Raw genomic sequence first — 136,577 nt, forward strand, 5'->3', positions numbered from 1 at the left:
CATCATCACTTTCAGCCCTCCCAACCATCCTATTAGGTGAATATATACTATGATTCTCCCTGTTCTGCAGATAAGGGAACTGAGTCCCAGAAAGATGAAGGGGTTTGTCCAACAAAAGTAGCAAAGCCAGGATTTTAATCCAGCTTTGACTGAGAAACTGAGTTCTTAAACCATTTTGTTATGACTGCTCTGTGCAACAGTTCAGAAGAATCTTAGGAAAGGGTGGGGGGAGGGGAGATCTGGAGCTCAGGGTGGAAATGAGAAGGAATAGTTCTCAAATACAGTGCAGTGAACTTAAACCTTGCTAGGGGACCAGAGGCCCAAGGCTCAGTGTAACCAGGAAAGGCTTCCTGTAGGAGGCGAAGGCTGAGGGGAGTATGCAGACAAAGATGGACAACAAGTCAGGAAGGGTTTTTCTAGCCAGGAGCGGCCAGCCTGTGCAAAGCCTCAGGTACAAAGTTGACTATCTCTCTCCTTGCTTAAAAGCAAGTCTTCTCAAGGAATTTCTCAGTGGTCCAGTGGTTAGCATTCTGTGCTGAGGTTGAGAGTTTAATCCCTGGTCAAGGAACTAAAATCACACAGGCTGTGTGGCTCCCCAAACCCAGAAAGTCTCTTCAGTACCTTTTGGATAAAATCCTAACTCAGCATAGCCTGCAGGACTCCTATGAGGGTGCTACTATTATTATCCCCATTTTACAGATGAGGAAATTGAGGCACAAAGAGAGGTGAGGCCAGACTTCTTGGATTTGAATGTTGGGTCAGTCACTTCAAGGGTTGTGAAACTTAGGCAGATGTTCACCTCCCATGATTTCATGCTAAGTAGCTGACCTGAGACTTGAACTTGTACCAAGGTTCATGCTGGACAGCCTCCCATTGAAGAAACCTATCACAGTGACGGTAGTAACTGCTTATTTGTCAGTCTCTCCCTCTAGACTAGGTGTTCCATAAGGTCACTGCTGTTGCCCCAATCCAAGGATGTAGTTGAGATTCCAAATTTAATGAATTAATGATGCTGAGAAGCTCAGACAAGTTATTCAGATGATGGAAGTGGTGGTCACTGCACCCCAACCTCCCCTGCAACATAGTTGGAAAAATACTTCATGCCTTCTGCATAGTCCAGGCCCCTCTGCTCTGATTCCATAGAACCTGTACCCTTAAGCATGATCATAGCAAAAATAATAGTGAACAGTAAGTGAACACTTAATTGAGACATAGCATTCGTCTCTTGGCAGAAAAATATTTATTGGTCCAGGAACTGGAGGAACACTTAGCTGGGAGAAACCACAAGAGAAGTAGCAGGCAGGATGCCCCAGATAAGCTTTCCCCTAAGCAATCTCTGTCCTTGGCTAGGCAGCCTCCCCAGCCTTCCTCCAATTACCCCACTAGCAGCTGGCTCAGGGATTGAGGTGCCTGCCTGCCAGCTCTCTATTTCAAGGAAATAGAGCGCCAGAGACCGTAGTGGCTTCAGCATGAGTGTAAACATCACCAGCTGCCAGAGAAGATGACGTCAAATCCAGGCCTGGCTGGCCATGGCCTTGGGGAGACTCCCTACACAGCGAGGCCAGATGCTGCCCTGGGGGTCACTGTGAGAGGCAGCACAAGGTGGGAACTTCCAGCTCAGCACCTAGAAAACACATCTGATGGTTCCATTCATTCTCAAGGACCGCATGATTTGAAATATTTTTCTTTCCAAACCTACTGAAATCAGAAATTAGGTAGCTTTTTTTTTTTCCTTGCTCATCCCTGTTCAGAGCATCAGACTAGCATGAGCTCAACAGGGTGACCTCTCAGAGTTGGTGTCGTTCTACCTACAGCAAAGTCTGCATGGCTTTGAAGTTAAAAAAACTGGCTTGACGGACTTTCCTGGTGGTCCAGTGGTTAAGAATCCGCCTGCCAATGCAGGGGGCATGGGTTCAGTTCCTGGTCGGGGAAGATTCCACATTCTGCAGAGCAACCAAACCTGTACACCACAACTACTGAGCCTGCATGCTCTAGAACCTGTGCTCTGCAACAAGAGAAGCAACTGCAGTGAAAAGCCCTCATTGAAACTAGAGAACTCTCACAGCAGCGAAGACCCAGCACAGCCAAAAATAAAATTAATTTTTTTAAAATTTTTTCGAAAAAGAAGAACTTGAGTCCCACACTGCCCAGGTCCACCAACTGCTTAAAGCTCGGAGATGTTGGGCAATATCCTCACAACTTCAAGTCTGTTTCCTTATCTGAAAAGTGGGGGAAGAATAGTATCTAGTTCACAGGTTCATAGCTCAGTCGGTAAAGACTCTGTCTGCAATGCAGGAGACCCGGGTTCAATACCTGGGTGGGGAAGATCCCCTGGAGAAGGAAATCGCAATTCACTTCAGTATTCTTGCCTGGAGAATCCCATGGACAGGGGAGCTTGGCAGGGCTATAGTTCATGGGGTTGCAAAGAGGTGGACATGACTGAGCAACTAAACCACCACAGGCTCATGGTTGGGATTAATGTACATTCACCGAGGTCCTATAATGGGCCAGTGGTCACAGTTCAGTTCAGTTCAGTCGCTCAGTTGTGTCCGACTCTTTGCGACCCCATGAACTGCAGCACGCCAGGCCTCCCTGTCTATCACCAACTCCCAGAGTTCACTCAAACTCACGTCCATCAAGTTGGTGATGCCATCCAGCCATCTCATCCCCTGTCATCCCCTTCTCCTCCTTTCCCCAATCTCTCCCAGCATCAGAGTCTTTTCCAATGAGTCAACTCTTCGTATGAGGTGGCCAAAGTACTGGAGTTTCAGCTTCAGCATCATTCCTTCCAAAGAACACCCAAGACTGATCTTCAGAATGGACTGGTTGGATCTCTTTGTAGTCCAAGGGACTCTCAAGAGTCTTCTGCAACACCACAGTTCAAAAGCAGCAATTCTTCGGCGCTCAGCTTTCTTCACAGTCCAACTCTCACATCCATACATGACCACTGGAAAAACTATAGCCTTGACTAGACGGACCTTAGTCAGCAAAGTAATGTCTTTGCTTTTGAATATGCTATCTAGGACGGTCATAACTTTTCTTCCAAGGAGTAAGCGTCTTTTAATTTCATGGCTGCAGTCACCATCTGCAGTGATTTTGGAGCCCCAAAAAATAAAATCTGACACTGTTCCTACTGTTTCCCCATCTATTTCCATGATCTTCTTTTTCTGAATGTTGAGCTTTAAGCCAACTTTTTCACTCTCCACTTTCACTTTCATCAAGAGGCTTTTTAGGTCCTCTTCACTTTCTGCCACAAGGGTGGTGTCATCTGCATATCTGAGGTTATTGATATTTCTCCCAGCAATCTTGATTCCAGCTTGTGCTTCTTTCAGCCCAGCGTTTCTCATGATGTACTCTACATATAAGTTAAATAAGCAGGGTGACAATACACAGCCTTGACGTACTCCTTTTCCTATTTGGAACCAGTCTGTTGTTCCATGTCCAGTTCTAACTGTTGCTTCCTGACCTGCATATAGGTTTCTCAAGAGGCAGGTCAGGTGGTCTGGTATTCCCATCTCTTTCAGAATTTTCCACAGTTTATTGTGATCCACACAGTCAAAGGCTTTGGCATAGTCAATAAAGAAGAAATAGATGTTTTTCTGGAACTCTCTTGCTTTTTCAATGATCCAGCGGATGTTGGCAATTTGATCTCTGGTTCCTCTGCCTTTTCTAAAACCAGCTTGAACATCTCAAGTTCACAGTTCACATACTGCTGAAGCCTGGCTTGGAGAATTTTGAGCATTACTTTACTAGCGTGTGAGATGAGTGTAATTGTGCGGTAGTTTGAGCATTCTTTGGCATTACCTTTCTTTGGGATTGGAATGAAAATTGACCTTTTCCAGTCCTGTGGCCACTGCTGAGTTTTCCAAATTTGTTGGCATATTAAGTGCAGCCCTTTCACAGCATCATCTTTCAGCATTTGAAATAGCTCAACTGGAATTCCATCACCTCTACTGGCTTTGTTTCGTAGTGATGCTTTCTAAGGCCCACTTAACTTCACATTCCAGGATGTCTGGCTCTAGGTGAGTGGTCACACTGTCGTGATTATCTTGGTCGTGAAGATCTTTTTTGTACAGTTCTTCTGTGTATTCTTGCCACCTCTTCTCAATATCTTCTGCTTCTGTTAGGTCCATACCATTTCTGTCCTTTATTGAGCCCATCTTTGCATAAATGTTCCCTTGGTATCTCTAATTTTCTTGAAGAGATCTCTAGTCTTTCCCATTCTGTTGTTTTCCTCTATTTCTTCGCATTGATCGCTGAGGAAGGCTTTCTTATCTCTTCTTGCTATTCTTTGGAACTCTGCATTCAGATGCTTATATCTTTCCTTTTCTCCTTTGTTTTTCACTTCTCTTCTTTTCACAAGTGGTCACACCAGTGAGCAAATCATAGTCTCTGCCCCAGGCAGACCATAAACCAATAAATATTTAATACAGCAGATGGTGGGAAGTGCCACAAAGATAGCTAAGGCACAGTAAGGAGGACAGAGTGTCAGGGTGGGGAGGAGCTATTTCACTTCAGGGTGGCCTGGAAAGGCCTTCCTGATAAGAGATGACTTCTGAGACAACCCCTGAGTGAAATAAGGAAACAATTCATGCGGCTACCTGGGGGGAAACTCTTCCAGGCAGAGAGATGAGTGTGTATAAAAGTCCTGAGTCAGAGGCATGCCTGGCACGTTCACAGAAAGGCAGGAGGGTCAGTGTCGCTGGCATGAAGTGGGCAAGGGGGCAGGTAGACTAGATGGTGTCAATGGGGCGGCTGGGGACAAGGTGTGTAGGATCTGGCAGCCCATTCTTGGGGCTTTGGCATTTACTCTGAGTGAGATGGGAACCACCGAGGATTTTGAGCAGAGGGGGAAGATGACCAGTGTTAGAGGATTCCCCTAGCTGCTCCCTAAGAATAGACTGTGAAAGGGCCAGGAAGCAGGGAGACCAGTCAGGAGGCTTTGCAATTGTCTAGGTGAGAGCTATACCTTTGATCAGATTGGGAGCAGTATGTGGTAAGAAATGGTCAGATTCTGAGTAGGAATTGTGTGTATAAAAAATAATAATAATAAAGTACAATAAAATAAAATGTGTGGGGGGACTTCCCTGGGGGTCCAGTGATGAAGACTCTGTGCTTCCACAGCAGGGGGCATGGATTTGATTTTGATGGTCAGGGAATTGGATCCCACATGAGAGACAGAGAGAGAAGAGAGTGATCAAAGATGATTCCAAGTGTTTCACCTGAGGAACCGAGTCACCATTTTCTGAGGTGGGAAGACAATTTATGCAAAGTGCTTGTCATAGATGTGAGCATGAAGTAAATGCTCAGTAAATATTAGCTATTTGTTGTATTGATGACTTTGGTTTCCTGGACTGTCTAAACTCAGTCACCCAAGGCTTTGCAAATGCTGAGCATACTTGGCAAGAATATCATAGGTATCATGCCTGAGGAGGTACTGTGTTCCAAACATATGACAATCCTTACTTAGCAGTACCACCCTGCAAGATGTATTAAAGTCCTATGGGAAAATAAACATTTGTTGAATTTTTAACATTTCCCAGGCATTGGGTATTTTTTGCTGAATCCTGTCTCTAACACTGAATTGTAAAGTGTATGAGAGAGCTCTTACAGCTCTTGCATACTACTGTATACACCTGGCACAAGGTAGCCACTGTAGTTAGTCTTTACTAAATTAACCATCATTACTATGAATGGAGGTTGAATAACTTCTCCAGGTGGAGCTGTGTCTTAAATTATTGTTTGTCAGATAAAGAAATGAATTAAGTGCATATTACATTCCCACTTTAGAGAAGAGGAACAGCTGAGGGCAGACCAGATTTGAACCCAGGATTTCCTGATGCTTGAGCTCAGATCCTTTCCACGGCTACACTGTAGGGCTTCACAGACCTTTTGACTCTTTTCGAGGATGCCTAGAGATTTGACTATTCTAATTTCACCATAACATGCAAAAACCCAGGCTAACTAAGAGAAAGAAAGATCAGGTTGTGAAGCTCTAGTAATATGATCCTGTTTTTGTTTTCATGAAACTGCAGGATGCATTTGTTTTATCTAACTTGCTCAAGGTCATACAGGCTGTGAGGGATGGGAACAAAATATGAATCCAGTCTACCCACACCAGAGTCTCTGTTTATTCCTCTAAGTAGGGGTTCTTAATTTGGAGCACAGGACTCTTAGGGGGTCTCTGGGTGCACTTTACAGTACCTTCTTCCCCTCTCATTGTGTGCTTAAACTGTGTGTGCTGAGGAGAAGCTGTATTAATATTTTATTTGAGGAAAGGATTCAGAGCTTTCATTATATTTTTAAAGGAACCTATGGTCAAGAAGTTTACTTTCATTTTTATGTATCTATTTTTTAAGATTTTGTTTATTTATTTTTATTTGGCTGCACTGGGTCTTAGTTGCCACATGCCAGATCTAGCTCCCTGGGGAGGGATGGAACCTGAGCCCCCTGTATTGGGAGGGTGGAATCTTAACCACTAGACCACCAAGGAAGTCTCTCTTACGCATCTGTTTTTTAACTTTTATTTTTAAAACTGTTTTTAGATGAGTAGAAGAAGAAGAAAAAAGAAGGGCAGGAAAGAATTGCAGACATAAAGTATAAGAAGCGTCAATGGTTTCCCGTTGCTATTCATTTACTCAACATATTTGTGTTGAGCACCTGTTACTTGCCAGGCACGATCCCAGAGTTTGAGGATGCTGCAGTGGCAAAATCTCTTGTTTCCCCTGACAGATTATAAGCTGTGTGATGCCTACAAAATAATAATGATGACAATTATTATGTCCTAGTGTCTTGAAAAAAAAGCGCAGAGTCAGAGGATGAGGAGGGAAAAAGCATTTTAGATAGGGGATTTGTGCTCGGAACCTGTTGATTCGCACGGACTCCAACGAAGGGAGCGACCCTGGATGCCAGGGTGTCCTTCCACAAATCTTTTTTTTTTATGCGCTTATCTTCACCGCGGTGATGACCTTAGGAACAAGGTATGCACACAGGAGTGCTGAGCGCATGCTCCCTCTGGCTCCCACGGCTCCGAGCTTTTAGGCTACAATGCGCAGCCTCCGCGGAAAAGGTACCGCCCACTAGGAACTTCCTTTTGAGGTTGTAGTCCCACCCCCACAGCCAACATTCTATTTCCGCTTCCGGCGCTGCGGCGGACCCAGGTCGAAGATGGCGGCGGCAGCTGGATCTCGGGTTTCTGGGCTGCTGGGTCGTTCCCGCCTGCAGCTGAGTCGGTGTATGTCCAGTGGCGCCCATGGCGAGGAGGGCTCAGGTACTGGGACCGGGGTCGCGGGGCGGGCCTCAGGTCTGCTGAAGAGAAGAGCGGCGGGATTTTGACCTTGGCTCGAGGACTTAGGGGAGGGAGGTGAGACGCGGGCGGCTCCTCGCCCGGCCTGAGCGGTCGTGCCCCCTCTGCAGCTCGCATGTGGAAGGCCCTCACCTACTTCGTGGCGCTCCCCGGGGTGGGAGTGAGCATGCTGAATGTCTTCCTGAAGTCGCACCATGGAGAGGAGGAGAGACCCGAGTTCGTGGCCTACCCCCATCTCCGCATTAGGTCCAAGGTACCCCCTTGCAGTCTCTTCAAGTGTCTGTTCGCCATTCCCCAAATGCCCTTGTCCAAGTTCTTAATTCTCTAAAACGGTGGGTGCCGGGCGTGTACAGTTTCTCATTTAATCCTTCCAAACACATTTTTATTTTCTCCGGCCAGGCCTGAGTTTTCTTTTTTAAGGTCATACAAGTGCCCTTCGGTTTTTTCTTTCTCTGAGTCATCCCACCGTTTACCTTCTGATACTGTTAACAGTTGTCGGTTGTACAAAACTTGGAGGTTTGTGAAATTACCTTAAGCTGGCAGAGTCGGAAGGCTCAGCCTTCAGGTTCACCTCTCTAAAACCTGGGCATCTGACAGCTACTAGCTGCATAACGAAGAGATTGACAGCTTCTGATCTTCACCTCTATGCTCGTTACCACCCTGACTGTGTCATTTTTTGACTCTTGATGTAGATATTTAACTACTGTCTCACTTAGCTCAAGTGGAAAATTAAGCTGGATTCTTAAATTTAGAAAGAATTGATGAGTCTCAGCGCCACTGCCACCCGTGTACAATAGAATTAGAAGGCATACATACAGTGAAATGTCTTAACCTCAGTACCATTGACATTTGGGGCTGGATAATTCTTGTTGGGGCAAAGGGCAGTCCTGTGAGTTACAGGATATTAGCAACATCCTTGACTTCTAACCACTAAGTGGTAGTGGTACCCCCTCTTCAAGATGTCTCCAGATACTGGCCTGTGTCTCCACAAGAGCAGAATCATCCTGGGTTGGAAATCACTGCCCTGGAGCAATGTTTTTCAAAAGTACCATGCAGAATAGTTGAGGGTATGTTGCAGTCTCCAATCCAGAGATTTGTTTCAGGTCCAGAAATCTGCATTGAAGTCAGCATCTCCTCCCCTGTACCCACCTCTAGCATTCTGATATAGGTGATGAGAGGACTGCACTTTCAGAAACACAGCACTGAGGTTTACAGGGAGAGGCTTGGGAGTACCGAACTTGAGTTTGCCTTTCCTACTGTCCTCTTTACGGGCTCCCCTGGAGTTTATAAGAGCTCTCTTGTGGGAGCACTGAAACATGGCAGTTATGTAAAGGACGAATTTCCATTTTGTTTTTATGTGTTACCTGTTACTTGCTCTGTTTTAAGCAGTTTGTGGCAGTGCTGAACTGTTTTCTGGAACTGCCTAATTGCCATCTTCACTCCACAGCCCTTTCCCTGGGGAGATGGTAACCATACCCTATTCCATAACCCTCATGTGAATCCGCTTCCAACCGGCTATGAAGACGAATAAAGAGAACCTGGACCACTACCCAGTGGGGACCACAGCACTGGTTTGGACCATTACTCTGCACGCATGGACCAGAAAAGTATATGGGACCTTAAGCTCACCACTTTGTATCCAGTGATGACCATTACACTTGAGGACCATTATACTGATCTTCCATCCCTTTGCTTATAGCAGGAGGAGATGGCTTAAATAAACAATTTAGTCATGACCTGAGAGTTGCATTCTTTGGTTGTGTTTTTCCCTCAGAAAGTAGCATTAATATTCTGTTTGTACAGTGACAGTCTGTGACTACTGTTGACAGTGTTTCAGTTCCAGTTCAGGCCTCCCGAAGAACAGTGTTTGTAACAGGCCTGGTCTTGGTTTCTTGTGCCTGGGGTGGGTAAAGCAAAGATCTAAATTGACCTAATTAACAGTCAAAATTGGGTCCTGGCAGACTTTGGATGGCAAAGACACTGGCATTTGCTGAAGGATACTCCCTAAAATCAGAGTTTTCTCCATAGGTGGCAAGTTCGCATCTTGGGTCGTCTCAGCTCCCTTCAGGCTGGAAGGGTTATAAACTTCTGGAGAAATAAAGGCAGTATGGCAGTATGACACTTCCTGCATATAGTACTGGCTTTGTTTGTTTCTGGAATTAAAAATTTCCTGTAGCCATAAGAATTAGAAGAAACAACAATCAATAATAGTTACAAAATCACCCTTGAAGAGCAATTAAAATTTCCTCTTCAAAATTTAAAACCTTTCAAGTACCTCAGATAGTTGGTCATTTTATGGGCAGGATAAAGTAAAAATAGCAGTAAAATGGAAGAGAGATACATAATCTAGGCTTTCTGTAAATCAAGTTTCATACTGTGTGGCACACACAATTTTCTGGGTTGGGTACCATTATATAAACATTGAAATCAGTGAGGTTTCCATTTGCTATACCATACTACCTTAGATAAATCTTCATTTTTAAATTATAAAGCATATAAAACTCTGCCCAGTGTACATGAGATGTGTGGGGTTCATAGGATGGAAGTCGTTCCATAAAATGCACTGAGTTCCAGGAACAAATAATGAATATAAAACTAAATGTTACAATTTATTTCGTCTTCATGATTTCAGGCATTACAGGGCAGGGTGAGTAAACAAGGCAAGTAAAGTGACCTCTTCAGCCCGCCTGCCACCCCCCCCATTTAATCATATGCAGCATTTTGTCATTTTTATGATATACAGGTTGACTTAATTCATTGACTTAAGTTGAAAGCTGGCAGCAGCAAATCTTGGTAATTTAGGATCTTCCTCCATAGCCACTCCAAGGATTTTAATTCCTGAACTACACGAAGTGCTCTGAAATGGTGTTCGCTGCAGCATTCATGAAGCTTTCACATCTTAGTATGAAATCTGACACCTCTTGTTTAGGTAGGAAACTGTTGAAAGCAGTCTTCCTCTTGGCTAACCCAGTCCACCAACAATCTTTAACAGTTAAATTACTATATAAAAATAAAACTGTGCTTCTAAGCATTGACCGAAACTGTTGTGCTGGGAACCGTTTCTAGAGTATTAGCTCCCTTAGAGAAATGAGATCTTAACCAGTTGCTTCCATGAAACCCCAGCAGAGTGTACATAATGTCCTTCAAAGAATGGCTCGAGGTGAGGCAACCTTATCCTGACAAGCTTACTAGAGTTTTTATACAAGATATATTTAAAACTGATCCCAGACCAAGTACTGCAATGATAATCCCAAATAATACCATTATTTAGAATACTGAGTTCCTGCTGTGATGCCAAAGCCAGAAATCTCAAAGAGTGATGGTTCATCATTTTTTACAAATAAGAGATATCAAGGAGGAAAGGAAATTCTTCCCTCCTAAATTCATCAAATCAGTGCTATCTTCAGTTTTAATTGACACGATCCAGGGTCCTCAATTTCCTGATTTGAGGAGTCCACTTTCAAGATGACTGTCAAGGTCAAGAAGAGCTTTCAGGCTTTTCTTTGCCATGGCCCATGAACTCCAGTCCTTCAATAGGAATCTCCTTCTCCTTTATCGCTTTCTGATGGAAGAAAACATATGATAAAGGGACTACATGAAGCCTGAAGTCAAAACTTTAGAAATACTTTGTAGAATATTTTGTACTTTAGGTACAAAAGTAAACCCAACTGTACCATAAGGACTACCAAACATGACAAACCCGAAGTATGATTATGAAGAATTTAAGTGTAAGACCAGAGAGAGAAGTTGGAGAGTTGTAACAAAATTCAGAAGTGCAATTTAAGCAGTATCACCACTCTGTTGTGATACTTGTTTAGTCACTAAATAGTGTCTGACTTTCGTGACCCTGTGTGACCCCTGCCAGGCTCCTCTGTCCACGTGATTTCCCAGGCAAGAGTACTGGAGTGGGTTGCCATTTCCTTCTCCAGGGGATCTTCCCAACCCAGGAATCGAACCAGCATCTCCTGCATTGCAGGTGAATTCTTTACCACTGAGCCACCTGGGAAACTCCCATTGTGACAGACATAAGTTCAAATCGGTCCCAGGACTTACTGGCTACGTAACTGAGCAAGTCTCTCTTTCCAATGTCTACAGGACAAAGACAAGTCCACCTGGACTTACTGAGGATGTTTTTTAAGTTAACTAATTGGGAATGCCCTTGCCCAGGGCTGTTCTTACAATCAGATCTGTTTCACATTCACTGTGCTGGAATAAACATGTTCTAACTGGCCAAGAGAGAAAAAATAGGCCAGTGAAGGCATTGTGACAACATAAGAGGACCCTCCATGAGGTCTAACAGGCCAGAGACTTAACACCCCGTCTCTCAGTGGAAAAGTGCACCACAGCAAAATCCAAGGACACTTGATTCTAGTGAACTTCGACTACTTTAACTATTTCTGGGCGTGAGTGTTCCACGCATAAAATACAAATAACTGGGCTCACTTTGCAAGTTCAGGTTCATCACCAAAGGAACCAAAGAATGTAATTGGGCTCCGCAGAAAGTAAGGTGCTGCAAAAAGATTTACCTTTGACATTCGGAGAGATACCACGCATCCCGGGTGGTGAATGGTAAGGGAGAGAACTCCTGCCACTGGTCTCATCGAGGCTTTTCTTCCACCCTGCCCGTCCCAACCCCCTCGAGCCGGGGCCTAGGGCAGAGGCGAGAGGGCCCGGGTAGGAGCTCACCTGAACACACTGCTGGTAGCGCTTGAAGAGGTCGGTGCATGGGTCCCCGGAGCCATCCCCCTTGAGGAACTTCTCGGCAAACCAGCGATTGAAGCACTGGTCGTACTCGCGCTTCATGTCGGTGCAAGCCTCCCCTACGCTGTTCATGGCGTCGGCGTCCGCGGCGGTGGCGGCGCTCTCGGATGTCATCACTTTTAAGCGCGTCGCGCGCTTAGGAGAGGATGCGCTACGGCGGCCGAGACGGAGCGAAATGTGGGCGCGGGCCGTGCACCTGGGTCTTCGGGCTGCGGCGCGCGGGCGCCGGGGCTTCACCTCCAAGGCGGATCCTCAGGTAGAGGTCGGGGAGTCCAGGCGGGTGTCGGAGCGGGGCGGAAGGCGGAGCACGCCCCACCCGTAACCCACACCCTCCGCCTCATTCGCCTCCCCACCCCCGCCCCCAGGGAAGTGGCCGGGTCACGGGCGAGCTGATCCAACACCTGGAGCGGCTATCGCTGGTGGACTTCGGCAGCCAGGAGGCCGTGGCCCGGCTGGAGAAAGCCATCGCCTTCGCCGATCGGCTCCGCACGGTGAACACCGACGGAGTGGAGCCCATGGAATCAGTCCTGGAGGACAGGTAAGCTCGCGGCCGCGCGGCCCTCGAAGGATTGCCCGCGGCGCCTTCGCTATCAGTAAAGGCTGGAGCTTAGTCTCTCATTCCACCGAGGGGAAAAGAACATTAGCGACACGCGAGAACTTGCCCACGGTCACCCTGCGAGTAAACGCTTTCGCTCTTTGCGTCGTTCGTTAAGGATCCTCTCCCTCCCTTTTAAAATCCTCGAGCCCTCCCAGTGTAACAAGGAACAAAATCCAAACGTCTAAGCTTTCACCTTCTAGGCCCAACTTTCTAGAGCGCCCCCTACCTCATCACTCCGACCACTTGACTTCCTGCCTGTTTCTGCTACACCTCAGATTCGTGGCTTCTCTAGGTCTTTGCCCTTGCTTTTCTTTTTGTTGGACAGTTCATCTCTTTGGCCTCTCCTTTGTTGGCAAAGTAATGTCTCTGCTTTGAATATGCTGTCTAGGTTGGTCATAACTTTTCTTCCAAGGAGTAAGCGTCTTTTAATTTTATGGCTGCAGTCACCATCTGCAGTGATTTTGGAGCCCCAAAAAATAAAGTCTGACATTGTTTCCACTGTTTCCCCATCTATTTCCCATGAACTGGATGGGACCAGATGTCATGATCTTATGTTGAGCTTTAAGCCAACTTTTTCACTCTCCTCTTTCACTTTTATCAAGAGGCTTTTTAGTTCCTCTTCACTTTCTGCCATAAGGGTGGTGTCATCTGCATATCTGAGGTTATTGATATTTCTTCTGGCAATCTTGATTCCAGCTTGTGCTTCTTCCAGCCCAGCGTTTCTCATGATGTACTCTGCATATAAGTTAAATAAGCAAGGTGACAATATACAGCCTTGACGTACTCCTTTTCCTATTTGGAACCAATCTGTTGTTCCCTGTCCAGCTCTAACTGTTGCTTCCTGACCTGCATATAGGTTTCTCGAGAGGCAGGTCAGGTGGTCTGGTATTCCCATCTCTTTCAGAATTTTCCACAGTTTGTTGTGATCCACACAGTCAAAGGCTTTGGCATAGTCAATAAAGGAGAAATAGATGTTTTTCTGAGCAGAGACATTACTTTGCCAACAAAGGTCCATCTAGTCAAGGCTATGGTTTTTCCAGTGGTCATGTATGGATGTGAGAGTTGGACTGTGAAGAAGGCTGAGCGCTGAAGAATTGATGCTTTTGAACTGTGGTGTTGGAGAAGGCTCTTGAGAGTCCTTTGGACTGCAAGGAGATCCAACGAGTCCATTCTGAAGGAGATCAGCCCTGGGATTTCTTTGGAAGGAATGATGCTAAAGCTGAAACTCCAGTACTTTGGCCACCTCATGCGAAGAGTTGACTCATTGGAAAAGACTCTGATGCTGGGAGGGATTGGGGGCAGGAGGAGAAGGGGACAACAGAGAATGAAATGGCTGGATGGCATCACTGACTTGATGGACGTGAGTGAGTGAACTTCGGGAGTTGGTGATGGACAGGGAGGCCTGGTGAGTTGCAATTCATGGGGTCACAAAGAGTCGAACACGACTGAGCAACTGAACTGAACCACTCTAAATTCTCCCTCCACTCCCTCTAGTCACTATCTCCTTATCCTGTCTGGTTTTCTTCCACTGTTTTTCTTGATTATCTTATTTTTGTTGACTTGTACTATTTCTTGTAATTAGAAAGTGAGCTCACATCTGACTTGCTTACTCCTGGATTCCTGTCTCAAAAATTTTTTAGATATACACATTTTCTGACCTAGGGGTTCCCTGTCTGTGACATATATCTGTGACAGTGCATCAAGATGTGTGCACGAGCATTCAGGGTATGCAAATCTGTTGATAATACAGAACAACAGAAAAGAAACTGGGAGGGATTGGGGGCAGGAGGAGAAGGGGACGACAGAAGATGAGATGGCTGGATGGCATCACTGACTCGATGGATGTGAGTTTGAGTGAACTCCAGGAGTTGGTGATGGACAGGGAGGCCTGGCGTGCTGCACTTCATGGGGTCGCAAAGAGTCAGACATGACTGAGTGACTGAACTGAACTGAAGCGTCCTTCATGGTTAAATTAATCTTCATACACTGAAATGGCAGTTAAAAATAATGAAATAACTATATATGCTGATATGGAAAGGTTTCCAGGGTATACTTATTAATAATAAAAAAGGCAAAGTTCAGAATATGGTGTGTGGTTTCATTGATACTTTATGTGTAATCTATTTTATATACTCTGGTGCATGCATTAAATTGTTTTGTTCCCTGAAAGGGCATGCAAGAAACTGTTAACCATGGTTAGTGTTAGAGAAGGTGGAAATGCAAAGGGAAATTTTACCTTTGAATGCCTAAGGGGGCAGAGTAATAATCCAAGTAGTGAAGTAGTGTAATGCAACCCGGAGGGCTGGGTCTTTGACAAAGCAGCTTGTGTATACTGTACTTAGAGTGTGCAGCCCCTAACCACCTCTACCAGTTATTGCCAAATCTTAATACATTTTTAAAGAAAACACTCTTTTTTGCAAAGCAGACTTGTTTGCCATTTAGGAGTGCAGCTTCTTGGGAAGGATAGGTATGCAACTTATAAAGATAAGGGCAATCTACAACCCTGTCCTAGCCTTTTCCTGATGGAATTTTTAAAAATAAATTCCTGGTAGAAGTGGGCAAAAGCTGCCATTAGTCAGTGCCAGTCAAGAGAGCCACACTTATCTGTAACTGTAACCTTCGTGTTGAGTGCTTGCTAGCCTCAGGACTTCCCCCGGGTTCCAGTGGTTAAGACGCTTCACTTCTACTGCCAGGGGTCAGGGGTTCGATCCCTGGCCCAGAACTAAGATCCCGCAAGGAGTGTGGGGTGGCCATAAAAGAAATAGTCGTCCCATAGAAACTGTTCTTTTTCACCTCAGAGCCAGAGACTGACTCACATGGCATCTCTGATTGCAGTCAAATAACTCAATACTTAAGATGTCCCTCAGGGCTTTATTTGCCCCATCAATTAGCTCTCATTTCAATCTGCATGAAACTAAATTAAAAGGCTCGTAGATGGAGGTAGACTGGTGGCCAGAGAAACAGCTCCTCGCAGCTGATAGCTGGGAAGAGGCAGAAAGAAGCTAAAACAACAGCACAACTGTCCCACTGGTCAGCCCCAGGGCCAGCTGAGGCACTTCTTCCATCATGCTGCCATAGTGCTTTCCGTGAAATTAAATGCATTGCCCACAGTTATTGGCTTAAGTGCATTGTCCATGAGCTTTAGAGGGCAGATTTTTTTTTTTTAGAGATTTCTAATTCACAGTTGAAACTGTCCTCAACCAGGGCTTTTCATCTGATTGAGAACACAGCAAGATCAATGGACTCTTTTTCAATTCTTCCAAGGATGGAACATAACTAACAACTAGACCAGATGCATAGAAGTTGGCCTACATTTCTGGACTGAACTCTCTTGTAGAATCCCGACTGAGAAAGATGAGGTGAGGTAGACCTTCATAATTGACAGGCATCTGAAGAGCTCATCTGGTCCTGTTTCGTGTTTTATGCATGATTCCAGGGTCAAGAAAAGTTAAGCAACTTGCCAAATGAGGGGCCTGCTTGGTGTGCCCTCACAGAGACTCTGGGTTCAGTAGCCTACGATTAAGAAAATAGGGAGGTGTGGAATACAAACAACTTCATCTTAAACAGTACTTGGATAGAAATGTGTGATAGTTAAAGAGGTGAATTTCCTCCTTCAGGAAACCTTACTAGGAAACCCAATTACCAAATGAGTGGACCTGGGAAATTTTTTATATTGGTTGCGCTGGGTGTTCATTGGTGTGTGAGCTTTGCTTGTTGAGAAGCACAGGTTCTAGAGCATGTGGGCTTAGTTGCCCCTTGGCTCGGACCATTTTAAACATCATCCCAGCAATTCTCTGAACCTTTTTATTTTTTATTTTATTTATTTATTTTTTCTGAACCTTTTTAGAAATAAGGTAACTGATACATGGAAAGGATAAGTAACTTGCATACAGGCCATGTGGAGCTCTGGGGTTTGAATTCCACAGTGATTCAGGGGCCCCAGCTCTTAAACATTTTGTCATATTGCCCAACAGAAATATAAACTCCAGAAAGTCCAATGGTCACCTTTACAGATGATTTTTACTGTTCTCCAAGTTTCCTTAAATGAGTATGAGTGTATATTCCTTATATGGTTTAAAAAGAAAAAAATCTAGTGCAACCTTCACTTTTTTGGCAAGAAACTTAAAGTCTAGAAAGATCATACTTGTCCAAGGTCACACAGTTAAAACAGTGCCAGTCCTAGAATAGAGTTCAGCTTTGAACTCTTTGTACCATTAATAAGTGTTTATCGTGTCTCATTCGGGGTTGGGTGCCCCAAAGAAACAGAACCAATCCTTTCCTTAAAGAAACTTATGATTACACCTTGGCCTTTCTGTACAGCCTCTACAGATGTTCATGTCCCATCCTTGCCCTACTGCGTGTGTCTGGTTCAAAGCAGAAAGCTTGGCTGCTATCCTGTTAGTGACTGAGTATACTGCTTACTTTTCAGCCCAAGTATCTGGAAGCCATCTCAAACCTCTTGTCATGCACTTTCAAACCTTAAAACAGTAGTAAAGCCCCACAGATGTGTTCAACTGTTTGGTTTCACTCGTCTCCCATCTGGATAGTTTAATGAAGCCACTAAGCCCCAACAACAGTACAAGATTCTTGGGCTATGTTTGTGGTACTTCTTGCAAGGGAAGGTACTTTTATATCCACAGGTGGCTGTGATGAAGAAAGCACTCATCTTAGGGGCACCAGAAGCAGGCTCGGATCCCAATCCTGTCCCTTAGCAGCTTAAGTCACTTATAACCACTGTTGAGAAAGTTTCTGTACCTTACTCATTTCCCATCCCCATCGTCCCCCACCCCCGAAATCCGGCTTTCTTGATCATGGTTAAGGGGTAACATCACCTGTTCTGAGGACCGCAGGCTGGGTGGGGTCCCCTTATCAATTTCCTTGGCAAGCATCGCTTACCTCTTGTTAGACTTAATACACTGTATTGTAATTGCCTTTTTACTATCTCCACCAAAAGCACCTTACCCATAGTAATCATCAAAAATATTTATTAAAACTTGTCAATACTAAGGAATAATTATTAATACCACTTATCTCACAGGGTTGTTGGAGAAATCAATAAATGGTAGGCTGTTATTTGGTCTTCCATCTTTGAGTAGTGACTCTAACTCGAGAATATGCTGCTGTCTTCTTCTCCTCCCACCCTTGACCCTTTCAACCCATGCCCGTGAAGCCACATTCTGAGAAGCTAACCTTAAGCTTCTGGTTTTGTAGATGTCTGTACTTGAGATCTGACAATGTGGTAGAAGGCAACTGTGCTGAAGAACTACTACAAAACTCCCACCGAGTTGTGGAAGAGTATTTTGTGGCTCCGCCAGGTATGTGCTACCCAAAATGGCTTAACAGACTGTGCCACAGTAAATGTGAGAATGCTGTAGGAACTGTGAGGCCCAGATCTGCTCTGTGAAAGCACTCTGACCAAGTATAAAGAGGCAATGGTGATTGTCCAAGGGTTCAGACTTCTAGTTATAAGTTAAATAAGTCCTGGGGATGTGTGATGTACAGCATTGTGACTAGTTAACAATACTGTATTGTATATTTGAAAGTTGCTGAAGAGTAGATCTTAAAAAAGTTCTCACCACAAGAGAAGAAACCGTAATTGAGACAATGGATATTAACTAATCGTGTTATGGGAATCAATTTGTGGTATATACATATATCAAATCATTGTGTTGCACATCTTAAACTTATACAACTGTATGTCAGTTATCGATAAAACTGGGAATAACAAAAACACAGTATGTATAGGTGGCAAGGTGGCAGTAGATTCTGGAAGTCACATTAACCTCTAGGGGTCAACTGGTAACAGGAATGAGGAAAACAAAAACAGGACTGGGGTGGGGAGGGCTGTGCCCAGTGGCAGATCTGGAGCTCTACCTTAAAGGGACAGCTGGCATGTGCTACTTCTCTTGTCCAGGGCCAGGCAGGGATGGGAGCCCAGAGAACCTGGACATCTGGCATTCTGTGTGCTGGTTCCCAAAATTTAATTGTTAATCAAAGACTTTAAAAAAGTAAAATACTGTGAAAATAAAAAACATACCTGCAAGCCAGATGCATCCTGTGTCATCAGTTTACAACCCCTAGTGTGGAAATTTGCATCTTTAAACCTCACTGTAACTATTTTAAAACTCTGGGCCAATAATAACACCCAGAACTTTGGGTGTTAACCTCTGATAGTTGTTACTGTTTAAGCAGACATAGCCATTGATCACATACGCTGTTTGTCACACAAGACCGTGTGTCAGGTTTTGCTTCTTGGGAAAAATTGAGTTCACAGTCTCTCCTTTCCTATATACATACAAATGTCTAATTAACCTGTCTCTGCTACTTACTGACAAGTGTGCATTAATTAGGCTTCACTTATAACTGCGGTTCTTTCAGATACTCAGAAAAACAGGGTAATAGCTATACTTACTTCCATTGCTTATTTTTCATGACAAATCAGTTAGCTCAGTGTAGAGCCAGCTGGGAAGCAGGCTTAACATTCCTTTTTGTTTTTCTTTTCAAACAGGTAATATCTCTTGGTCAAAGCTGGATGAAAAACAGCCCTTCTCACACCACTGAGTAGCTATTCTGGGAAGGGGCATTCTATGAACACATGGAAGTGCAGAAACTATTTTGCAACAAGTATTTTGTTATTATGAACACTAATGTACCACTTCCTTCAGTCATCTGAAAAAAGTGATGGCTAGGTATCTTTTACTAATTCTTCTGAAGATAGAACTGGGAAAGATCTAGCCAAAATAAGGCAGAGTGCCTGACACCAACAGGAAGTGGAAGGTATGGCTGATTTCCAAGGAAATGGATCAAGTATATTCATAGATACTCACAGACCATTCAGTGTGGAAGACTTTATCCCTCCCTAAAAGACTGTCTACCAAACTGCACTTAAGTGAATCTTTCTATTTATGTAATTGTTATAGACCTTGCATCCGATCACTTCGTGACCACCCTTTTAGCTGCTATTTCCGTCAACCTGAGCAGCCTTTTATCTTTACTAAACATACTTAAATTTGTTCTTGGGTACCCACTGTGTTTCAAGCAGAGTGCTGACTTTCTGCTATGGTTGAAGGTGCCCTGGGTAGGCAGTTTGGGGAGGTGATGGGTTGTTTATGACCTTCACGGTTGTCATTTCATGTGTGCGTAATTTCACCCCAAACTCATTGAGTTGTATAGTTCAATGTAAAAAGTACAGCTTTTACGGGTTGACTATATTTCAATAAAGTGGTTTAAAAAAATAGCCTGTAACAATGTAGTCCCCTTACCCCTACTCCCTGCCCCATGATTACTGAACTAAGCAGAATCCAAGACAGTGGGAGGTTTTGGTTTTGGGATCCAAGACAGTGGGAGGTTTTGGTTTTGGGGTTTGTCTTTTTTTATAGCTCAGATACCAAGGACAAATATGAGACAAATTTAGGAGCGAAAGTGACAGAATCAAAACTTAAATATTTGAGTTTTTTTCCCTGACCAACTTGCTCAAGTTGGTTTTGGTTAAGAATTTCCCAATGATCTTTATGCTGGCACCCACTTTTAAAAACGTGTTTTTAGCCTTCTCATTCCCTTCCCCTATCTGCAATGCTCCTCTTTTCATTAAAGCAGCTTAGTTTACATGGTTGGCTTTGAATTATAAGAAAACCCTGAAACTTCCCTTGGATGTGACGTTCTCAGACCATCGTCAGAGCAACTAACTTTATCCCCAAATAAGTAATCCACTCCTGCTCCTTATCAATTGGGCACAAGTTGCCACTGCAACTCAATGTTTTGTTTTGTTTTTAAACATATCAGTGTGCCTGTTGGTGAAATCTATGAACACAATCAAAGACAACTACACCTGTCAGTTATTAAACGTTTAAAATATATTTCTAAACAGAATGGGCCGACTCGGTCACAGTAACTGCTGATCTCCATAGAAGAGCAACCCACAAGGATACAGCACTGATTTTTTTCCCATCATCGGGGTGAAAAATATACAACTCGTTTCTGAACCAAAACCACAATTTATGCAGTTAAAAATGTTTCACTGCTAATATGGCCCTGGTAGAAATTATGTAGTTTTATTTCCTTAAAAAAAAAAAAAATTAAAAAAATCTCCTAAGACACTAAATCATCAATCTGGAATGTAGATTCTGAGCACAAAGCAGCTCAGTTCACCTAAAAAATAAAGAAAAAATTCCCACCACCTGTCTCAGTAGGGTCTGAAAGGAGAGAAGTAGTGTGGGGAACCCCTGCTTTGGTATGGAGAGTCACGGCCCCTCGACCCAGACCGAGACCGTGAATAGCCATAGCTGGTGCTTCTCTCTGGATAAACTCGGATGTAGGATGTTTCACCCTGAAAATCAAACAAAAAAGTCAAGGAAAAAATAAGACCTAGAAGAATAAAGCACACCAATACTTAATATGGCTGCCTAACAATAATGTCGTGTTGAGCACCGTTTGGCACAATAGTGCCACAGGTAGGTATTCTTGCTCAAGGTAACACAAATAAATAGCAACTCGATTATGTGATAAATAACTCAAATACCGGCGACTACTCTTAACAAACCTAAATTACTACCACTGACCCCCACAATCTAAGAACTGGAAAGGCTCTCAGAGGTCAGATATATGGTTCAATCCCCTGCCACCTTTTCTGGTGGGTACTTACGGAAGAAGCTGACCAGTATTCAGCACCTCCCAGGTGTCAGGACCTGGGCAAGATGCTTCATAATTTAGCTTCCTCACAAGTCTTATAAGATAATGCTATTATTGCATATACAGGAACCAGGGTTCAAAGTTGCTCAGCTAAGATTTTAATAAGCAGCAGAGGAGTTGTGTCCAGGCAGGCTTTTCACCCTCAGCTAGCATTCTCAGATTTAAAGATGCTAAGATGAAAGAAGCCAGATGCTTATTCCCTTCAGTGAACTCAATAATTTGATTTACCCTAACCAAGGCTCCGCTCTGTGTAACTGAGGACCAGGTGCTGTTTTGTTTCTGCTCCAAATTCAAGTCCTAGAGGATAGTCTGAGCAATAGCACTGCTAAGGCGTGCAGCCTCCGAGACATAGTTAGCAAACTGAATCCTTAGAGAAAGAAATGGGCCTTGAAATTGATGTTTTCAGACATCCCTAAACCCCATAGCAAGCCAGGACAGTGTAACCAGGACAAAAACGTCCAATGGGTGGTCTGGTCTCCGTGGTATCAAAGGAATAGCTACCATGAAAATCAGACTGAAGTCCAAAACAGCAGCCACCTACTTGAAGGGAAGAACATGGAAAGCTAAGTCCCAGGGTGAGATGATGAACAAGAAAACCTGAGCCAAGGGCTCAGGTTTCAAAGAGGCTTCTGCACCACTTTGGGAAAGGCAAAGTGAAGTGACAGCCAGCCCCAACAGCAGTACCTAAGAGGGTAAGGTGACATGGTTGGCTTGCAGAGCCCAGACCAGAGCCAGAGGAGGGAGAGCCATAATATTAGGTTCATGGAGGGACACTGTGGTTTAAGTCAGTCACCACATGACAGACTGGGTATTCTCTCTGGGTTAAAAATACTATGGCTGCAGACTTCTCTCTGCTATGACCCTGCATTGCTGGGACATAAGGAATTCCCTGGCTTTGTCCACTTAAGATAGATCTTAAATGGTATTATAAGGTCACTATATGGCAAACACATGGCCTGTTGCTACTTCTGCTAGGTCAGCTTCAGGTGGAGTGGTCTGGCAACGAGCTCCTCAACAGCAGGTGGGGACTCACCTCATGAGAGCGGAATTTGGTTTCATCCAGTTTACGCAGGGCATATTCCATGTCTTCTTTTCTGAGATACTCAACCATCCCCATTCCATCTTTCTGCACATCTGCGTAACAGACATCCCCAGCTTCTCGCATGTGATCTTTCAGGTCCTGCCAGCTGCCTGATGGAGGAAGTCCTAGGCGCACAGAACACAAGAGAAGAGGCCACATCCTTCATCCATGTTAAGAGCCCCAAGACCTAGGGTCCTTTCCCCATCAGTCACTACTTTTAAATCCTGATGGTCCCCAAATCACAGATTTTGACAAGGGACACAAAACCAAAGAACACTAAAGTATGGGTGATAAACCACCATAAGCAGCTGGTCCTAGGCGACTCTCCCAGAGACTAAGCCTTTCTTGACATAGCAAGAAGTCCATCCCATTACAGATTTAGCATCTCTAAGAATTCAAAGCATCTCTTTCTCTGTCCTTCACAATTAATAACAAAATCCCAAGACTTTGAGTTCTAAATTTTTCCATTATGAAATTTTATCGGTACCAATTATTTCTTGTCTGACGCAGGACATGGGAATTTTGAAACCATCTAGTAAAATAACCAAGGCGTAGATGAAGTAACACAAGAAAAACCTAAAGTTTGTTTTCTTGTAGGTGGGAATGACTGACAAACTAGACAAAATACCTCTTAAAAGATCACCAACACTCTTCAATACAGTAGGGGAAAAGGTAAGACTCAGACGCTAAAACTAGTCGGGAGTCATACAACCCTACCTGATGTCATGAAAGGGAAATGTGCTCCTGCTCTCAAAGGCTGTGTTTACCGCTCATAGCTCAGGACTGCAGCCATTTCCTAATAGTTTTCTAAGCAGGATTTCAGAGCAGCATGGAGAGAAAAAAAGATATGTATGACATCCTGAAGGAGGGAATAGAGTTCTGGGGTTAAACACTTACAAAGGGACACAGGCAGATTCTGACAGTATCCCTCTTCAGCACCACGGGAGTCTGCTGCAACTGTGTGACATTCGCATCTAAGGTGCCAGGTTCCTCAAGATACCTCACTCTGCCAGGGGCGTAAAACACCCTAACAACATGCAGAAGGCCCCAGTTTTCTACCAGTGTGTTAATATTTCCAAAAAAATACATAAACCTCTGAGCTTAGCATCTCATCACTTGTCAACACTAGACATTTTGTTCTGTCCTTCGCAATACGATCCCTAAGACTACAATTTGTTTGGTTTCTTTTTTACATAATTCCAAAACCATCACAAAATCTGGCCTATTTTAGGATCCAAGGCTAGGTATAATTTGTTCAAATCTGGCTTCCAGAATGTCTTTCTAGCAAGTCAGATGCCAAGGTACATTTCCAGAAGAAAATGTCTTTAGAATCCTGGCTGAAGAGGTTTGGGCATCATCTCTTTCAACGCTAGGAAAGTCCTTTTTTACAAGAAGCAAGTTTCTGTTCCGTCAAGGCTGCACGATCAGTGCAATTTCATTGGCAAGGTACCTGCCTCACTGGCAAGGCTTCAGACTGTCACTGTGCATGAGAAGGAAACCCCACACATCCTAAGCACTGAGAAACAACAGCTAATATTTCTTAGAGGCCAGACTCTGTGCTAAGTATTTCACATGCATCATCTCATTGAGTTTGAAAGGAACATACCTGAAACAAGAACTCGGAAATCAGATCTTCTTGTAGGAGGCCCACTCCTCCCACCGCGGGGCCACCCACCCCGACCTCCGTAAGTCCTGGGGAACTCCACACGAAGCCGACACTGGCCATAATCGTAACCATTCCTTCCATAAATTGCATCCTCAGCATCTCTGCAGAGAAAAGTCTGGAGTTAGTGTTGCTCAGGTGGACCGACTAATTTCCCTGTGAGGGGCATGAGTAACAAGTATGAAAAAAAAAAACCTGAAGTGAGAAAAAAGCAAAAGAACAAAACCCAGGAATTTGATGTACTACTGCTTTGAAGACCTTTCATGACACGAATTAAACTTTGCAGCTGTCACACACAGGGTTTTCTAGGTATGAAATGATAATGAATAAACAGGTAAGAGAATTCAGAAAAAATAAACTGTTGGCAGATGATTGATTTTGCCATAGAAAAGTGTTTCTTTGACCTTGGGAAGCTGTTTCTCAAAATGCACACCACACACTAGTCCTTTAATATTCTTCCTCAAGGCCTAGTACATTCAGGTCTACAGAAGGAAAAACTCATTTAAAAATAGGGAAGGCTCAAATGACAAATGAATATTGGTGTTTTGTTTAAGAAATACGGAATTCTCTCAAGTGCACCTTTTCAGCATGGCTTCGAGGACTAAGTTGTCAAAACCACTCTCTGGGTACAGTTTTGCCAAAAGAGATAAATATTCAATACAGTAATACTTTAAAAGTCTTTCTTAGGGTTCTAGGGGAGTGAGGAACACCAAGATGGCTCTCCAGGATTTGACAGGAAAGAGAATGCCCTGAGGCTGGGGGGATAAACAGCTGAAGAAATACTAATGAAAGAATCATTCAGATGCCAGAGGCACATAATCGCTTATGAAGATTCTAGTCCCAGGATCAAAAGCAAGGAGGACCACATCCAGTTCAACCCTGGCTATATGCAGAATACAGTGGGAGAGAGGCAGTACTGCTAGGGTTTAAAGTTGTGAATGAAAACTGACCTCAGTTCAAATCATTCTGCTACTTACTAGTCGTTGCCTCTGGGTAAGTATGCGATCAGGACTTTACATCTAAGTGTAAAATGCCAGTTTTGAAAGGATTAAATAAGATAACTATGTGTGCAGAGCTTTGCTTGAAACTTGGCACTAGTATATCAAAAAGATAGCTTTTCCATTATGAAAGGAAGGAGGAGAAAAAGGCAAAGTAGCACATCACACAGTAAGTTTGTGTTCGAAGGAACAGGGGATTCAAATCCTACCTTCCCTGGTAGCCCTCCCTTTTATCAACTCTAACCTCAGTTTACTCAGGATGTCAAGTATGTCAAAAGTAACGAGCCTACCTTGTAGCCTGTTGAAAATGCTTAGTAATATATAGTACAGTACATGACAAATAGCAACTGTTAAAAAAAACCCCAAAACACCAGTACTGTTAATAATTCTTTTCCAGTTTAGGTGTGGAAATGCCTAGTTCCATTTTTGAGGCAAATGGCAAAGATACTAGGAACGATTTCCGTCAGAATCTTCAGCCATCAAAGCCTCAGGGTGCGTCCTGCCTCCCCATCCTCAGACGCTCCCCATGCTTCGCATCACCCGCCCCCATCCCCCAAGATGGGCAAGACATCCCACCGGCAGTCCTCGTAGCGAAGCCCGCAGGGAGCAGACTAGGCAAAGCGCTCCCCGAGCCAATGCTGGAAACCAGAGAGCAAGCTCCGATTCACCCCAAGCATAGTAGCCAGCACAGTGCGGTGGCTTCTAAGAACCAACAATCGCAGTTTTGAAAGTTCCCAGGCCTTTTCTGGGAGACAAGGGCCGACACTCTGCAAAATCACAGACTCCTTCGAGCTCGTTTCGGATTGAGCGCGTCCAAACCCTCGGGAGACCTTTATCATCTAGCGGTGGGAAGGAAGAGTGAAATCCGAGACCCCATCAGACTATTTTATTAGTTTCCCCAAATCCCTGATGCCTTTATCAGAGCGAGGCTCTGGCCCCTGCGGGGCGGGGCGCGCGTGGATGGAAATCTGGTCCATCCAGGAGCCAGCCCGCTTTCGGCCCGGCAAAGGCATCCATATCGCCCCGCACTGTGCGCCCCCACAACGGCGAGTTCCAGCGGAAGGGAGGGGAGAGGGTAGAGAGGACAACCAGTGTCCTCACTCCTCACCGAGTCCTTTCCGGGCCGCCTCACGGGCCAAGCTTCCCAAGCTCTGGGCCGCTTCCCCCGAAGGGTGCCTGGGTACCAGCCCCCGAGGCTGATCTGGGCGGGCTTGAGCCGTCCTCAGACCCGGCTTTTGTGTTTTCAAGTCAAAAAAATAATAATAGAGGAAGTGACGGAGCAAAGGACTGCCTGGAGCCCCGCGGTGAGAGGAGGCCTCAGCCTCCACCCGGGGGCGCCCTGAGGGGGTCTGCGGCGAGAGGGGGAGGGGAGGCCCTGGAAGCGAAGGGAGAGAAAGGGAAGGCGGGGGCCCGTGGCCTCAGGCTGACTGACGGGCGGGCGGGTGGTGGGTGGGCAGCGCGGGGCCCTCACCGGGGGTCCTCGAAGCGCACGAAGGCGAAGGGCACGAGGCCGTGCCGATTCTTGAGCTCGATCTCGCTGATGCGGCCGTACTTGTAGAACAGGTCCTCCAGATCCTTCTCGCGCACGTCGCTCGGAAGGTTCCCCACGTAGATGCGCCCGTCGCCCTCGCCGCCGCGCTCGTCCGCCCAGCCCGACATCCGCACCGCCCGACGCCGCGGGCCCGCCGCAGCCCACGTCGCCGCCGCCGCCGCCTCAGCCGGTGATCCCCCCACAGCGTCCCCGCGGGCTCGGAGGCGCTCAGCCGCACAGCATTGTGGGAACGAGAGCGGAAGCGGAGGGGTCGGGAGGAGGCAAAAAGGAATCCTCTTAAAGGGGACGCGGCTGCGACGACTGCGCGTGCGCTTGCGCCCCCTGTAGGCGCCCAGGGGACCCGGGGAGCGACGACGGAGGGAGGTTCTAGAGTCCGGCGATTTGGAGTCGATTCCTGAGGGCAGGTCGCACTCCCCAGCTGTGTCGACTTAGGCAAGTGACTCAGGCTCCCTGGGCCTCGATTTTCTCCCTCTGTAGCGCTGCCTATCTCACAGGCTTTTGTGAGCATTTGCTGAGGTGGACGTGGGTGTAGCGCTCGGGGTGGGTCCCCCGGGGCCGTCACTCCGTGTGCTGGGCGCCGGAGGGAAGGAGTCGGCTAGGGCCTCAGGCTGATCCCACAGCGACCTGGAGGAGCCCCCGACCGCTAGATTGAGCGGGGCCGTCGCGGCCCTCTGCCTCAGGTCTGTAGTCCCCTGGCCTCCGTCCCTGTTTTACAATCGCTTAGAACTAAGAGTGTAAAGTGGACTGAAATGAGTACAAGGAGGCCTGAGCTGGCCTCCGTAGCTTGGACGTGAACTTTATCGGAGACCAAGAGGGAGTAAAAAGATCAGAACTGGGAATTCCCTGTCGCCCGCTTCCACTGCAGGGTCACGGGTTCAGTCCCTGGACTGGTAACTAAGATCCTGCGAGCCGCGCGGTGCGGCCAAAAAAAGAGGGGATGGGGAATCATAACTATAGCGACTGTCATTAGAGGGTGCGACTTGTGCTTTTAATACTCACACAATTTGGAGGGATTACAATATTTAAAGCGAAGTTGCTCAGTTGTGTCCGACTCTTTGCGATCCCGTGGACTGTAGCCTACCAGGCTCCTCTGTCCACAGAATTCTCCCGGCAAGAATACTGGAGTGGGTTGCCATTTCCTTCTCCATACAATATTTTAAAAGGGGCGAAAACGGAGGTATAGTGGGTCAGGATTAAAACCTGAGCCATATTTCCAGCCTAGCGCCTAGCCCTTCAGAAGTTGGGGAACTCAGATTCTCATCTTGGAACGTTTCCACAGTTACGTTCCGTAGTGCAGAGCATTGAACCTGGGGACGTTACAAGAATGAGTCTTGATCAAAAAAGGTTTTTCATGTTAAAAATGAAACCTCTGGGGAATTTGCTGGAGGTCCAGCGATTAGGACGCCCCGCTTCCACTGCTGGGATCTGGGTTCTGTCCTTGGTCCCTGGTCAGGGAACTGAGATCCCTCAAGGTGCCTGGATTGATGGATGAGTAAATATATGAGAAAGCAAACGCAGTAGAATGTTAGCTGTAGAATCTAGATGGTGGATGTGTTCAGTGTGTTCACTGTACCATTCTTTCAACATTTCTCTGTATTTAAAAACTTTCATAATGTTGCAGGGAGTTATGAAACAAAAGCAAGCTCCATTAATGCATAGCAACAGAGAGAGAATAAAACCAAACATTTAGCTCCAATGTAGCTGATTGGTAGTTATACCACCTCTGAATCTTTTACAATCAAACAAAAAAATCAAACATCCACATATAACTACTGAGTGTATAGCTTTTTGAAAGTCAGATTGATGGTATATATTAAGTTTTGATCCTATACCTCTTGACCCAGTAATTCCACCTGTAGGATTTTATCACAAGAACGTAAGAAATCCTCACAAATTTTGTACGTTCATTGCATTCTGTGCAATTAAAAAGTTAAACTCCTGATAATAAGGAGGTGGTTCAGTCAATAATATTGAATGTTACACAAGTATTAAATGATGTTTTGAAGGATATTAAGGTCATGCTAATTTAGTTAAAATGGTGCACATATACACATATAACTATATATTCTGAAGGAATCTATTAAACTGGTTGACACTAATTGTCTCTAAAAAATGCAGTTGTGAGAACTTTCAATTTACATGTCATACATTTCTATAAAGTTGAAGATTGTTACTGCAACTGTTTTATTTTTGTATTCTAGGGGTAAAAATGGAAATAAAATGTTATACAATATTGTTCAGTTCTGTGCAAGAGAATACATCTTTTTTTCTCATTGCTAACCTCCCAAATGTTTGTGGAGATATCTCTTGATGCAAGTGGTTTCTGTATTTTTATTTGTGCTTTTTCGTGTTTCTTGTCTGTAATTTGCATGTACTACTTTCATAGTTGGGATAAAACAATAAATTATTTCTAAAATAAAACAATCAGAACCATTTGTTGTATTCTGGATTATGTAAAGCTTCTAGATGTTCTTTGCTGCCCTTCAGAAAACAAGCAGGAAAGAGCCCTGGCCAGAGTATATAGGAGCTTATGTATCCTAAAGGCATCCTTAAGTCCAGAGGCCTCCTCATTTGAGGGGTGTGCTTAGGTGTATTAACACCACTCTCTGAGGCCTACTGCTCCTACATGGTGTGGCCTGGAACGTGTTGGTGGAGACAGTTGGGTAGTCTCCTAGAGAGAGAGACATGGAGTCAGCTAAGTGACCTAATAAGACTCTAGGTATAAATAGTAATGATTCAACTTGTATTGTGCAAAGTTTTGCAGCTTGCGATTACCAAAGGTGTTCATACCTAACATTGAAAATGTGCCCAGATAATGGGCTGTGACAAGTACAGCCTTTCTGGATTAGGAAGAAGACAGCTAAGTTGCTAAGAGGCATCATCCAGGGAACCGCAAAGGTGGCTTTTGTTTCTGTGAGCCCAGCTACTAACCTTTGCAAGTTGTAACCCAAGTGAAGCCAAAATTATGGTCTAATGCTTAAGGGGCCCCTGGGCTCCATTGTCTGCTAAGGCCACAGACACTAAGCGGGGACACCCTTTTGAGCTTTTGCTCATCTAGTTATTCAGCATTATCAAGGGCATGCTATAATTTAGGCCCTGTTTGTATGCAGTAATAATCACTCTGACCTGTTACTGATCAGTCATTTAGAGCACAGCTGTGACAAGGGTAAACTGCCTTATGCATTGTTAGAGATGATAAGAAAGGCTTCCAGATGTTTAGGTTTAGCCTGCAGGGACAGTAGGAGTTAACCATAGGGAAGAAGGAGAAGGCTTTTTAGACAAGAAGAACAGCGTGATCGATTGCCCAGATCATGAGCTTATGACAGAGTAGGGGCAACCCCCCATCGCTCTATAGTATGGCTGGAGCAAAGAGTTCAAGTCGGAAAAAGGCAGGGGTGAAGGAGCTGGGTCTGGGGCCTGTAAGGCCTAGTAGACCGTTTTATGGAGTTTGGACTCTACTGAGGGCAGTGAGTAGCCATTAAAGGGTTTTAAGGAGTTGTATTGGGGTGAGACCTTTTCAGAAGGAAGTGGCAAATAAAGAGTAGGGGAGGAGACTAAGAGCTAATTTGAATGGAGGGCAGCTACAGGACAGTGGGGGAAGGACAGAAGGGGAGACAGGAAGAGATGTGGCAACAGCAGCCATTGGAGAACTTGGGGAAAGAGGAGAAATAATTAAGGGGTCAGTGTAGGAAGTGTTGCTGTGTAATCGCAGTGTAAGCCCCCTCCTGTGACTGCATTAAAAATCTGCATTCTCAGGACTTCCCTGGTGGTCCAGTGGTTGAGATTTCCAGTGCAAGGGGTGCAGGTTAGATCTCTGGTGGGGGAGCTGAGATCCCACAGGCTTGTGGCTTAAAGACCAAAACATAAAACAGAAACAATGTTGTAACAAATAAAGACCTTTAAAAAATCTGCATTCTCTGTTAATGATTTTGATTAGAGTTGGATTTGTATTGTTCAGGAAAGATAAGACAGTGTGCTCAGATTAGCCTAAAGGTGAATGTAGATAAGAACAGGGATAGTCCCAGGTGGACTATTGACTAGCAGGTTACACGAGGAAGTATCATAAGAGTGGGTGCAGGGAGACACCAATGGGGAGACCACAGCTGTCATCCAAGCGTGAGAGATGCCAGTCAGCTGATGAAAGGTGACAGTGTGCTTGTGTGCTCAGTCCCTTAGTCGAGTCTGACTTTTTGCCACCCCATGGACTGTAGCGCACCAGGCTCCCCTGTCCTTGGAATCTTCCAGGCAAGGATACTGGAGTGGGTTGCCACTTCCTCCTCCAGGGGATCTGCCCCATTCAAGGATGGAGCCTGCATCTCCTGCATTGCTGGTTGGTTCTTTACTAATGCATCACCTGGGAAGCCCAAGGTGATGGAGGTAGATGCTAAGGAGATGAGATATCCCAAGGGCAGAATCATAGGATCTGGAGATAGATTGGTCACGGGGGCTGAGAAGGAGGAAGAGTCCAGGTCGATTCCCAGGTTTCTGGCTTGGGGCACTGGCTAGGGAGTGGTATCATTCCGAGATGGGGAATGAAGCAGATGGAAGTGATCTGCGAAAGGATGGACAGCAATGAGTTCAGATACATGTGGAGGATATAAGAAGGAAGGTTAAGAAGTGTAATGACTGGGCCTTCCCTGGCAGTCCAGTGGTTAAGAATCCATTTTTCCACTGTGAGGGGCATGGGATTGATCCCTGGTCAAAGAAGTGAGATCCCGCACACCACACAGTGCAGCCAAAACAACAAAAAAACCTGTAAAAGGAAAAAAGAAGTATGATAGCTCTAGGCTATATGTCCCCTCTGTACTGAAAACAGAATCCCAGGTGCATGAGCAGGTGATGGGGGGTGGACATTGGAGACTTCAGGTACATGGGATAGACCTGGTCTTCCCACAGGGAGGAGATTTCATTTACACTGTGTTGTTGTCCAACTCTTTATGACTCCATGGACTGCAGCTTGTCAGGCTTCCCTGTCCTTCACCATCTCCCAGAGCTTGCTCAAACTCATGCCCTTTGAGTTGGTGATGCCATCCAACCATCTCATCCTCTGTCGACCCCTTCTCCTCCTGCCCTCAATCTTTCCCAGCATCAGGGTCTTTTCCAGTGAGCCAGCTCTTCACATCATATGGCCAAAGTATTGGAGCTTCAGCTTCAGCATGAGTCCTTCCAGTGAATATTCAGGGTTGATTTCCTTTAGGATCCCATGAACAGTCTGGAAAGGCAAACTGTATGGGAGCTCAGTAAAATTTATCATTCCTGATGTGATGATAAGAATAGCACTAGTGGGATTGTCTTCAGATTAAAAAGAATCCTTTGACCTTGGCAGACTGTTGAGAGTTAAGGCATTTCCCACAGCAAGCCATGCATTTACTCCCTATGAGAGAGCAGGGCAGTGCCCAGTAAAAAAATAATAAGAAAACAATTAACACTGGGGATAAAACATTCTATGAACCTGCCCATCTGGTTTCCTCCCTTTGCCTATGACATCAGTCCCCTCTGGCATTCCGGCAAAATATTTTCTTCTCTGCTATGCTCAGTCAGGAGCTTCTCCCAGACCCTGGCTCTTGGGAGGAGTGGGCAGAAGAGGAAGTGATGACAGTCAACCACTGGTGGGAATATGAGTCATCTCAGAGAGACTAGTCCAGGCTGGCAGGGAGGGCTTGGGCTGGGTCACTGTGGAATACGTTTTCTGGCCGCTGTACCCTGGGAGCTTTCTGTCATTCTTTGCCACTATATTTGTGCACTGGAGTCAAGTGAAACATTCTGGAGAGCTACATAATTAAGAACTGAGCTGTGCAGGGGAGGAAGGGGACAAGCAACAGCAGAACCAGAACTGAAGAGAGTTTGGAAGGAGGAACAGAAAGCTTCAGGGAAGCAAGTGCCATGTGTGGGAGGATGAGAAGGGAAGAAAGATGGGAACGATAATTCAAGTAGAGTTGCAGTACACGGTGAATACTTGGTGTTTTCTCTAAGAGACTGTAGAAAATCATTAATATCTTCAATTATTTTTGGATAATGAACTGATGTTTCTTTTTCTTTTTTAATTTATTTATTTGGCTGCATCAGGTCTTAGTTCAAGGCGTTCGACCTCCTGGCTGTGGTATGTGGGATCTAGTTCCCCGACCAGGGATTAAACCTAGACCCCTTGCGTTGGGAGCTTCGAGTCTTAGCCACTGGACCACCAGGGAAGTCCCTGAACTGATGTTTCTGTGAATGTGGCCAGACAGGTAGGAACGCAAGAGCCTGATTTTCTGTGAGGTATATCTACAGCAGTGAGTGTGCTGAATTTGTAGCAGCCTCCTTGCTTTATTTGTGCCAACATCCTGTATTCTGAGATGGAGGCGGCAGATAGCTTGTTGTGTCAGGGCTCCTTTTTCTTGGATCCATAGGCTTCAGCTGTCAGCAGAGCACTGCCTCCCCACGCAACCCCGACAGACACCACCCTGCGAAGCTGTAAAAGTTGTAAAGTTGGACACAAAATATTGCACATGAGCAAGAAAGTCTTGATTCTGGAAGGATATCGGCGCAGTGCTAACCAGTAGAACTTTGTATGAAAATAGAAATGTTCTCTTACCTGAGTTCTGTATGGTAATCACATGTGGCTACATGTAGCTCTTAAGCACTTGAAAGGTGGCTGCTACAGCTGAGAAGCCAAACTATTCATTGTATTTCATGGTAATTAATTAATTTTGATTTTAATAGCCAAATGTGGCTAGTGGCTACCATACAGTTTATCAGTGCCATTTATAATTTTCAGTTCAGTTCAGTTCAGTCGCTCAGTCATGTCCAACTCTTTGCAACCCCATGAATCGCAGCACGCCAGGCCTCCCTGTCCATCACCAATTCCCGGAGTTCACTCAGACTCACGTCCATTGAGTCAGTGATGCCATCCAGCCATCTTATCCTCTTTCGTCCCCTTCTCCTCCTGCCCCCAATCCCTCCCAGCATCAGAGTCTTTTCCAATGAGTCAACTCTTCGCATGAGGTGGCCAAAGTACCGGAGTTTCAGCTTTAGGATCGTTCCTTCCAAAGAAATCCCAGGACTGATCTCCTTCAGAATGGACTGGTTGGATCTCCTTGCAGTCCAAGGGACTCTCAAGAGTCTTCTCCAACACCACAGTTCAAAAGCATCAATTCTTCGGCGCTCAGCCTTCTTCACAGTCCAACTCTCACATCCATACATGACCACTGGAAAAACCATAGCCTTGACTAAACGGACCTTAGTTGGCAAAGTAATGTCTCTGCTTTTGAATATACTGTCTAGGTTGGTCATAACTTTTCTTCCAAGGAGTAAGCGTCTTTTAATTTCATGGCTGCAGTCACCATCTGCAGTGATTTTGGAGCCCAAAAAAATAAAGTCTGACACTGTTTCCACTGTTTCCCCATCTATTTCCCATGAAGTGATGGGACTGGATGCCATGATCTTCATTTTCTGAATGTTGAGCTTTAAGCCAACTTTTTCACTCTCCACTTTCACTTTCATCAAGAGGCTTTTTAGTTCCTCTTCACTTTCTGCCATAAGGGTGGTGTCATCTGCATATCTGAGGTTACTGATATTTCTCCCAGCAATCTTGATTCCAGCTTGTGTTTCTTCCAGTCCAGCGTTTCTCATGATGTACTCTGCATACAAGTTAAATAAGCAGGGTGACAATATACAACCTTGACGTACTCCTTTTCCTATTTGAAACCAGTCTGTTGTTCCATGTCCAGGTCTAACTGTTGCTTCCTGACCTGCATACAGATTTCTCAAGAGGCAGGTCAGGTGGTCTGGTATTCCCATCTCTTTCAGAATTTTCCACAGTTTATTGTGATCCACACAGTCAAAGGCTTTGGCATAGTCAGTAAAGCAGAAATAGATGTTTTTCTGGAACTCTCTTGCTTTTTTCCATGATCCAGTGGATGTTGGCAATTTGATCTCTGGTTCCTCTGCCTTTTCAATTTTCAAAGATCTGTAAATCTATACCCCTCAACTCCCCACAAAAAACGTTAAGAGTCACTGGAACCAATCGTTTCCCTTTACAGTCCTGTGTGTTGGTACATAGTAAGTGTTTAATAAACACCTGTTAATTTTATTAACTAATACTTAAAGAAGAGTTGTTCTAGCTCTAGAAAAGGCAAACTGAAGTATAAAATGACAAACGGACTTCTCAAGTTCACCAGGTTTTATTTTCTAAGCCCTAAATTCCTTACCCTCAACTCAGAATTTTTCCCTAAACATTTTCTAGTCTGTCACATACCTTGGAAACCTGAGTGAACCAGAAACACGAGCAAAGGGTGGAAGGGGTGTGAAACGATTAATGACAGCGCTGATAATGTTTTCTGATGCAGCAAGAAGATGTGTTGATTTAATAGCACCCTATAATTTGCATCCAATTTTTTATTAAGCAGATTTTAGAAAGATATTTACTTATTTATTTGGTTGTGCCGAGTCTTAGTTGAGGCACATGGGATCTTCAGTCTTCATTATGGCATTTGGGATCTTTTAGTTGTGATATGTGGGATTTGGGGCTTCTCCGGCGGCTCAGACAGTAAAGAATCTGCCCGCAATGTGGGAGACCTGGGTTCGATCCCTGGGTCAGGAAGATCCCCTGGAGAAGGAAATGGCTGCCCACTCCGGTATTCTTGCCTGGAGAATCCCATGAACAGAGTTGCCAGTGGGCTACAGTCCATGGGATCACAAAGAGTCGGACACAACTGAGGTTTGTGGGCTCTAGTTCTCTGACCAGATGCCCCCTGCAATGGAAGCACTGAGCCTTAGCCACTGGACCATCAGGGAAATCCCTGTACTAAGAAGATTTTTAATGAACTGCATCAGTATAACTTGGTAACAGCATCTCACAACTTCACATACCCCTTAAAGGTAAAAACAAATACAGAACATATTTGGAGATTTTATAAAAGTAAAAAACAAAAAACCCCAACCTTCCGAGCCGTCCCTCCCCCAGTGTTAACATGTGCACAGTAGCTGAATTTCCTTCTGTGTGGCTGAGGCTGACTCTCCCCCTCAGCCAGCACATGTGCAGGGCTTCTGTGAATGTCACATTGACAAACGTTCCCTGGAGCTAGGCAGCTGGGGACCAGTTTCTTTTGTTATTCCATCCTTCTCGTGGGCTGCCAGTTTTTCTCGTTATGGTACACTCCTTGACTGTGCCTGCAGAAGACCAGAGGTTTTTTTCCCCCTCGTGAAACTTTCTGACCCCAGCTCTAAAAAGCCCAGGCTTGTGTCTCTGGCATCTGGGACTTTGATGATTTTCCCCACTCCTTGCCCACTTGACATTTGTTCATTCATTACTGGGTATTTACTGAGCTGCAGAACAGCCTGGCTGTGTGCTAGGCTTCAGGGACACAAGAGTGATCAAGACCAGCACTGTTCACAGACAACTAAAGGGACAGTGGCAATAGGTGCTCCTGCAGCCCCTTAACCTAGAGCTGAGTGGGGTGTTCAGGGAAGGCTTCCTGGAGGGGGTGGCTTTTGAGCTGACACCTGAAGTTGCAGCTGGTGTTAACCAGGTACATGAGGAGAGGAGGAAAAAAAGCATTCCAGGACTTCCCTGGTGGTCCAGTGGTTAAGAATCCACCTGCCAATGCAGGGGACTCAGGTTCCATCCCTGGTCCAGGAAGATCCCACACACTGGGAGACAACTAAGCTCCTGCGCCATAGCTAGTGAAGCACATGTTCTGGAGTCCATGAGCTGCCCATGCAACCACAATTGAAGAGTAGCCTCTGTGGCTGCAACTAGAGAAAGCCTGCATGCAACAAGGAAGACCCAGTTTATTGTTAAAATTGAATAAATAAATAAAACTAAAATAAATAAATAAAAACATTCCAGGCAGAAGGAAGAGCATGTGCAAAGAAAGCTGGGAGAAGAGAAAAGAGCTTGGTGCTTTTCCTAACCATAGTTAGGTGGGGGTAGGGGGGCGTTCTTCCTTTTTCACTCTAAAGCCACCGGTGACTTAGGGTGAGAAGCCCTAATGTAAGTCAGAGCCCGGCTGGGTTAGATTATACATGTAAATCCTAAGTGTTTCAGCTGCTCATACAAATGTTTATTGTATATCCCTGACTAGGATGATTGTAAATGGGATGAGACACTCAAAGCTGGGGGAAGGCGAGAGCCTGAGGGGAATATAGTCTCACAGTCTCCTAGGGGAGCTATGCAGAGCAAAGGGGTGTTTGTTGGGAAGCCAGAGGGAAAGCAGAAGAGGACCAAGCAAAGAGCCAGTGATCCCTCGCAGGCCTGAGGAAGAGGGGCTGCAGGGAGGCGATACTCAAACTGCTGGGAAATTTGTTTATAACTGTGATTCCCTAAGAAACTGGAAGCATCTCAGGGTCCACCCAGAGGATCAGAATGACATGAGAAACGTGCAGTTCTGAATACCCTGCAGATGTTAAAACAACCAAGTCCCTAAACGTACTTATGAAAAGATCTGCAGGCTATTTCTGGAATACCTACTGTGTGCACTGCGCTAGATACTAGGGTCCCAGCGGTGGAGGGGACAGTGTCTGTCCCTCTGGAGAGAGCCCTGTCTGTTGCCCTTTATCTTGACCCTTTGTGATTTGCCTCCAGTCTCTCCCTCATCTCCCATTACTCCCAGACCGCCAGCTTCTCCAGGATCTGCTGTGTCTCAGAGCCTGTACTCTGTCTTGCAGGGGCTACTTCTTGGAACATTGATTTCTTCACCTCTGCCTCCTTGGTCTCTAGCCTGGTCAAACACTCTTTGACCTTCAGGTCCCTGACTTAGTAAGTTAGTCTTCAGTGGTGCCAAGACCTGTGTGACCCCAGCTTCGTACTTTCCTCCCAGTTTGTACCTGAGAAAAGCCTAGGTATCCTCTATTATTCCTTTTATCCCCTCAGAATTTTTGCCAGTTGATTTGTCTAAGTACATTCTAGAATCTTTTTATCAATTTCTATATGGCACCTTCTAGTTTTTTCATTGGAATGGTGTTAAATCTATAAATTTACTTGGGGAAGATTTTTCCATTCTTGCTATATTTGGCTTTCCCATCCAGAAGTTTGGTATCACTATTTATCTTTTTTTCTTTTCTCCTATTTATGGTTATAATTTTTGTTTTTATTGAAGTATCTTTAGCACTAGGCAAATACCCAGGGACCACTGTGGTGTCTTCTTTTGACACCACCTCTGGCACCAAATGTGTCATTTTTCCACATCAATTCTCCAATGCCAACTCTGTGTCCAGTAATTCACAACTACCCAGAGTTAGTGCAGACCTCCCCCACCCCAGGTTAAGGGAGGGCTTAGTCCCACAAGAATTACCCTCAGTTCAGATGCCAGCCACAAATGGGGTTACCAGTCTACCCATAGTTATTCCTGGCAACTACAAATTTGGAGTTCCTATAGATGTTTATGTATCCCCCAAAATTCATATGTTGGAGCCTACCTGGCTCTTCTATCCATGGGATTTCCTAGGCAAGAATACTGGAATGGGTTGCCATTTCCTTCTCCAGAGGATCTTCCCAACCCAGGGATTGAACCCAGGTCTCTTGCATTGTAGGCAGATTCTTTACCATCTGAGCCACCAGGAAAGCGACTAACACAGATAGACTATTTATGTATCTCCCAAAATTCATATGTTGGAACCTAACCCCCAATGTGATAGTATTAGGAGGTGAGGCTTTGGGGGAGATAATTAGGTAATGAATAGGGTTGGGACCCTTATGGAGAAAGCCTCAGAGAGCTCCCTCACCCCCTCCACCATGTGAGGACACAGAAAGAAGATGGTCGTCTGTGAACCAGGAGGTGGGCCCTCACCAGAAGCTGCCCATGCTGGCACCTTGATCTTGGATGTCCAGTCTCCAGAACTGTGAGAAATAAATGTCTATTGTTTATAAGCCACCTGGTCTATGATACCCTGTGAAGGCATCCTGAATAGACTAAGAGTCATGAGTATAGAGGTGGTATTCAAAGAACTGAAAATGGAAACCATGTGAAGTGGTCCAAAGACTGAGGCCCAGGACGCTTCATCCCTTAGAGGTCAGGAAGCAGAGCTGGAGCAGGTAGATGAAGCTGAGAAGGAGCAACCAGCAAGACAGGAGGGGAACTCTTCCAGGGATGCTGGAAGCCAAGCAAAGAATGAGCTTCAGAGAGGCGAGCAAAGGTGATGGTGACAAGTCCACCAATGAAGGATGCTGAGAACTGGCCATTGGATTTAGCAGCATGGTGGTCACTTTGATAACCGTGATAAGCTGGTTTGAGGGGATGGACTGAAAAGTGAATGGACTCTGTCTGTTTGGGCTGTTAGAACAAAATACCATGTGCATCTCATTCATTGTCCAGTTCCTCTACACACAAAATATAAACTCCATGAAGAACAGGAGCCACATCTGAGTTGCTCCCTTTCATGTCCCTCCTGCCTAGTTGGGGGCCTTGTATCAACTAGGTGTTCAATAAATATCTCTTGAAAAAATGAGCAAGTGACTAAGACACAGGGCAGGAATTCTCAATGTTTATCCTCTAATTGGCCAAAGCACTTAGGCAGGAAAAATTAAATAAGTAATGGAGCTTCTCTTGGGCAAGTGCTGAGGGATTTACATGTCTGTACCTAACACCTAGCTTGGGGCCTGGCCTACAGTGAAAGCTCAGAGGATATTACTACCTGGATAAGCCTTACCTCTTTTGCTTCCCTGATGGCTCAGAGGTTAAAGTGTCTACCTGGAACGCAGGAGACCCTGGTTCGATCCCTGGGTCGGGAAGATCCCCTGGAGAAGGAAATGGCAACCCATTGCAGTACTCTTGCCAGGAGAATCCCATGGAGGGAGGAGCCTGGTAGGCTACCGTCCATGGGATCGCAAAGAGTCGCACACGACTGAGCGACTTCACTTTCTTCTGTCTACACATATTCCTCCTGCTGGTGGTGATCTCATCAAGTCCCATGGCTTCAAATGTCATCTATAATCTGATGACTCCCCAAATGATAGCTCTAGCCTGGACCTCTTCCCAGAACACATATATTCAACTGCATATTTGACATCTCCACTTGAAATTCTAATAGGCATCTCAAACTAACATAGCCAAAACAAGTTTTTGTTTCTCTTTTGGCCAGCCTTCCCCATCTCAATCCATTCTTCTCACTGTTCAGATCACAAGACTTGGAGTCATGCTTGACCCCTCTCTTTCCCTCTCCCTGCATTTAATCAGTCAGCAAATCTGTCCACTCCATTTCCAGAATATATCCAGAATCCAGCTACCTCTCATCCTGCCTCTGCTGCATCTGTCCTGGTCCAAGCCACCATCACCTCTCACCTGGACTATTGCAGGGTCCTGGCCTGGCCTCCCTGCTCCCCCTGGCTTCTGTACACGTTATCCTCTACCCAGTAGCTAGGTCATCAAGTCTTGGCTCAGATGGTACCTTCTCAGACCGCCCTGCCTGGAAACCTCTATTTAAGACAAGATCGCTCACTCTGTCCCCTTTGGTTCTCTTATTCTATTTTTTTTATCCATTGCACGTATCAGAGTCAGACATATTTTTGCTTGTTTATTATCTTTATTCACTTGCTAGAATATAAGTTCCATGAAGAAGGGGTTTTGCCTGTTTGGTTCTCTTGTGCATCCCTAATAGGGTTCTGGTCACCAATTACAATGTGTGTGAGGAGTGAGAGTCTCCCTCACACCAACAAGCAATTCTCTGGACACGAGCTGATGTCCTAGAATTCAGCTCAATCCTGACACCATCTACCTGCAGATGACATCAGATTCTACTGTCCAGTGTTCAGTTCTATGAGACTACCCCTCAGCCCCACTTCAGAAACCAGTTGCAAGCCTGGGTTGTTACTTGTACTTTTGACCAACTGACTGTAAGTCAGAGGTACCCACAGCTCCCTCCTTGAGTTCAATTAATTTGCTGGAGCAGTTCACAGAACTCAGAGAAACATTTTACTTACTAAATTACTGGTTTATTATGAAAAGATGTAAGTCAGGAACAGCCAGATGGGAGAGACACAAGATATGGTGGAAGGGTGGAGGGGGGCTTCCATGCTCTCTTCAGCACACTGCCCTCACCAAACCTCCACGTGTTCACCAACCTGGAAGCTCCCTGAACCCCATCCTTTTGGGGTTTTATGAATGCTTTATTACACATGCACAGTTGATTAAATCGTTGTTTAGTCGCAAAATTGTGTCCTACTCTTTTGTGACCCCATGGACTTTAGCCTGCGAGTCTCCTCTGTCCATGGGGTTTCCCAGGCAAGAATACTGAAGTAGGTAGCCATTTCCTTCTCCAGGGGGTCTTCTCAACCCAGGGATCAAACCCAGGTGTCCTACATTGGAAGGCAGATTCTTTACTACTGATCCACCAGGAAAGCCCAATTAAATCATTGGTCATTGGAATCTAAACTCAAACTCCAGCCCCTCTTACCCCCTTGGGGGCCAGAGATGGGACTGAAATTTCCAAGCCTTTAATCCCATGGTTGGCTCCACTGGCAACCAGCCCCCAACCTTAGGTGGTTTCCGAAAGTCAGCTCATTAGCAGAAACCCATTTGTAGTGGAAAGGAGCTTATTGTGAATAACAAGACACTCATTGTACCTTTATGGATCTGAAATGATTTCAGGAACTGAGGACATGAGACCAAATATTATAACAAAACATGTTATAATGCTGTTGTTGCTCAGAAAATTCCACGGGTTTGGGAGCTGTGACCTAGGAAACGGACGAAGAGAAATACATATTTCTTTCTATTTATTATTTATTTATTTGGCTGAGCTGGGTCTTAGTTGTGTGGCAGAGAAGAACCAATTCTTACGCCATGTTAGAACTGTGTCTTTGACTTGCTTTTCATTGTGGCTGCCTCAAAGGATGCTGCTTCTCCGCCAGACTGTTAAACTCAGTTTCCTCAGTTCAGCTCATAGAGAGATTATCTGACCCTGCCCACCTGTAAATGGCTGCAAATAAAAAGAAGAGATTAACATACCCATTCCAAAGGCTGGCCCTTCCTAGAGATATTTTGCAAGACTGAAGATCCTTTTTTCTTTACTTCCTTACTGCCTCTGCCTCTCTATTCTGCCTTCTGACTTTAGTTTCTCATTGCTTCTCTCTCTAGTTCTATAGCGTTTCCCTGGTGGCTCAGCAGTAAAGAATTTGTCTGCAATGCAGGAGCCTCCGGAGGCACGGATTCAAATCCCTGGGTCAGGGAAAACTCCCTGGGTCAGGAAGACCCCCCTGGAGGAGGGCATGACAACCCACTCCAGCATTCTTGCCTGGAGAATCCAATGAACAGAGGAGTCTGGCAGCCTACAGACGAGTAAACAACTGTAGCTTACATGTGGCGAGCCAAGGAAGCTTGGACTTGGTAAAAATTGTGGCATGTTGGATCTCTCGTTGCAGTAGGTGGGATCTAGTTCCCTGACCAGGGATCGAACCTGGGTCCCCCTGCATTGGGAGCATGGAGTCTCAGTCACTGCCCCTGTAGGGAAGTCCCTACTGATTTTTTTAAAAAAAAAAGTATTTATTTTGCCATGCAAGGTCTTAGTTGCAACGTGAGGGATCTTCAGTCTTCATTGCGACATGCGAGATCTTTAGTTATGGTGTGTGGGATCCGGTTTCCTGACTGGATCACTTGGGCGCCCTGCATTGGGAGCACTGAGTCTTAGCCACTGGACCTGGCTCTCTGTCAGCAGTCATGAATGTGATGCCCCAAGGATAAAGCAACACGGTGAAGGAGGAGGGTCTTGGAATGCAGAAACAGAAAAAACCAGACCCTTATCGCCCTTCCCGCCATGCTGTAACTATTGCGGAATTTTTGAGCCCTCCCGAGTAGTATGTCCTGTCTCCCCTCCCACCCCATATAAGGAGAAGGTATTTGCCTTATTCTTCTCTCTCCCAGTATATGTGCGTGTGTGCTAAGTCACTTCAGTCGTGTCCAACTCTGTGCGACCCCATGGACTGTAGCCCGCCAGACTCCTCTGTCCATGGGATTCTCCAGGCAAAAATACTGGAGTGGGTGGCCATGCCCTTTCCAGGGGATCTTCCCTGCCCAGGGATCTTACCCACATCTCTTATTACATCTTCTGCATTGGTAGGCAGGCTCTTTACCACTAGCGCCACCTAGGAAGCCCTTATCCAATCAGCAAATGACTCTCAAGACCCCTACCCAGCTCCTTGTCCCCACTGGCTATAGAAACAGACCAAGGACTCGCTTTCAAGGTTGGCTCTCCCCAGTTGTCAGGAAGTCCGCTCTCTGTGCTGACAGCAACCCTCCCTCCCCTGCTCTAATAAACTTTACTCTCCTTTCATTCGGCCTCGTGTCTGGAAGTTCTTTTTCAACCTGAGCATGGACCACAACAATCAATGAAGGTCTGAATGAACTCTTGAGTTCTGGGGAAGCCAGGTTTTCTCCCAGTCAGTGAAGAAGAATGGAGATGCCAGAAGTCAGAAACCAACTACCTGTCCCATTGTCTGGAGCCCTAGAATAACTGAGATTTTACTTAGGGCTACTTTGCATATAATTAAAGAGTGACAGCAAGGTCGCCTAGTGAGTCAGAGGTGGCTCATACTCAGTCAGGTCCTGCCTCAGTCTGTGCAGGAGGGAACTTGTTCTCTAATTGGTGGACATTCCATCCCTTTGTAAGTAGGCCTTACTCAGGGCTCTGAATTGAGGGATCTGAGGCATTCAGACTCATCCTAGAATATGTAGGGCACTGGTTCTCAACTGGGGTTGGGGGGGCAATTTTACTCTCCAGGGGACATTTGACACTGTTTGCAGACTGGTTTTTTTTTGGTCGTGGACTCTTAGTTTCCCAACCAGGGTTGAACTGACACCTTTGGCAGGGAGAGTGCAGAGTCCTAACCACTGGTTTGCCAGGGAATTTCCTGTCTGCAGACGTTTTTGGCTAACAACTTGGAGTGAGTGCCATTGGCTTCCAGTGGGCAGAGGCTAGGGACATGATGCTGTTAAACATCCTTCAATGCCCAAGACAGCACCCCCATAGTGAAAAACTTTCTAGTCCAAAATGTTGGCACTGAAGTAAAGAATCCTGGTTTAGGGTACCATTAACGATAATTGATAGCTAGCATCATTGACCTTTGCTGTGGTGGTGGTGGTTTTAGTCTCTAAGTTGTATCCGACTCTGTAGCCCCATGGACTGTAGCCCACCAAGCTCCTCTGTCCATGGAATTTTCCAGGCAAGAATACTGGAGTGGGTTGCCATTTCCTGCTCCAGAGGATCTTCCTGACCCAGAGATCAAACCAACGTCTCTAGCATTGGCAGGCGGATCCTTTTATCTATGATCCCCCAAGGAAGCCCTGCCAAGTCCTTTACCACTTTATTTTTTATTTATCTTTATTTTAAAAAATATTCATTATTTGACCACACTGGATCTTAGTTGTGGCACTCAGGATCTTTAGTTGCAATATGCAGGATTTTCGATAATGGCATGCAAACTCTTAGTTGCAGCATGTGGGGTCTAGCTCCCTGACCAGGGATTGAACCTGGGTGCCCTGTATTGGGAGCCTGGAGTCTTAGCCATTGGACCATCACTAGATTCTCTAAATCACCTGCTTTATATATACCATCTCAATCTCCACATAGTCCTTGAGAAACAAGGGCTATTACAATCCCCATTTCACAGATGAGGAAACCAAGGCTCAGAGAGGTAGAGTCACTTATACAAGGTCAGACATCTTAGTAGGGGCAGGGTAAGGCTTCACACTCAATTCTGCCTGTCTTTAAAGTCTGCACTTTTAGTCTCTCCTCTAGGTTACTCTGCTTATTGACTGGGAGCTGCTAACTGACTAGGCCTCTCTGGATGTGCCTAAATGTATCTACTGCCCCCATGTACAGGAGGCTGAGCACTCAGGCCTTGGAGGTGTCTGCCCATTCAGGCGAGGCTTGGCTATGGGCCAGAGGGAAGTGTTTTGTTGCCTGAGTTGTCCCAGGTCTGCCTGGCTTCATTCTCTCTGCACTGCAGTACGGTACTTGGCTCCAAAACTCAGTTCCCCTGCCAGCACCAGGGTAGTGCCAGCCCTTCTTCATGGGGAGAAAGGTTCTAGATTGAGACCTAAGGCCTTGCACACTCTCCCATAGAGCCTCTCCTTTCTGGACAAGGGTTCTTGAATCAACTCTGGGGATTACAAGGTCATATTCTTCACACTTCCTTTCAGATAAGGGAGTGCTGGAGCTGCTAGGTTGGTGACAGAACTCACAGTCCACGGAAAGGGCTTGAGGTACCAGAAAATCTTGAAAAGTGACTACTGGACAGGGCTGGGGACAGTGTGTGGTCCTGGGCCAGTGGCCAGGTGGAGGTGGAGCAGGTTGCGGTTTTGTGTCATCTATTTTGGGAGGGTTGAACTCCAATCCCTGCAAGAAATCCCTCAGTGTGCTTGTGGACAATTCCAAAGGGCTTTCTGAGGGCCCTGGGAGAGTCTGGGGACTAAAGTGCAAATGAAATCTGTCCAGAGCAGAGCAAGACAGTCAAGGACCAATCTCGGGTCAAGTTTGAGAGGAAACAATGCTGAGTTAGTTTGAATTTTTTTCAATAGTTTGAATTTATTCTTTCTTCCATCCACCCAACATATATTTAGGGAGCTCCTGCCAGGTGCCAGAGATGCTAAGAACCTCCAAGGACACTCACAGGCTCCATTTGTCTTGGGTGGAGGGGTGGGGGCAGCTCAGAGGCTCCATCTACTATGTGGGACTGTGGATTCAAACAGAGCAGGGCTCAAATCCCTTGTCATTTTCTAGTGTGACTTTAGGCAAGGGACTTTATCTCTCTCAACCTCATTTTCCTCATCTGTGTAAGGCAGAGACCAACAGCTCTTGACATCTGGCTCATAGAGTTGTGACAAGTCAAGGAGATAATGTGTCCTAGATGCTTGGCACATAATAAGGTCTAAGTCAGCAATAGCTACCATCTTTTGGACCTTGGCAAGGTGTTTTTTTTTTTTTTTCTTTTTTCTTGGCTGTGCTGAGTCTTAGTTGTGGCAAGCAGGATCTTTGCTGCAGCATGTGGGATCTAGTTTCTTGACCAGAGATGGAACCTGGGCTCCCTGCATTGGGGAGCTCAGGATTTTAACTGCTGGACTACCAGGGAAGTCCCTTGGCTAGGTCTTTAAGATGTATTCTTTAATATAATCCTTGCTACCACCCTACAGTGAAGGTATTGCTAAGTCACTTCAGCCATGTTCGACTCTTTGCAACCCTATGGACTGTTGCCCACCAGCCTTCCCTGTCCATGGGGATTCTCCAGGCAAGAATACTGGAGTGGGTTGCCATTTCCTTCTCCAGTGAAGGTATTATCTCCATTTAAAAATCAAGGAATTCCCTGGTGGTCCAGAGGCTAAGACTTCAGTGCTCCCAATGCAGGGGACCTGGGTTAGTTCCCTGGTCAAGGAACTAGATCCCACATGCCAAGACTAAGACCTGGCGCAGCCAAATAAATATTTTTTAAAAAAATCAGGAAACTATACCTCTGAGAGGCTAACTAACTCATAGGAGGACATACAACTTAGGTTTTTCCCAGGTATGTCTGATTCCAAAGCCTATACTCTCAGTTTTGCCTCCCTCTAAATATGATTTCTGGTAGGAAGAGTAGAAAATGCATGTTTTCAGGCTCAGAAGGGTTCTCAAGAAAATTTAGCAGCTAGGAGTGGAATAGACTGAGTTGCCCAGGTATGTAATGCTATGGAATCTCAGATGGGTCAATTCAGTAGGACATGGTGAGAGAATCTTGCATTCATTCCAGAAGTAGAGGTTATTGTAGAGCAATTGTTCTTTATCCTCCTTGGGTTCTGAATCCTTTTGTGCATCTGATGGACGGTATAGATCCTCTTCCTGGAAAAATGCTTGTGAGCACAACACGTATCTTGTGCATAATTCCTGGGGACTTGTGAAACCTTTGCAATCCATACATGGACCCGCCTGCCCTTAAGAACTCTCCTCTAGGGCAGTATTGCCCAAGTGTGGGACACTTATCACTAGTGGGGTCCCAGGTAAGCTCAGCACTATGAGGATAGACCTTTTATATTCTTTTTAAATTTAATTAATTAACTTTTGGCTGCACTGTGTCTTCTGGGCTGCACGTAGGCTTTCTCCAGTTGTGGTGAGCAGGGACCACTCTCTGGTTGTGGTGCATGGGCTTCTCACTGTGCTGGCTTCTCTTCTTGTGGAACACTGGTTCTAGGGCACGTGGGCTTCAGTAGCTGTGGCCCATGGGTGTAGTTGCTCCACAGCTTCTGGAATCTTCCTGGACCAGGGATCGAGTCTATGTCCCCTGCACCGACAGGCGATTCTTCATCACCAGATCACCAGGGAAATCCAACATTTTACATTTTAATATTATTTATATTTTATAGTTATCTTTTATTTATAATGAATGAGACTAGTTTTCCATTTATGGAATGATCCAGATTTACCTTTTTAAAATATGCTTATTAAAAATAGGGAGTTTAATTAAAGAAAAAATGTTGAAGAAATAACAACAGAAGTAGGGTGCAGTTGTGGTAAAAATCATGAGGGTAAAAATCATGATTTAGGATATGTCTCAGGGGTTTCTGTTTGGTGGAGTCATAGTGGGTTTACTGTAGCATCATCTGAACTTCCAGAGGTTTGTGGAAATGATCTATTCCTGGGCTCTCTACATCTGATGACCTGGTGCTGATAAACCAAAAATGCTGTTGAGTCCCTACTTTCTTGCCTTCTCATGGAACCCCACCCTCAACCCCCAAGCCCCGGTGCTCGTGATGATCTGAACCCTCCCTGCTGCCAATCAAAACTACATCAGATACTGTCTTCATGTAGCTCTGAGCGCAGGCATTTTGGTGCTGGACACACTCATTTATTCAGCATATATTCAGCAAACATCCTATGCCAAGTAGTCAGAATAGGCCACACTCCATTTATTTCCAGAAAGTGTGAAATCTGCAGCACCCAAGGGTAAATAAAGCCAACCTATTTGATGTGATGGAAAGAGCACTAGGTTGAGAGTTAGATCAGGATCTTCGAAATCTGGTTCCATAACTAACTCACTGTGTAATCACAGGCAGGTCCCTTCATCCCTTCCCTTCTGTGGTGTCATTTCTGACATCACTTCTGATACCATGTTTATTTATTTACTTTTTGTGCTGTGCCATGGGGCTTGTGAGATCCCAGTTCCCCAACCAGGGATTGAACCCACCACCCTCACAGTGAAATTGTGAAGTCCTAACCACTGGATCACCGGGGAATTCCCTGTTTGTTTTTATAACATCAAATACTTATTTTTTCCACATCACTTCTCCAACAACAACTAGATGTCCAACAACTCTGTTCTGACACTGATTCCCAGTGTTAGTGCAGACCCACAGGCTAAAGGCACAGTCCCACAAGACTGCCCCCATTTCAGATGCCAGCTGCAAACAGCGTTCCCAGGTTACCCTCACTTTGCCCAGCTAACTACAAATTTGGCTTCCCACAATTGCCTCCTCAGGTTTGATAATTCTCTAGAATGACTCACAGAACTTAGGAAAGTACTCTACTTACTATTACAGATTTATTATAAAAGATACATCTCCAGGAACAGCCAAATGGTGGAGATGCATAAGGCAGGGTATTGGGGGATGGGGTGGTACAGAGTTCCCATGTCCTCTCAGGGTGCGCCACCCTCATAGCACTTCATGGTTTTGGGAGTTTATATGGAGAATTCAGTACATGGGCATGGCTACTGGTGACTGAACTCAATGTCCAGCCACTCTCCCAATCCCAGGAGGTCAGGAGATGGGTAAGAAGGGGAAGGGGACATGGGAAGGAAAACAGGGCTGTAAGTTTTAACTCTCTAATCACATGGTTGTTTCTTTCCTCTGGTGACCAGCTATCCAGATATCTGAAACTATATGTATATCTGAAAGCATCTTGCCCCCCTCCTCACAAAGAGTTACCACATTACCTAAACTCCAGTGTAGTTGATAGGGGCTCATCATGGTAACAAATGATGCTCTTAGCACTAAAATATTTTCAAGGTTTTAAGAGTTCTGTGCCAGGATCCTTGGACAAAGACCAAATACATATATATATATCAGTTCAGTTCACTTGCTCATTTGTGTCCGACTCTTTGCAACCCCATGGACTGCAGCATGCTAGGCTTCCCTGTCCATCACCAACTCCCAGTGCTTACTCAACCTCATGTCCATCGGGTCGGTGATCCCATTCAACCATCTCATCCTCTGTTGTCTCCTTCTCCTCCTGCCTTCAATCTTTCCCAGCATCAGGGTCATTTCTTCCCATCAGGTGGCCAAAGTATTGGAGTTTCAGCTTCAGCATGAGTCCTTCCAATGAATATTCAGGACTGACTTCCTTTAGGATTGAATGGTTTGATCTCCTTGCAATCCAAGGGACTCTCAAGAGTCTTCTCCAGTACCACAGTTCAAAAGCTAAAAGCATCAGTTGTTCGGCACTCAGCTTTCTTTATAGTCCAACTCTCACATCCATACATGACTACTGGGAAAACCATAGCTTTGAATAGATGGACCTGTGTTGGCAAAGCAATGTCTCTGCTTCTTAATATGCTGTCTAGGTTGGTCATAACTTTCCTTCCAAGGAACAAGCGTCTTCTAATTTCATGGCCTCAGTCACCATCTGCAGTGATTTTGGAACCCAAAAAATAAAAGCTATCACTGTTTCCATTGTTTCACCATCTATTTGTCATGAAGTGATGGGACCAGATGCCATGATCTTAGTTTTCTGAATGTTGAGTTCTAAGCCAACTTTTTCACTCTCCTCTTTCACTTTCATCAAGAGGCTCTTTAGTTCTTCTTCGATTTCTGCCATAAGGGTGGTGTCATCTGCGTATCTGAGGTTATTGATATTTTTCCTGGCAATCTTAATTCCAGCTTGTGCTTCATCCAGCTTGGCATTTCGCACGACATACTTTGCACATAAGTTAAATAAGCGGGGTGACAATATACTACCTTGACGTACTCCTTTCCTGATTTGAAACTAGTCTCTTTTTCCATGTCCATTTCTAACTGTTGCTTCTTGACCTGCATACAGATTTCTCAGGAGGCAGGTCAGGTGGTCTGGTATTCCCATCTCTTTCAGAATTTTCCAGTTTTTTGTGATCCACACAGTCAAAGGCTTTGGCGTAGTCAATGAAGCAGAAATAGATGTTTTTCTGGAACTCTCGTTCTTTTTTATGATCCAACAGATGTTGGCAATTTGATCTCTGGTTTCTCTGCCCTTTCTAAATCCAGCTTGAACATCTGGAAGTTCACGGTTCAGGTACTGCTGAAGCCTGGGGGCACAGAGGCTCATGAGTTGTGGCTCATGGGCCCTAGAGCGCAGGGTCACCAGTGGTGGTGGGCTTAGTTGCTCTGAGGTACGTGGGATCTTCCTGGAACAGGTATTGTACCTGTGTCTCCAGCAGTGGCAGGTGGGTTCTTATCCTCTGTGGCACCAGGGAAGTCCTGCACTGTGTTTTAAGAAATGAATTTGTGACAAAATTTGAAAATGATGGTATTTATAATAAAAATAATTCCAATGTCTGGTCTCTCTTGAAAATCAGATGATTTAGCAAAACTGGGTCAATATTCCCAAGTGGCAACATGGCACCTTTATTTTTTTGGCCCCACTGCTTTCAGGATCCCCGACCAGAGATTGAACTCATGCCCCCTGCAGTGGAAGTACAGAGTCCTAACTGCTGGACCACCACGGAATTCCCTGACTGGCACCTTTAAACAGGTTTCTCTGTTTGCCACAGCCCCCTCCACTCCCTATTCTACCTCTTCCCTCAGCTCATTCAATGTTACCTGCTTGCCCCCTATGATGTTGGAAAGATTAGGTTATTGTGAACCAGAAACTCGAGGATGGGGCTGTAACTTACTCTGGGTGAATATTTCAAGCATCCAAATCCTACACAGTACATTTCATTCACAACTAGGAGATATTTATTGCCTGCCTCAATAAATATCCTATAAGCACATAGGAAATGAGAAATGATTTTGCAAAAATAAATGGTAAAGGAATGAAAAAGGCCGTTGGTTACTAGAAACAGTAACCCTCAAAAGATCTCTTGGGGTTAAACACAGGCCAGAAAAGCATGAGTGTCTGACAGTGCTCTTCCTTCAATTAAAAGGAAATAATTAGGGTCAAGAGCCAGTTGAGATGGGCAAAAAACACAGGAGACTCTAGGGAAGCCAGGTGCTATAAATGGGAAAAAACCTATAGGCATTTATTGAACAAATCCGCTTATCTGTTAGAAAACCTTAATATCATCCCGTTTCAATCTCCTTTTCTTCAAACTGTAAGAAAAATGCACACTGTCTCCTTAGCTCCTTAGCTAAATGTATTAGAGTAATATTGAAGTTCAGAGAATGGATTTTAGGGTCATCCAGACCTGGAATTTATTCATTAATTAACAGCTTGAGCTTTTAATGAAAGTCAGTTTTCTAATCTGTAAAATGGGGAAATAAGACCTGGTATTTTTAAAAATATATATTTATTTGACTGTGCTGGGTCTTAGTTGCAGCACTTGGAATCTTTAGTTGCAGTATGTGGGATCTAGTTCCCCAACCAAGGATAGAACCTGGGGCCCCTGCACTGGGAGCGCAGTCTTTGCCACTAGACCACCAGGGAAGAACCAAGACATGGTATATTTAATTCAATGCATATCTAAGTCAATGCATGCTATGTGGCAGACGCTGAATTCGAAGCTGAAGATGCAGCAGTGAACAAGACAGGCAGGGACAGATAGATAATAACCAAGCAAATAAATACATGAGATAATTCACGTGAATTTATTCTGAAGGAATAAATGAGGCAAGTACCATAGAGGAAATAAATAATAGTTATTTCAGTAGAGAGCAACTGAATGTGGTGATAGAGGGTAAGTAGAGATGATTCCCTAGGGAAGGAGGTATTTGAGCCTCCTTCTACTGAAATCTAAATGAGCAGAAGAAATGGCAAGAGGGAGATAGGAGCAAAGGGGTCCTAGGCACAGCTGTTGTGAAGAACAACTGAGTGACTGCAAAGCACTGGCTGGTAGGCAACCACTTGATACACAGCGGCTGTTTTACCTCATCCCTTTAAGGACTCTCAGCTCTTTCTGTTCAAACAAGGAGAAGCTGGTCAAACCATGGATCACAGGGAGTAAAAACTATATCTATGAAAAGTAAAGGCCCCCAAGAGAGATTCGGGCTCTGGCATCATAGATTCCTTAGCTCTGAATCATACACCCAAGTTAGGTAGAAGCACTAACCCAGCCCCCCTCTTGTTGCCAATGCAACTTCTTCAAGAGTAACACCAGGTAGAACTACATTAAGTCCTCAAATAAATAACCCCACCACTGGAAACCTGAAACTGGGAAAAGCCTCCTAATTTAATTGATAAGCATGTGTCCTACCAGAGTTTCTGATTATTCCCACCTGTTTCTCTTTGACTCTTGTGTGCCTTTGATCAAATTGTAAGGGGCTCTGGATTCCCTGCTGGTTCAGATGGTAAAGAGTCTGCCTGCAGTGCCAGAGACCCAGGTTTGACCCCTGGGTCAGGAATATCCCCCGAGAAGGAAACAGCAACCCATTCCAGTATTCTTGCCTGGAAAATCCAATGGATGGAGGAGCCTAGCAGGCTACAGTCCATGGGGTCGCAAAGAGTCAGACAGGACTGAGCAACTTCCCTTTTCTTTTTTTTCCCCTGGATTAATGAGAGTGGGTGGTCAAGTAGAAACAGGCAGAAATATAAACAGAAAGCTTTTGGTTACATGGTTAAACAGGTAACTTGTTTATGGAAGTTGAAAAACACATTATAGGCACTGAAGTGTTAGTTCAAAACCTTGTCATGACTCTTGGGACAGTTCCCTAAGTTGACAGTTATTGGCAAAATTCTTCCAGCCCTTGCCATGTGCAGAGTAGTTCAAATGCATTGAACAAAAGCGTGAAAGCGTTAGTGTCTCAGTCGTGTCTGACTCTTTGTGACCCTATGGACTGGTAGCCCTCCAGGCTCCTCTGTCCATGGAATTCTCCAGGCAAGGATACTGGAGTGGGTAGCCATTCTCTTCTTCAGGAGATCTTCCCACCCCAGGGATTGAACCCTGGTCTCCTGCATTGCGGGCGGATTCTTTCCCATCTGAGCCACCAGGAAAGCCTATAAACAAGTTACCAGTTTAACCATGTAACCAAAAGCTTTCTGTTTATATTTCTGCCTATTTCTACTTGACCACCCACTCTCACTAATTCAGAAAAAAAAAAAAGTGAAGTCGCTCAGTCGTATCTGATTCTTTGCGACCCCTTGCTATGTGCAGAGAACTTCAAATGCACTAGTTTATTTAATACTCCCAATATACCTATGTAGTGGTTTCCTTTTATATTTAGTCCCTTTACAGATTAGAAACCCCGAGGGGTTTCTAGTAAGATGACAGGGCTAATATTTAAATATTTAAAGCCAGACCTGACCCTGCTCCCAATTCCCCACCCCAAGTCCTTTTTTAATTACTAACCCACTCCAGTGTTCTTGCCTGGAGAATCTCAGGGACGGCGGAGCCTGGTGGGCTGCCGTCTATGGGGTCGCACAGAGTCGGACACGACTGAAGTGACTTAGCTTAGCTTAGCGTAGTCTCCCTAAACCAGAGGAAATACCTCTGAGGGATGCCTATTTATTAGGACACCACAGCCCTAGAGTTAAATCGCCACCAAGAAACTCCCACACCGGAAAGACTGCCTCATCAGAGCAAGAAGCCCTACCCTGGTCACACCCGACATCAGCACTCCCAAATCCACCCAGAGGGTCCCCCACCGCCTTAACGGAGATCAGCATTGCCCAGCCGGGAGACTCCACTCTTGGGAATAATCTTTAATTTATAAGGAAGCCCTCTTCCATTCCTGAGGATCTCCGACACCCCCCACCCCCTATATTTCAGAGGCAGTCCGGCTGCATAATTTGCATGGCTCAATGCAATATCAAAATGTGGCGTTCCTTGTTTAAAAAAAAATTAAAAAGAATTTCAGCAGTGAGATAGCAGAGCATTAAACCAAACCCTAGGGCTTCTTTTCTGAGACTGTATCGATCACTCGCTCAAGAAGTCCTCCCAGCTTAAGAGATACCCTTTTGTGAAGGGACTGACTACCTCAGTCGAAAGGGTAGTTCTTTCTGACCTCGGGGGGCGAGGGGGCACGTAGAATACGCAACTTCCAAAGACTGTCTTAATTCGCGAATGCATCCTGGGACAACCTCCGAATATTTGTAATCATTTCTCTCGGCCCTGGCGGAAGCTCCCTTTGCATCTCTCTAGTCCCGGGTACGTCCTCGCCACCCCGCCCCTGCACCATCTTCGCGATGTTTGGGCCTCACCTCGTGCGGCCCATTGCCGGGGAAACCGACGCCGAGAGCGGTGCATTGTGGTCTGCAACAAAATGCAGGAGAAAGATCCTGAGGGAACCATTGAGTCTATGGGCCAATGGGAGAGTTCTAAGGGCTGCGTCAAGCCAATAGGGACGTTCGGTGGGGGCGGGGTCGACGGGGGAAGGGCGGGGCTTAGGTACTAGGCGGCGGCGGCTGGCGTGGGGCTCCTTAGATGCGCCACGGCTTCGGTAGCGACCGCCTCTGTACACGGGTGTGAGCTTCGCCAGCCCCTCCCCCAGGAGACCGTTACAGTCGGCCAGCCCTTGCTCCTTGGTGAGAAACTCAGGGGCTCCGCTCTTTGGCTTCGTCCCCTGCAGGACTTCTCCCGCCTCCTGTTTGCGCGGCTCGCGCTTCCTGAGAAGTGGGGTGGGGGGGTCGTCGTCCCGGGGTGGCGTGGGGCGGGCAGAGTGGACCGGGGAAACTGCGCCTGCAGCCCATACTCCCAACTCCTCATCCTTTGCCTCGGCCTCGCCCCTCAGGTAACCATGTGTGACCGAAAGGCCGTAATCAAGAATGCCGATATGTCGGAGGAGATGCAACAGGACTCGGTGGAGTGTGCTACTCAGGCATTGGAAAAGTATAATATAGAGAAGGACATTGCGGCCCATATCAAGAAGGTGAGGACGGGGCGCGGGCGGGGGCTCGGGCAGTTTGCGCGCTGTTGGGGCGAGTCACAACTTCCTTCTCGATAATGCGTCCCCAGTGTGCTGGCAGAGATCCTTGGGGGCACGCAAGGTGGCGCGGTGTAGAGGTTTCCAGAAAAGGACGCAAATTAATTTTGCACTTATCTTGAAGATCGGCCCCTCAGCGCCCGAAGTTTGTTTTTTTTTTTTTTTTAACCCAGCTCCATGGGGAAAGCGCCACCTAGCAACGGTTTCTAGGATCAGGGAGCAGCGGTTCCCCCTTTTGCATGATTGCTGCGCCCAGGATCCATCTGGGTGTTGGAGAGGGGGGAGCTGCGTGGGTGTTTCCAGCAGGGCCGGAGGGAGATCTTGCCAGCCTCCAGTGGGGAGTCAGTCGGCAGTTGAGGGAAAGTGGGTGGTTGTGGTTGGGGACTGGGTTGGGGGATTGGTAAATGGCAGTCTGTAGAAAGCTGGCAGGTCTGCCAACTTCTCGAGCTGTGTTTTCTAGAAGGGAAGGAAACTGGCAGCCTAAGTCGTGGGAGGATTCCAGTCGAGAATGAGAAGATGAAAGATTTCAGATGGAACAAATACCTTTTCTGACAAAGGCAGCAACAGGAGTGCGTTTGTCTAGTCTATAAGAATGTTAGTCCCCTTAATCTGAAAGACGTTCCCACTGTGTACAATACAGTAGTAGCCAAATTTCGCCTAACTGGCCCGAGACTCGTAATACTTTAATAGAGAAAGATTTCAGAGAAAGACTAGCTTTGGCCCCTACCTAGAGCTACCTAGTGATGAAATTAACACAGGCATTCTAGTTCCTAGAGCTTCTAGGGGTGGGGAAAAACAGGGGAAGTTGTTAGTGCAAATTTGCTAGCCTTGAGGACCAGGTGGTGGGATAGATTGGCGCCATCAGGATAGATGGGGGAAGAAGGGCTGTTGACCGTAAAGATAAGATTTGCCCAGGTGGCTGTCAGGTTCTGCTTCCAGCTTTCTTTTTACGGGGACAGTGGAGCGCCAAGTGTCTTGTCCTTTAAATTTTGATCTCCAGTGGTTTAGCTGCTCACTGAGGCTCTGTTCTTTTGGAAACCTTTGTTTTCAGCAATACTAAAATGAGTTACAATGGCGGTATTTTGGGCTAAATACTACTCTCTCGGATTTGGGGGTACATGTTATACAGTAGGATAGCTTAGTTCTTTTAGAGATAAATACTAGAGGGTAAACTATAACTGATGTCACCTGCTGTCCCTGTATATTATAAAAGTTAGAAGGTGTAATTATCATGATAACAAAGCACTCTCAGAGGCTGCCCTTTCTGACTTTTACCTCCCCAGCCCCCATTCCCAGTTTAGCTCAGACTGCAAGTATGTTTGCATTAATGCACTATGTAGGCGATTTGGAGCTGGGGAACATTCTTTCATTTTAAGAATTTGCAGATGCTGAAGTTCCTCCTTTCTGCTCCTACAGGCTCTGTTTATCTAGGAGGCAAACTCTGACATCAGGTTTAGCACTAAAATTCTGTGTTTTTTCTCCACCTCCTTCCCCCAGGAGTTTGACAAGAAGTACAACCCCACCTGGCACTGCATCGTGGGGAGGAACTTCGGTAGTTATGTGACACATGAAACCAAACACTTCATCTACTTCTACCTGGGCCAAGTGGCTATTCTCCTGTTCAAATCTGGTTAAAAGCATGGACTGTGCCACACACCCAGTGATCCATCCAAAAACAAGGACTGCAGCCTAAATTCCAAATACCAGAGACTGAAGTCTTCAGCCTTGCCTAAGGGAACACCTCCATCTTTGAACCTTTATTGTGTTTTGTACAGGGCATTCTCTGTACTAGTTTGTGGTTATAAAGCAATTAGTAAAACAGCTTACATTTGTATTTATTTTCTATTCCATACCTCTCTGCCCCATGTTTTTTCTCTTCAAAATCCATTCCTTTAAAGAAATAAATCTGTTGGAGAAGTGTGCGTTAATTACCGTTTGTTCAAATAATCTATTGAAGGTGGCCTATTACTTGATCTTGGGTAGGTTGGTGGGGGTGATTCTTTGAAGTTTCTATGGGATGTAACAGACTAGCCTATTCAACACTCTTGAGTTTCATTCTTGCCCATCCTGCTCCTGTTGTGCATGGAAGAATACTACTCAGAAGTGCATGTTGAGAAATGCATGGCAGAGAAACCCTTACTCCTAACCTGATAAATACATTCCTTAAGTGCTCCTTCTGTGATACCTGCTATAGAATGTTCTAGGCCTTAGGCCTCAAGAGATGATGAATGTGTTGTAGAACTCCTTTAAGTTTTCTGTGGCTGTAAAATGGAAATAAGCTGGTGAGAAAGTTGGGCTAATGAGAAATTTGTTGGGCTCTAGACATTTACCCTCCCCTGCCTTGGCCAAAGTATACTCCAGAGATTAAAGGTGGTCTTAAAGGGAAAAAGCTTTTGAGCAGCAGTCCTCCATGTGATTCTAATAAAGTCTGCAGGAATTTAAACTTATAAGCCTGCTGTGCTGTGCTTTTAACTAGCTGTGTTCACATGTGAGTTGAAGCTTTCATTAAAAGGCCCAGTTAAAGTTGTGGATAAGTAAAGTTTTCCTGCTATCAGTTTTAGGAAGACAGATCTCTGAATAAAAGCAAGTATAGCAGACAGCTTTTGTAGATAAAGGAAATGATCCAGAGGCTCAAACAACCCACACCATCTTGGGAAGCTGCAAGGAAGGCTTTCAGTTTCCCTGTGTTTTCAGTGTTTATATGAGGTAAAGCTCCTTTGTTTTAGAACTTGCAGCCAGGCTACAGCTACACAGAGGAAGTGATAGATCTGAATTGATCAATGACTCCATCTTAAGGGTGGTATTAAGTCTGTAACATCTTTGGAGACTTTTTCTTGATGAAAACTTGGGTTTTAGAAGTTCTGATGAAGCTGAACAACGTTAGGACTGGGAAAGTTTCAGGGTGGAAAGCAAAAAATTGTTTTAGGGTAATTAAAGTGGAAGAAGAGTTTTTCCTGCTTTCTGCAGGAAAAGGATAAGGAGGTACTGTGGAACAGGGGGCTGCAATTGGGGTGATTTGGGTTTGGATTTATATGAACAGACTGAATAGATTCCTGTAATTCATCTTCTAGCTCCTTTCCCACTTTTGTGATCTGGCTCTATTTGAAACCCGACGGGAATTCGGCCTCCAAAGCTGCATCAATCTTGTCGATTTTAGCTCTTCTTAGAAGTAGTCTAGCAAAGAGCCTAAAGCTGCTTTCAGGCCATAAACAGCTGGACAGTGGGAGTTCTAATTTGACCTGGCCCATATCACCAGAAAGTGAGAGCTTTTAACTTTTTATTTCTTAGAATCACTGCCACTGAGATAGGACTGGGTTGATCGCCTATGAAGATTTTTCAGTGCCTGATCCTTGTTAATTTCAAAGGCTCAAACTGGCTGAAAACAAAATCTAAGCTGAAAGTTTTTCTAAGGTTTAGCATTGTATCAAAAGTTCTTAGGTGCTGTTCTTTGAGACACTTGTATATAGAGAGCTGTATCTGGAAGCTTTTCAATGACAGGGCAAGATCTTGTGAGTGAGGGTACATAAATGACCCCTTCTGCGCTGGGGCGAGAGGTAGCACATCTGAAGACATTTCAAATAGCCTTGAACTGAAGTCTCTGCAGGACCTCCCTGGTGGCTCAGGAGTAAAGAATCTGCCTGCCAGTGCAGGAGATGTGGGTTCGACCCTTGCATCAGGAATATTCCTTGGAGAAGGAAATGGCAACCCACCCCAGTATTCTTGCCTGGGAAATCCCATGGACAGAGGAGCCTGGTGGGCTACAGTCCACGGGGTCGCAAAGAGTTGGACATAACTTTAGTGATTCAACAACAATAGCAAGGTCTCTGCAATTAAACTGCCAGCAACTCCCAGGTTGATTTCTGTAATTTCTTACCAGCCCTTCTCCCACCCCTAACCCCCTGCAAAAAAGAAAACCCTTAAATTTCATCCATACTGAAAATATTTATGGTTTGATTTTAACATCAAACAGTGGACTATATTAAGCTCTGCCTAGCTCTGCTGTGTACTGGAGGGGGCTTGGCTAGATAGTTACCAAACTTTTTGTTTCAGCTATAAGATCCTTTCTTCAAATGTATTCTGACAAGCTCTCAATGTTATAGATGTGAAAACAGAAGTCTGCTGGTACATTTATTCTTTCAACAAGGATTTATCAAGTTGTTTTCTTCATGACTGGAACCGAGGACCCAATACAGGATTTTGGTGGAAGAGTACTGAATGAATGATGAAGAAAGTGTATTTCTTTCACCTCCCTCAAGGAGAAACTGACAAAATCCATGAAAATTGTAAACTCACTTAGTGTTTCAGTTGCACAGTTTTAGTTGTGATCCTTAGCCCTATACTTTGGGCCTTGGCTTTTGGCCCCAGACTTAGTCCTAGGCTGAAAGGTGAACTTGGGTATAGCTAGCAAGTTTTCTGGTTCAAATCATCATTGGATTCAAATGATTCATTATCCCTCTGGAAGGCAGCACTGGCAGAGAAGCTACAAATACACTTCAAAATTGAGTTTTAGTGCTGGTTTTACCTTAACCACATACTGCACAGCCAAGAAAATATAGGACTTAAGCAAAAATACAGACAAATAACTCTGGGAGAAGGCCTGAAGTAGCCCCTAAGGAAAGCTGCAGTCAAGTGACAGGAACTTGGTTCTTTCACTTTGAGATTGGTCACGTCAGAATATGGGTCCAAGGCATACAACCTCAAGCAGAGATGTCCTGCTGCTGGTCACACTAACTGGATTATCCTCCAGCTCCAGACTTCTGACAGGATGTGACTCGTTCATGCTTCAGAATCTTAAAGGAGTTACAGTTTGAAACCAGAGTGAATGGCTACAATGCCTGACGTGAGATTTTCATAAGTCACCTTCTGAAAACCTGCATCTTCTATCATCTCCTTGAATTCCTCCTAAAACACAAAGAAAGATACAGCAGAAATTGCCTGGATTTCAACTGTGGGGCCTTGGGTTGTAAGCTACAGCTTTTTTTGTACCTGAGATGGGAACTGTCGGATACTCTCTACAAGGTATTGGTAGGACTTCCAATCTCCTGCAATGACTTCTCCCAGGACAGGAATGACCTGGAAGCTATATACATCATAGAGCCTACACAAAAAGGCAAAAGATTAAGATTAGAACGTGACTGTTAATAAGCAAGAAGGTCTAAGCCTGGGATTATAAACTCAAAAATGCCTATAGGGGTCAAGCAAGTACCTGAAATAAGTGACCCAGTTGAGGGTGTGGTGACAGGCACAATTAGGAAGGTCCAGAAAAGTGGGGAAGGGGCAGTTACTACCCAGCTCTGATTACTGCCATGTGGGAATATGGGCTTAACCAGGGTTGCCATATTTCTGATTTCTCAAGTCAAGTTGGAAATCCAAATTTTTATGTAAAATTTCTCAATTTTAAAATATAGACATCTCAGTCAATTTTCTAAAATAACCATGAGCCAAACAAAATATATATGCAGGCCACTTGAGTCTCTGGTTAGTGGTTTGAGACTCTTCTGGTCTAGGTGTTTTCATTCAGAACTGGCTGACCACAGAGGTGGCACTGTCCCTCACCAGGGACTCAGGGACTCTGAGGTTCCTGCTTAAAGCTACTGGCTATTTTCTATCCATTTGGGGATGGGAAACCCTTGGCTGGATGGTGAAAATCAAGCCCTGTTAACAATACCAACCTGGATAGGAGGGGGTTGTTTACTTGGCTGAACTCCAGACAGAGAAATCTTCCTCCTGGTTTCAGGACCCGGTGGGCTTCCTGTAGTGCCTGAGCAAGACAAGAACAATAGGACACACCCCTCAGCAACCCTCACTCATCTCTGGAAGGCTGAGGCGGCACTAGCTTCTGTGGGCATTATAAAGCGTGTTTCCCACAGATCCCATGTTCAATCTCAGTTGGGAAACTGTAACAGCAGAACAAACCCACAGTCTCCTAAATCTTTTAGCCATTCCACTGCCCATGACTAGAGAAGGTTACCTGGAGTAATCTAAGCTGAGTCATATTGGGGCAGGGAAATTTTTGAATTACTTCTCAAAATCATGATGGCTATCCCTCTTTGATCCAGCAATTTTCCTTCAAAGAGTCTATTTTACAGAAATGCTTCTACTGTGGAAATGACGTGGGGTTACTCATTACAGCACGATTTGAACAGCATAAGAGCAGAGCATCTTAATCATCAATGAGAAACTGGTTATATTAGGGAATATATATACAAATGGAATCTATGCAGCTATTTAAAAAAGGAAGAGCCAGGGTTCTTTATGTGCTGACATGGAAAAGTCTGCAGATATATATATATATATATATATTTTTTTTTTTTTTTTTGCAGGTATATTTTTAAGGGAAAAAAAGCAATGGGCAAAATGTTTCATATGCTAACATTTTTATTAAAAAAAGAAAGGAAATGAACATGCTTAATATGCCCAAGACATCTTTGCAAAGATATGCCACTAAGAAATGTGGCCACAGAGGGAGGAGGCACTGAATGGTGAGCACACAAGGATGAAGATTTTTTAGTGATATATCCCTTTTGTGCTGCTTGAGCTTTGAATTTATTAAAATTTATTTTTAATTTAAAAAGAATAATAAACTGGCTATAGACACAGGAATAAAATGAAATTAAAATACACCATAAACAACATCCCACCCAAAGCAGGCAACCAGGCAACTGGAGTCCACGTTACAGAAATGAAACTCAGGGCCTCGCCTGTCATCTTCAAATGTTTGGACAGAATGTTCAAGTAGAAATAAAAGAAGAGCTGCATCAAATTAAGGGCTGAACATTCCCTTCTTCCAACAGAGGATCCATGAATCTAGCCACCTTCTGCCAAAATAGGGGCTGAGTGCCTTTTCCTGTGTCAGCCTTGGGAATTGCTCTGATCTGCAAACTCTGAGTCAGGAGGCTTCATGGGGAGGGAAGAAGCAGATGACATGAGAGAGCAAGACTGACAGGCTCGAAGATATGAATACCAACTCAAACAACAAAGGCGTCTATGGGGATCTGCTCTGTGGTTTTGTTTTTTTTAATGTTGTGAGCAGGAAAATTGGCAATTTAAAGGATTAAGACCTCTCGGCCTGAAACATTCAACTCAGGAGCTCGGCTCGGAGAAGAATCTCTCCCTTTCCTCATTCACTGTGGAGACACCCCTAGAGAGCTAATATCCTGGGTCACACCAGCAGATGCGGCCATTGGTTACCTGATCAATGTGTGTGACGTTCCGGATCCCAAAGGCAATTGTGTAAACATCAAACTTGTCATCATCAAAGGGCAGTTCTTCCGCATCTCCCAGTATCCAGGCAAGTCCTGAAAGAGAAAAGCAGTTCTGGCTTCAGCCTGGACTGCTGTCTCCTCTGCACCCAGGGAACTGTCAAACCTGGGAAGGGGGTTGTGGGAACCCCTGAATTTGTAGTCAGCTGGACAGAAGTATGGGTACCTTGAACACCCTGTTTGTGGCTGTCTTGTGAACTGGGGGCCGTCTTGTGGCAATAAGCCCTTAAACCCGTGGAATCTAACTCTGGTAATTAGTGTTAGAACTGAATTGAACTGTTGGACAGCTGGCTGGCGCTGGAGAATTGGAGAACTGTATGGTGCTGGGGGAACATCACACATGCGGTATCTGAAGCGGTGTCAGAAAACACACACCTGCCTTCTCCAGTGGATTCCTGGCCACCGTCTTCAGCGTGTCCTTCAGTCCTGAGAACTTGAAGTTTCTGGTGTCCTTGAAGTTTAGAAGAAAGTTTCCCCCAATGTTCTCAGAGTAGACACTGGTTACTTAGTTATGCCTTACTCTTAAGCAATTTTTATCCAACTAGATGTAAAGCACTGTGGTTACGAGCCCAGGTCCTGGAGTTGCCTGGGTTCTAATGCCAGCTTCCCCAATTATTAGCTATATGACCTTTTTTTTTAAATCAAGCTTTTGAATAGAGTTATTTTCTATTTTTGGCTGTGCTGGGTCTTCGTTGCTGTGAGGGCTTTTCTCTGGTTTCAGAGAGCAGGGGCTACTCTCTAGTTGTGGTGCCCGGGCTTTGCACTGTGGTGGCTTCTCTTGTTGCGGAGCGCAAACTCCAGGCTCCTGGGCTTCAGTAGTTGCAGTGCATGGTTTCAGTGGCTGCAGCTCCTGGGCTTTAGAGCACAGGCTCAGCAGTTATGGAGTGTGGGCTTAGCTGCTTCGTGGCCTGTGGGATCTTCCCATACCCAGGATCAAACCCGTGTCTTCTACAGTGGTAGGCAGATTCTTTACCACTGAGCCACCAGGGAGGCCCCTGGCTATATGATTCTGGATAAACTACGTTGCCTCAGTTTCCTCATGCGTAAAGTGGAGTCAATAATAGTACCTACTTCAGATAGTCATTAGAATTTATTCTAAGTACATAATTTAGCATAGTTATATTGGTTCTACTGGACTCACAGAGAAGCAAAGAGTCTTGACCCCAAGTCTGGTCATGAATTCGAAAACACCCAAGGGAGCTGCCTATCAGGGTGGCTATATCCCCTGAGAATCCTGATTCAGCTTCAATATTTTTTGACATGCAGTGAATCAGACACGAAGTATGATTCAGTAGGGAGGCTACATCAGTTCAGTTCAGTTCAGTTGCTCAGTTGTGTCCGACTCTTTGCGACCCCACGAATTGCAGCACCAGGCCTCCCTGTCCATCACCAACTCCCGGAGTTTACCCAAACTCATGTCCATCGAGTTGGTGATGCCATCCAGCCATCTCATCCTCTGTCATCCCCTTCTCCTCCTGCTCCCAATGCCTCCCAGCATCAGGGTCTTTTCCAATGAGTCAACTCTTCGCATGAGGTGGCCAAAGTACTGGAGTTTCAGCTTCAGCATCAATCTTTCCAATGAATACCCAGGACTGATCTCCTTTAGGATGGACTGGTTGGATCTTCTTGCAGTCCAAGGGGCTCTCAAGAATCTTCTCCAACACCACATTTCAAAAACATCAATTCTTCGGCGCTCAGCCTTCTTCACAGTCCAACTCTCACATCCATACATGACCACAGGAAAAACCATAGCCTTGACTAGATGGACCTTTGTTTGCAAAGTAATGTCTCTGCTTTTGAATATGCTATCTAGGTTGGTCATAACTTTCCTTCCAAGGAGTAAGCGTCTTTTAATTTCATGGCTGCAATCACCATTTGCAGTGATTTTGGAGCCCCCTGAAATAAAGTTTGACACTGTTTCCACTGTTTTCCCATCTATTTCCCATGAAGTGATGGGACCAGATGCCATGATCCTAGTTTTCTGAATGTTGAGCTTTAAGCCAACATTTTCACTCTCATCAAGAGGCTTTTTAGTTCCTCTTCACTTTCTGCCATAAGGGTGGTGTTATCTGCATATCTGAGGTTATTGATATTTCTCCCGGCAATCTTGATTCCAGCTTGTGCTTCTTTCAGCCCAGCATTTCTCATGATGTACTCTGCATATAAGTTAAATAGGCAGGGTGACAATATACAACCTTGATGTATTCCTTTTCCTATTTGGAACCAGTCTGTTATTCCATGTCCAGTTCTAACTGTTGCTTCCTGACCTGCATATAGGTTTCTCAAGAGGCAGGTCAGGTGGTCTGGTATTCCCATCTCTTTCAGAATTTTCCACAGTTTATTGTGATCCACACAGTCAAAGGCTTTGGCATAGTCAATAAAGAAGAAATAGATGTTTTTCTGGAACTCTCTTGCTTTTTCAATGATCCCGTGGATATTGGCAATTTGATCTCTGGTTCCTCTGCCTTTTCTGAAACCAGCTTGAACATCTGGAAGTTCATGGTTCACGTATTGCTGAAGCCTGGCTTGGAGAATTTTGAGCATTACTTTACTAGCGTGCGAGATGAGTACAATTGTGCGGTAGTCTGAGCATTCTTTGGCATTACCTTTCTTTGGGATTGGAATGAAAACTGACCTTTTCCAGTCCTGTGGCCACTGCTGAGTTTTCCAAATTTGCTGGCATATTGAGTGCAGCCCTTTCACAGCATCATCTTTTAGGATTTGAAATAGCTCAACTGGAATTCCATCACCTCCATTAGCTTTGTTCATAGTGATGCTTCCTAAGGCCCACTTGACTTCATATTCCAGGATGTCTGGCTCTAGGTGAGTGATCCCACTACCGTGATTATCTGGGTCATGAAGATCTTTTTTGTACAATTCTGTGTATTCTTGCCACCTCTTCTTAATATCTTCTGCTTCTGTTAGGTCCATACCATTTCTGTCCTTTATTGTGCCCATCTTTGCATGAAATGTTCCCTTGGTGTCTCTAATTTTCTTGAAGAGATCTCTAGTCTTTCCCATTCTGTTGTTTTCCTCTATTTCTTTGCATTGATCGCTGAGGAAGGCTTTCTTATCTCTTCTTGCTATTCTTTGGAACTCTGCATTCAGATGGTTATATCTTTCCTTTTCTCCTTTGCTTTTCGCTTCTCTTCTTTTCACAGCTATTTGTAAGGCCTCCTCAGACTTCATAGGAGGCTTCATAGAGGAAGGTAAATGTAAATAACCTTCCTATGAGGCACACTAACAGTATTTAACAAGAGCCTCAGCAACGAGCATGCCCTTTAACATAGCCATTTGATTTTTCGGCGGAAGACATTAACAACATTATCATCAAAGCTACTGCTTACTAAGCCCACGATGACGATGACGAGGTCTATGTAATCACTTTACATACATTAGCTTCTACAGGCCCTCTGCAGTGAGAATGTAGAGTCCTAACCACTGGACCACTGGAATTCCCAGGAATTTTTCTTTTTAAGACTTTTTTTTTAAATGTGGACCATTTCTAAAGTCTTTATTGAATTTGGTTACAATATTGGTCCTGTTTTATGCTTTGGTTTTTTTGACTGTGAGGGGTATGAGGGAATCTTAGCTCCCTGACCATGGATCGAACTCCTACCTCCTGCATTGGAAGGCAGTGTGTTAACCCTGGACTACCAGGGCAGTCCCAAGAAATTTTTAATAATATGGAAAAATTTGTTTAATTCAGCATGATACAACACTGAATTAAACAAAGCAGAATACTAAATTGTATCTCCAAGATGTTGCCAATATTATAAAGAGGAAATGATTAGGAAAAAGCTAGGGAGCAAATATACTAAAATACTGAGGGTCATTTCTGGATGCTGGAACTATGGTTAATATTAACCTCTTCATAATGTAATTTTTCAAATGTTTGATTTCTAACATCCCAAATTTTCCCAAATATATCACTTTTATAACCCATCAAATCTTTTTAAGGGTTCTGCCCTCCAAGCTTCTACTTTGGGAGGAAGTGCTACATGTAAATAAAACACATAATAGTGCTACGCACAAAAATGCCTTTATACATTAACTTTTATAATTATTAAATCATTTCTAGGATCCTTCTACTTTGTTTCAACTTTATTTTGGCATGATATGTGTTGTAAAGGCATTATTATTGGAGACTGGTACCTGGTAACTCAGCTGGTAAAGAATTTGCCTGCAGTGCAGCAGAGCCTGGTTCAATTCCTGGGTTGGGAAGATCCCCTGGAGAAGGGAAAGGCTACCCACTCCAGTATTCTGGCCTGGAGAATTCCAAGGACTCCATGGGGTCGCAAAGAGTTGGACATGACTGAGCGACTTTCATTTCACTTTCAAAGCAAGGAGGAAAAATAAAGCCAAACTCTGCAGCACCTAATGATTCCTACACAGGTGGATCTATCTCGGCTGTTAGGAGAGCCTGAAAGGCAAGCTATGCTATGGCAGAGATGATTCTAGAAGTGGAACGTTACCCATCATTCCCATCTTTGTTCTCCACTCTTCGTAGCTGGGCACCAGAGAGAAGGGAAACACGTTTCTCAGTAGGATGAAGAACACAGTGCCTTTGTCTAAAAACACTAGTGACTGTTGGCCTTCTAATCAGTGTTGATGGCTAACAAAAGAGCCCTTCATCTGGGGGGCCAAGTGGGCTGCAGTTCATCTAGGCAGCTCGTTCTGGGGGTGGAAGTAGGAGGAGGAAGAATTAAGCTAAAATAACCGTAGACACTCGTGGTAGGGAGGTGGTGGGGGAGGAGAGAAGTGCTGATGTTGACCCGAGGGACGTGCGTTTTTTGTTGGGTGCCACTGCCTCTCACCGGGGCTGCCTGCAGTGCTCGACCAGTGTGGAAGAGGGCAGTACCGTGGCTCTGAAAAGCTGGGTAAACATGCTGCAGCTGCCAGATCAGTACATCTACTGAGGCAAAATACTGGGGCAAAAGTATTTCAAAATATTGAAAGAGAAAGCCAAATGTAAAACGTGTATCTTTAAGCTAGAGCAGAAACTGTCCATTTGGGAGCTGCAGCAGCTGCCTGGAGATACCCAGTCACTTTCCCCTTGGCTGAACAGCAGACTGTGCGAGGGAAGTTTGAAGAGTACCATTTACAGGTGATTCTTCAACTGCATCAGCTGCGCCCTCTGAGAAATCCATGCTGAAATAGAGGTAGGAGGGCAGTTTCATTTTCTGGGAGGTGGGGGGGTGGTGGTTGGGGGTGAGGGGAGACATCCAGAATAAAAATAAAAAGAAGAGGAAGCAAGGATGTGTGGGAAGAGCCATGAGACCTTGATGCAGACCTGAGAAAGCCCCAGCCAACCCAACAGGGGGTTCTGGAACAAAGACTGCCTGTGAAGAGAGCCCCACGTGGCATATGTTCAGGCCCGGGAGCCCCATGGATCCTTGGTCATTGGCTGGGTGCCGCCAGGTTGGAAAGCTGAGGCAGAGCTTAGTTTTGGGAGGGGGATGAAATGGCTCAAGAATTGGGGTCATCAGAGAGCTGCTGGGAATTGAAAACCAAACTTCTGTCTCAGGGTCCAAGAGCTGAGACCCAAAGAGTCAGTCCACATTTCGGCTCTGCCATTTAAACTGTGTGACTTGAATAAGATACTTAACCTCTTTGGGTCTGGGTTGTCTCCCCTGTGACTTGAGGCTGATAACTGGTTGCTGAAATAACATATGCAATAGTACACATGCTGGGCCCGACAAATTATCTCCCACTCCTATGTATCTATAAGTTTTTGAAATCTGGAAGAGAAAGCACTTCAGCATTGTACACGTTCCATCTTACAAACATCTCCTCCAGGTCCACTTTCTGCAGGACTTACCAGCTTTGTATCCTTGAGCATGGGCTTTCTGTTTTCCAATCTTTAGCATCTCCTTGTTGATGTCACAGACCATGACACGAGAACCACCCAAGGAATCCTCTTCATTCTGGTACTTTCTGGCAATTTCTTCCCAGGATAAATTTTGTTGGGCCCTTAACTGCCTCTTCTGCTTTCTCTGATGCTGCGCCTGAACATAATTAAGGAACCGGAATGCAATGTCACCTGTGGGAAGCCAACAGGAGGAAAGATCAAACATAAACACAACTGCAGCATTTCTTAGACCCAACAGGAGCAGCAAAGGCACAGGGGCTGAGGAGTGTATGAAAACTGAAAGGCTGTACTCATTGCAGTAGTTCATTTTTTTTTAACAGTAATTTTTTAACTGCTAAGATTCTTTAAATAAAAAACCTTTAAAAACTGCATATGTAATGCATGGACACATTCTTACTCTAAAAGGCTCAATCCTTAAATATATAGACTAAAACATGAAAGTTGCCATATCCACACTCTCCAGACATAACAAGTGGGGAGAGCTGAGTGTACTGCTTCCTAGTCTTTTTCTAATAATTTTTGTGACGGTAACATGAAGGTACACTCACAAGCAACAACAACGCACTGCCCCACCACTTCCCACAACCAGCTCAGTTCCCCACAGACCATCTTTCCCAATCCCTTTAGCGGTTTCTTCTGTTGGTTACAGCTATTTCTTTCCTCAAAAAATTAATAGAGCTATCCTGCCCCCATCTCTGCGTGCCTCTGTCCTCCCAATATATTTATATCACGTTTAATAGTTCCTCACAGATAGCTGTGTAACCTAGAGTAATAAACTAATCTAGATTTTCTTTTTTTAATTTTAATTTTTTAATTAGGAGTACAGTTGATTTACAATGTTTCAGGTATATAGCAAGATGACTCAATTACACGTATATTTTCATCTTCCGAGTCTTTTCCATTATGGCTTATGACAAGATATAGACTATAGTTCTGTGTGCTATATAGAAGGTCCTTGTTGCTTATTTTATATGTAGAGGAATATATCTGTTAATCCCATTCCAAGTTTATCCCTCTCACCTTGTTTTATTATTCCATCAACTATAGATAGTATCTTTTGATTCCTTTCAACCTTCCATTATATATATATGTGTGTGTGTGTATATATATATATATATATGTATGTGTGTGTGTATATGTTCTGTCAAGCCTGATAACATTGTATTTGTTCTATAGCTCTAAGTTTTCTGTGCTTTGTTGATGGTTTGAGTTTAAAAGCAGAAAATCAAGGGTTTCCATTATTGCGACCACGTCGTAAATATTGTTTAGGCAAAGCCAGTGCTTTCAGGATTTTTCCCTTTCTATAATGCTGTTTCCTTGTCTTTGTCTTCTTCTTACACTGTTTGTAAGAAATACAGCCTTAGGTTTTCCATTTTCTCCATCCAATTAGGTATTCTTCAGTCACTTGCCTATAAATTTAAATATAATTATATGTACTCACATGAAACAACTTAAAAACATAAATGAAGGTTATATTATATCCAGTGTATATAACTTTTCTTTTTTTTCCCATTTACTATGTCCTTGATACTGTTCTATCAGTATTCATAGGCTTTTCTCATTCTTTTAAATAGCTACCTAATATTAATATTTTATAGTATTGATGTATCTTAAAGTCATTTCTTCGCTGAGGTGGAAATAGGTTACTTCCAACTTTTCACTGTTACTAAAAATTATGCAGTGTGGGCATATTTGTTACTGTATGTTTTAAATGTCTTTTTAAATATATTGGCTTACTTTTTAATTGCATTTTCTAAATGCGCAGTTGTTGGCATGTGGTAATGTTACTGACTGGGGTGCACTGGAGATGGTGGCAGCTCTGACTGAAACTTTTCTGTAGCTATATCTCTGTGCAAGTTTGTTTTCTTTTTTCAGATTAAATGTCCAGAATTGGAATTGTGGGGCCCTAGACTAAAAAGCATTTTAGATTTTGATAGATTCTGCTAATGTCCTCTACCTCACTGCCCTCTGTGCTTCCTTTTAGGAAGAGGATCACACCAGCAAAGCCAAACATAAACATGAACATTATTCCATTGCAGTTTATTATTATACATTATTCTATTAGTATAGATTATTATATTATATGACATTTTTCTCTCCAAATGCCTAGTGTGCACCAAGAAACAAAGGACCATGCATAAAAAGAGGCTTTTTTTCCCAATAAAAGAGCTTTTGATATCTGATATGATAGTAGATTAGGCAGAAAAGGCTGCCTTGAAAACTTAGATGATAAAAGCCCCTCCCTTCCTCAGCAAAGAAAGAGGGCAAGTGGGCTAAAGGTTAAACAGAAAGCAAAAACAGTTGTTTAGAAAGGACACTGGAGGAAAAAAACTGGTCAGTTTACTTTGTAATCTTCTGAATTTTAGAAGAATGACAGGCACAAAGTTGATATTCTGTGTTTTTGATTGGCATTCAGTAGGGCTTCCTGGTGGCTTAGTGGTAAAGAATCCACCTGCCAGCAGACAAGAGTTCACTCCCTGATCCTGGAAGATCCCACATGCTGTGGAGCAACTAAGCCACAACTATTGAGCCCACGCTGTAGAGCCAGGGAGCCGCAACTGCTGAGCCCACGTGCTATAACTACTGAAGTCTGTGCACCCTGGAGCTTGTGCTCTGCAACAAGAGAAGCCACCACAGTGAGAAGTCCATGCCCATAACTAGAGAGTAGCCCCTGCTCGCTACAATTAAAGAAAAGCCTGAGCTTCAGGGAAGACCCAGCACAACCTAAATAAATAAAACTGAAAAAAGAAAAAAGTAAATCTTTCTGAGAAGTGTATTGATTTTCAATCACCATGTTCAGCCTTATGGAAGATGAGCTAGCTCATTACAACAAGAGAAACTAGTTTTTATAAAAGGAGCTCAGTGTTACCCAAGGACAAACTGGACATTACCTGTGCCTCCAGCAACATCCAACAGCTGGGTGCCAGGAAACGGGCGCATCTTCCAGAGCAGCAAATCCTTCCAAACACGATGGATACCAAGACTCATCATATCATTCATCACATCATACTTCTTGGCCACACTTTCAAACACCTGATAGACTTGACATGAGAGAAATACAACATGACTGGGCTACTAATATTAACCTGGAAAAGTCCTAAATGTAAGAAAGTTCCCCATTCCCCCCATAAAATTAACTATCTGCAAGGTGGAGCCAAGACATAATGCTTGATGCCCAAATCTGCACGTTACTGCTTTTAAAAAAAGGCTTAACTAGGGACTTCCCTGGTGGTCTAGTGGCTAGGACTCCACACTCCCAATGCAGGGCACCCTTGTTTGATCCATGATTGGGGAACTACATCCCACATGCCACAACTAAGAGTTTGCATACTACAAGGAAGACGGAAGATCCTGCCTGCCGCAACTAAGACCCAGGGTATCCAAATAAATAAAGAATTTAAAAAGGCTTAAATTGCTTCAAGTAAGAAATAAGTCAACCTCTTTTCTATCTTAGCTTCACACAGGACCATTACCTTGCAGTAATGCCATGCACATACTTAGTAGTAAATCACTTTCTTTTTTGGCCACACTACATGGCTTGCGGGATCTTAGTTCCCTAACCAAGGATGAGAATCAAGCCGAGTCCTAACCACTGGACCGCCAGGGAATTCCCTGATTTCCATTTCTTAGAGGAAGGGGTGGAGGGATTGGAGTTTTTCTAAAAGTATCATCATTAAAGACAACAAAATCCATTAGAAAGACATGAAAAATGGATGGGAAGACCTCAGCTCATCTCTGCCTGTGTCACTGAGAAAAACCTCAGGTTCAACTTGGTGGGCAGATGAATGGTAGGATGTGAGTCAGGGCCAAGTTGAATTGTAGAGGGTTCTCATGACTCCACAGGACCAAGGAAGAATGTGGAATATGGACTGGCTGAAGAGTTAAGGAATTTACTATCTAAGATGCTTCAAAGCACAGGCTACATTTAACTTCTTTGCATCTCCATTTCTGTTCATGAGATAACAATATCAGTGCGAGCCTCCTACCTACTTGCCAAAAGGACTGAATCAGGTAAAGAAGGGGAGATATGTTGAGTTCCTCAGATGAAATGTGCTGCTAAGACCCAAAACATTACTGTCCTCTGCTGAATCAGCAGACAATAGAGCCCTCCTCCTTCCACTCAATCTTGAATATCTATTCTCAACCCTGGGATCCTATAAGCTTGCTCTTTGCTTTTGAACATCTGGGATATTTAGAGGGATACTGAGGCTCAACTCACTGAGTATAAGCCCTTCTTGCTTTATGTGGTTCTAATATGTAAGAATTTCGGTTATTGTGGTTTAGTTCAATAACACCAGTCCTCTAGCAACATCATTCAATACAATGGTATATTAACTGTGAGTAACTGCATAAAGTACAAATCTTGCTAGTAGTCCTCCAGTCCATAAATCATGCATAAATAAGAGATATGCATCACGATCAGAAACCAATTATGTCACTTCTCTCACAGTTGTAGGGGGTTGGTCACTATACATCCCTTATTCACGTGCAGACAGCAAAGCATGTAGCTGTGTTGCCTTCTGATCTCAGCTGGGAATCTCTGTGGCATTTTGCAAACCAGATAACTGAAAGAGGAAGCTGGACTACAAAAATGAAAGTGCAACAAAATAATGAAAAGGGATAACCTTAGAGGTGAAATTTGAACAGAACATCAATGGAATCATAGGAGACACATGACCACGGGGATGTTGAGACTGCCACCCCAGACATTTTGGAATTGCAGCCACAGGAACTTTGGGAAGATGAACTTATGGAGTTTACTATCATTTTACCTGGCTCCACTTACTTCACCCCACAACCAGTTATCAAGCTCCTAATGTGCATCAAATGCTGAGAACACAGTTATGAATGAGTCTTAACTTTCTGGGGATTCACAATGAAATGTGTTAATTTAAACTTGATATTCAAGGAATTATAGTAGAGCTCTGTATTTAGTAAGGTTGCGGTGAAAGGTAATACAATATACTAGCCTATAAGAGGATAAAAAAATTCAATTGTAGGCTCTTTTTCTTATTTCCTGGGTGACTACAGGCCAAGTTAAGGAACCTCTCAGAGCCTCAGCTTATCTATCTGTAATGTGACCATAATACCTTTCTCATTACAAATGGTACAGCTGGAATTTTAAAACAGGTCTTTTCTTTTCCCAAGTCTTATGCTGAAAACCAAGAAAGTGCTGAACAATATCTAACACTTATTGAGCAATTATGCAGTGCCAGGCGTTATTCAAAATTCCTTAGTGTATGAAGTAATGTAATCTTCACAAGAACTCTATGAAAGAAATTACTATCTTCCCTACCTGGCAAATTTGGAAGCTGAGGCACATATTAATAGAAAATAGTCTCCTCCTTTCTTTCTATAAAGACGGCATATCCCTTTAGCAAGAGATTAACAATATGGGCTCAGTAGTCAGACCGAACTAGGTTGGAATAGTAGTGCCACCACTTACTACGTTAAACTGGGCAAGGTTTTGCTTAACCTTTGTCTCTATTTCCTCATGAGCAAGATGGAATAAAAATACTCACCATCAGGAAGTTGAAATGAGAATTGTAAATAATGTCTGCACATCATAAATGCTCAATTGATCGGGTTCTGTGATAATTACTTGAAAAGAGGAGGCTCTAAGTTTGGCAGAGACAGACTAAGGGTACTCCTTGGAGGTCAGGACTGCACAAGTTAATGCATCAGAGGCGCGTGCGTGCGCGCTAAGTGGCTTGAAGCAGTCGTGTCCGCCTGCCAGGCTCTTCTGCCCACGGGAATTCTCCAGACAATAATACTGGAGTGGGTTGCCCTGCCCTCCTCCAGGGGATCTTCCCGACCCAGTGGATTCTTTACCACCAGCGCCACCTGGGAAGCCCTTCAGCGGAGCTCACAGTACAGTAAATCAACCCTTGGTTTGGGCAGAAGAAACCAGACGGTCAGATCCTCCCCATTCACCCTCTCACCCCTTTCACCTTTGCCCCCCTTCTCCTCTTCCGACACAGTCTCAAATCCAAAGTGCGTTTCGGTTGCCTCCTTCTCTTGGGACAAGAGCCGTGCACCCAGGGGGCCGCTGGGCGAGGAGCTACGAAGCCCGGGGAGCCTGTAGCCCGACACTGCCTGCGACCACCCACGGCCGCAGAAGCTCCATAGAGCCCAGCTTCTGGGGGCTGCCATCTTGACAGTCGGGTGACCGCTGTCAGACAGGACACAGCGTTGCATCACGGCTGACGGCGGCCGACCGGAGACATTATTAGCTGAACGCGTCTTGACACCTGATGTTAAGTAGCTCTGCAGGATCTCTGGGATCCTGAGGCTGTTTCGTCTTTGAGTATGCGAAATCCCTTTCTCTCCGTCTTCAAATTAAATATAGAATTCACAAGGAATCAACGGACCTTAGGGAGAGCCCCCAGTCACTCCAGATGCCAGGTCTCTGAATCCTGCCAATCTGTAGTGTGTGTTAGTGTCGTGTTCGACTCTGCGATCCCACGGACTGTAGTCCGCCAGGCTCCTCTGTCTATGGAATTCTCTAGGCGAGAATACTGGGTAGCCATTCCCTTCTCCAGGGGATTTTCCCAAGCCAGGGATCATACCCCCATCTCTTACATGTCCGGATCGAATCCGCGTCTCTTGCGTCTCCTGTATTACAGGCGGATTCTTTACCATCTGAGCCATCAAGGAATCTCTCTCTAATCGGTAGTACTAACTCCGGAGATATCAGGTAGCTCCCTTTTTCCGGTGCGGAAGAGGGCAAAAGGAGCTTTTGAATCAGTAACTGATACTGAGAATGGATTCTAGGAATCTTTTTGATCGAAATTCTCTGGTAATTTGTATGAAAGGGATGTGCAGAATAATCTTGAGAAATTTATGCTAGATTACTCTGAATGATAGACATAGGAAACACAGTTCTCTGGTCTTTCCATCTAATGAACCTAGGAAGTTCACAAACGGGAAGGAAAGCTCTGGTATGTATTTAACCTACTTTTATTTATTTACTTTTTTGGCTACGCCCTGCAGCACGCAGGATCTTAGTTCCTGGACCTGGGATCCAATCTGTGCCACCTGCAATGGAAGCTAGATTCTTAACCACTGGACCACCAGGGAAGTCCTTCTGGTATCCATCTATTTAGTAAGTTACAACCAAGCACCATTCAGCCTGTCTCCTACTATTACAAAACTACATTTCTAGCTCCAGCTGGCACAGAATGAGTGCTTTACTTTAACCTCAGACTTTCCCATTATTTTCTATGGAAAGGGTAACGTAGACCATCTTGTGGAAAAGAGGATGGAGGTAGTGAGTTTTATTTGGATTTCTGTGTGTTTTTGCTTTACTTCTCTGTAAATATATGTTTCCTGTAAATGAGAAACATAGGAGAATGAAAAACTTTCTCACAAGGAGAAAGTGCCAAGGCCCCTGAGAAACTACTTTGAAAGTGGAAAATCTTTTCTTGGCTTAATGTAGCCTAACAGATGGACACCTACTGCTTTATTTGGGAAGAACTGCACAGGGCTTTCTCTCTTTTTCTAACTTTTAAGAGTGATAGAACAAAGAAATGATTTACCCAGGTCATCAGAGTTCCCACACCTTTGTTAAAGGAGATAAAAAATCACCTAGGAATCTTAGTGTATCTTCCAAATCTGGTCATACATAAAAATGGACTTTTAGGATTTTCTAGACTTAATTTGATGTATTATGTAGCCATTCTCTCATTTCAGTATGATTTGTGAGGGAAAAAACTGGAAAAGAAAGATAAGGGCTGGTGGAGGGCATTTAAGAAACGTTAAAAAATATGAGACTAGTATCTAATTTCTTTTATCCCAGCTAAAACTGTTAAGTTCAAGAAATTGACTTCTATATACTTATTAATGTTTTGTATAACATATGATGATTAAAAAGAAACCCCAAAGGGCCTAATTAGGAGATGTCTAGGATTTTGTCTGTTTATTAATTTGTTCATGTATGACTGCTGAAATTCCACTCATCTTTCTATGCTCAGCTCAACTAACATCACCTCTGGGGAAGTCCTCCTTTACTCCTCCTAACTTTTTGTACTTCTCTCCTTCAGGCCTCTCCTCTGGACAGCATTTTGTGTTAACTTTATTATAGTCCTTATCACATTCTCCCATTAATGTATTTTGGAATTCTTTGTTCTCAGCACAGTGGCATATAATAGGTTTCTAACTAGCTAAGGTTAACCTTATTTACTGTTATAAGAATTATTTATCTTTTTCACAGTGTTTTCCTGTGATCCTTTGAATCTCAAACTGCTATGCTTGGAAGGAATCATTTATAATGTTTCAAAGTATGGATGGGTGTCATATGATTTCTAAAATGCCTATATAATTTTCTAAGTCTCAGTGTCCTTATCTGTAAAAGGGAGAATTGCTTATCTTATAGGTAGTTGAGAACATCATTTATTAGCTGTGTGATCCCGTTGCCTTGTCTTTGAGTTATTGTGAGGAAAGATGTGATACTTCATATAAACTGCACAGAGCAGTGTCTGCTAATAAGAAGCACTCAGTAATAGCTATTAGGGCTTCTCTGGTGGCTCAGGTGGTAAAGTGTCTGCCTGCAATGAGGGAGACCCGGTTTCAATCCCTGGGTTAGGAAGATCCCCAGAGAAGGGAATGGCAACCCACTCCAGTACCCTTGCCTGGAAAATCCCATGGACAGAGGAGCTTGGTAGGCTACAGTCCATGGAGTCCCAAAGAGTTGGATAACTATTATTATTAACGACGAAATTAAATATTAATGATTTATATTAATAAGTGACAACAATAAAATGAAGTAATTGTATGAGGAAGTGATATTAAATGTAAAGTATTGTCATTATTGTCACTATTATCATTATTATTAGGAGATTGAATAAGAGCCATAAATAAATTGATATTAATATTAGAATAAGGACTATAAAATAATGAGTCAGTAAAGGAATTCCACAGGTAGTCCGATGTTTGGATGCTTTATTATAAGGACTGATGCTGAAGCTGAAGCTCCAATACTTTGGCCACCTGATGCAAAGAGCTGACTCATTAGAAAAGACCCTGATGTTGGAAAAGATTGAAGGCAGGAGGAGAAGGGGACGACAGAGTGTGAGATGGTTGGATGGCATCACCGACTTGACGGACATGAGTTTGAGCAAGCTCCGGGAGTTGGTGATGGACAGGAAAGCCTGGCGTGCTGAAGCCCATGGGGTCGCAGAGTCGGACATGACTGAGCGACTGAACTGAACTGATTAGTAGTTTATATTATTATTACGTGCATTAGTGTAATAAGACTAAAACCTGGACTGCAAGTCCAATCATTCTGTAAGCTCTCTCACACATTGAGAAAGGAAGAAGAAAAAAAAACACTGGACCCGGATGTAGACCTAAAACTACACCTCCCAGCATGCTTCACTCTCACACCTCCACTATATATATAGTCCATCCGGGTTCTTCGAGATGCTGTTTGGCGACTCGTCGCCATTCCCGGAGCAGCTCGGCCTCGGCCCAGAGGCGAGTGTCGGTAGCTGTGTCGGAGACATCTGTCCCCGACACCAAGACAGCCAGCCCTCTCCGCTGCTCCGCGGCGGGAGAGCGTGTCCGGCCGGCCGGCGGGGCTCGCGCACCCTCCCTCCTCGCCTCCCCTTCCCCCGCAGCCTCCGCCCCGCCAGGCCCGGCCCGGACCTCCGAGCCCCGGCCTCCTCCTCCTTCTTGGTCCCCGCCGCCGTTGGGCTCAACAGCCCCTCCAGCCGCTTCTCCTTCCAGTTTGAGAAGCCGAGAAAGGAAACAGGGAAAAATGTCGCCATGAAGACCGAGAACCGCTGCCGCCGCCGACCCCCGCCGGCCCCGAACGCCATGAGCCTGGGTCCCCGCCGCGCCCGCTCCGCTCCGACCGCCGCCGCCGCCAAGGCCCCTGTTGATGCCGCAGAGCTCTCCCAGCGCCGCCGCCACCGCCTCCGACATGGACAAGAACAGCGGCTCCAGCAGCTCCTCCGCCTCTTCGGGCAGCAGCAAAGGGCAACAGCCGCCTCGCTCCGCCTCGGCGGGGCCGGCCGGCGAGTCTAAACCCAAGAGCGGTAAGGGCGGGTTCCCAAGGCGGTGGGCGGGGGGCGACTGCCCCTAATACTGGGGTGGGGGTGCGGAATCTTTCCTCGGATGTCTGCTGGGTCACCCAGGGACAGGCTCCGCTTTCTACTGTTCTGGTCTCTTTTCCATGGTTTCCATTACTTCCAGTTAACATTTAATGAGAACTGCCTGGTTTACATAAATCCTTGCATTAAAGTTGGAAACACCTCGGGGATGTAGTTGCTGTTTCTGTTCCCATTTTGCGTATGAGTGAACTGAGGTTCAGAAAAGGTCAGGTTACCCAGCTAATCTGTACAGCCGGGCCCGAAGACCGGTTTGTCTGACGCATTAGTGTACAACTCCTAAAACCACCAAGTTGATCCACCCTTTAATGTTAAGTTAGCATTGGATAGTATTCAAGTATAAACAGAGGAGGCTGGCCTAAATATTTGTTAAACTCAGATTTTCATGTTGAATAACGACCCCAGATTCCGCTCAGACGAAGAGGACTCATCTTGGAATGGCTTTGTTTAGTATGGAGTAGGAGTTGAGAGTACAGGCTCTGGATTCAGTCTTTTTAGGTTTAGACCTTGAGTGAATGTCTCAGTTTTCTTACGTGTAAGTTGGAGATGGTGAGAAAATAAATTATCCAGCAAATGAACTAACTGATGGCTCAGGAGAGTACCTGATGCCTGGTATGCACCAAATGTGCATGGACACAACCTGTTAGGCTAGAGTTGTGTCCTTTTAGGGGAAATATTTTGTCATTTCTGTAACCATGTCTCTCAATACTGAATTTCGATCATCATGATCGTTATAGCTACCATTTATGGAGGGCTTACCATGTGCCAAGTGCTGGACTAGGCTTTTAATTGTTTTTCTCCAATACTCCAGTCACTAACCTGTCCATCAGGGTGGAATTATTCACATCTAAAGAAGGAAAAAGGTGAGAGGCCAGGAGTTGGCAGAGTCTGGAGTTGAATATTCTCTGCCTTACTTCAAAGGCAGAGACACTTGTCCCTGCTTTTTTGTATTTCTGATTATATTAGCAGTAATAGGAAAATTTTTCCGTGGGAATAGGGGGCATGTGTGGCAGAGAGGGGAACATTTGGAGCCCTAAAATGTGGAACTCCAGTTGTTTAAAGTGTAAAAAGATTAAGAAAACTGCAGACCTAACTTAGAAACCACATAAACAGCCGTAATGCTGACTTTGTTTGGTTCAGAGTTAATCCACTCGGTAGAGCGAACTTGTTTACCTGGTATGTTGAGGGTTTGTAGAGCTTGCTTTTGGAACTCAGGTAGAAACCAGTTGTCTGTTTAAGAAATGAATGCTTTTAATATCTTAAGCAGAGATTAGTGTAGACTCTTGGGCCACGTCAGGCAGTATTATGGAGACTACATTTGGAATTTTGCACATGTGTAGGTTTATCACAGATCCCCAAAATCTAGAGATTTGCCAGTCCTCTTGGCCTATGTTGGAGCTGGTTTAGAGTGAATGGTCTGCCTATTTTTCAGTGTAGTTGATAAATTACTTTTGCATTCTGTTCCTAGATGTTAAAGATTCTGGTTCTATAGCTATCTGAATTCTCAACTAATTTTTCGGGGGGCTCCTGTTTAAGCCACTAACATACGGTCATGAGTCAGTTGCAATAAATGCCTGAAGTTGTTCAGTGAGGCAGCAGGTGAAAGTTTGCCAGAACCTAGACAAAGTAAATTGGAGAAGGAAATGGCAACCCCCTCCAGTACCCTTGCCTGGAAAATCCTGTGGACAGAGGAGCCTGGTAGGCTACAGTCCATGGGGTCGCAAAGAGTCAGACAGGACTGAGCGACTTCACTTTCAGACAAAATAGCAACAAAAAACTGAGGCATGTAAGGCATTTCCCTCATGTGATCTCTGACTTTGTGACTGTGTTGACTAGTCCAACTGTCGTTAACCAATAGGATAATAACAATTTTGTTGTGGTTTGACCAAAGCAGGTATTTGTCAGACTTGTACAGAGTAAATATAAGTTGTTGGGTTCATTCTGACTAAAGTGAATTTTTTTTTAACAAATACATAAAGAGACTTCCCTGACTGTCCAGTGGTTAAGACACTGCTTCAATTGCAGGGGCACGGATTTGATCCCTGGTCTGGGAACTAAGATCCTGCATGCCATGTGGCACAGCCAAAAATAAAAAAACTGCCCCCCCCAAAAAAATACTCTATAAAATGCTCTTAAAACACCATTCAGTTTATTATTTGAAAGCTTCTGAGGAAGGAAGTAGAAAGTCAGTTCAAGGAGTTCTTTGCTGGGTTTTATGCAATACACAGGTGTCCTCCTGTAGCATTAGTTTTTGTTTAATGTGTTTGTGAGAGAGCTTGAATGTTTGCCATTGCTATTGCCTACTTTTCTGACTACTCTTATTTATTAATATATTCCCTTAGCAAAAAGGAAGGATAGGTCTGTAGCTAAATAGAATTCTTCATAGCATATTCTGCCTTAAGAACATTGCAGCGAAGACCAGTGCTACCACAGCAGATACCACTCAGAGCCTCTTACTCAGTGATTTCTAGGTGGCCACTCTAACAAAACACTAGATTCAAATTCAGCATAATTCCGTAAAAGGATTTCTGTAGGATTTCAAAAGCTGATTTAACACTTGATGTACTTTATTCAGCTGGAAATTGTTGAAAGGAACTCTTGAGTTTAAGAGTACTAGGTTGAAGGAAGAAAAGGGAAAGGTGAAAAGACATAACTTGTCTTTCTGTCACTAAAGTAACGAGAACAAGTTTTTCAGTTTTTAACTATTTAATTCCCTTTTCTGCTTCCCTTTCCCTGCTTGCCATGAGAAAAAAAAAAAAAAAACTTTGGTTTCTAGTCTCTAAACCATGCCTGTCATAAATGGTTATTTGCTTCCTAGTTACATGATTAATATACTTGAGGTTTTGTTCCAGTGACTGGCTAAAGTTTGTCCTTCATGTACACAGGAAATAAGTCAGTTTGGCTACCAGGATTTACTTGATCTTTCTGGCCAGATTGGCATACCAGTTTCTTTGCTTTGATTAATTGCTTCAAACAGTCACATAATACTTCTTTTCTTGGCTCTCTTCCTACAGTTTTGTTCCAGTAGGGTTAAGAATGTAGTTCTAAGAACGTTCAACAGTGACTATCCCAGTAATGTGGCCCAGAGGAGAGAGGTGGGTTAGAGTTTGGGGAAGGTTGTTTAGAAAGAGCAAAGAAAGCAAAAAGAGGCGAGAGAGAGACCTGGCTCTCTATGGGCAAACGATGGACCCTGGCCCAGAGCCAGGTTCTTGCTCCATCCTCCCGGGTGGGGGATGGTACTGCCATGGAGGTTAAAGGAAGGTCAGGTATTATGAAGCAGTTATTTTGAGGCTGGCGATATGAAGCACTGTCCTGACTCTCTTCCTCTTGTTCTGGTACCAGAAGCCAGGTGGCTGGTAGTAATCTACCTTGAAGAAAGCCTTTGAGCTGTAAATGGACCTGGAGGTTTAGATGGATTTGAAAATTGAGGTGACCCGAAACCTTCAGTAAACACCATTTAGGAAAGTTACAAGAGTTTGCAAGCTGTAACAGTAGGCTTTCCAAAAAAAAAAAAGGGAAGACTTTCAAATGACAGTAGCAACTGTGTGCCAGCCACCATGGTAGGCATTTTACAGAAGTTTTCTCTTAATCCTTACACCCAATGAGGAGGGAGGAGAGAGGATTAACCCTATTTTAACTGATAAGAAAACCAGGGCTTAGAGTGCTTGTCCAAGTAAGTTCCTAGGAAATCCCAGGCAATATTCCTGAATACACTTAGCAAGCATGTGACTTACTGGCATATGCATGTTCCTGATACCTGCCCCGCCCCCTTCCTTTCATTCAGAATGACTAATTTCAGCTGGAGTCAGTTTGTTATCAGTGGATTCTGTAGTAAACCATATGCTGCCCCTCTGGAGGTGCTTGTCAACCACTCTGGATGATGGATAAGCAGTCTGCTTGTGGCTACAGTATGAATCAGCAGCAGAAACTTCCTGGCTGGTATTCTGACCTCTAGGTTGTGCCACCTGTTACAACTAGGAATGCTGATAATGCCAATTTTTTTCACTGAAAACTTTATGGGTTGTGATTTGGTAATGGGGAAGAGACTGAGATACGCTTCCTTTTACCTGAAGAGACCTTTCTCGGAGGGAAATGTGGAACAGCTGAGACACACCGATTAAGTTTTCAAGTCTCTTGTTGACTCTGGGATCTTGAGTGCTGAATTTGAGCCATTTAACTAATGGTCCGGTTTGGAATGTGTCTCGACAGTAGTTTTTGGCAGTTCTCAGCTCTGGGTATGCATTAGAATCTCCTAAGGACCTTTTTTTTTTTTTTTAAGTAATTATATGTGGGAATATTCTGTAGCAGTTCTTTCTGATTCTTACATCTAGGTTGGGCCCTGACATCCATAGTTTTAAAAGTTTCTGCAGGTGATTTCTCTTATGCAGCCAGGACTGAGAACAACCACTTTGAAATCTAAAACTTTCAACAGAGAATATGTTTGTCCTAGGAGCTTCAGTTTGACTGTTTTCCAAAATCTAAAGCAGATCACCTCATTGCTATCTCCTGTCATAGAAGGGAGGCCAAGTTCAACCCCCAAGTTATTCACATGAAGATTCTGGCAAGTTGCCTATAGGACACCTCAAAAACAACACTCTTGAGTTTTATCTCTGGGGCCCAGGCCTGACTGTTCCTTCAATCTTTAGCTGCCTGTAGCCTGGCTCTAGAGATAAGAGCCAGCCTCTCACTATAGATGTCTGACTTCATTGTTGTTGTTCAGTCATTCAATCGTGTCTGACTTTGCGACCCCATGGACTGCAGCACGCCAGGCTTCCCTGTCCGTCTGACTTCATACCTGTAGGTAAATATAAGATGAAAGATTTGGTTTTAGCAACTAAAATCATGAATCTTCATGTGGTCAGTTGTTGAAATGTTTTAGGAGTGAGCAGTTTTCACTGTCGGAGAAGGCAATGGCAGCCCACTCCAGTACTCTTGCCTGGAAAATCCCATGGGTGGAGGAGCCTGGTGGGCTGTAGTCCATGGGGTCGCGAGGAGTCTGACACGACTGAGTGACTTCACTCTCACTTTTCACTTTCATGCATTGGAGAAGGAAACGGCAATCCACTCCAGTACTCTTGCCTGGAGAATCCCAGGGATGGGGGAGCCTGGTGGGTTGCCATCTATGGGGTCGCACAGAGTCAGACACGACTGAAGCAACTTAGCAGCAGCAGCAGCAGCAGCAGTTTTTACTGTCAGAGAGGAGTTCTGTAAGCGTTATGAAACTTTCCTTCCCAGTGTGGTAACAAGTAGAGAAATGAAAACAGCCCTTCTTCAGAGTGCCAGCTTGCTTTCTTGAGCCCTTACAGTGTAGAACCTGACTTTACCTAAATCTGCACAGTCTAAATTTGTTAAGTTTTGGAAACAACAGGGTCAAATGCCAGGTCATCTGAAATAGTCTTGGATAGTAAGGTTTGGGGAACATATGTCTTCTGTATATGCCCGTCCTCTTCATAAAACCTCACTTACTTTCATGGTAAAGTTAGCTGGAGTTCTATATCCTTGTGAATTCTCTGTTTATTTGAAATGTTACTATGAACTAATTCCATGGGTTGAGAGCAAGGCAAAATTTGTATGAGATTTGAAGCCTCACCTTCTAGGTGTTACTACCGAGGGCCATGTTTGACAGTAACTGTTGCTAACTGCAATAGTAGGTAAAAGTCTAGGTCTTAAATTCTAATTTAAGATTAAACTCTGGTCACTTTCCCTGGCTGGGATTAAAAAGTGACAGACAGGAGTGAACCCTAGGCCTGGCAGTGTTTCTTGGACCATCTGTTCTCTGTTTATAGTGCTGCCATCTCACAGGACTGTTTGGTCAGGTTTGAAGAGGATGGCGTACCTCTCATTTATTTTCTGTGTTGCTGGCAAACTGAGTGTGAGGTGGTTGCTTTCAAAATTTGGACTCTGGTTTGTCAGCTACCATTTCCTTTTGTCTGAGGATATGCTTCACTTTGGATTTATTTAGTATGTTGTAAAGAAGCTGGTCATCTTGTTAGAAATAATTTCTTCTAGGTACTTATAGTTACTAAATTATCCAAATGATTATTATACAGAACAGTAAGACTGTTTTTTTAGTCAGAATCTTAGAGGGTGAGGCCTCAGCACAAGAATCCCTTAAAAGCTCATCTCTGTGATTCCTGCCAACTGTCAGGATTGAGAACCATTGTATTAGGCCAAAGTGAATAGTTTTGTTTCCCAGAGGTTACTGTCATCAACAGCCTGCTGTGTTGTCTTTGCAGACATGTTTCTATTAATTGTACATTTTAACATAAACAGGATTAAACTATGGGGGGTGAGGATTTGTAGTTTCTGAGGCTCATGCTGGAGTCGTCTTGACGTTGAAATGAACCACCTCCTTAAAGTTTGAGGGTAAGCCTAGTGGATTTCATTAATTGTCCCTCCAACTTCTGTTTTCTCTGTTTCTGTTAAATTAAAAGAAAAAAATTATTGAAGTATAGATGACTTAGAATGTTTCAGGTGCACAGCAAGGTGGTTCAATTATACAAACACACATGTTATTTTTAAAAATTATTTTCCATCATGGGTTATTACAAGATATTGACTGTAGTTCCCTATGCTATATAGTAAAGCTTTGTTGCATATCTATTTTTTAATTAGTAATCTAGCATTCTATTCATACTAAGTCAAACAAGTGGAGTCAAAATGTCATAACTTTTTTAGTTAGGCAAAAATTGGTAAGTTTTCTAAAGTATATATATTATACATATTTATATATGTATATACAAAAGCTTTTCTACTACACTTGATAAAGGCTTGAGAAAAAACATCAGAAAAAGAGAGAAATTGGAGAACATAAACTAAATGAAATGGGAGCACTGAATATGAAATAGAAAAATGAAACAAATTAGATAAAAGTAAAACATCATTATGTCGTCCAGTTTAAACATGACTGCTCATCAGAAACATATCTGGAGCTCTGGAGAAAAAAGCAGTACCTGAGCGTTTGTATTTTTCAAAAGTTTTCAAGAAAATTCTGAATCAGTTTTCACAATCAATAGCTAGAGAAAAAATGAGAGATAATTACAGTTGCAGGCCATAATGAGAACATGATTAACTTAACTATAATTACCTACAACTTGGAGGGGGTCAAGCAGAGTGCTGTGGTAAGTGGGCGTGCATACATGCACATGTTTTCATCCACCCAGCTGGTCTGTGTCTTTTGGTTGGTGCATTTAATCCATTTACATTTAAGGTATTTACATTTATATTATATTATATATATGTATGATCCTATTACCGTTTCCTTAATTGTTTGGGGTTTATTTTCTGTAGGTCTTTTCCTTCTTTTTTGTTTCCTGCCTAGAGAAGTTCCTTGAGCATCTATTGGAAAACTGGTTTGGTGGTGCTGACTTCTCTTAACTTTCGCGTCTGGAAAGCTTTTGATTTCTCCATCAAATCTGAAGGAGAGTCTTGCGGGGTGGAGTCTTTTTGGTTGTAGGTTCTTCCCTTTCATCACTTTAAATGTATCCCACCATTCTCTTCTGATTTGTAGAGTTTCTCTTGAGAAATCAGCTGATAGCCTGATGGGAGTTTATGTTGTTTATAGCTTTTCCCTTGTTGCTTTTAGTATTTTATCTCCATCTTTGATTTTTGTCAGTTTGATTTCTTTGTGTCTCCATGTGTTCCTCCTTGGGTTTATACTGCATGGGACTCTCTGTACTTCCTGGACTTGGTTGACTATTTCCTTTCCCATGTTGGGGAAGTTTTCGGCTCTGATCTCTGCAGATATTTTCTCAGATCCTTTCTCTTCTCTTCCTGGGACCCCTATAATGTGAATGGTGGTGCGTTTAATGTTGTCCCAGAGGTCTCTTAGGCTGGCTTCATTTCTTTTCATTCTTTTTTCTATATTCTGTTCTGTGGCAGTGATTTCCACCATTCTGTCCTCCAGGTCATTTATCCATTCTGCCTCAGTTACTCTGCTCTTGATTCCTTGTAGTGTATTACTCATCTCGTTGATCTTTAGTTCTTCTAGGTCTTTGGTAAACATTTCTCATATCTTAATCTTTGTCTCTATTCTTTTCCTGAGATCCTGGATTATCTTCACTCTCACTATTCTGAATTCTTTTTCTAGAAGGTTGCCTATCTCTACTTCATTTAGTTGTTTTTCTGGAGTTTTATCTTATCCCTTCTTCTGGGACCTAACTTTCTGCTTTTTCATCATAATTAACTTTCTGTAATATGGTTTTTGTTTTAGCTCCTGTGAGATGGTGCTTCTTGCTTCTTCTGTCTGCCCTCTGATGGATGAGGCTAAGAGGCTTGTGTAAGCTTCCTCATGGGCGAGGGACTGGTGATGGGAAAAACTGGGTCTTGCTCTGGTGGGTAGGGCCTTGCTAAATAAAGCTTTAATTCAATTATCCGTTGATTGGTGGGGTTGCACTCCTTCCCAGGTAGTTGTTTGGCCTGAGGCGACCCAGCCCTGCGGTCAACGGACTCTACGGGTTAATGGCAAACTCCAAGAAGGTTTACTCCAGGGGGGTTTACTTCCAGTGTCCCTGTCCCTGTGGTGAGCCCCTGCCAACCCATGCTCCACAGGAGGCTCTCCAGCACTAGCAGGTAGTTCTGGCTCAGTCTCCTGTGGGGTAACTGCTCCTCTCCTCTGAGTCTCGGTTAGTGCAAAATTTTGTTTCTGCCCTCTGATACTGGAGTCTCCGTTTCCCACAATCGTGTGGGAGTCCTATAATCAAATGCTGCTGGCCTGCAAGGTCAGATTTCCTGGGGATTCCCAGTCCCTTTGCCGGATCCCCAGACTGGGAAGCCTGACTTGGGGTTCAGAATCTTCACAGCACTGCGAGAACTTCTTTGTTATTACTGTTTTCCAGTCTGTGGGTCACCCACCCATAGGTAGGTATGGGATTTGAGTTTATCGTCATTGTGCCCCTCCTACCGTCTCACTGTGGCTTCTTCTTTGTCTTTGGACGTGGGGTATCTCTTCTTGGTGGGTTCCAGCGTCCCCCTGTTGATGGTTGTTCAACAGCTAATTGCCGTTTTGGTGCTCTTGCCAGAGAAGAGGAATACACGTCCTTCTGCTCCGCCATCTTGAACCAGAAGTCCTGCGTTTGCTTTTAAAGCCATTGAATTAGTGTGCAGAATTGATTTGGTCAGATCTCTATGTTGAAATAAGGCAAACTGGAGTGCATATTGAAGGGACAAGAAAAAATTAGTCTTTTTTTTTTTTGGTCCAAAGACTAATCTGGGTTCCTTCTACCTTTATCCACCTTTTCTTACTTGGTGTGGTTCTCAGGTTTTATTTTGCCCCCCTTTAAGCTGGTAAACTTTGGCACATGTTAACGGTTTCTGGCCAGGGTTCTTTGTTCAATTTGAGATGAAATAATCTATGCAGTTCAGCTCCCCAGTAGAAAAAAATGGGGCAAAAATACAAATGAAGTCTTTACACAAAATACAAACGGTTAATAGAAAAAAATGTTTGCTGCTAGTCTTCAGAAATTCACGTTTAAAACAAGTTAGTTTGACCTTTCAATTTAGCAAAGTTTATCCAACTCAGTATTATAGTGTAGTAAGATATTCTCTTTTGTAGTGTTATTAGAATATAAATAAACTGGTATGGTGATTCTAGAAAGCAACTTGAGTTTGTAAAAGGCTTAATGATCATACTTCATCTGCTAATTCTGCTTTGAGACTTTGACATAATCATGTGCACAGGTCTGTGTATGAAGAGGCTCCCAATACTGTTGATGGCATCATGGTAAAAGAATCCACTTGCCCTGCAGGAGATGCCAGAGATGTGGGTTCAATCCCTGGGTCAGGTCCCTTGGAGAAGGAAATGGCAACCTACTCCAGTATTCTTGTCTGGAAAATTCCATGAACAGAGGAGCTTGGCGAGCTACAGTCCATGGGGTCACAAAGAGTTGCAGTCAAAAGCTACAAAGCAAATTTGTTATGTTATGTATGTATGTATGTAAGCATACAGTAGGTACAGTATGGCCATTAGTCTTGCTTTTGAAGCCTAGGGCTGCATGAAATAGCTCATGGGTTAATAAGTGGAAGACACTATATCTTATATGCTTATCATTTTGTGGAAGTGTGTGATGAGTGTATAAAATGGAGACTAAAAGGAAATTAAACACTATAGTTTGGTATTCTGTGGGCACTGGCAAATTTTTTCTTTCTGAATTCCAAAATTGAACATACGTTCTGGTAACTGGAGAAGAAAAAGCAGGAAGCAGTTTTTAAGAGGATATAACTTAGGCTGATATACTGTTAGAGTCCTTCGTTTGTGAATTTAGTAGCCTCTCAGTTTGACCTTTAAAACATTATGTAATTATTGTTTTGTTTTTGTGCCTCTGGAATGTATACGTGCCGGAAACGAGACCACACCATTGCAGTATAGGATCTAGCTGTGCTGCAGTAATTTAAGAAGAATGTTTTTTTCCTGCCTCTGGATAAAGTACTTTTTCCTGATATAGACAGACTTTTTCCTGTTCCTTTTCTATTACTGTGTCTGAATGGACTTTTGCAAGAGCAGTGGTTAAGCTCTGTTATAAAGAAAGACATTGTGAACTGAGTCTACGGGTTTGATCTGTAGTGTGTCCCTTCTGAGGGAGGGACCCTTTAGACTTCATTAAAATAAAAAAGGAAATCCACCTTACTGTGTAATGTCTTGTCCAAAGCACTAATGGTCTGGGCCAACCCAGATTTCTTGGAGGTCATGGAAGGGCCCATTTACCCTTGTTTAAACACAGTTTCGTTGGGAGGTGGAGGGTAATTGGCCAAGTATGTGTATCGTTTCTTAACTAATTTTTTCACATTTATTGCTTTCAGATGGAAAGAACTCAAGTGGATCCAAGCGTTACAATCGCAAACGTGAACCTTCCTACCCCAAAAATGAAAATTTTATCAACCAGTCCCGTCGCTCCAATTCACAGAAAAGCAAAACTTTTAATAAGATGCCTCCTCAAAGGGGCGGCGGCAGCAGCAAACTCTTTAGCTCTTCTTTTAATGGTGGAAGACGAGATGAGGTATGGAATTTGAGAATGTCCTTTCTAGAGCATGAGAAGCATGAGGTCTGACTCCCCGACCCCCAGTTTATTAGTGGTTGGAGAAGATGTGGAGCAAGAGGTCCCCACTTCTCAGACTGAGTAGTTGAAGAGCCAGAGGAGCAGTCTTGAGTAGTTGAGGGTTAACTTGCTTTGGAACTTTGCCTCCTTTCTTCTCTTAAAGATTATGAAAATTTCCTTAGAGGAATAAGACATTATAATCATGGATTGTGAGACATTGTAGCAAATTTGTTGTTGCTCAGTGCCCCTGTGGTGTCCGACTCTTTGTGACTGCATGGCCTTCAGCACGCCAGGCTTCCCTGTCCTCCACCATCTCCCGGAGCTTGGCCAAGTTCACGTTCATTGCATGGTGATGCCATCCAGCCATCTCATCCTCTGATGTGCTCTGTAGCAAGTTTAGGGTACCTTAATTTGTATCAACCTTTTATTACTACTCTTGATTTGTAGGTACCCTTTGGAATATTTAGATAATAAAATAGCATTACTTAATGACATTAATTTGCCATATGAAGTGAAGTGAAAGTGTGGCGGTCGACTCTTTGCGACCTCATGAACTAAAGTCCACCAGGCTCCTCTGTCCATGGAATTCTCCAGGCAGGAATACTGGAGTGGGTAGCCATTCCCTTCTTCAGAGGATCTTCCATGACCTAGGGGTTGAAACTGAGTCTCCTGCATTGCAGGTGGTTTCTTTACCGTCTGAACCATGTATAGTATCTAGCAGTCCCAGGTATCTTAGGAGTTCCTTAGATATCTTCTGAAAGTGCATGAAGACTTCTGTACAAGGGGGTTCACTGCCACATTGTAATTGCATGATTTAGGAAACAGCCTAACTGCTATCAAAGTTAAATATATTATTGGTTAAATATATTATCCTGCTGTTCTATACTGTGTGTCATACATAACATTCCATACTGTGTAGATAGTATAGAATAAGATTTAATGGATGCACTCATGGAATAATTCATTCATTCACTAGAAATTTATTCCTTACTTACTGTGCACTAAATACCATTTAGAGCTTGAAATACAACATTGGGTGGGGTTTATATTTTAGTTTGGGGAGACAGATCGTTTTGTAATAAATATAATGGTAAGTGCTTATTAAATTGAAGAACCGTAGACTGAGAGGGAGAGGGATAGAGAGTATTAAAGACAAGTTTTAGGAGGTGAGTGAGGAAAGCTGCCCTGAGGATTCTGAGTCCTGAGGGAAGCCAGGAGCACATAGTGTAGTTTTGAGGAAGGGTGTGTTAGGCAGCGAGTTTACACGCGCATAGGACCAGAGGCGGTAGCATTTCTGCTGCGTTCAAGGCAAAGCAGGCAGGCTGCCGTGGATGGGGAAGTGGAAATGAAGCCAGAAAGGGAGAGAGGGGCCAGATCACATGGGCCCTCGAAGGACATTGGCTTTTGTTCAGAGAGATGGGAAGCTGTTGGGGGCTTCAGAAGAGAAGTAAGGTAACGAACGTGCCCTTGAGTTTAAAGGGGAGAGTGGGAACAGGGAGACTGGTTAGGAGCTTATTAAGGTATCCCTGGTTTGAGTGATTGAAACAGTGATAATGATTAGACATGAGTAGACTTGAGATATTTGCAGAAAGAGCCAGCAGAATTTTTAAATAGACTAGATGTGGGGTCTGAGCAGAGAAATAGTGACTAATGTTTTTGACGGGCCCAATTCAGGTACCATGTGCTGAAATGGGGACAGTTTCAAGAGGTACAAGGTTTTGGGCTGGGGAGGAGACACGGAGTGTTGAGATAAAGAACTTCATTTAGAAGTGTTGTCTGTTGGATCTCTAAGTATAGCTAGGCTCTTAGTAACTGAATCTAGGGTTCAAGGAGAAGACCTTGGCTAGAGAGCTGACCAGGTACACTTGGTGTTTGCAGCTGTGGAACTAAGTGTGATCATGAAGGAGTGAGTGTTGCAAAAAGGGAGTGGATTCAAGGACTGAGGCTGGAGTCGGATAATAAGGAACCTGCAAAAAAGGAGAAAGAGGACTAAAAACCGTTTGGAGAAAGTGATCCGTTTTTGTCTTGTGCTTCTAGGCTAGGTAAGAAGATTGCGTTGGAAAGCTGACCATTAGATTTGGAAATATGAAGGTGGATTAGGTTGTTGGCCTTGTGCTGCTTTGGTGGAGTGGAAGTGAAGTCGCTCAGTTGTGTCCGACTCTTTGCGACCCCATGGACTGTAGCCTACCAGGCTCCTCTCCATGGGATTCTCCAAGCAAAAGTACTGGAGTGGGTTGCCATTTCCTTCTCCAGGGGATCTTCCCGGCCCAGGGATCGAACCTGGTTCTCCCGCATTCCAAGCAGACACTTTAACCTCTGAGCCAACAGGGAAGCTTGGTGGAATGGGCGAGGACAAAAACCTGATTGACATAGATTTAGAGAGAATGGGAAGAAGAAAGAGCAAGTTTAGATAATTACTTTCTAGTGGTTTTGCTCTTGTAGGGGACCAGAGAGGTGAGGCAGTGGCTTCAGGGGAATGTGAGCCCAAAAGAGATTTTAAGGTTCAAGAAATTGCAGCATACCTCTGCTCATGGAATTGTTCTGGTGAGAGGGAAAACGTGATGGAGAGAAAAGGGAGAGAGTTGCTGAAAGTGACCTTGAGTTTTTTGAGGAATTGGCTTAAGAGCTTCCCCAGTTCATCCACAGTAATAGAGGAAGGCAGGCGACTGGAAGGAAGGCCTAGGAGTTCTGTAATTGTTCTTACTGTCTCAGAGACATATCAAAGAGGAGCTGAGAGAGAAGGTTTGGAAACCTGAGGACTGGAGGAGTCATCTCGGGGACCGGGGGGAATCAGTGGAGCACAGAAGTGTAATTGGATTTTAGTGTGACTGCTGGGCCGCACAAAAGTCTGCTTTACTGAGGCTGGTTGGCATGGTATGGTTGGCACAGCACAGCTTCAGCGGTGTTCACTTGCTCTGATGCTGGTGTGGATTAATCAGGGGAAAGTTTTGCCAGATGAGTACAGTCAACAAAGAGAATGGGGCAATGGATCGTGAAATCTGAGCCAAGGAAAAAAACTTTGGGGAGAAGGGGATTGGATCACTGGTTTGGAGATCCCAGTGGAGGTGAAATTGTTGTCAGAATCAGAACTAACAGAAACAAGCGGGAAAGGAGTGAGATTCTGGTAGAGTGCTCAAAGCTATGCTGGTGGAAGAGGTGGAATTGTTACCACCACGGTCTGGACTGTAGAGCAGTACCGTCCAGTTGAGATGCTAAGCCATTGGGGGAGGGGAGAGAGGGAGGCTCAAGAGGGAAGGGGTAGCTGTATACTTACGGATGATTCATGTTGTACAGGAGAAACCAACACAACATTTTAGAGCAATTATCCTCCAGTGCAAAAAAAATGAAAGGCTAAATAAGCTACATATGTAACAGTTTTCTAGTTGCCACAGTAAAACAGTAAAAACAGTGAAATTAATGTTAATATAAGTAATCCCATATAGCTAAAATGCTGTTTCACAATGTGGTACTGGCCACATATCAAATGCTCAGTAGCCAACGTGCCTGGATAGCAGTGGCTGCTTCATCAGACAGTCCAGCTCTAGGTGGGGTGCTCATGGGAGTGTGTAGCAGAGGTCGGGTAGAGGGTAAGCAGATCAGAGGAGAAGATGTCAAGGAACCGAGAGGCGACAGGTTGGAAGTTGCAATCAGGAGTTATGATGGGCAGTGTCAGAGACGGGGGGCCAGTTAGAGTAAAAAGGTGAAGGTAGAGGATGAGAATGTGGGGGGTTTTGTTGAGTGAACACAAGCTCTTAACCAAGTTTGGGGCATTGGAGTAGAAGACTGATAGGGGAAGTGGAGCCAATTGGAGATGAGAATCTAGGAAGTAAGAGATAAGGGATGACCAGGAAGTCCTGTGCTTCCTGTGGTGAGTTACATAAACAGTGATGGGGTGGAGGTGTGTGTGTGTGGAGTGTTGATTCTGAAGATACATTGTTACTATAAGAGGTTGTCTGACTATATCTTGTGGTGCTGTATTTAATCATAAAGGTCATATGCTCTGATTCCATAAGCATAAAAGATCTCAAGAGGGTATATTGGTTGCCTCTGGAATGGAAGGGATCTTTGACTGTGTCCTATCTTGTACTCTTTAGATTTCTTTATCATGTATGTGCAAGTGCTGCATATATAGTAATAAGCAGCAAAACCCTTAAATTTGAATTTCCTTTGATTCAATAATTCCTACTATACATTCAAAAGAAATAATCATAGGCACTCAAACATTTGTGCACAAAGATCTGTCAAGTGTATTTATCATAGCATTATTTTGTTAACACTGGAAAAGCCATGAACAGTCTGCCTTCGATACTAAAGCATAATAGGAGACTCATGTAATGGTATATAGTCTTGTAAGGCGACTGTTTACTAGGATTTAGTGACAGGGGCAAGTGCTTTTGAAATTTAAGTGGAAAAGTGGGGTTAGAAAATGCACTGACTGACTCAAAGCAGGTACCTGTACCACTTCAGTCTGGGAATGTCAAGTGGACTGAAAAAGCCCCGGCATGATAAAGATTCCATCTCTGCATGCAGTGGCATTTCTCATAGCTGGTGTTCTTGTTAAACTGTTTTGGAATGTGCTGATTGGATTTATTTCTGGACACAGAGCTAGTCTGCCTACGTGCTCTAATTCTGTCAGTTTTAATTAACAGTGAATAGCAGCGTGTGTCTTAGACGGGAGGTCTCTGGCAGGATCCTGAAGCCTTTGGTAGTTAGCAGCTGCCTGCAGGCCGCCTCCAGAGTGTAGTTCCACAGACTCAATGTTGGCCAGAAACAGACCAGGGAGCAAGTAACTAGCAAGAGTGAAAGTATCGGAGTCTTATGGGACTGTGGAAGCATTAATCCAGTAAGTAAATCTCTGCTTCAAGATAGCTAGAGGAGTTCATGCTGGGTTTTGTCATGTAATGGTTAATTGCCACTTAGGGTAGACTAAATAGTTTATAAGTATCTGTAATTGTATGTTAGAGGCTCTTTTTTTCCACCCCTGTCTAGATCTTGGGTGGCCTTTTCATTACCCCTCCTAGGAAGATTGTTTACTAAATAAAAGCCTGTGTTTTACTTAGCTCATAGTTTAAGCTGTGTAGGAGGAGGGGTGCGCTGGCTTCTACTGTCAGTAGCAAGTGTCATCCTAACTGGAAATCCTCTGCTTTGCTCTCATTCTCTCTAGGTAGCAGAGGCTCAACGGGCAGAGTTTAGCCCTGCCCAGTTCTCTGGTCCGAAGAAGATCAACCTGAACCACTTGTTGAATTTCACTTTTGAACCCCGTGGCCAGGCTGGTCATTTCGAAGGCAGTGGACATGGCAGCTGGGGAAAAAGGAACAAGTGGGGGCATAAGCCTTTTAATAAGGAACTCTTTTTGCAAGCCAAGTGAGTATCTCTACTCTTAGGAGGGAAGTGAAATTGAGCCTCTGGGTGTTTGTGGTACTGAGAGGCTTCCTTTAAGCAACTGTGGGAGAGGTGGAAAGGGAGTTGATTGCTCCCTCTCTTTCTCACCTGGTCTTGAAAACACAGATGTGTTTCAAGCATGTGTTCTTGGTGTTTAAAAGAATATAATACTTAAATAAATTAATGCTTTAGTATTGTGATGAGGTAGTAAAAATGTTTCCTTTGGAATTGAATCCAGATTTAAATCTTATTTTGGCTTTAGACCTTGAGTAACTTACCTAACCACTTTGCGATTCAGCTGTTCCTCTTACATATAGAGGAGGAGGAATTACTTAAGGGAGAATTGAATGCCACGCTGGAGTGTTTGGCATGGATTTGTTCAAATACTGATTCTCTTTTATTTTCCTTTTGTGTGACCTTAGTTCATGTAAAGTTTGACCTTGGGTCTAGACTGAAGTAACCATTTAGTAGTTTATGTAAAAAACTGGTGGGAGTTTCTGGTGGTATAGTGGTTAGGATTCTGGGTTTTCAGTGACGTGGCCTGGGTTAAATCCCTGATTGGGGAACTGAGATATCCCCAAGCCACACTGCATGGCCTCCCAAAAAACCCAAACAAACAACAACAAAAAGTCCTGGTACTCAGATGACTAAGTGGGGACAGTCTTTGTTGCTGCCTTGAAGACTGGCGGTTTCTGGTGGTGAGGAAGGACATCTGGCTTCCTTCTTGCTGATGGAGCCACTGTCTGGGCTAGTTTTAGTTCAAGGGGAGGGCCTGCAGGCAGCTTGGCTGGGCCTGGGAGCAAGGAAACAGAGTTCATGGATTTGGACTCCTACCCGCTGAGTCTTTTTTGAATTCCCTCCAAAGCCAGGACTTGGAACTCAGGCTGAAGTTCTAGTTCAGTGCCTCACAAACCTTGGCTGCTAATTCCTGCGTTTGATTTCTAAGTGAAGAGATGGTGATTTTCTGCTGAGGGCTTGTTGGTGATTTCTGACAGTCTGCCTTTTGTCTCTCCCTGTTTCTAGCTGCCAGTTTGTGGTGTCTGAAGACCAAGACTACACAGTTCATTTTGCTGATCCTGATACCTTAGTCAACTGGGACTTTGTGGAACAAGTGGTGAGTAGTTCAGCTCAGCTTATGAGCTGAGAGTGGCAGAGTGAACTAAAGAGAGGGACCGTGGTGAAAGCAGCTTTTGGCTGAGTTTACTGCTGATCCAGCTTTCTGTCTGGCCTTACTGTGGGCATTTTCCAGAGATCACTGCTGGTTTCGTCTAAAGTTGATTTTCTGCTAATTGGCTCCTGCAGGACTAGGCATTGGAGGGTAATAGGGTAATAGCAGTCCTGTCTGCTACTTCCTCTCCTCTGGGAAGACATAAGCAGGGGAATAGAGAACTCCGGTTATCCTCCTGACCCTGCATGGGCTCAGAGGATGTACACTGCTTCATTGGTAGCCATGTGTAGTCATCAGTATGAGATTTGGCCTTGGACTTGTGACAGGTGAAATGAGCCCCACAGCTGTACTTCTGTCCAAGCTACTGCTGCATTTGTCTTCTCTTGAAGTTACAGGCTCTGGGTATCCCTTTGTTACTCCTAGTTATATGATGTAGAATACCTTTCAAAGTGATAGACTCCAAGGCCTGCACTCTCATTACTGTGAAAATTCATAAAATCATCTGAAAGTGACATGGAAAGCCTATGAAACTTAAGTTCTATATGCATTGGTTTAGGGAAAAAACAGACATAATGTGGAAGTCTCACTGACTCCTGTTGGAAGTTCAGTTCAGTCAGTCAGTCGTGTCTGACTCTTTGCGACGCCATGAATCGCAGCACGCCAGGCCTCCCTTTCCATCACCAACTCCTGGAGTTCACTCAAACTCATGTCCATCGAGTCAGTGATGCCATCCAGCCTTCTCATCCTCTGTTGTCCCCTTCTCCTCCTGCTCCCAATCCCTCCCAGCATCAGAGTCTTTTCCAGTGAGTCAGCTCTTCACATAAGGTGGCCAAAGTACTGGGGCTTCAGCTTTAGCATCATTCCCTCCAAAGAACACCCAGGACTGATCTCCTTCAGAATGGACTGGTTGGATCTCCTTGCAGTCCAAGGGACTCTCAGGAATCTTCTCCAGCACCACAGTTCAAAAGCATCAATTCTTCGGCGCTCAGCTTTCTTCACAATCCAACTCTCATATCCATACATGACTACTGGAAAAACCATAGCCTTGACTAGATGGACCTTTGTTGGCAAAGTAATGTCTCTGCTTTTGAATATGCTGTCTAGGTTGGTCATAACTTTTCTTCTAAGGAGTAAGCATCTTTTAATTTCATGGCTGCAGTCACCATCTACAGTGATTTTGGAGCCCCCCAAAATAAAGTCTGACATTGTTTCCACTGTTTCCCCCTCTATTTCCCATGAAGTGATGGGACCAGATGCCATGATCTTCGTTTTCTGAATGTTGAGCTTTAAGCCAACTTTTTCACTTTCCTCTTTCACTTTCATCAAGAGGCTTTTTAGTTCCTCTTCACTTTCTGCCATAATGGGTACATTACTTCTAGACCCTTTTCATGCATGTGTGTGTGCACGTGCGTGAGTCACTCAGTTGTGTCCAATTCTTTGTGATTCCATGGACTGTAGCCCGCCAGGCTCCTCTCTATGGGATTCTTCAGGCAAGAACACTGGAGTGGATTGCCATTCCCTTCTCCAGGGGATCTGTCTGACCCAGGGATCAAACCCAGGTCTCCTGCATTGCAGGCAGATTCTTTACCATCTTAGCCACCAGGGTATCCTGCCTTTATATATGTGTACATATAAGTCTTCTTTTGTTAATGGGATCTATATTGATTGTCATTTTTTCCTTTTGATGCCGAACCCCGAAAATACCTGTTATATGATGGTTTTATTATGTTATTATTTTGGTTTCCTTAATGATTTGCTTGAACAGTATTATGAAGATGTGTTAGAGATGTATAGGGATGAGGAGGGGGATGGAAGAGGCTTTGACAGTCCCTAGTCCATTCTGAAAGCAGTTTAACCTGTGGTGACGTTTGTTTCAGCGCATTTGTAGCCATGAAGTGCCATCTTGCCCAATATGCCTATATCCACCTACTGCAGCCAAGATAACCCGTTGTGGACACATTTTCTGCTGGGCATGCATCCTGCACTATCTTTCACTGAGTGAGAAGACCTGGAGTAAATGTCCCATCTGTTACAGTTCTGTGCATAAGAAGGATCTAAAGAGGTAAGATGGAGGTGTTTGCTAGATTAGACCTCAGTCTGCCAACCGCTTGCCCTTCTACATATGAATGTCCATGTTACAGTGTTGTTGCCACAGAGTCACGTCAGTATGTTGTTGGCGATACCATTACAATGCAGCTGATGAAGAGGGAGAAAGGGGTGTTGGTGGCCTTGCCCAAATCCAAGTGGATGAATGTAGACCATCCTATTCATCTTGGAGGTGAGTTTGGTTAATTTGGGGAACACATAATGGTGGGTATATCCGTTAAGGCTACTTGAGTATGTCTTTCTACTGTCAAAAACTGAGCCTTTAAGCTAGCCATTTCTAGCATTTCCAAATTAGACATAGGATTCCAGTAGGTTGGGGGTGAAGTTTGCAGAAAATGATTTAACTCTTGATTTTGAGTTCAGTTCATTTGTGAAATGAAAAATTAAAATACACATAAGGCTTTGTTGAGTAGTATGTAGCACTGTGCCCAGTTTGAGGGAGATTCCACAGTCCCTAACCCTAACACCCGTCATCAAGGAACTCAGTAGTCTAATTGAAGAGACAGACTGGTAGCCAGGCATTTGGACCTAGAGTGTGGTCAGTGCTTAACGGTAGGGAAGTGCAAGGGGTTGTATTCTCTGTATTCCAATGGAGATGAGCATTAAAGTGACATTTCAGTTTTGGGCAAAAGAGGATTTTCAATAAATGGTATTGAAACAATTGACTCTTATGGAAAAAAATTAGATCCCTATCTCATAACATTCATAAAAATCAATTCCTGATGGATTGAAAAATCAAGAATAACAAAATTCAAAACTTTTAAAGGAAAATATAGGAAAATATCTTTATAAATCCTTGGGGTTTTACCTGGGAAGGTGTTTGAACCAAGCTGAAACCATCAATGCTATAAAATAAAAGATTGATAAATTTGATTTTATGAGAATTAAGATTCAGCAAAACTCCTTAAAGTCAACAGGTGATAAATAAGGGAAGATTTGCACATTTGAAACACTGATTAATGTCTAGAACATACAGATGTTCTATAAGTTAACAGTCTAGTAGAAGAATAGGCTAAGCATGTGGCAAAGTATTTCCCAGGAGAGGATATCTGAATAACCTCCCAAGTATCTACAGAGGTTTAACTTTGCCTAGAGTTACACAAATGCAAATCCAAATGCCTGTAACAGTGACACACACACATAGGATGAGGCAAATACAGGCATACCTCATTTTACTGTGCCTCACGGACATGCAGCTTTAACAGACTGAAGGTTTCTGGCAACACTGCATGGCCAGATGATGGTTAGCAGTTTTTTGCTTTTTGACTGTGCTGGGTCTTCACTGCCACGTGGGCTTTCCTCTGGTTGCGGTGCATGGGCCCCTCGTGGTGGCTTCTCTTGTGGTGGAGCACATGCTCTAGGGTGTTAAGGCTTCAGTAGTTGTGGCACACGGGCTCAGTAGGTGCAGCTACCAGACTCTGGAGCACAGGCTCAACGGCTGGGGTATATGAGCTTAGTTGCCCTGAGACATGTGGGATCTTCCCGGACTAGGGATTGAGCCTGTGTCTCCTGCATTTGCAGGTGGATTCCTTACCGCTGAACCACCAGGGAAGCCCATGGTTAGCATTTTTTAACAGTGTTTCTTAATTGAAGTATCTGCATTGTTTAGACAGAATGCTATTGCTAGCATATAGACTACAGAATAGTGTAAGAATAACTTTTATATGCACTGGGAAACAGAAAAATTTGTGACCTACTTTATTGTGATGCTTACTTTATTACAGTGGAACCAAGCAAGCATATCACTGAAGTATGCCTGTGCTGGGTTTTGGCAGGGGTGGGGAAGTGGGCACTCTTGTTCTTGGTAGGAGTTCAAATTGATACAGCCTTTAGTGTATATGTGAGGGGGGCAGATAGTATATAAAATAGACCCAACCTTTGATTCAGTATCATAAAAAAATCATTTGTACCAAAAAGCGTGTATTGGGATTTTTTTGTTCGTTACAGTCGTAATAGAAATTGGTAATAACCTAAATGTCCACGAGAAACTTACTCGTTAGAATATATCTTCATTTCTAACACGATATAGAAGGTAAAAAAAGAAATAGATCTAGATCTTTATTTATGAACGTGGATGTATAAATGTATAGGCAAAAGTGTGAAGGACACACATTCAGATTTGTAAATAGTTATCTCAGGGTTTTTTAAGTCCATAAAATATGGGAGATGGATGTGAAGGAAGTAAATCATCCTTGATCCTTTTACCCAGAGGTACCCCGAAATGTTAATTCTAGAGTTTTTTCCTATACCTGTATATTTTTGTGAGATTGGTATTGTTTTCTTGTTTGGCATCTGTTTTCTTCCCCCCCAATGTAATGTGGATATTTCTCCATGTCACTACATGCTTCCTTCTTAGAAAAGCATTTTTAATGTCTGCAAAATTCTCTTTAATGAGTATACTATCATGTCACTGTCTCTTTATTGGACTTACTAGTTGGTTGCAGTTTTTTTGTTACTGGAGTTTTTTTTTTTTTTTTTTTTTTTTTGCGGGGCGGGGTTGGGGTGCGCATCATATTACTTTTTGAATCTTAGTTCCCAACCAGGAATTGAACCCAGACCTTCAGCAGTGAAAGTATGGACTACCAGGGAATTCCCAGAACATTAATTTTTTTCTACATCTTTGGTTTTCTTAAGATAGCTTTCTTGTGTTACATAGTCGGAGTTGTAAACTTCAAGTTAAGGGTCATTGGTAAATATTTTTCTTATAAGGAAAATACACTAAGTCATTCTATTTTCACCTTAGGAAAAAAGCTGTATATGAAAGTTGCTATTTAGCTACACAGCCGTGAGCTCTGAGTTTTGCCTCTCTGTGATCTCGTTGGCGTTGCAGATGAACAGCACAGCCAGTACTCCAAGCTGCTGCTGGCCTCCAAGGAGCAGGTGCTGTGCCGGGTGGTGCAGGAAGAGAAAGCAGCGCTGGAGCGACAGCTGGCAGAGGAGAAGCACACGCCTGAGTCCTGCTTTATTGAGGCAGCTATCCAGGAGCTAAAGGTGAGGAGAAGCCCTGGAAGTGGGGGCAGGGGTTGGAAATTAGCTACTTCAGCCCCACCCACGTTTGAGATGATGAGCAGGGAATAGCTAAGAAAGCAGGTTTGCCCTGGGCTTTGGTGATAGGAGGGAAAGGGTGACCTAGTGGTTTTTCAGGAGCTTCCTGGAACTGAAAAGATCAAGTCAGGGTGATTTTAAAACGCTGGAGTTTCTTAGATGAGCTGTGTTCTTTTTTGGTTCTAAAATTTATCTTTGGCTGCTCTGGGTCTTCATTGCTGTGCGTGGCTTTTCCATAGTTGCGGCCAGGAGGGGCTACTGAGGCGTGTGGGCTTCTCATTGCAGTGGCTTTTCTTGTTGCCGAGCACAGACTCTAATGCGCTCGGGCTTCAGTAGTTGTGGCGCACAGGCTTAGTTGCTCCGTGGCACATGGGATCTTCCCTGACCAGGGATTGAACCTGTGTCCTCTGTATTGGCACATGGATTCTTAACCACCGGACCACCAGGAAAGTCCTAGCTGTGCCCTTAATTAAGCAACATAGGCTTTTGTTTGTTTTTTAGGAAAGCGCCTGGATTAATTTTTGGAAATGTTTTATTTAAGGAACATTGTGAAGAAATTATTATGGCCTCTCTAGCAGGCTCTACCAATGCCTGCTGAGGGTTTTGGAGCAGCAGTATCCAAATACAGAATTCCCTATGCCCTGTGTCCTCTACAATAGGAATTCTTAAACTTTAAGAGGCAGCAGAATCGCTAGATGTTGGGCTCTGCCCTGAGAGACTGATTCAGTAGGTCTAGGCTCATTAAAGTTAATAATTTGCATTATAACAAGTTCCAGGGGAGTCTGGTGCTGCTCACCCCCAGATCACACTCTGAGAATCACTGATCTGTTAGAACAATGAAAGCCCTGATGAAAGGGCCTGTGACAGGCCCTGTGCTGACGTACTGCTCTTGTATTTATCTCATGTAGCTTCATAACTGGGTGTGATAGAACAGATGTCCCCTTTCACAGATGAGGAAAGTGGAATCATGGGTTAGGTAATTTACTTGAGGACATACAAGTAGTAAGAGGTGAAGCTGGTATTTGAATTCCTCTCTCTCTGACTCACAAGTCCTCTTTGGGCAGGATTCTGTATTTACTTTTTATTTTCTTTCTGTAATGCAGGGCATTAGTTCAAATGCATTTCAGGGAGAAGGAAAGCTTCATATGAGTAGATCTGTCCAGGTTGAGGTGGGAGTTGCACAAACCCTTGTTTCCTCCAGTGGTTCTCTCTCTCTAAGCTAAGTTCATAAAAACTAGAAGACCACTTCTGTGTCCTTGAATTTCTGTTCAGGAAGCTTTTGTGTAGTGTTGTCATTATCACTGTCAGAGATGCTAAGCAGAATACCATCCCATTGCAGTACCAGGTACCTTTTGCTTCCTGCTTTCTTTAAAGATTGAGAATTTTAAGTACTTAGACTCTTCCTTTTTGCCTTTTAACTTTTGCTCCTGTCGAGGGGCCATTGTAAACTTTGGTCCTTCAGACTCAATACATTTCTGGTTTTCTCTCGGGTGCTCTAGGCTCGGGAAGAGGCTCTGTCAGGATTGGCTGAAAGCAGAGGGGAGGTCCCTGGTGTCGTGGCTGCTCTGGAACAACTGGTGCTGATGGCTCCCTTGGCGAAGGAGTCCGTTTTTCAACCCAGGAAGGTTGGTGTCCTTGTTACCGACTAGTGGCCACCATTCTTCTCCAGCTGGTAGGCACTGTTAGATCTGGAGAAAAGGGAACTATGAGTATTTCCTATGTGCTTTTTTTTAAAGAAATTATTTAAAAATTTTTCCTATGTGCTGTCCCCTGTTTGTTCTTTCCTTGGCAGTGTTAAGTCAGTGACAGCTAAGATAGACCTTGAGAGCTTGGTTCTTGCCTTTGCCACATGTTCTTCCTGTAACCTGCGGTTTGTCCCAATAGGGCGTGTTGGAGTACCTGTCTGCTTTTGATGAAGACACCAGCGAAGTTTGTCCTCTGGGTCCTCCTCGTCCTGTTGCTCTCCCTGTGGTAGAGGAGGAGGAAACAGTGTCTGAACCAGAGCCTGAGGGGTTGTCAGAGCCCTGTGAGGACCTGGAGTTAGCAGAAGACAGTCTTGGAGAAGGGACCATTTGTACCGAGTCCAGCCAGCAGGAACCCGTCCGCAAACCAAGCGTCACGCACCTGAGCAGCTCTCCTTGTTACTACTTTTACCAAGGTGAGCCTCCCTGAGGGGGCCGGCTGGGTGCCGCTGGATGTTTCAGAGAAGTGGTCTGGCTCTCTAAGCAGAGTGAGGCAGCGGCACAGATCCTGGGTGGCTGGGCCTGTTGTGCCTTTCCGCCTGGGGAGGGAGAGTCGGGCTGGGTACGAGGAGGGCCCCGACGTGAGGACTGGCCGAGAACATGGTGTGACGGATCTGCTTGTCTTCAGCGGAGGACGGGCAGCACATGTTCCTGCACCCTGTGAACGTGCGCTGCCTTGTGCGGGAGTACGGCAGCCTGGAGCAGAGCCCTGAGAAGATCTCGGCCACGGTGGTGGAGATCTCCGGCTACTCCATGTCTGAGGTAAGGGCCTGCCTTGCGAGGTGGAGGGGCAAGGAGCTGCATTAACCTCATCTCTCTGTGCTGGGCTTAGCCAGTCCAGGTTCACAGACCTTCAAAGGCCATTGGTTTTTGTGTGTGTGAGTGTGTTTGTGTGTTTTGGAGCCTGTGAATTTTTACAAACTCAAATGGGGCTCCCCTGCCATGTGGGGGTTCTGTTGGGTCAGCCCAGCACTGCTGTCTGTGGCACAGGCTCCTTGATTGTGCTTTGGGGGTAGAGAGGTCTCCTGCTTTCATTTGAGATAAGTTTGTTTTTGTTTCTCTTTCTTCCTACTGCTTGGGAGAAATGACCAAGAAAACAAAGTCCTTGGAGGCTTTAAGGTAGCTTATGAATTTTGGCTTAGCAGATACCTGTGAATTATTGTCTGATAATATATGTGAATATTTGCCCTTTGAGAATCACCCTTGTATTGATCACAGTTTAAAAGCTTAAAATGAAGAGACTTTCTATGTACTATAACCTTTCTATCAAATGTGAAGAAAAAGGATAAAAAGACAATTAAATCAGCTTCATTTTTATTGTTTCAGGCCAAGCTTTGTTCAGTAGGGAAACCTGCTTTGTCTGCCTTCCCAGTTACCATTAATTCTGTCGGTGGTTCCCAGATTTTTTGCCAATAAATAACTCTTGTCTTCCTTACTCTACCTGTTTTTTTGTGGACCCCCAGAAAATCAGAGACAGCTGATCAGCTTTGTATCATTCATTACTGGGCTCAATTAATTCATTTACATCACAAACCCAGTAATTGCTTTTGGTTGCTTATTCTACCTTACTGTAGGGTAATTGACAGTTTCTGTTCAGCTTTCCAAAATGGCGATAACCTGAGCGCTGCTCTGAGCCACAGTGCCATCTGAGCGAGTGTGTCTCCCTGCTGGGTATCTGGGTGGGAACCTCTACTCAGAGTCACGGCTGGTCTTACTTAGCTGAGCATCAGCCCCTTTTCCCCTGCAGGATGTGCGACAGCGTCATAGATACCTCTCTCACTTGCCGCTCACCTGCGAGTTCAGCATCTGTGAACTGGCTCTTCAGCCTCCTCTGGTCTCTAAGGAAACCCTAGAGATATTCTCAGGTGAGAATGCTCTGTACTTTGCTTCCCTTTTTTAGTGGAATTCAGGGATTCTTATGACTAAAAACCCAATGTAGAAGGAAGTAAGGACTTCTGTCATGAGTCTCCGAATCTCCTGATACTCTCCATCCAGTCCAGCTGGGCCCTCCCTTGTGCCCTTAGCTGCTAGTCACCTGGGAGGAGTTAGTTGCCAGGTTGTCCTGGGTCTGCTTCCTGACCACCTCACCACCCCGCAGATGACATTGAGAAGAGGAAGCGGCAGCGCCAGAAGAAGGCCAGGGAGGAACGCCGCCGAGAGCGCCGGATTGAGATGGAGGAGAACAAGAAGCAGGGCAAGTGTAAGTTCAGGAGCGCTCATCTGTGACTAGCGCAGCTGTGCATCACTGTGCAGAGGCCCCAGGCCCGGCCTAGTCATAGCTCAGCTCTGCCACTTGCTTTCTTCAACTCTTAAACGTGAGTTGTAAGAGTACCTCCCTTATGGGCTTCCTCAGAGAATTGGAGTTGGCACTGGTCAAAGTGCATAGCACATAGTAAGGAGTAAAAGTGAGTTCATCCTTGGCAAAGTGGGTGGAAAAAACCCAGGGTGGGGGTGTGGCTAGGGAATTGGACATCTGCTGAATGTGGGGATAATTGGCCCTTGTGCACTTTGGGTACGTCGTTGGCCTCGCCTTCAACTCTGGAGACATCTATACATAGCTAGTTTACCAGGAGAGTCTGAAATAGTAGAAACCTGTTGACATACTAGGAAATACATGCAGGGAGTTAGACTTGAGCTCTAAGTAGTCTTTTAATCTGGTTCCACAACATAAGCTTCACTGAACTAAAAATTTGTGACATGAGGGCCTGCTTAACCTCCAGAAACAAGGAGTTGAATCCTTGGCTAGGGAAAAGACTTGACTATTTTGAATCCACATGGTATGGTAAATACAAATTTTACTTCTCTAACTGGGATAAGTATGTAGCTGGCATCCTGGTGTTGTGTAGCTGTTTGGCACAAGTCCTAACAGTTGAGAAAACTGATGTTTCAAGAACAAAAACTTTTTTTTTATTTTATGGGAATCTTGAAAAATTATATAGAGCAGTATGATTAACCCCCAGGTTTATCACCCAGCTTTAACATGAATAGTTAAAACAAGGGTTTTATATTAAAGACATAAAGTGGCAGATATTACAAATTTGGTTTTTAAAGCTGTCTCCATCCTTCGTATACCTGGGAGATTCGTATTGACCGTTCATAACTGTTGGAAAAGATTCGAAGAATTCTGTAAATGGGCCTGCTGTTCTCATCTTGTCTTTGCAGACCCAGAAGTCCACATTCCCTTGGAGAATCTACAGCAGTTTCCTGCCTTCAATTCCTACACCTGCTCCTCTGATTCTGCTTTGGGTTCCACCAGCACTGAGGGCCATGGGGCGCTCTCCCTTTCTCCTCTTAGCAGAAGTCCAGGTTCCCAAGCAGGTAAATGGAGTTGGGATTTAGAGAATAAAGTTGACCACCAGCCGTAGACCTTAAGCCGAGCCCTAGTGTCTGAATTTACAACAGTGACCTCAGCATAGTGGGTCTTCAGGGGACTGATTTTATGAGGGTAGTTAATAGATTCCTGAGACACACTAAATTTGTAACATTTGATTCACTTTTCCATTGGCTGTACCGACTGCTTCATGCCCTGCTAGCTTCTGAATACCTCAGGCAGCCCGTACAGCAGGACAGTTAAACCTAGGTTCTTCTCTGCAGCCCAGCTGTTTTATTTCTAGTTCTGCCTTCGAAGTACTCCCTCTGTATGTGTGAACATCTTTATTTATGTCTTATTGTAACATTGTTTATGGTGGAGGATGGAGGAAACAGCCTACAAAGTCTACTGGTAAGGAAATGGCTCAGTTACAACATTTTCACTATGAAATTCTTTATACCTACTGAAAAGGAAGATAGCTCACCTCCCGAACCTGTAAGATGAAAGGAATTTGTGGAAAAAGACAAGGCATGACACCATTTTTGGGTTAAAAAACCCACACAAAACAAAGCATTTCAATGTAGGTTTGTATATCTAAATGTATAGACAAATCCTGGGATGATTGTGTTCCAGACCACTAACAGTGTTCCACTCTATGAACTGAGATCAGGATTGAGAGGCTGTCAGCTTTTTAAAAACAGTTTTGCTTATATATAGAATATATTACTGTGTTACGAAATTAAACAGTTACAATTTCAGAGAGCTGTCTTCTGATCTTCATCCACCTGGCAGATAGTTTTTGATACTTAAAATTTATTTTTCTCAGGTATTTTCAGTGAATTGTCCAAGATCAGAACATTTGGTGACTCTTGTGATGATTTGCCTGTCACTTCGCAGATTTAGGAGCCTGAGACGAAGGCCGGGGCTTGGCTAGTGGCAGGGACTGGGACTAGAGTCTAAGGGCCACACAGCCATCACGCTCTTGAGTTTAACTGAGACGAGAGCCACTGTACAAAGGAACGTGGCAAAACATTGACTGCGTCATCTGTGACTCAGAGATTGCATTTTCACAGACTAGCTTTTCTGAAGGTTTGTGGGCTTTAATGCATTCAGGCAAGAGCAGGTGGATGGGCCTAGAAATAAAAGTACCGCAGAGCCCTGGCTGACTGTGGAAAGGCCTTTCCCTACCAGCAGTGATCAGGGCAGTGGGTGGGCTGATCTGTGGGAAATGTTCAGCTCTGGGTCAGCAAGGATGGAGAAGATGACAACCTAGGGAAGGGAGTAGCAAGGAAAAGCTTGCATTTTGCTGGATTTTGTTGCTGTATGTGTTTTGAATTCTAACTGAATATTCCCCAGGTCATAGACATCTGGTGGCTAGGACATAAAGGCTGACCTGATTACATTTCATTTCTTTTTCTTAAAGCTTTTTATCCATATAAAACTAGTCCATGACATCCAATACCTACACCTTGAGAGCTGGCTCACGTGGAAAGGGTTTTTCTTACTGTGGGAATGGATTTCGCAATGCCTCCTAGTGTTGTCATAACCTTGAAACTTTTCTCTCCCTATTCTGATCACTTGTGTGAACAGTAGGCCATGTTCTTGGCTTTATAAGCACATGGCAGAGTTGAAGGTAGATCATGGTTTAGCTTTTTGAGGCAGTGTTGCTAATTACCCAAACCTGATTCGGTTCTAATCTCTTCTGTTTTATTAAGTTGACTTGTATAATCAGGTCTCTGATTCCCTTTCAGACTTTCTGCTGACCCCTCTGTCACCCACTGCCAGTCAGGGCAGTCCTTCATTCTGCGTTGGGAGTCTGGAAGAAGACTCTCCCTTCCCTTCCTTTGCCCAGGTAAACCCTCTGCTTGTAAAGCAGCCCATGGGCATTTAACATGAATTCTGCTGCTTGTTCTTCTGGAAATTTCTCTGCTGGAGACAGGAAGATTTACAGGCTAATGTCGCACTGACTTTGAAAATCACGGAAGGCTCTTTTAAAGAGAAGCTCATGGATTTAGTCTCAGATACTACCATAAACTTACCAAGGACAGAAGCCAAGAATAGCTGAGGAAGAATCAGAGTTTTAATTATTTAACAAGTCACTAGATTATTCGTGTACTAACACTGATCTAAGGGCTGGGGATATATCAAGTCAATTTTAACTGGCCCCTAGTTCTGGGACCTCTGACTTAGGTGGTATGTATCTGTTACATATAATAAACCATTCTTTGCTTTGCGAAAGGGAAGGTGGTTTTGGTTATCCTGTAACTAACTAGCCAAAGTGGCTTCTTGAGATGGGTTGAAGAGAGCACCAGGCTAGTAAGATTTGATGTCAAATCAGTATCAATCTTTAAGCAAACAGTCAGCATTCCTGCATTTGATAACTGAGGAAGATGGACAGACAGGTTGACAAGCACCCCATTAGGAAGTTAGTGTTCACTTCTTTGGGACTAGTTTGGACTCATTTACTTAACAGTTCTTTAAAGCAGGTAGTTGATACAGATGTTTCTCACATATAGTTGGCAGTTTGTGCTGAGAAATAAGCAGGAATTCAACTTTGGTGAGGAGTTCTTGAAGTCAAGGATGAAATAATTGAGACTGATCCTGAAAATGAACTACTTGGTTTCAGAGGTATAAGCAAGTGGCTCCCAGGAGTTAGGTCAATGCCTGAGTTGTTTTTTTTAGCTAGGTTTTACTGCCATTGTGTTTTTCATCTTTATATTTTGAAAAACTTCAAACTTAAAGAGTTGAAAGGATAGTGTAATGAATATTCATACTTTTCACTCAGATTCACCAGTAGTTACTGTTTTGCTCTATTTGCTTTTTCTCTTTTTGGTGCGTTGAAAATACAGACCTCATGAATGACATTTCACCACTAAATACTTGGGAGATACATACCACTCAAATGACATTCTCCTATATGCCCACAGTTATCATTGTTACATCAAAGACATCCAGCTGATTTAATACTGTCTAAGATGGCACGTATTTGTTTGCCCATTGGTCTCGGTGTCCTGTATTGTTTTCGGTCAGATTTAATCAGACTGCTCATTGCATTTAGTGTGTCAGCTCTCCTCAGTCTCCTTTGACGCATAACAGTTCCCCTGGCTTCTGTTTTTTTTTTAACATGTGGCATGGATATTTTGGGGGCTTCCCTCATAGCCCAGTTGGTAAAGAATCTGCCTGCAATGCAGGAGTCCCTGGTTCGATTCCTGGGTCGGGAAGATCCCCTGGAAGAGGGCATGGCAACCCACTCCAGTATTCTCGTCTGGGAAATCCCATGGACAGAGAAGGCAGGCTATAGTCCATGAGGTCATGAGAGATAGACACGACTTAGTGACTAAACCACATGGGTATTTTTGAAGCATCTAGGCCTGTTGCTTTATAGATGATCCTACACTGTAGATTTTCTGATTGTTTCTTCATGAGTGAACCCAGGCTAAACATTTAAACATTTTTGGCGAGATTAAAATATAGGTGATTTTTAATGATCTTATAAGATGATTCAGATGTTGTACTGTTAGACCCCAAACTCTTGGGGACCAAGGGAGATTTTCACAGTAGTACATGATGAAGAAAGTTTATCAGTGAAATCAGTATCTGCCAGTTGAATTATCTTGCACAACATGCAGGCCCCAGTTTGGGACACATTCAGGACAGGCATGCTGGTGTGAATCTTGTGGGGTTTGTTTCTCGGTACAATGCACCCTGCTTTAGGTGGCATGGCATGTGTGGTAGATAGGATGCAAAGTGACCTTCAGCACTTACAGAGCTGGCCTTGGCCAACTGAGATGAAAAGTTCCTCTCTCGGGAGGGATCTGATGTTACTGTACTTCCAGGAATCTGGTTTATAGATTAATAGTTAAGGAGCTATTGGAAAAACAAAGACTGAAAGGTAATGAGGGATGTGGGAGCAGTTTCCGGATAAAGTTAAATTGGTTTTTGTGGCCTTAGGTAACTGAGGTTTGCTCAGCAGGTGGTTTGTTTTAAACTTGGAAGGTCCTGTACACTTCTTACTGCAAGAGGAGTAATGCTGATGTTTTTAGGCGTCTCCAGAAGAGGAGGAAAATCTTGTCCAGAAGAAAGGAATGACACAAAGTCAGGATTCCTCACTTCAAAATCAGAGTATAAATCTCTTGTGCCTTCTTTGCAGTATTCTTTACCTGTTTCCTAAGGAACAGAACAGGTTCTGGTTTCCCACTTTGTTAGTTTCACTGCCAGTTCAGGATAATAGGTGACATGACGAAAACACTGTGTTAGGAAAAGAAATATCCAGAAAATTTTTTCCCAGTCGGGGTAGTTGATTCCTTGTCCCCTGTACCAGTCAGTGTCAAGGTAGGAGTCTGGAGAAGAAATAGGATCAGTAACTTAAATTCTGTCCCTTCCTTTTCCCACTTTGGCAGATGCTGAGAGTTGGAAAAGCAAAAGCAGATGTATGGCCCAAAACTGCTCCAAAGAAAGGTGAGAATGGCCCTCTGATAAAGGGGAAGCTTGGACCCCTTCAGAAAGTAGAAGGCTCTGGAGTTGTTTCTGCAACTTTAACACTGATCTTTTTTAGATGAAAACACCTTAGGTCCTCCTGCCCCTGTGGACAGCGATGGGGAGAGTGATAACTCAGACCGAGTTCCTGTGCCCAGTTTCCAGAATTCCTTCAGCCAAGCTATTGAAGCAGCCTTCATGAAACTGGACACACCGGTGACTTCAGATCCACTCTCTGGTAAAGGCACAGGAGCGGGGTGCTCGGCTCGGGGCTGTTTCCTCCTGGATCCAGGGGCACTGATCGCTAATCACTTGTCGCTTTCCCTCTGAACCTCAGGGCTCACGTTCTGGTGTTAACTAACATCCCATCTGGTATATCAGATGGCTCCTTTTTGCACCCCAGACTAATTCTTGAGGACCTTGTGAAGTTCTGTATAACTTTTTTTTTCCCCAGCCTTACAGATTTCTGAATCCTGAGGTGGTGAAGGTGGCTGATAGATGGAGGTCAAACTCAAAGCACACGCCCCTCTGTAGTATTCACGACTAGCATTTATGATGTGCTTCCTACACGCCTAGCATTGGGCTAATTTTATTCTCCCAGTAACCCTATTAAATGGGTATAACTCACATTACAGATGAGCTGGGCTAGGCACCTAAGTGATGTGTCTGAAGACAAACACCCAGAGAGTGCAAGGTCCGGTATTTGAATCCAGGCAGTCTAATTCCAGAGCCTGCACTGGTGTTCCCTGTGACTCCCATCAGTGGAAACTGGCCAGGGGGCAAAAGGGTGGCATTCTAAGCTAAGTCCTTTCTGTTTTTTGTTTAGAAGAGAAAGGAGGAAAGAAAAGAAAGAAACAGAAACAGAAGCTCCTGTTCAGCACCTCCATCGTCCACACCAAGTGACACTACTGGCCCAGGCTAACCTCTCCATCTGGTTTTCTTTTATTTGCGCTTTTGTTTTGCTGCTGTAATTTTTAAGTATTTGAGTTTGAACAGATTAGCTCTGGGGGGAGGGGGTTTCCACAATGTGAGGGGGAACCAAGAAAATTTTAAATACAGTGTATTTTCCAGCTTCCCGTCTTTACACCAAAATAAAGTATTGACACTCACAAGAGAGCTCTTCCTGCCAAGGTTTTTAGTTTGTTGCCAGGTAGTCTTTTTGACCCATGTGTAATTAGTTTTTCTCAACCCCAACTTAAGTTTTAGTCTCTTGGAGCAGCCCAAACCAGTGTTAGGCACACCTTGCTTTCAGCACACCTATTGGTGTGTCGTTTAAAAATAGTTGAATCTTTTTCTATCTGTTCAGTACTCCTCTCGTTAAAGAAACAGAGGGATGGGAATAAAATGGATGTAGGATACCCAGCTTGAATTGTAGTTTTTCTTATGACAACCAGGCTGTGGTGTCAGACCCAGGTTGTGCTTGCATGTGTGATGGAGGGTTTTACCTTCTGTTTGGCACAGAAAGTTGTAACTGTAATTGACTAAGGAGGCCCTAGGACCTGATAGCCTTTAGGTCAAACTTGTTTCAAGTGACAGTGGCCTGCACGAATTACAGAAACAGAGGAGTCTGGCACACCCGGAGGCAGAGCAGGACAGGTTTGAAAGCAGTGGGGATGCCTCCCCCAGCCCCTGCCCCCCACTGCCTCCCTGTTGTCTAGAGCAGTCTTACGCCTTGGTTTGAGCTGAATGAATTTGAGTGATGTGAATTATTTTGCTGCTTAATAAAGTGACCTCTAGGTATAATAGATTATGAAGGCAAATAGTTGAAATAAATCACCTGCATAAGCATTGTGAGCTTTCTGGTTTCTTTTAAGATTTATTTCAGGTCAGCTAGACATATATTTCTTAATAGGTTAAGGTAACAGCTGCTGTGAACTTGAGCAATTCTGTTTTCATGGAGTCATGTCTTTAACTAGTGTCAGGCCTAAAGGGTTCTTGATCTGGGCTCATTAGTTCTACCCTCCCATTCTTAAAATGACAAATGTTTGTTAAATGTATTAATATGTAAGGGACTTTTGAGTGATGTCCATTTTATGAAGGAGAGAGTATCTCCTTGAAGTGTCTTTAGTAGGTAGTAGATCAGAACGGGTCATATGTCTCGTCTCTCGTAATTCCTGTGAGTGCATTGTCTCACCTACCTTCGGGCGCCAGGCAGGTATAAGGCAATAGAGAAGGGTGGAACTGCAGAAAACAGCCAGATGTTGGCAGCTGCTATTTGACTTTGTAATAATGAGTTCAGGTGACATCATTATTACAAAGATATTTTCCCCCACTCAAAAGTGTAAGAATTGTATTATTATTTTTTGTCAGGTTACCTGGTTAGGTATTGGCAAAGAATCTGTTTATTTTTAAGGTCCTTTGGGTCATTGAGACCAGCTCTAGATCTGTGCCGGTTTAGTTGCTGTGTCTCACTAACACTATTACTCTGGGGACTTCCCTAGATGTCTGGTGGTTAAGACTCTTGAGTTTCCACTGTGAGGGACCTGGGATCAATCCCTGGTCAAGGAGCTGAGATCCTACATGCCCTGCACTGTGGACAAGTAAACTTCAAAACTGCTTCTCTGAATGACCTGGATTGCTTAGGGCCCAACCGAGGGCAGGAATATTAGGTCTCCAGTGGGAAGCTATACATCTAGGACCACACAGGGAGCTGGTCTTGCTACTGAGGCCAGGGATAGAAGAGGAAAGAGACTAGGCCAACCATGAACTTCACATTCACACTAAATGCTCCTGCTGCTAAGTCACTTCAGTCGTGTCTGACTCTGTGACCCCATGGCAGCCCACCAGGCTCCCCTGTCCCTGGGAGTCTCCAGCCAAGAACACTGGAGTGGGTTGCCATTTCCTTCTCCAATGCATGAAAGTGAAAAGTGCTAACAGAAGCCAAATACATTTATTAAACCTGCTGTTAGATACAAAGATGCGTATAAGGACAGGGGCTTCACAACTGCAGAACCACTTAACCAGGCAATGCTGGGTAAAGGTGACTTCGATTAGTTTTAAGTAAGTCCATTTTGAGCTGGTCACCTGGCCTCTGGTCCGCAGTCATCCAGTTTGGCAACTGCAGAAGGTGCTGCTGCCTCTCAGAATGTCCCATCCCAGTGGGTGGACCCCAAGGCCTGGGCACAGCACAGTGTGCAAAGGTTCACTCCATTGGCTCAGCAGTCTCCTCGCCGCCGCTATCGGAAAGCTCCTCCCCAGCGGACTCCTCCTCTAGTAAACAGCTTTTAGTGACAGACTTCTGGATAGCCTCCCGCTCTCCTGCAGAAAGAGCATGGTGAAGAGCATGAGTGACCTCTCATTCAGCCAGAGGCCATGGGCAGTCCCTGCTCAGTGGGCACAGGGCTAGCATCCCTTACCTTCATCAGTACAGTTCTGCAACAGGATCAACAGCTGTCTCCTGTTGTACTGAATCAGGAACTTCTGGCATGTTCTAATTGTACCTGGCACAGGTAAGAGCTTTGTGGTCAGCAGCTTGTGGAAAGTATTTGCCTCAGAGTCTTGCAGAGCTCGGAAAAAGTATCTTGCCTTTAGCAGGAGAGCAGGAATACCCACCTACCACAGAACACCGATGCTGAACCTGTTACAAACCCAGCCATATTCCACGCACCCCTACCTCCCACGTGTAAGGTGTTGAGAAAACACGGGTAGCGGTGTCCTTTGTTCTCCAAGTATGTAATGAAGGGAAGAGCTGACCACACAAGCCGGTAGAATTCCTTCCTGCATCGAAGTAGCACTATTCCGGTATAGGCATTGAGGTATCGCACTACAGCAGGGGGAAAAAAAATCATTTGGGGAACTGGACTGTCAGGGATGGGTTAAAAATCTTTGGATGATTGAACGCCTACGTGCTAGAGATCAGAGATGGCTCAAGACAGTGGCACTTGGAATGCATCAGTAAGTAAAAACTTCATTTCTGAAGGGGAAAAAAAATGTAGGGCAGCCCATTTACAGATGGTAAAGAATCCCCCTGTAATGCAGAAGACTCAGGTTTGATCCCTGGGTTGGGACGATCCCCTGGAGAAGGAAACGGCTATCCACTCCAGTATTCTTACCTGGAGAATTTCATGAATCGGATAGAGGAGCCTGGGATGGACAAGACTGAGCGACTTAACACTTCATTTACGGAAGGGAGAAACATCCAGTGCCCTACACACCACTCAGAATTGGTGAATTTAGAATTTAAAACGTTCTAATGCACTGACTAGTGCAGAGATCCACCTTCCTCAGCCCCTGGCTGAAAACCAAGTTGTCCTATGACTGGGTTATGTAGGTTTTTCAGTCATCTGAGTCTCACCTGAGGTGGGACAGCTATACCTATGTGGATCACCTCTGGAATTCAAAGAATATGGTAAAAGTGAATGACAGTGGTGTGGATGTTGAGAGGGCCTGCTCCTATTTACATACAACTGTGTGTCCTGTAGGAGAAGGCAATGGCACCCCACTTCAGTACTCTTGCCTGGAAAATCCCATGCAGAGAGGAGCCTGGTAGACTCCAGTCCATGGGGTCGCTAAGAGTTGGGCACGACTGAGCGACTTCACTTTCACTTTTCACTTTCATGCACTGGAGAAGGAAATGGCAACCCACTCCAGTGTTCTTGCCTGGAGAATCTCAGGGACCGAGGAGCCTAGTGGGCTGCCATCTATGGGGTCGCACAGAGTCGGACACGACTGAAACGACTTAGCAGCAGCAGCAGCAGCAGTGCGTCCTATACAGGCTCTTTTCAAGGGTAACTAGATACAAGGGGTTCTTGCTCAATGTCCCACTGCCTACTAACTCGCTTCACTAATGTCCGGCCCTTTGTGACCCTATGGGTTGTAACCCGCTAAGCTCCCTCTGTCCATGGGATTCTCCAGGAAAGAATACCCTTCTCCAGGGAATCTTCCCAACCCAAGGACTTAACTCGTGGCCTACTAGCTCTCCGCCTAACTGGATTCACCCAGACCTCGGGATGCGACCCTGCTAAAAAGAACGGTATCTTACATAGACAGTACACAAGGCTTGGCAGTTCCCGGGGTCCTTCGTGCCCCTTTCTCCCTCCTGTGGCCACTGCCCCTTCCAACCCCCGCCGTCCGCCCGGTTCCCAAGCACCCTCGCACCCGCGAAGCCGATGGAACAGGCGGCAGCACCGAAAGTCCCGTGCACGCGGGCGATCGTGTCCCGTACCAGGGTGCCCAGCACTCGGTCCTCCAGAGTCAGGCGGCAGCGGGGGTCGTCAGACACCACTTCGCAGAGCAGGTACCTGCGGCGGGCGAGAGGGCAGTGAGCACGGGGCTAGGCCCGCGGGTACCGGGCAAGGGGCTGTTGGCAAGAGACTGCTTACCTATGCTTGAACCGCACCATGGCTGCCTCCACCTCCGGCGGCCAGACGCGCAAACCGGATGTCTACTTTCTCCTCGGCGGCCAATAGGAAGTTGGCCTGGTAGCCACTCAGGGAGGCGGAGCTAGAATGTAGGCGGAGCCTTGTGTCAGTCTCCCCTGAGCTCCGCCTCTCTCTACAGTGCGCAGGCGTCCTGCTCAATTCCGAGCTGAAGGAGTTGTTGGGATCTAGGCTGCGCGATCGGAGAAGGCAACGGCACCCCACTCAAGTACTCTTGCCTGGAAAATCCCATGGGTGGAGAAGCCTGGTGGGCTGCAGTCCATGGGGTCGCTAAGAGTCGGACACGACTGAGCGACTTCACTTTCACTTTTCACTTTCATCCATTGGAGAAGGAAATGACAACCCACTCCAGTGTTCTTGCCTGGAGAATCCCAGGGACAGAGGAGCCTGGTGAGCTGCCGTTATGGGGTCGCACAGAGTCGGACACGACTGAAGCGACTTAGCAGCAGCAGCAGGCTGCGCGACTGATGCATTTTTGTGCCTGTGATGGCTGGTTGTGCCCACTCATTAATTTTGTAGGATGCTCCCGCGGCATTTGGAGGCTCCACGATGTTTACTTTCTATTACTTTGCAACACAGTCGTGCGTGCATTTATATTTTCTCCCCAGGCTGGAAGATCTTGAGGGCAAGATCTTGCACACACAAGCCAAGGATTCACAGAGGGGAAATCAGGACTCTCATATTCAGAATACAGCTCAGTTCAATTTCCCCTTTCAGCCAAATATGTTATTACTGTTTAGGCCTTTCAACAAACTTACGGAGTCAGGTGTATTGTCTCACTTTTTGTGCAAAACCCATCTGTGATCATTGTATTTTGTTTCTGTTTATTCTGTGTGTACTCGTTTTTTAAACAGAAAAGCACAAAGAAGCAAATAAAGATAAGTTATAACCCCAGCATCAAGAGAGAATAATTTATCATGTAGTGGGTTTTCTTCCCTAGTTTTCCCCCTATGCCTGCAGTTCTCTATGTGATGTCCAGGAACCATTGAGTTTTCTGAGATTCTTTCAGACAGTCTCCAGGATCAAGTTACTTTCTTAATACTACTAAGATGCTACTTGTTTCACTTTCTCAGAGTGGACAGTAAAGCTTTCCAGAGGCCACATGACATGTACTGACATTATTGCTCTGATGGTGAAAAGAATTCTGCATTGTGTTTTAAATATTTCTCAGTTTTAATAAACATGGTAAATATCAACATATTCCACTAAACAAAAGCTCTTTGGGATCCTCAATAATTTAATGAGTGAAAAAGTGTCCTGAGGCAAAAAAAAAAAAAAACACAAAAACTGAGATGAGAACTTCTGCTGTATGTTGTTATATTTTTCTTTTATTTTCTTTTTAAGAATAGAACCATATAGTTTAGTATTCTTCCCCCCACTGCCCGAATATCCTTTAAAAAATAAAGGTTATCTTAGTGAGGCATAGCATACATAAAGGGCATATTAAGTGAATGTTTACATATGTATAGACTTTTGCAACTATTGCCCAGATAGGACATTTCCAGTGCCCAAGAAGTTTCCTGTGCCCTCTTCTCAGCCAAAAACCTTCCCAGAAGTGACCTCTATTCTGATTTCTGTCATGATGGATAACTTTGCCTGTTCTTGAACTTTGTGTATGTGTGTGTGTTAGTCGCTCAGTCATGTCCGACTCTTTGTGACTCCGTGGACTGTAGCCTGCCAGGCTCCTCTATCCATGGGATTCTCCAGGCAAGAATACTGGAGTGGGTTGCCATGCCCTTCTCCAAGGAATCTTCCTGACCCAGGGATTGAACCCAGGTCTCTGGCATTGCAGGCAGATTCTTTACCACTTGAACTACAGTTTTCCCATGTTCTTGAACTTTATATAAATATAAATCTCCAACAGCATGTTTGTGTGTGCCTGTGTGTATGGCTCCTTTCTCTCAACATATTGTCTTTAGATTTATTCTGTCATTTGACTATATTTTCATGTCAACTGTTTATGGTTTAGTGACAGCCACAACAACAACAATTCTTCAAGGTTATTTTTCAGCTGCCCCAGATGGCATTGTTTAGAGGTAGCACTGCTAAACAGGTCTATATTTCCATGATGGACATTTAAATTTGTTCCAGAATTTCTTGTTATACTCAGTGCTTTGATGCTCAGCCTTATATCTAGCTCTTTGTAGCCATCCTTGACTATTTATTTGTAGACCTGTCAGGGACCTGGCAGGCCCTGTGAGAACCATGAAGGGAGTCAGATTTCACAACCGACTGTTTGCAGTATTTGGAATGAGTTCTCAATTTTTCCATCTCACTCTAAATCACCTTAAAGGGGGGACAGCTGTGGCCCTGCCCAGGGCTTTTTCCTCCTCATCCAAGAACCACCTCATTATCTAAAAACGGTCCCCGCCAGCGTCCTCCTTTGGTCAGCAGGGGGCGGCAGATGCTCGTAATGTGTGGAGAAAGTCTCAGCCTCTGCGTTTCCCGCCTCCCCTGCTGCTGCTGCTGCTGCTGCTGCTGCTAAATCGCTTTCAGTCGTGTCCCCGCCTCCCCTTCCATCCTTAAAATAACTCCCCTAACTCCAGCCTTCAGCTCATTTAATTCCCCAATCGCGCCATTTCATAGATGCAGCTGGGGCTCTGACCAAAGTCACACGTTCAATAAGAAGCAAGATCAGAATTCCAACTCCAGGACATCCGACTTCGGGGTCCTGGCTCTGGTCTAAACCGCTGAAGTCTCCTGTGAGCGGTTTCGCCGAACACTTTGTATATACACTGGAGAGACTACAGGTGTAAATTAGAATCTCTCCGTCGTTTACCAGACACGTGCTGTCGAGGCGATTAATTCATGTCTCCAGATCTCGGTTTCCTCATCAGTGTGATGGGATAATAATGGTTCCTCCCTCGTGCGTGGTGCATATGAGATTTAAACGAGATGCCACGGGCAAACGCCTAGCTAAGCACCTTGAGTGCACTGTAAACGTGATTTTGAGCGAATGACTTACTGCCACCCGCAGGCACAGCCCCGGGGGAAGCACACCGGGTTCGTGCTGGGCTTCCTCTCCTCGGATCCTGCCCGGCGCCCTGCGTCCAGGACTGACCAGGGTCCCGACACCCGCGGGCCGGGCTGCAGGGAGGGGAGGCGTGGGCGGCAAGGGCCGCTCCCGGCGGTAATTAGCCGGTGTCGGCTCCCGCCTCGCCAGCCGCTAATTACACGTCTCCTAATGAGGCCGGCGGCTGTTTGCAATCACTCGGGTCCCCGCCGCGCGGCGCGGGAGGCCGTGGGGGAATCCCCCCGCAGGGGCGTGGACGGCGGTTGCAGCCCGGGACCGCGAGATCTGCTGGGCGGCGGCAGGGGTGCGCCCCGGAGGTGTCTGCTCTGCAGTGTGCGCCTGGCTCAGTCGGTCTTTGGAATCATTATCATCCCACTTTACAGATGAGGAAGGGGGCTGAGGCTCGGAAAGGCGAACTCAGGCGCAAAACTCACGCCGAAATAGTCTAATCAAGTGCTCTTAACACGGTGCGGCCTGGATCAGTGGGGTACTTGGCTGTTGTGACTCCTGGGACTTTCAGATGCTTACGTCCCAGATCAGATAAAAGAGGCGGGGGGGGGGGGGGGAGGGCGGGCGTAGAGGGGGACTTCCTTTGAGCTCTTTCCCTCCTTCCCATTTGAAGGTTCTCACCATCAATTTGCCTTTTTGGATCAGACACAAAGCCGAGTATCAGCTCCAGTAAGGCCTTTAAAGTTTACTTGGAAAGGTAAGTCACAACCCATTTCACAGACTGGGAAACCTGGTGCATTTCCTAGGAGGTGGTTGGGGCTACTGTTAGAATGCTCCCATAGTGATGCATGTGGGTGCATGTGAGATTTAAATGAGATACCATGGGCAAACACCTAGCACCATGAATTCCCTGGTGAGCCAGCAGTTGGGACTTGCTGCTTTTACTGCTGACAGCCTAGGTTCAGTCCCTGGTCGGGGAACTAAGATCCTGCAAGCCATGTGGGGTGGCTAGGGGGACAATAAAAGCTCCCATAACATCAAGGTGGGCTTCCAGGATGGCTCAGCCTAAAGAAAAAGTGAAAGTGAAGTCGCTCAGTTGTGTCCAACTCTTTGCAACCCATGGACCAGGCCCCTCCCACCATGGGATTTTCTAGGTGAGAGTACTGGAGTGGGTTGCCATTTCCTTCTCCAGGGAATCTTCCCGACCCAGGGATCAAAACCAGGTCTCCCACATTGTAGACAGATGCTTTACCATCTGAACCACCAGGGAATGCAGGATCCCTGGGTGGGGAACATCCCCTGAAGGAGGAAACGGCAACCCATTCCAGTATTCTTGCCTGAAAAATCCCATGGACAGAGGAGCCTGACGGGCTACAGTCCATGGGGTCACAAAGAGTCAGACACATCTGAGCACACAGTTCAGAGGTTCAACATGAGGGTTCAGGTCAGTTCAGTCGCTCAGTCGCGTCTGACTCTCTGCGACCCCATGAATTGCAGCACGCCAGCCCTCCCTGTCCATCACCAACTCCCGGAGTTCACTCATACTCACGGCCATCGAGTCCGTGATGCCATCCAGCCATCTCATCCTCTGTCGTCCCCTTCTCCTCCTGCCCCCAATCCCTCCCAGCATCAGAGTCTTTTCCAATGAGTCAACTCTTCGCATGAGGTGGCCAAAGTACTGGAGTTCCAGCTTTAGCATCATTCCCTCCAAAGAAATCCCAGGGCTGATCTCCTTCAGAATGGACTGGTTGGATCTCCTTGCAGTCCAAGGGACTCTCAAGAGTCTTCTCCAACACAACAGTTCAAAAGCATCAAATCTTCGGCGCTCAGCTTTCTTCACAGTCCAACTCTCACATCCATACATGACCACAGGAAAAACCATAGCCTTGAGTAGATGGACCTTAGTAGACAAAGTAATGTCTCTGCTTTTGAGTATGCTATCTATCTTGTTCTCTTCTGGGATGGGATCCAGTATAGCTGCTTTCCTTCTTTTCTTTTTTTAATTTTTATTTATTTTTGACTGCATCAGGTCTTAGTTGCACTGGCCAGGCTTCTCTTTTAGGTGTGTCCTGAGGGTTTAGTTGCCCCATGGCATGTGGGATGGAACCTGCGTCCCTTGAATCGGAAGCAGATTCTTAACCACTGGACCACTCAGGAAGTCCCTAGCTGCCTCTATTCTTCATCCTTATGTTCTGGGATACCATTTATTGGACTCTCACTATGAGCCAGACACTGTCCTGAGCACTTTGTGGGCTTGACTTCCCATGAACATAGACCCCATTATTCTCTGAGGCTCAGGGAGGAAAGTGATTTGCCCAGGTCACCCTTGCAGGGCGCCATTGCTGTGCCACCCATTAACAGGCAGTGGTTATCACAAGACCAGTAACGTGGGCCAGTTAGAGCGGTGGTTAGAAGTCCCATCAGCCACTGGGCGGCACCACAGTGGGCCCCTCTCCCAAGCGAGCAACTGTCACCAAGCGACCCTTCGTGGGCTATTCAGCCAACAGTCGTTGGAGTGGTCGTCCGTCAGGAGGAGAGTAACATAAGAGACCGATCACCGCCTGCTCTCCAGGGCACTCCAGCTCACCCAGCCTCGGGCCAGTGAGCAGGGGACCCAGACTCCAGCTCACCCAGCCTCGGGCCAGTGAGCAGGGGACCCAGGGGACAGGCTGTGTCCTGCAGGGCTCCAGAGCCCTCACTATGGCCATCCATGGCCAGGCCCAGGCCTTGAGGCGGTGGGGACCCTCTCCCCCTTCCCTGCCTCTACACTGCGACCTACTGGCGGTGGCCAGCTGTGTGTGATGCCGTCTGTGGGACCTGATCCTGGCCATTTGGGTGGCCTGAGGAGCCTGAGGGCTGGCTGGGTTGATGCTTTTGAACTGTGGTTGGAGAAGACTCTTGAGAGTCCCGTGGACTGCAAGGAGATCCTACCAGTCCATCCTAAAGGAGATCAGTCCTGGGTGTTCATTGAAATGACTGATGCTGAAGCTGAAACTCCAATACTTTGGCCACCTCATGCGAAGAGCTGACTCATTTGAAAATACCCTGATGCTGGGAAAGACTGAAGGCGGAAGGAGAAGGGGACGACAGAGGATGAGATGGTTGGATGGCATCACCAACTCAATGGACATGAGTTCTGGGAGTTGGTGCTGGACAGAGAGGCCTGGCATGCTGCAGAGAATGGGTTCGCAAAGAGTTGGACATGACTGGAGGATTGAACTGAAGTGAGGAGCCTAAGGGCAGGCTGGGTCCGGATGCTTGGGTCCCTCAGTGATGACAGCTTGGCAGGGCCTGGGGACCTGGCCCTGAGGGTGCCACCAGCTGAGACCTGCCTCCTCAGCTGGGCCTGAGCACTGGCGGGAGGACCCAGACTGGGTGCTGGACAAAGGCTTTGTGACAGGGTGACAGCTCCTCCAGGGACCCCTTCCTCTTAACCAGGGCCTGGACCTTGGAGGGTGACAGGTGTGCCTTTGGGACCTTGCCCTTTCTTGTCAGAACAGAGAAGAACATTTGTTTGGCGGAGATTTATAGGAACGTTGTTACCTGATTGCGACCTGATCTCAGGAACAAAGGATCTGACACCAAGACGTTTGCAACTCACCATGCCCCTTCCTTACCTTTCCTAGCAAAGGGCTTTGCTGAGAGCTTTCTGGGAGTTTGGGGTTTTAAAGGCACGAGCCACCGGTCTCCTTTAGGACCCTGCCCCAAACCTTTCTCTGTTCCAAACTCTGACGTTTCGGTATCGTTTGGCCTCACTGTGCATTGGGCACGTGGATTCGAGTTTCCGTAACAATTTCAGCAGAGACCTTTTGTTTTACCCCTCAAACCTGTGCTCCTGACCTCTTGCTTTCTACCTCTCCTGGGATGTCTAGGACCTAGAAGGATGTTCAAAGGAGGTATATGCAGTTGGGATGCCATTCTGAAGTATCTTTGGCATCCAGGGGGTCCTGACTGGAGCCTGCATGCTGCCACAGTGGATGGTGGCAAAGAAAAATAGTTCTGTGTCAGCATCTTGTTAAGCAGCTGCTGCTCATTAGGGGCTCCTGCTCCTCTAATCCAATCAACCAGTTACCTATAAAACCTTCATGGGGACAACCTGGATAAAATTAAACCTTCTATCGCCTTGGCCAGGGGCCTGGGGGGCTGCTGCATACTCTGGGTTGCTGGGGCAGGGACAGCCCTCCCTGAGCCTCAGAGACAGAATATCATGCTTGTCCCTCATCCTCCCTGCCTTGTGGACCTCCTTCCCTTTGCCCTGCCTGCCATGAGGATTCACTTATCCCCACATTAATTGAAATTACAAGGGCACTACTGTTTGACCCAGCAATTTCTCCACCAGCAATTTATCCCCCAGCAATTTATCCCATTGAGATTCTTGGGCTTGTACCCAGTGACAAGTAGACCAGGGTGTGTCTTGCATCATTGTTTGTGATGGTAAAAGGCTACCTTAGTGTCCACCAGAGAGGATCCACTGTATGTCTACATTTAGTGGACAACCATGTGCCAGAGAGTTTGCTAAATGCTTCACATCAGTTCAGTTCAGTTGCTCAGTCATGTCCAGCTTGTTGAGACCCCACGGACTGCAGCACGCCAGGCTTCCCTGTCCATCACTAACTCCTGGAGCTTGCTCAAACTCATGTTCATTGAGTTGGTGATGTCATCCAACCATCTCATCCTCTGTCATCCCCTTCTCCCTCTGCCTTCAATCTTTTCCAGCACTGGGGTCTTTTCCAAGGTGTCAGTTCTTCTCATCAAGTGGCCAGAGTATTGAAGCTTCAGCTTCAGCATCAGTCCTTCCAGTGAATATTCAGGACTGATTTCCTTTAGAATTGACTGGTTTAATCTCCTTGCCATTCAAGGGACTCTCAAGTCTTCCAAAAAATAAAAAAATAAAAATAAAAACAATTTTAAAATAAAAAACATAAAAAAATAAGTAATTAAAAAAAAACATAAAAAGAGAGTCTTCTCCAACACCACAGTTCAAAAGCATCAATTCTTCGGCACTCAGCCTTCTTTATGGTCCAACTCTCACATCCATACATGACTACTGGAAAAACCATGGCTTTGACTAAACGGACCTTTGTCAGCAAAGTAATGTCTCTGCTTTTTAATATGCTGTCTAGGTTGGTCATGGCTTGGTCATATGCGTCACATAGATTGACTCATTTAATCCTCACAGCTACCCCTTAAGGCAGGGACTTAGCTGTTTTTTCCTTTTTTTCCATTTTATTTATTTATTTATTCCTGGCTGTGCTGGGTCTTCGTGGCTACTTGGGCTTTTCTCTAGTTGTGGCAGGCAGGGGCTACTCTCTAGTTGTGCAGGGGCTTCTCCTAGCGATGTCTTCTCTTGTTGCGGATCATGGGCTCTAGGGTGTGAGGGCTTCAGCAGTTGTGGCACATGGGTGCAGTAATCACGGCTCCCCGGCTCTAGGGCTCTAGAGCACAGTCTCAAGAGTTGTGGTGCAAGGCTTAGTGGCTCCTTGGCGTGTGGGATCTTCCCGGATCAGGGACTAAACCTGTGTCTCGTGCACTGGCAGGCAGATTCTTTAACCACTGAGCCACCAGGGAAGCCCAGGACTTAGTTTTAGTAACCCCTTATGACAGATGAGGACACCGAGGCTCAGGGAGAACTAGGAACTTGCTGAAGCTTCACATAGCTGGTAAGGAAGGTTGGCTGAAGATGGCAGAGTAGAAGGACATGTGCTCATTGTCTCCTGTGAGAACACACAGCTAGCTGGTAAGCAGCAGGGCCAGGCTTGGACCCAGGCAGTTCTTGTCCTTAACCACTGTCCTAGTCAGCTTCTCTGTCTTTATGGGCTTGAAAATTTTCCAGAAGGTGACACAAAAGCTTTAATAGTGGTTACCTCTGGGGAGTAGAATTATAGGTGCAAAATAGAAGGGGAATGTCACTTTTTACTGTGTCCCTCTTTGGAACATATCATTTTACCATGAGCATATGTTAGTTTCATAATTTAGAGCACTTATTGAGCCCCAGTTGCCACAGTGTGTTATTAGTAATCCTTCCCCCAACTCTGGTCGTGGATTCTGTCATGATCCTCGTTTTGCAGGTGAGGAAGCTGAGCTCACCTAGGCAGTTTTGCTCAGCAACACGTCTGGGAATGGCAAACGACTGATCGTCACGTCAGTGCTCATCCCCTAATTTTTATTAGCCTCTTGGTGAAGAGGGAAGGGAAGGTCCAGAGGGCAGAAAAGTAGTTAAAAACAGACCCCAGAGCCTATGGAGTTCAAGTCCGGACTCAGCCACTCACTGTGTGCCCTTGGGCAAGTCACTTCTCTCTGAACCTGTTTCCTCTCTGTGAGAATTAAATGACTTACCTCCATGTTAGGGCTTCCCTGGTGGCTCAGACAGTGAAGAATCTGCCTGCAATGCAGGAGACCCAGGGTTAATCCCTGAGTCAGGAAGATCCCCTGGAGAAGGGAATGGCAACCCACTGCAGTATTCTTGCCTGGAGAACCGTATGGACAGAGGAGGCTGGCAGGCTACAGTCCATAGGGTCGCAGAGTCTTTCACACACACATACTTCCTTGTCAAGTACTTAGAGCCCATCTAATTGTAGACACTCAAGAAATGCTGAATATTTTTACATATTGTCCTGAATGCTGTCTCCCCCAGTTTCAAGCTCAGAGCAGTCCTGTCTCCCAGCTGGTGGGTTCAGCTCTGGCTTTTCCAGCCCCCAGCCTGAAGGGAGAGGCCCAACCCCCGCTGCTCCCCAGCCTCCAGCAGACGTCCTTCAGGATTGGTTCTCCTGGGTTATCCCACTGTGGTGTGTTGTGATCAGAATTGATCACATCACCAGAGCTGGAAAAAGGGGCAGAGCTGCAGGGCTGGTGTGGCCCAGATCCAGGGTGAGGCTGAGACGGGCAGCCTCCCAGTTCGGGATGTTCCCAGCGCCTTCCCACCGCTCATGCTTGGAGGGAGAAGGGTCTCAAAATAGCTGTTGCTTCCCCAGCACGGCGCTAGGCCAGGGACAGGAATAGACATCTGGGGGTGGCCGCCTCAGCTTCCCTCAGGAGCCCTAAGGGACCGGGAATAGGCAGAGGCCAGCCTCCCCCCAGGGTGGGGAGGTGGATAGTGCAGCTGTCAATATGCAGCGACCTCCCTGTGACAGTCCAGCCCCTGCAAAGTGTCACCCCAGCTGGGCTGGGGGGTCAGACAGGCCACCAGCACTGGCTAGATACTGGCCATGGCCTGGACCCTTAGACCAATAGGAAGTGCCCTTCAACATTGACTCCTGCAGTCCTCTCTTGACAAGCAGGGAAACTGAGGCTGGGAGAGAAGTTCACATGCTTGAGATCACAACACTGGTTAGAAACCAAAGCTGACAGAAGAGGCAGACCCTGGGGGTTTGAGCGGCTTTATAGCATGGTGATTGAAAGGTTAAAGGACTCAGACTATCTGGGTTCAGATCCAGCCTCCACTACTTACGACCTGTATACATTCTCTTGGACCTCAGTTCCATTGCCTGTAAAATGGGCACAATAATAGTTCCCATCTTCTTTAGTTGTTCTGGAGGATTGAATGAATTCATACTGGTGGCTATTATGATTCTTAGTGTTTCCTCATTCGTTTCCTCACTTGTTCATCCCTAAGGCATAGGTCTACATTAGGGTAGCTCATGGTGTGGCAACAGGAGATTGGTTGATATTTCAGGGAACCTGCCAGGTGCCAGCTACTATACAAAGTATTTTTTACCTCATTTATTTCTCATGGCAACAGAAGAGGAGCCATTGTCATGCCCTATTTTATGCATGAGGGGAGTGAGGCTCAGAGAGGTGAAGTCCCTTCTCCAGCATCACATTGCCAGGAGGTTGCAGAGCTAGGATTTGAATTCTGGACTGCCTGCCTGCAGAGCTCATGCAAACGAATGCATGACGCTGTCTCTTTACTGGGGAGATGGCCCAAGTGTTCAGTAGGTACCGTCCAGAGATTGGGTATGAGGTGTTTTTTTGTTTTTGGCCACACCTCACGGCCATGCAGGATCTTAGTTCCCTGACCAGGGACTGAACCTGCGTCTCTTTAAGTAGAAGCAGCATTTTTAACCCCTGGACCACCAGGACCATCTGGGTAGAAAGTGTTGGGTGCATGGAGGAGGGCTGCACTCTGCCAGCCTTTAGCTTATCACCCCTGCCCCTAGCAGCCTCTCCCTGACTTCTTTCTTCTCCAGGCAGCTCCTAGTCACCAGGGCCTTTTCACTTAAAATTGCAATTAATTATAAAACAGCAAGCTATTATTTTTCATGATTCTATGACAGTACAGTTCTTCTTTGTGTGGCTGGGGGCACTGGGATAGCTGGAAGTTTCTGAAGTGGCCTCACTCACATAAGCCTGGTAGTCGGTGCTGGGGGGCGGCCTCAGTTCATCTCCATGTGGCCTGTCCATGAGGCTTGGGCTTCTTACAGCATAGCAGCTGGCTTCCAAGAAGCGGAAGTTGCCTTATTCCTTAGGCCTGGCTCTGAAGCCCCAGAACATCACTTCTGCTGCATCAAAATGGTCAGTCCTAAGGCCAGCCTCATTCACGGGGAGAGGAAGTAAGTACTCTGTCTTTATTATTGCACAATTTAGTGCAATTAGTGCAATTTAGTGGCTTTTAGTACATTCACAATGTTGTGCAACCAGCACTTCTCCCTAATTTTAACTTTCATCATCTCGTATGAACTTTCATCATCTCATTGCTCTTCATTCCCCCTCTTTCCAGCCCCTGGCAATCACTAGTCTGTTTTGTGTCTCTATGGATTTGCCCATTCTACATATTTCATATAAAAGAAATCATAAAATGTGACTTTTTGTGTCTGATTTCTTTAGCCTAATGTTTTTGAAGTTCATCTATGTGCAGCAAGTATCAGTGCTTCATTTTTTTTTATGGCTTAATTGTATTCCATTGTATGGACATAATGCAATTTGCTAATCCATTCATCTGATGGACATTTGGGTTGTTTCCATCTTTTGGTGATTATGAATTGTGAATATACAAATGATCATTTGTGTATAAATTGTTGTCTGAATAGCTGTTTTCAGTTCTATACCTGGGAGCTGGGTCATATGGTAATTCCATACCTAACTTTTTGAGGCCCCAACAAACTTTTTTTCACAGCAGCTGTACCATTGTATATTCCCATCAGCAATGGGAACTACTATTTCTCCAGATACTTGCTAACATTTTTTTTTAAATTGAAGCAATCCTAGTGGGTGTGAGGTGATAATGTCATTGTGGTTTTGATTTGTATTTACTTAATGACCAGTGATCTTGAACATCTCTTCATGTACTTTTTGACCATTTGTTTATCTTTTTTGGAGAAATGTACTTTGTTCTTTTTAGTTGGGTTGTTTGTCTTTTCTGTTGCTGAGTTTAAGAGCTCTTTGCATATTCTGAACACTAGACCTTTCTCTGATTTATGAATATTTCTCCCATCCTATAGGTAACCTTCTCACTTTCTTCGTCCTTTAGTGCACAAAAGTTTTTACTTTTCATGAAGTCCCATTTATTTTTTATTTTCTTTCTCATGTTTTTGGTGTCAAATCTAAGAATTCATTGCCAAATCCAAAGTCATGAAGATTCACCCCTATATATTCTTCTAATTGTTTTATAGTTTTAGCTCTTTAGGTCACTGATCCATTTTGTGTCAATTTTGAGGCACAGAGAGATTGAGTAACTTACCCAATGCTACCTAGCTAATAAGCAGCAGAACTGAGACTCAAACCCAGGCCATCAGGCTTCACTGTGCTGACTAGTGGGGAGAGCATTAAATAGGGCAGTTTGTTCAGGGAACAATACTCTAAAGGTGACGTTTGAGAGGAGACACATAGACAGCAGTCACGGGAAGTCCAGGAGGCTGTGTATATGGAGTGAAGCAGGGGTCTAGCTCCATGCTTTGGCATGTGGTTAAGCTCTATCCCTTGGCAAATAGTCAGCATGCCCTTACCAGAAGGGGAGGGATAGTTAGGAGCCATCTTTGGAGGCAATCCAACCTAGCAGGTCTTGGTGATGAGTTGGCCATGAAGGCTTGGGGAGGGAAAATGGAGGAGAAGGCAGGCAGGATGCCATCCATATTTCTGGACTGAGTTAACTGTCATTGGGCAGATGGGGAAGCCTGAGGGAAGAACAAGACATAGGCGAAGGAAAGAACTCAGTCCTGGACATGTTGAGTTTGAGCCCCCTGAGTCATCCAGGCACCAAATGCTAAAGGAAACATAGAAGGATGCTAAGGTTTTCATTCATTCAACGAATTGCTATGGGACACCTAATACTAATACCAGGTAACATTTACGTGGTGCCAACCATGGGCCAGGCACATAGTACTTTTTTTTTTTTTAACATTTACTGTGTGCTCATTGCCTGGTACTTTACAAATATTATCTAAAATTCTTAAAAAATTCAGAGTGATGGATATTCCTAGCTCCATTTTTCATGTGAGAAAACTAAAGCTCAGTTGGCTCCTTAACTTGTCCAAAGTTGCATAGCAAGTTAGCAGCAGAGCCAGAATTTAATTGCAGACCTTCTGTCTTTAAGATCTGAGCTTCCTCACTTTTCAAAAAATTGAGCTGTAGACCTTCCCTGTGTTAATCCCTCAGTTGTATCGAACTCTTTGTGACCCCTTAGACTGTAGCCTGCCAGGCTCCTCTGTCCATGGAATTCTCCAGGCAAGAATACTGGAGTGGGTTGCCATTTCCTTCTCCAGGGGATCTTCCCAACCCAGGGATCAAACCCTGGCATCCTGAATTGCAGGCAGATTATTTACCATCTGAGCCACTAGGAAAGCACCCCAGGTGGTCCACTGGTTGAGAATCCACCTGCCAATGCAAGGGACTCAGGTTCAATCCCTGGTCTGGAAAGATCCCACATGTCACGTGACAACTAAGCCTGTGTCCCACAGTTACTGAGCCTGAGCGCTGAAACCGCTGAAGCCCAAGCGCCCTAGAGCCTGTGCTCCGCAACAAGAGAGTAGCCCCCACTTGCTGCAACGAGAGAAAGCCTGCATACGTCAATGAAGCCCCAGTGCAACCAAAAATAAATAAACACAATTAAAAAATTGAGCTATAATGTTCCTACAGTGAACTGAACAAATCTTGAGTTTGTTCATCAAATTTAGTATATGCCACCTCTCAGGTACAGACGTAGAACATTTCCAGCCCCCTAGAAAGCTCCCTCTCAGGCATATTTAATTCCTATGGTAACACTAGGAGGTAGGTATTATTATTGTCCCCATTCTTCAGATGAGGAAACTGAGGCTCAGAGAGGTAAGACCACATGGCCATGACCCGCCCCCCACCACGGGAGGGGTGGTGGTGGAATCTGGATTCTAAGTCAGACCTATAGGACTAGGAGCTTAAAGTCTTTTCTACCTCCCCTCCACCCCAAGATTTCTCCCGAAGGCAAAAGCCCAGACCCTCAGGCCCTCTGAGGCCACACTGAGGACCACCTCACCCCTCATGGGGCTGGGACTGGACTCAGACCTAGTAGGGGGTTGGTTCTTGAGGGCAGGAGCTGGCCTCTGCTGAAGGATGAGAGGCCCTCATTTGTGGCTTTGTGGGGCTAAGGAGGAGGCGGATTTAGGATGAGGAGGGAGGAATGCAATGAGCTCTTCCTTGTGCCCCATCCCCATCAGTCACAGAGGATGAACAGTGGGCAAGAGTCCAGCTGGGGCCCTTGCCCAGCAGTAGGCCCAGGGGGAAAAAGTTCAGCTGTCTGGAACTGATTGGCCTAAAGTGAGGGGAGGAGGGGGCTCTGGGCCATTTCCTCAGCATCCTTGGAGCAGCTGGGAGGACCCCAGGAGTGTCCTCGGCACCTCTTCCCACCTCCATGGGTCTGCCCTGCAATGCTCCCCACCAACCCTGACCTCTTCTCCTGTCCCTCTGCTTCAGCTAAAACTGACCTCCTTGCTTTCTCTCCAACCTGTCAAGCTCCTTCCCGCCTCAGGGCCTTTGTACTAATGTTCCCTCCATCTGGATCCTTCTGCCTCCTGGACTTCCTAGGGCTGGCGTCTTATCATGCATCTCCACTCAGATGTCACGTTGTCAGAGTGATCTTTCCTGAACAAGTTGCCCTACTTAATGCCCTTCCTACCAGCCAGCACAAAGGAGCCAGATGGCCTGGGTTTGAATCTCGGCTCTACTGCTTATTAGCTGGGTCGCACTGGGCAAGTTACTTAACCTTTCTGTGCCAGTTTCCTCAGCTATAAATGGGGCTGATGACAATAGTGCTTAGCTCATAGTGTTGTAGTAAGGATGATGCTTTTGAAAAATGTGTTGCCCATGTTAGATGCTTTATAAAAATGTGCTGTTATTCACAGAGCACTCATTCCATTCTGAAATTATCCCTATTACTGATTTACTTGTTACCCCACTTAGAATGTGAGCTCTGGACTTCCCCGGCGGTCCAGTAGTTGGGAGTCTGCCTGCGAATGCAGGAGACACAGGTTTGATCCCTGGTCCAGGAAGACTCCAGATGCTGCAGGGCAACTGGTCCTGGGCGCCACAACTACTGAGCCCTTAAACCCTAAAGCCTGCGCTCTGCAACAACAGAAGCCACCGCAATGAGAAGCCCACGCACCTCAACTAGAGAGTAGCCTCATTCGCCACAACCAGAGAAAGGCGGCATGCAGCAACGTGAAGATCCAGCCCAACCGAAAAGAAATAATAAAAATTTAAAAAACTATAAGAAAAAGAATGTGAGTCCTGCACCTTGAATCCGTCTATGTTGTTTCACTGCTCTGCGCCCAGTAAGGGCCTGGCCCACAGTAATGCATGTGGGTTGAATAAATCGAATGGACAAATAAGCCAGGCTGCTAAATGACTCTGCTCGCAGCTCCCTGAACATGCCAGGCTCCCTCTCATTTCTCGACCTTTGTGTCTGCTGTTCCCTCTGCCTGGAGCCATCCCCCAGAGGGAGGGAGGGGAGCAATGAAGAAAGACTGCCTTGCAGCCGTCCAGGTTTCCCTCTTAACCCCTCTTCCACCACCTTCTGCCTGAGGCACCCACAAGAGAGCCACAAGTGAGAATCTAGACTCTCTGGAACTAGAATCACCTGTTACTACCTTCTTGTTCTGGAGCTGGGGAAACTGGCCCAGAGAGGAGAAAGGACTGGGCCAAGGTCTTGTAGCCAGTTGAGGGCTACATTCTCACCATTGGATGTGCCGGTATGTCACCTGGAGGTCCCATCCAGTGTCCGCGCTGGTCCCGCCTCCCCGCATGGGGCCAGAGACAAGTGGCGAGTATAGTGAAGCAACACGCTTCTGACTCTTCTACTTCGTAATCTTGTGGCCTTGGACTCTCGGAGCCTCAGTTTACACCCCTGGAAGATGAGGAGATGGAAACCCACCTTCTGGGGTCGCTGGGAAGATTTCCATTAAAAGCCCTCATGCATCGAGCACATATTCTCAACTACTCCATGGGGCAGGAATGAATTTTATGCCCAGCTTCCAGATAAGGAAACTGAAGCTCAGAATGGGGGCAAAATGATTTGTCCAAGATCCCAGAGCCAGCAAAAAAGAGCGCAGGGATTCGAATCCAGCAGGCTGACTACAGAGCTCCCATTCTCAGCTGGGCACTCCATCCTAGGCAGATGGTAGGCACCCAACAGAGGGTAGCTACAGGTAGGTACCCCCTGATTGAGCTCCTAGGAAAACCTCGTTTGAGGTTGGCACCATCTTCGAGGACAAGAGCACTGCAAACCACATCTTTCCTTCATTTTCCTCCCCTCCAGTCCCCACTTGGAGGGCTCTCACAACCTCTCTCTGATGAGATTTTCGGATTATCCCCTTCTTGATTAGTTCCAGAGTCTCCCAGCAGAGGCACAAGTTATTTTGGGGACTTGATGGCTCCCTCTGGCTGCCTCTGACCTCCCCCCACCGCTCCCCCGATAGTTGCAAACACCTCTGTCAGTTCGTTTAGGGTTCATTAGCTGCCTCCCCGCCGCTCACTTTCTGCCCCTGCAGCTCAGACTCTAGCCCAACACCTGCTCTCTGCTCCGCTCTCCCGCCCCACAGCTACTTCTGTTTGGTAGGGGGGTAGAATGTCAAATCTCTCCTAATCCTCGGGCCCCCAAGACTTTGCCCCAGGGCAGTGACCCTCCCTCCAGTTTCAGGGTTTTTCCAGCCAAACCTCACATACCATTTGGATACAAATATTTTCTCCCTGTTCCTTTTGGAATTGAGTCTCCAGTGTTGTTCAGCATGCGGTGGGAATAGCTCAGAAATTTCCAAGACTAAATTTTATGGTATGTATATTTTACCACAATTAAAAAAAAATCCCCAAAGGGACACAGGATGAGGGGAGGGGTTGCCTGTGTTATGTCGCAGAGCATGGGGTCGGCGTCACAGGGGCGTGGTGTGGGTTCTGCTGTCGCTGTCTGTCCTCTCTGCTTCTTGCTCTCCTTTCCAGCTCTGAGCTCTGCCAGGGCCGCCCGCAGGCCTTGCTTGCTTTTCAAAAATAACTCCAGAGTTTCTTCCCGAGGTGGGGGGGCTGCTTCCTTGGTGTCCCAGGCTGTGAGTTAATCCTTACAAGGCAAGACTTCCTGAAGCCAATTCAGGTTGGGCCGGTTGGGGGGAACGTCTCCGGTGGTCTGTCTGAAGTAGTTCAGATGCCAGCATCTGGGTCTAGCACCTGTTACCTTCAAGGAAGCAGGGTCCTCCCTGGTGCCCAAAAGGTCATTCATTCTTTTGTTCAACAAGCATCATTAGTGCCCGCTGGCTGCAGAACTCACCTCTGGGTGGCCGCTATTCTTCCCTCCTTTGTTTTTGCTTCTCTTTGAATTCCCACTTCCTTCTCTAAGGTAGGGGATCTTAATTAGGGTGGCCAGTCGTCCCACAAGGAAACAGATGGCGTGCTCAAAATTGGGCAACTTGAGAAAGACCGAATAAAGGACAGCTTAGGTGTGAGCAGAGGGTAGGGGAATTGCTGCCACCTTGCTAGGAGCAGGCTGAGCCCAGGGAGCAGTTCTTCCCAGAAGGAGCTGTGTGCAGAGGGCCACCTTTCAGAGAAGCTGTGACCTTCTTTTGTGGGAGCAGCCAGCCTGAGGTGCCCTGCAGTTGAGAGGGGGTTGGAGGTGCAGAGGAATAAGCATCCGACTTCCTTTTCCCTTCCCATCTCCACTTCCTGGGGGCTCCCCATTGGCCAAACCTGATTAGAAGCCAAAGGACATGGGAGATTGTTGAGTCTGAAGTGGTCGGTCTCCCTGGGCACAAAGCAGGTTGGGGGAAAGTGGAGCCTGCTCCTGGATGGATGGACGGATGGAGGGTCATCAACTTGATCACCATCTGGTAGTAAACAGTAGGAGTCACAGTAGGTCTCATGACACATGCTCAATAAATGTCAGCTACTATTATTAGCGGTCATATTTAGTTATTTACTGTTGTGTAACAAGTTATCTCAGAGGACTCCCTGGTGGTCCAGTGGTTAGGACTCCACGATTTCCACTGCTGAGGCCCCGGGTTTGATCCCTGATCAGGGAACTAAGATCCTACAAGCTGCACGGTGTGGTGTAGCCAAAAAAAAAAACAACAACAAAAAAAAAACCAAACCGTTGTCTGATAATTTATATATGTGAATTTTTGCCCCAAACAAATAAACAAACCTCCAAGTTACTGAACAACTTAGTGGCTTAAAACAAATACATATTACCTCACACAGTTCCTATGGGTCAGCTGGGAGCAGCTTCGCTGGACGGTCCTGACTCTGTCTCTCCTGAGGTTACAGCAAAGCTGTCGGCCACTTGTCTCGAGCAGTTCACTCCTGAGGCTGGCGAGGCGGTGCTGGCTGTTGGCAGGAGGCTTCAAGTTCTTTGCCATCCAGATTTCTCCACAGGGCTGCTTGAGAGTCCTCATGGTATGGTGGGTGGCTTGCTTCCCTCAGAAAGAATGAGCCAAGAGCACAATCCTCAAGATGTTTTCTGACCTCGTCTGGAAATCCACAGACCATCATTTCAACAATACCCTGTAGGTTTTACAGGTCAGCCTATTCACTATGGACAGGGGTGGGGTGCCGGGGAGGGGCAAGGGGGAAGGAATGCCAGGAGGTAGGAATCACTGGAAGCCTTCTTGGAGGTTGGCCACCACAGTTCCCAATGCAGTCACTCATTTAATCCCTTCCAAATCCCTGATGTGAAGAGCTGACTCATTAGAAAAGACCCTAATGCTGGGAAAGATAGAAGGCAGGAAGAGAAGGGGACACAGAGGATGGATGGCACTACCGACTTGATGGTCATGAGTCTGAGCAAGCTCCAGGAGACAGTGAAGGACAGGGGAGTCTATGGGGTTGCAAAGGTCAGGCACGACTGCGTGACTGAACAACAGCAATGGCAAAAATCCTAGGAGGCTATCTAAAGAAAATGAAGCAGAAACCCTCTGAATACTATTATTATCGTCACTTTTCTGTTGAGGAAACAGAGGCACAGAAAAGTGAAACAACTTGTCCAGAATTATACGGCTAAGTGGCCAAGCCAGGAACTGAACCCACATGGAGTATTTTTTTCAATCAATTTTATTCAGTTCAGTTCAGTCGCTCAGTCGTGTCTGACTCTTTGTGACCCCGTGGACTGCAGCATGCCAGGCTTCCCTGTCCATCACCAACTCCCAGAGCTTGCTCAAACACATGTCCATCAAGTTGGTGATGCCATCCAACCATCTCATCCTCACCCACTCCAGTGTTCTTGCCTGGAGAATCCCAGGGACGGGTGAGCCTGGTGGGCTGCCGTCTATGGGGTCGCACAGAGTCAGACACGACTGAGGCGACTTAGCAGCAGCAGCAGCATCTCATCCTCTGTCATCCCCTTCTCCTCCTGCCTTCAATCTTTCCCAACATCAGGGTCTTTTCCAATGAGTCAGTTCTTTGCATCAGGTGGCCAAAGTATTGGAGTATCAGCTTCAGCATCAGGCCTTCCAATGAATATTGGGCTACAGTAAAAACACTCCAATATAGATATAACCATTTTTGTTCCCCCAAATTTTCTCTCTTGCCCTTTGCAGTTAATCCTCCTGGGCCCTGCTCCAGGCAATCTCTGATTTGCTTTCTGTGACTATAGATTTTTGCTTTGTCTGTTCTAGGACTTCATATAAATGAAACCATACAGTGTGTCCTTTTTTGTAACTTGCTTCTTTTTTGTTTATTTTTATTTTTTGTTGCACTGGGTCTTTGTTGCTGTATGCAGGCCTTCTCTGGTTGCAGCAAGCCGGGGGCTACTATTCTTCATTGTGATGGGCAGGCTTTCTCATTGCAGTGGTTTCTCTTGCTGAAGAGCACAGGCTCTCTAGGGCGCACAGGCTTAGTTGCTCTGCGGCATGTGAAATCTTTCCAAACTAGGGATGGAACCCGTGTCCCCCACATTGGCAGGTGGATTCTTAACCACTGGACAACAAGAGAAGTCCAACTTGCTTCTTTTGTTGAACTAAAATGTTTATGAGATACCTCTACCTTGTTTCATGTATTGGTAATTCTTTTGTAAATTGCTGAGTAGTATTCCACTGCATAGATATGATGTAAATCTTTTATCCAATTCTCCTGTTCAATGGCATTTGGGTTGTTTCCACTTTGGGGCTATTATGAATAAAGACGCTATGAACTTCATGTAAATGTCTTTGTATGGACATATGTTTTTTTGTTTATTTCAGGTAAATAGGTAGGAGTAGAATAGCCAAACCATATGGTAAGTTTATATTTAATGTCATAAGAAGCTGCCGAACTTTTCCAACGTAATTCTACCATCTTATACTCCCACTAGAAGTATATGTGAATTCCAGTTACTCCATATTCTCACCAACATTTTGTATCATCAGTCATGTTAATTTTAGCCCTTCCATCTGTGTGTAGTGTTCCTTATTGTGGTTTAAGTTTGTACTTCCCTGTCAACCACTGAGCATCTTTTCACACGCATATTGACCATTTGTTTGTCTTCTTTCAGAAAGTATTTGTTTAATTCTTTTGCCTACCTGGAGAAGGAAATGGCAACCCACTCCAGTATTCCTGCCTGGGAAATCCCATGGACAGAGGAGCTTGCTGGTCTACTGTCCATGGGGTCACCAAAGAGTCAGACACGACTCAGTGACTAAACAACAACAAATGTGTCTTATACACTGGGCTATAACTTCC

General features: G+C 45.0%; 8 protein-coding genes across 11 annotated transcripts; 4 read left to right on the top strand and 4 right to left on the bottom strand.

Moving 5' to 3' along the window:
• Nucleotides 1-7,148: 7,148 nt before the first annotated feature.
• COX6A1 (cytochrome c oxidase subunit 6A1) lies at nt 7,149-9,048 on the top strand. Its single transcript, XM_068990080.1, has 3 exons — nt 7,149-7,270; nt 7,417-7,559; nt 8,754-9,048. Exons 1-3 carry the CDS (start codon nt 7,168-7,170, stop codon nt 8,835-8,837), a joined length of 330 nt encoding a protein of 109 aa, XP_068846181.1. The 5' UTR covers nt 7,149-7,167; the 3' UTR covers nt 8,838-9,048.
• An 892-nt stretch (nt 9,049-9,940) lies between these two features.
• TRIAP1 (TP53 regulated inhibitor of apoptosis 1) lies at nt 9,941-12,363 on the bottom strand. The gene is made up of 2 exons (XM_068989923.1): nt 11,993-12,363; nt 9,941-10,868 (listed from the first exon to the last, which is right to left on the bottom strand). Exons 1-2 carry the CDS (start codon nt 12,179-12,181, stop codon nt 10,785-10,787), a joined length of 273 nt encoding a protein of 90 aa, XP_068846024.1. The 5' UTR covers nt 12,182-12,363; the 3' UTR covers nt 9,941-10,784.
• Nucleotides 12,233-19,873, top strand: GATC (glutamyl-tRNA amidotransferase subunit C). Its single transcript, XM_068989922.1, has 4 exons — nt 12,233-12,323; nt 12,433-12,605; nt 17,877-17,980; nt 19,174-19,873. Exons 1-4 carry the CDS (start codon nt 12,243-12,245, stop codon nt 19,224-19,226), a joined length of 411 nt encoding a protein of 136 aa, XP_068846023.1. The 5' UTR covers nt 12,233-12,242; the 3' UTR covers nt 19,227-19,873.
• Nucleotides 19,874-20,545: 672 nt separating this feature from the next.
• SRSF9 (serine and arginine rich splicing factor 9) lies at nt 20,546-26,780 on the bottom strand. Its single transcript, XM_068990048.1, has 4 exons — nt 26,567-26,780; nt 24,041-24,201; nt 22,387-22,559; nt 20,546-20,991 (listed from the first exon to the last, which is right to left on the bottom strand). Exons 1-4 carry the CDS (start codon nt 26,752-26,754, stop codon nt 20,848-20,850), a joined length of 666 nt encoding a protein of 221 aa, XP_068846149.1. The 5' UTR covers nt 26,755-26,780; the 3' UTR covers nt 20,546-20,847.
• Nucleotides 26,781-54,122: 27,342 nt separating this feature from the next.
• Nucleotides 54,123-56,534, top strand: DYNLL1 (dynein light chain LC8-type 1). The gene is made up of 3 exons (XM_068990087.1): nt 54,123-54,235; nt 54,442-54,579; nt 56,131-56,534. Exons 2-3 carry the CDS (start codon nt 54,448-54,450, stop codon nt 56,266-56,268), a joined length of 270 nt encoding a protein of 89 aa, XP_068846188.1. The 5' UTR covers nt 54,123-54,235; nt 54,442-54,447; the 3' UTR covers nt 56,269-56,534.
• Nucleotides 56,535-58,731: 2,197 nt separating this feature from the next.
• On the bottom strand, nt 58,732-73,920 carry COQ5 (coenzyme Q5, methyltransferase). The gene is made up of 7 exons (XM_068990006.1): nt 73,719-73,920; nt 70,659-70,808; nt 67,717-67,938; nt 61,825-61,931; nt 60,306-60,394; nt 59,620-59,731; nt 58,732-59,535 (listed from the first exon to the last, which is right to left on the bottom strand). Exons 1-7 carry the CDS (start codon nt 73,918-73,920, stop codon nt 59,434-59,436), a joined length of 984 nt encoding a protein of 327 aa, XP_068846107.1. The 3' UTR covers nt 58,732-59,433.
• A 3,594-nt stretch (nt 73,921-77,514) lies between these two features.
• RNF10 (ring finger protein 10) lies at nt 77,515-111,900 on the top strand. Of its 3 annotated transcripts, XM_068989488.1 has the most exons (17): nt 77,515-77,804; nt 88,674-88,870; nt 94,074-94,273; nt 95,315-95,405; nt 97,337-97,521; nt 97,601-97,737; nt 100,396-100,556; nt 102,110-102,235; nt 102,495-102,768; nt 102,981-103,114; nt 104,100-104,217; nt 104,451-104,552; nt 105,515-105,670; nt 107,414-107,514; nt 110,063-110,120; nt 110,218-110,376; nt 110,965-111,900. In XM_068989488.1, the coding sequence occupies exons 1-17, from the start codon at nt 77,648-77,650 to the stop codon at nt 111,039-111,041; spliced, it is 2,433 nt and encodes an 810-aa protein (XP_068845589.1). In that variant the 5' UTR covers nt 77,515-77,647; the 3' UTR covers nt 111,042-111,900. The 3 variants fall into 3 exon arrangements, with proteins under 3 accessions (XP_068845589.1, XP_068845590.1, XP_068845591.1); XM_068989489.1 differs by lacking the exon at nt 102,110-102,235; XM_068989490.1 differs by lacking the exons at nt 107,414-107,514; nt 110,965-111,900 and having other exon boundaries at nt 110,218-110,345.
• A 1,157-nt stretch (nt 111,901-113,057) lies between these two features.
• On the bottom strand, nt 113,058-115,521 carry POP5 (POP5 homolog, ribonuclease P/MRP subunit). 2 transcript variants are annotated; one of them, XM_068990102.1, is made up of 5 exons: nt 115,460-115,521; nt 115,236-115,378; nt 113,752-113,901; nt 113,495-113,578; nt 113,058-113,396 (listed from the first exon to the last, which is right to left on the bottom strand). In XM_068990102.1, the coding sequence occupies exons 1-5, from the start codon at nt 115,477-115,479 to the stop codon at nt 113,281-113,283; spliced, it is 513 nt and encodes a 170-aa protein (XP_068846203.1). In that variant the 5' UTR covers nt 115,480-115,521; the 3' UTR covers nt 113,058-113,280. The 2 variants fall into 2 exon arrangements, with proteins under 2 accessions (XP_068846203.1, XP_068846202.1); XM_068990101.1 differs by having other exon boundaries at nt 113,495-113,644.
• Between the last annotated feature and the right edge of the window lie 21,056 nt (nt 115,522-136,577).

This window comes from Capricornis sumatraensis, chromosome 17 (genome assembly GCF_032405125.1).
Source record: "Capricornis sumatraensis isolate serow.1 chromosome 17, serow.2, whole genome shotgun sequence".
NCBI lineage: Eukaryota > Metazoa > Chordata > Mammalia > Artiodactyla > Bovidae > Capricornis > Capricornis sumatraensis.

What these genes read in the sequence shown, in the direction of transcription:
- COX6A1 (XM_068990080.1), top strand. Translation starts at nt 7,168, where the DNA reads ATGGCGGCGGCAGCTGGATCTCGGGTTTCTGGGCTGCTGGGTCGTTCC. An exon ending in CCATGGCGAGGAGGGCTCAG is followed by an intron (nt 7,271 to 7,416) that starts GTACTGGGACCG and finishes CCCCCTCTGCAG; the next exon opens with CTCGCATGTGGAAGGCCCTC. An exon ending in ATCTCCGCATTAGGTCCAAG is followed by an intron (nt 7,560 to 8,753) that starts GTACCCCCTTGC and finishes TTCACTCCACAG; the next exon opens with CCCTTTCCCTGGGGAGATGG.
- TRIAP1 (XM_068989923.1), bottom strand. Translation starts at nt 12,181, where the DNA reads ATGACATCCGAGAGCGCCGCCACCGCCGCGGACGCCGACGCCATGAAC. An exon ending in GCTACCAGCAGTGTGTTCAG is followed by an intron (nt 10,869 to 11,992) that starts GTGAGCTCCTAC and finishes TTCTTCCATCAG; the next exon opens with AAAGCGATAAAGGAGAAGGA.
- GATC (XM_068989922.1), top strand. Translation starts at nt 12,243, where the DNA reads ATGTGGGCGCGGGCCGTGCACCTGGGTCTTCGGGCTGCGGCGCGCGGG. An exon ending in GAATCAGTCCTGGAGGACAG is followed by an intron (nt 12,606 to 17,876) that starts GTAAGCTCGCGG and finishes CTGGTTTTGTAG; the next exon opens with ATGTCTGTACTTGAGATCTG. An exon ending in GTATTTTGTGGCTCCGCCAG is followed by an intron (nt 17,981 to 19,173) that starts GTATGTGCTACC and finishes CTTTTCAAACAG; the next exon opens with GTAATATCTCTTGGTCAAAG.
- SRSF9 (XM_068990048.1), bottom strand. Translation starts at nt 26,754, where the DNA reads ATGTCGGGCTGGGCGGACGAGCGCGGCGGCGAGGGCGACGGGCGCATC. An exon ending in GTGCGCTTCGAGGACCCCCG is followed by an intron (nt 24,202 to 26,566) that starts GTGAGGGCCCCG and finishes TTTTCTCTGCAG; the next exon opens with AGATGCTGAGGATGCAATTT. An exon ending in CCAAATTCCGCTCTCATGAG is followed by an intron (nt 20,992 to 22,386) that starts GTGAGTCCCCAC and finishes TTTGATTTTCAG; the next exon opens with GGTGAAACATCCTACATCCG.
- DYNLL1 (XM_068990087.1), top strand. Translation starts at nt 54,448, where the DNA reads ATGTGTGACCGAAAGGCCGTAATCAAGAATGCCGATATGTCGGAGGAG. An exon ending in TTGCGGCCCATATCAAGAAG is followed by an intron (nt 54,580 to 56,130) that starts GTGAGGACGGGG and finishes TCCTTCCCCCAG; the next exon opens with GAGTTTGACAAGAAGTACAA.
- COQ5 (XM_068990006.1), bottom strand. Translation starts at nt 73,920, where the DNA reads ATGGCAGCCCCCAGAAGCTGGGCTCTATGGAGCTTCTGCGGCCGTGGG. An exon ending in GGATGTTGCTGGAGGCACAG is followed by an intron (nt 67,939 to 70,658) that starts GTAATGTCCAGT and finishes GGCTTCCCACAG; the next exon opens with GTGACATTGCATTCCGGTTC. An exon ending in ACGTCACACACATTGATCAG is followed by an intron (nt 60,395 to 61,824) that starts GTAACCAATGGC and finishes TGTCTTGCTCAG; the next exon opens with GCACTACAGGAAGCCCACCG.
- RNF10 (XM_068989488.1), top strand. Translation starts at nt 77,648, where the DNA reads ATGCCGCAGAGCTCTCCCAGCGCCGCCGCCACCGCCTCCGACATGGAC. An exon ending in TTGTTACTACTTTTACCAAG is followed by an intron (nt 102,769 to 102,980) that starts GTGAGCCTCCCT and finishes GCTTGTCTTCAG; the next exon opens with CGGAGGACGGGCAGCACATG. An exon ending in CAAAACTGCTCCAAAGAAAG is followed by an intron (nt 110,121 to 110,217) that starts GTGAGAATGGCC and finishes GATCTTTTTTAG; the next exon opens with ATGAAAACACCTTAGGTCCT.
- POP5 (XM_068990101.1), bottom strand. Translation starts at nt 115,479, where the DNA reads ATGGTGCGGTTCAAGCATAG. An exon ending in CAACACCTTACACGTGGGAG is followed by an intron (nt 113,645 to 113,751) that starts GTAGGGGTGCGT and finishes ACTTTTTCCGAG; the next exon opens with CTCTGCAAGACTCTGAGGCA. An exon ending in GCAGAACTGTACTGATGAAG is followed by an intron (nt 113,397 to 113,494) that starts GTAAGGGATGCT and finishes CTCTTTCTGCAG; the next exon opens with GAGAGCGGGAGGCTATCCAG.